The sequence below is a fragment of the Girardinichthys multiradiatus genome, chromosome 9 (assembly GCF_021462225.1).
Source record: "Girardinichthys multiradiatus isolate DD_20200921_A chromosome 9, DD_fGirMul_XY1, whole genome shotgun sequence".
NCBI classification, from domain to species: Eukaryota; Metazoa; Chordata; class Actinopteri; order Cyprinodontiformes; family Goodeidae; genus Girardinichthys; species Girardinichthys multiradiatus.
The window spans coordinates 14,280,481-14,424,659 of record NC_061802.1 but is presented as its reverse complement, the minus strand read 5'-3'; the positions used below and the strand labels follow the sequence as shown (position 1 = coordinate 14,424,659).

Below are 144,179 nucleotides of genomic sequence, written 5' to 3'. Positions count from 1 at the left end.
GTGGGGAAAACAGTAAAGGTGGACTCATCAGAGAACAATACATGTTTCACATTGTCCACAGCCCAAGATTTGCGCTCCTTGCACCATTGAAATCGACGTTTGGCATTGGCATGAGTGACCAAAGGTTTGGCTATAGCAGCCCGACTGTGTATATTGACCCGGTGGAGCTCCCGACGGACAGTTCTGGTGGAAATAGGAGAGTTGAGGTGCACATTTAATTCTGCCGTGATTTGGGCCGCCGTGGTTTTATGTTTTTTGGATACAATCCGGGTTAGCACCCGAACATCCCTTTCAGACAGCTTCCTCTTGCGTCCGCAGTTAATCCTGTTGGATGTGGTTCGTCCTTCTTGGTGGTATGCTGACATTACCCTGGATACCGTGGCTCTTGATACATCACAAAGACTTGCTGTCTTGGTCACAGATGTGGTCCTTCTGTACAAATAACATTGGTAATATTGGTTAAAAGATGTTTTTGTAATATATATATTGCCTCTGGTTTATGAAAAATAAAATCTTGGCTTCAAGGAAATAAATAATCCATGATTGTACAACACATTTCATGTCATGGCAACAGCAGAGATTTAGCAGTGAGTTTACCTGCCAAACCATTAAGGTGACTGTTTATAAGCATAAAGTATTAAGAAGATATGTTGTTTTACCATCTTTTTTTCTGTGAGTAAAGCGTGACTGCTGACACCGAAAAGTAGTCATGGTATGAGTAACATTGAACCAGAATAGAAATTATGTCAACCTGAATTCTGTCAAAACCTTAAGATTTTTAATATCAGTCTTTGCCACAAATTGTCTTGCACCACTGTGGTGAATTATAGGTAGATACCTACAGTATCTGTTTGGTTTCCAAGCTACTGTTTTCAGACACAATATCTACTGACTTCATCTACCTTAACAGACAAATTAACCTCTAAATCATCACTTTATGAGACCACATTTGTGCTAGGGAGTTTATCAGTTCTTTGGTCTTGTTTTGATTACTTGATGCCTGCATTCGATGTTCCATAAACGTCATCCCACTTAAACATAGTTTGGCTGCCTTGTGATTGGTTTCTTTTTTACACACTTCTCAACTTGAGACATGGTAATAATTACCAATTATGAGCTACAAGCCTGATTAAAATTAAATAGGAAATGTTGTAAAAATTATTACATACAGAATGTCTACGTTCCTGCCCTCACCTATGGCCATGAACTTTGGGTCATGACCGAAAGAACGAGATCCCGGATACAAGCGGCTGAAAAGAGCTTCCTCCGTAAGGTGGCCAGGCACTCCCTTAGAGATAGGGCTCGGCCATCCGGGAGGGGCTCGGAGTTGAGGTGGCTCAGGCATCTATACCAGATGCCTCCTGGATGCCTTCCTCGGGAGGTGTTCCAGGCACGTCCCACCGGGAGGAGGCCCAGGGGACGGCCCAGGACACGCTGGAAGGACTATGTCTCTTGGCTGGCCTGGGAACGCCTTGGGCTCCCCCCGGAGGAGCTGGAGGAGGTGTCTGGGGAGAGGGACGTCTGGGCGTCTCTGCTGAGTCTGCTGCCCCCACGACCCGGTCCCGGATAAAGCGGAAGACGACGAGTACGAGTATGAGAATACCTTTATCACAATTTTTGTGTTTGTATATTTGAGAGATAGAAACATACACTGAAAAAGAATTTCTGTCTGTGTTCAAGTTTTTATGTTTGGTAGAGAGATTACTGTTATGTTTGATATATGTCTCAGCAACAATTTATCACCAGCAGCCAGCCATAATGCCACTGCTTTGTCAAATTCATTCACACCAATAGAGGAGCAATTTTAGAAGATAAATTAGAAAGGCTTTGTTTCATTTAGGTTTTGACATTTTAGCCAATATGTCTGACACACAATTTATGCAAATTGAACTTCTCTAATAAGCATCTTCTTTGGTTCAATTGGTTTGGATATTTTTTCCTCTCATCTGACAGTCTCCATATCTAGTTTTGGTCATGAAACTAGCCTTTTTATTTTTCTGATAAGGGCCTGCCTGTTGAGATGTCACTATTCTGTTTGCATGGAGCAATCACCCGATCCGAGCAATTTGGATTTAAAATATCCCTTGCACCCCTCAGGGTAGATGCTTCACTCTCCACAACATGTCGTTACATGCACAGATACATCACTGTCATTTCAAATCATAGTTGTATGAAGGATGCTTTTCAGGGTCAAGTAGGAAAACAGAGATATCTCACCTCCTCTCCAATTTCTTGCACTTTGCTTTTCTTAGGAGAAGAAAACAGAAGATCAGTTTGTGTTGATGACAAAAACATAGTGAAGTTAGACTGAGATTAACAACCAGTAGTAGGACAGCAACAGAGATAATTCTTTGTCTGTAGCCTCCACTGCACTTTCTTTGGACTCCCTCAATGTGTATGCATGTACTCTCTAAGAAGTTGAAAAATTAATGCCACCAAAGCTGATCTTGGGAACTGTTACAGAGCAGCTGCACTGTGAAATTAATATTAATTGAAATTGATTATTCAACATTGACCACATGGGTCATTAATTTCTAATCTACCCCTTCAATCAATAATATATCTCTTCTGCTAAAGCAGTTTTACAGCTTTTAACTCTTGTTTATGAATACAAATGATGACAATTACGAAATTCATTTATTAAAAGGCAGGCCTTGCTGTCTCATTATTATTTTTGGAAATTCCACACATCTATTACAAAAAAGCCACATTACCAACAAAATGAATAGAAATAATTTGAGAAACTCACTTATTAGGATTTATACCTTTGCTTTAACAATTTCATTCTAAAATATTTTCAGCAAACATTGTAAGTGTACAGGTTTGGAGATGGTATCCAACAGACCTTTCTTTGTTCTATAAGTGCTAACTTTTATTAGTTTATTTATTGTTTTCTAATACAGTTGGACATTCTGCCAAAACACAAGCAACTACAGAACATAGGAGGTTTGCAGTTGGGATGTATACACCACAACTTCAGGCATGGTGGGAGGGAAAAACATTTTTTTTATGGAAGTATGAAGACCAAGTAGTGTGAAGTGCTTCATTTAGCAGGAACAAGCCAGGCACAAACAGCATGACTTATTCATTCCTTAATTATTAAAAACCTCCAGCTATACAGGAACAACACCTGTCTCCATGTTTTACAAGAATTGATTTCATCCTGTTTTATTTTATTTTACTGGCAAACATAAGTAAAAATACATTTGATAAACACAACATGGGAACTATGTTGCCATGGTGTCATTTAGGTCTGGCTGAATTGAACTGCTCTTTCTGTTGTTTCATATGAAGCCACTTGACATGGAAAAGCATTTACTTACTAACATGCAGTAGAAAATGTCTTAGGACATCCTATTTGTCTGTCAATGTAAATCATAGTGGGATTCACCTTTAGCTGCCAGTTACATAACTAAATTCTTCCTCTAGGTTTAAAACTAGTGTTGACACTTTGTTATGAAACAGTATTTGATTCTCACACAATCAATGACTGTAATTCACTGTTTTCCACTTTTTGTTCTGAAAACAGAGTGATAATCCTTTTATGGGGTTTAATACCACAGTCTGTAGAAGTTTTATTGGGCAGCATTCTGAACCCCACATTGTCTTCACTATAGCTAAAGTCATTTTTGCTAAAACGACAAATGGAAATCTGACTTCTTTACTATGAAAATCAATCAAGAATCTAAAGCAAGTTATTTATGTAGAAATATAATTGAAATGAAGGATTGTAACAAATTGTAAAATTCTGGAGCATTCTCATCATCAGTGAACTTATCGTATTTTAGCTTACACTTTATGGCCAACTTTGAATAATTTACTAATTTGTTTTCTAGTTTCTGTAAGGGAAATTTCAAAAATTGACATATAATGACCTGTACTTGTACTTTTTTACATTTTAACTGATTTGTTTGTGACAGAGCAGCACAAAGTGTTGTGAAGCTGAAGGAATAACCACAAATAAAAATATAAAAACAAATGGTGTCCTCCTGAGTAAATACTTTGCAAACACATTCTGCTACAGCTGTCTTTTGGAGTATTCATAGCTTTGCACATTTAGAGATATTTTCACATAGTGTTTTTGCAACATAGCAGTAACTAATTAAGATTGGAAGGACAACATCTGCAATTATCCATTGACTGTAGGTCTGGGCTTTGACTGGGCCATTTTAACACCTAAATATGCTTTGATCTGAATCATCGCAATGTTGCACTGGGTGTGTGATTAAGCTTGTTGTCCTGCTGTACAGTAAACCTCCACACCATTCTCACATCTATTGCAGCTCTGACAGGTGTTCCTCTAGCATTGTTCGGTGTTTAGCTCCATCCAGCCTCCCATTTGTGCTGACCAGTTTATTTTTTTCCCCTGCTCAAGAAAGGCAAACCCAAAGCATGATACTGCTATGAACATGCTTCACAGAGGTGATGGTATGATCAATGGAATGTTGAGTGTTTTGTTTTTGTTTGTTTCTTTACCAAACATATGGCGTGAACAAACAATGTATCGTGAGATTGAGTGGACTATATACTATTCAGGTGACTTCCAAAACACTGGATTTTATTTAGGGCTATCAGATGAAAGGGAAATGGTAGCAGCTGCAGGCACACAACTTCATTATTATAAACAACTCTGTGTTGTTCTGCTAAATAGATTTCATGAAAGTATAGATGTATATATGTTTTCGGACAAAATGTGGTGAAGTTCAAAGGGTATGAAAACCTGTGCAAAACACAATGTCTAGTGTATAACACTTTAAATTTAGCACTCTTATTCCAACAATTATATCAAAAAGTTTTTAGTATGATATTCTATCTAAAACAAAAGTTTATTGGGTAAGAGAAAAAAGACCAACTCAATTAATTTTCAGTACTTATGTAGGTCAGCATTTCTTCACCTTTTAATGAAAGGTAATGTGAATAAATGTTGCCTGTCAGTGCATCAAAACAAGGATATAACAGATAAATATTGGATACTGTCATTGGTCCTAAGCTAATGAAAGTCACCAAGCCCAGTATCTGGACAAATGTTGGGGCATTATATCAATATATTTCATGTTACTCTGAATATATTCAATTTAGTCAATAAAGCCTATAATCCTTTTGTAAAATATTTGCAAGAAACAAAAGAAAGGTCAAGTTTATTGCTTTAATCTCTCCTATTAAAGTACATTAAATGCAATTTCCCCTCATCCTTTCTCTGCCTATTGCATCCCCCAGAGACAGAATGCTAAATGATGTTAAGAGCAGGAATTAAGCGAAGGGCATCATAACACAGCAGTGGAATAAAACACCTTTTTTCTAGTTATTTTTTTGTGTTTTATTGTAGTGCAAATCATTTAACTATACATACATCTGTAAGTGCTGTGTAAATCCACATTGCCACTTGTTATTAGGTTTCCATCAAAACCTACAAACATTTATTTTGGTTCAGATCAAATGCTCACTGAAACAAAAACAACCTCTGCTGTCTTCACCAACCACTTTATTGGGATATAAATGAACATGGGCTTCTTCAGGCAAAGTGGTTTGCCACAATACAGTCTGATTGGACTTTGATTATGTTTGCTGGTTTAACCTTAATTACCCCAGCCATTCAGTCAACATCTTCTGCTGATTACTGACATACATCACCATAAGGTTGTGGGTACAAGCATCCTTTGCAATGTTTGGAGTACCAGTTAGGCTCTTGATGATCATCTCTTAACACTCCAGGCTGGTCAGAATTTCAAATGGTGTGTGTGTGGAAGCTTTATTGATAAACACATAATTTTTCGATGAACGTTCCTTTTTTTCAATCATTCTTTTTGAGAAGGCTAAGACCTTTTGGGTTTTGAAGTGACTGAACTAGTGATTTTTTATGTTTTATTTACACTAATTCTGTCTTTGTTTCTCACTGTCTCGCTGTCAAAGGAGTACTTATTTGATTTTAACAGCCATGTGGTATATTTCAACCTTAAATTCTTACAGATGTAAAAATCTAAATTTTCTGGAACATATAGTCTTTAGATACACGAAAATTATTAAAAAACTTGAGTTTATTTCTAGAACACAGAATGTGCCTCCATTCTGGACATTCCCAAATACATTCCCATGCTTTTTACCCTTATGTATAACTGAATGAAGCACCTTCAGACATCTGAAATTTGTACCGAAGTATCATCTAGATTTGTGGGAGTCCATAGTTCTCTTCCTGATATCTTAAAAGATTTCTTTAGATTTTTTTTTTTTTCTCACAATGTCACAAAGAAGCAGTATGGTTGAGGCTTTACTTTAAAATACATCCACACCTGCGCCATAACATCACCTTACATGCTGGTTATTCATGATCTCTTGCAAGGCTTTTTAATGTTGAACAATCAGTAATAATTCACACACACAGTTCAGATTCATACTGTAACATTTTTCAAGAACAATAATCATCCTTTCTAAGAAGTCCTGGACTCAGTGGCTGCTAGTTGAAAATACTCCCTATTCCAGAAGCTAAAAGTTTAGGTTTTCTGTTTTGTCCTTATAATTGTCTATACTGTCAACTAAATAGGCACGATTACAATATACCTTTTTTGCTTAAGTCTCCCATTATATTGAGACAACTGCAATCATACAATTTTATGTAGTTTATGGCATGTTAATAAATACTGAACTTCATTTCGCACAAGTATATATCTCTGACACAGGTTAATTTTCTCTGCTGCACTACAAGGTCACACTAATATAAGTTTATAAGCACAAAATGAAACCTTGGATTTAAGTTCATTCCACACTCCTCCAAATTGTTAAATCCTGAAATGAGCATGAGCATAAACCCATTTGTCTACCATATGCATGATTGAAAATGAGGGCTACAGTGAGCAGCAGTTAAACAGACATTGTATTTTCTTGCCAAACATACAAATACACAAACAACTTTGACCTCTGTTCATTCAACAGGTGATGATTTTATAATTACAATTATAACCTTGAGGGTACAGAACATTTCCCAAATATATTGGGGTGCTCATATAGTTCAGCTATAGAATCAAAGTTGGATTGTCTTGAGCCTATGCTCCCCATAGCCTGCACACAAACACCCTATAACACACACATATGCATTTGTCCTTGTCTTTATAGCTTTATTTTGACCAGTAACTGAATAATATACAGGTTGCATACAGTAGCAATACAAAATCAGGCCAAATGCCTAAGTAACCTTGAGAAGAACTGCTTATTAATATTATAAATAGGATAAAGTACAGTTCCCAAACTGACAAAAACCTATTTCTTGGGGAGATATTTAATAATAAATAGGGAACAAGCACTCAGATCTGCCACTTTATAAACCTTCAAGGTGAATATATTTAAGAAAAATCCTTTTGGAGTTACAACTGAGTATTTTAATTGTCCTTCGAAGCATGATTAAATCCCCTCTTTTTTCAGAAAACAAATAATGGTGATTTTACAGCTCAATCTATTGTCCACATACACAGATCCAGACATTCACTGTAAAGCTGTATGTTGGCTCAAATCTGACACAGTCCCAATAATTCATAAATGACCTTATCTCGTGGCTGTGCCTGAATTCTCTGATGAGTACATGTCACAGCAAAGGAGAGACTAATAAGGGAAGCATTAGAAAGCAGGGCCACAGTCTCCCTAAAGTAATTCTTTAGTAATTGATGTTGCAGCATAAAATGGCTCTCAATGGGGACAGCTGAATAGTTTTTTTTTTTTTTGCTTGTTTTTTCTTTGCAGTGTTCCCACTTACCCGCTACATTCACTCAGCAGGTAAAATGACAGTTTCACATCCAATTATCCCATTAAGGCTGATCCGATTCCTGCGTTTGTTTGACTTTTAACTCTTCTGTAAGAGTGGGGCTACAGACCTGAAGGCTGTTTTGAGGACTAAGGATTGACTACCCCTTGTATTAAGATGAACACCAGAGAAAACCAAAAAAAAAAAAAAACAATCCATTTTTTAATCTTTACAATTTTATTTTAACTAATAGTCTGGAATAAAATGGTGAAAACAATAATTATATATATAAATTTATATATAAATGGATATATTTATATGTAAAATGCATGTACATGGAGACCAAAGTGGCACCGAAGTCACATTTTAAAGTTTTTGTGTTATTACCATGAAACTGTGGTAGTGTAAATCAAGGTTGTAATACCATGAGAATCCCAATCAGGGCCCAGTCAAAGTTTACGTTGCAGCTGTAACAGGTGTAACTGTGTGATCTTTTTTTTTTGTAGTTTTTTTTTTTTTGCTAGTATAATTCCACAAAATTATTTATTTGCCACCTGACCATGGAACTTTTTATTTGTTGTCTGTGTGTTCACATTTTTGGGGTTCCCCCTGTATTTAAAGAGCATCTTCCCTTCCTTTGTCCTATTGTTTCTGTTGTTCTGTGGGAGAAGAAAGATATATTGTAATCCAACATTGTGAGTTATGTTGATTTAAATGTATGACCTTTAGTGAATTTGCGTCATAATCTGGGGAAGTCAATTGTGTTTTTCTTGTCCTGTGTCCCCCCTCCCCACCCCCGGTAGCCTGGAGAGTGAGTGACACCACAAGAGCAAAAATCACAGGTTAAATTTGGTGCCGTGACCCACCGGGTACCTGCTATAGCTACGTCTCTCCTTTCCCGCTGTGAGCTGCGCTCACTCCCACTGGCGTGCAACTGGTCTGTCGTTAGGCAGAAGATTTATAAAAAAATGTAATAAAAATAACTGCTGGCGAACAAATTGATTTATATGAAGTTTGGATTTTTTTTGTTTTGTTTTTGTTTTAACCCTTTACACTCCAACAATTTATTTGTTTTGTGAATTTTATGCTTTTTACATAATATTTACCCTTGCTGTATTTGCTCTGTTGTTTCATATGCCATTGGTTTTATTTTTACTTAGATTATTTTGGAAATGTAGAAAATACTTTTTTCAGTTAGCACTATGTCAGATCAGGAACATAATGTGACTTTTGGGTTGGGAAGGGGTCAGCAGACTATAAGTTAGTTTCGGTAGGGGTAGAAATGTTTCCCCTGGTGCTTTTCACTATGGACGTGGGCAGTCAGTCATTGAGTAACTCCCACCCCCAGTCGCTAGCTCCACTCCACTCCATCCATCAAACACCAGCCCTACACAAGTCATCTCTGTTGATAATCTTGAAGACATAATTACATTGGCTAAACAGATAACATAGGGGATAACATATCAGCTAACTTCAGAACCCTGCATGAACCAAGCACTGCCCAGCCACAGCCTCCAAAGATGGAGTCACGCAGTCATGGGGACCAGTCAGCAATCAAGGTTATTGTGCAACCAGATATAAAAGTTCCACCCTATTTTAGAGGTGATCGCTGCTGATGAGTGCCTTAGGAGGTGCGGTAGGTCTGTGGTAAATCCCAGTGCTGAAGTGGTCATGATGTTCATTACTTACTGTCCGACCCCATTTTACCCATGTTTTTCCAGCTCAAGTCACCTGAACAGTAGACTGCAGCTGAGGTCCAAGAGTGGCTGAACAGTTATATTAGGTTAGGACAGTTACATTAGGAAGACAATTCAGTCACATTTGTCAGCATTTAGTCAGATCCCTGGGACTGAGCCCGTTCACATTAAACATCAGTTGGATGCTGTACCACTGAATACCTACCCACCTGTCCTCTTACCTCAGCCTTTAACACTCTACCAAAGAGCCTGGTGTCGAGGAGCTTGTGTCAATGTTTGATAAAGTATTGTCTTTATGCTCTGCTTCCCTTTCAAACAGTCAGACCCCTGCCAAAATACCTCTGGAAACAGTCAATCTGCCCGTCGTCAAGGTGGTACACGCTATGACCCCTGTAGTTCTGCTACTACTGTTTGCAGAGTCTGTGCTTCCAGTGACCATTCAACCCAAGCACATTGTAAGCTTTACAGGCTATGCCTAAACTGCTTCAGCCCAGGTCACATAAAACATGAGTTTTCCCCAGTTCTCTCACCCTGCACCCAATCCAGATTTAAACTAGCAAGCCCGTGTGATGAGAAGGGTAGCAAGGGCAGTGTTGCTGATACCCTTATTTGCAGTTAATTTATATGAACTGTTGTGATGCTGTTCATGAGATTAAGACTGTGATTGTTGTGTGGCCACAAAAAGTGGAAGGACCTAGTGAACTTTTCTATGCTCCAGTGCTTGTTAGTGGGGTGTCCAATTTAAGAGAGATGTTGGATTCAGGGTGCATGTCTTGCACACTTAGTGAAGATGGTGAGTCCAAACCTAGGGCAACTGGTGTCCTCATGAGCCCCCAGCCTGTCCCTGAGAGGGTGATCTTAGTCAGCTGTGGTGGTCTCACAACACAACCCACATGTATATATGAGCTGGACATAGAATTATTGGGATGCAAATTCATTGTACCAACCTTTCTTGTACCCGGACAGAATGAAGCCTTGGATCGCCTGGAGACCCTTTTCTCACATCTCAGAGCAAGCAATTTAAAGTTGTCACAAAAGAAATGTCACTTTCTTTCTAGGTCAGTGAAGTTCCTTGGCCACATTGTTGACACATAAGGTGAGACTAGGAGAAAGTGAATGTCATCTCAACTTTCAAAAATGAAGACTTCATGGCCACTGATAGTCGCACCCCATGTCAGAAGAAAATAAAATCTTTCCTGGGGATGGTGCTATATTATCAGCATTTCATTTCTGATTGTTCATCTATTGCAAAGCCTCTCTATGCACTAACAGCCAGAACCAAGAGGTGGCTAAAAGGCACTTCTGGAAAAGGGAAAGTTGGCACATTCCGGAGGTTGACTGTTCAGGATTGAACTCCTGTGTGTGAGAAGGCATTTAAAGATTTAAAGAATGCACTCCTTAACAGTGTGGCACTGGCACATCCAGACTTTGACAGACCCTTAACCCTCTTCGTCGATGCCTCTGTCAGTGATTGGGCGTAGTCCTGTCTCAGGTGACTCTTGGTGATGAAGTTGCTAGACCTATCACTTTTGCAAGCAAGTCTCTCACTTGTAGCCAAGCCAACTATCCTGCACACAGGCTAGAGGTTTGGGCCCTTAAGTGGGCTGTGTGTGACAAATTCAGCCACTGGCTTAAAAGACACAAGTTCACAGTTTGGTCTGACAGCAATCCACTTACATTCATCTTTACCAAGTCCAAGCTGGATGCCTGTGAGTGTGGCTTATGTGGAACTGGTGCCTTCTCTTGGTGTTGCAATGAATGACAAGGAGCTCAAGTTGGCATCAGATATTTTTCTTTAATTCTCCATCTGCATTTCACACAATGGGCATCGAGATAAGGTCAGTCTCTGGCATAAACAAGCTCCTCGTCAATGATCCTCATGACTCTGAGGATTACCCATAATACCGTAACTACAATAAAGTCATTGAAAATTACAGTGATCCTATAGTGGATTTTGTCTACAGTAAAGGAACAACCAATGAGTGTCTCTTTCAAAGAAAGTAGGGTAATTAAAATGCTAACATTTTATTTACTGGATGCCATTTTTATATTTTAGTTTATATAAACTTGCATCTTGGAACAATGCAAAAACATAAGACTGTTTATATAAGACTGTTAATATACAACTCAGCCTTATGTTAATCATCTGCTACAAGAGATTTTGTAAAACATACCTGCATTTCACACAATGGGCATCGAGATAAGGTCAGTCTCTGGCATAAACAAGCTCCTGCAAGGAGGAGCCATAGTGTTACCGCGTGGGAAATTCCCGTCACACTTTCTCACAAACTAAACGATTCTTAAACACGACAAAACAATATAATAGCAGAACTGGCGTGACCTGGATTAAACATATTTCAATAATATGCAAGAAAACGGAAACCATAAACATATTTTATAAAATGCATGAATAATATTTCTTTATCACAGCAGTCTCTGCTGACGTTACCTCGTCAATGATCCTCATGACTCTGAGGATTACCCATAATACCCCGCTCTTTCTAAGGTGAATACAATACAACTTTTTACCAGCAGATGGTGCATTTTAGCAGAATTTAACCTGAACCATTTTAACTATGTTACATACACCCCCCTTAAATTCTGCTAAAATGGGGTTGTATCAAACAAGTACACACCGCACTAAAATAAAAGTGCAATAAAGAGAGCACATAGTAGTCACATTAGTTCGAAACTTCCCCTAAGGAATAATGTTAGCGAAAGTGCGGCCAACACTCTTACCAACACAGACCCAAAAGATGCCATTTACACCCTTTGATATACAACCATTGCTCTCCAAAGCAACACTGAGGAAAAAGAAAAAACAAAAAAAAAAAAAACTTCGAAGTAACAGAAATCTACCTTGCAAACATGGTCTGTACAAAGGAAAACAGAGAGTTCACAGTTGACATTGAACCATCCACAACCTGTTAATTCATTTCACATACCAGTCTGGCTGGAGGCTTAACAGGCCTACCCGACCTAGTGCATAACCGAAACGGCTGAGTGCAAACAACATCAGTTACGGCAAGTCCGGTTTTGTGTTAGTACTATGCTCAGTTGAAAGACCATGTTGAACGAGTTCAGAGTGGACAGCTGCAGTTGTAAGGTTGGAAACTGGTTCAGGGGAGTTTGACAGTGCAACAGATTCATGGAGATCAGGTTCTTGCAAATCCTTGGTCACATCACTTGAGACAGGAACCACAATGACCACTGAAGAACCCCGTACTAGAACGTCAGAAGCACAGTCAGGGTGATTTACAACTTCATCCATACAACTATTGTCCTCCATCTGCAAAAGCCAGTTCACAGTTTTAGTTTCATTGTCCTGTACTTCATCAGGCACAACAGGGTCGGAGAATCCACTTCCTGCTGTGGAAGGGCAAGGGGAATGATCCACATCGTCAGAAACGGCAGCAGCAGTGAGAAAGTTGACAGGAAGGAGAAGATTTCTGTGGAGAACCTTTGTCCTTGATGTGAGGGGATCTCTGATGCAACACACATTTATATCAGGTTTCACAGACACCACTTCATAAACTGTTGATTCCCATTTGTCTGCAATTTTCCTTTTTCCTCGCTCACCACGATTAGCGACCAAAACTCTATAACCTACATCGAGAGGAGAACCTTTAGCCTTACGGTTGTAGTACATTGCTTGGTGGGCTTGTTCAGATGAACTATTTTGTTGAGCAATGCGGGCAGCCATCGAGAGGTCATGTTTGAGGCGAGAGACAAACTCATGATGGTCTACAACTGGGCCATTTGACAGTGCATGCTGGAAAACCACATCAATAGGCAGGCGCGGGACCCTGCCGAACATAAGGAAAAACAGTGCAAACCCAGTTGTTTCATGCTCAGTGCAATTGTAGCAGAATGTTAGCATTCTGAGCATCTGAGGCCATCTTGCCTTGGACTGGGGGGGAAGTGCTCATATCATGTTACCTAAGGTTCTATTGTAACGTTCAACAATGCCATTCCCCATCGGGTGGTATGGTGTAGTGTGAGATTTTTGTATGCCAGCCATTTCCAGCAGTTCTTTGATGAGAAGACTGTCGAAATTTGCTCCTTGATCTGAATGAATGCGTTTAGGAAAGCCATATATGCAAAAGAAGTCATCCCACAGACGACGAGCGACTTGTTTGGCTGACTGATTTTTGCATGGAAACGCATGTGCCATCTTGGAAAAGTGGTCTGTTACAACTAGGACATCCACACAACGCTTATCTGAGAGCTCAGCTGTCCAAAAGTCAATACAGACCAGTTCCATCGGCTCAGAAGTGTGAATACTTTCAAGGGGAGCTCTGTCATTACGTTCTGGAGTTTTTCCAACTACACATCGAAAACAACACCGCACATGGTTAATGATGTCACGTTCCATCCCAATCCAAAAGAATCTCTGTCTGGCGAGAGACAGCGTGCGAGCCTGGCCCTGATGACCAGCTGAATCATGGACTCCTTGGAGGACTTTGGCTTTTAAAGAGTCAGGGACAATAAACTGTCGAGTTGTCATGTTCATTTGATTATCTTTCTTAATTCTGTACATCAGGCCATCCTTAATGACAAGCTTAGGCCAATGTCTCAGCAGGTTCAAAACACCAGGTGACTCACTTGCTCGTTCACGTCTGGTGGGTCTCCTGCGACGCTGCATATAATAGAAAAGTCTGCCCAACACACCATCTTGACCTTGTAAATTAGCAAGGTCACTCTTTGGCATCAAGGCAGGTTGATCAAAGTCATTGAGTTGCAAGACAGTTGGATCAGTGGCTCTCATCTGACTGAAACCTCCGGACTCATGTGCCTCAAGAACCGCTGACACATCTTGTGATGTTAATGATGTCTGGGGAGTCGGTGAGGGCACCTCGGCGTTGTCGTCAGTGCACTCAACAACACAGTTGACAGTTGTTCGTACAACGAAACACATCTTGGACCGTTTTGTCCATCATACCGTTCAACTGGTTAAGTAGTGCGGTATATGGTTCAGTTACAATGCGATGGCTCAAGCATGACTGAACAAATGGTTCTCTACTCAAGGCATCAGCGACAACATTTTTGGTACCAGGAACATAGTTCAGATCGAAACTATAGGCAGCAAGCTTGGAAACCCAGCGCTGTTCACACGCATCTGACCTTGGCTTGGTTAGTATGTATGTCAATGGGTTGTTGTCTGTCCAGACTGTGAAATGACACCCTTTTAGCCAGTGGCTAAACTTGTCGCATATTGCCCATTTAAGAGCAAGAAATTCCAAGCGATGTTCTGGATAGTTCAGCTGCGAGCGTGAGAGAGTCCTACTGGCAAAAGCCACTGGTCTTGCTACCCCTCCATCAGGAGGAAGCTGTGACAAAACAGCTCCAAAACCATCAAAAGAGGCATCAACCACAAGGATGAATGGAGCATTAAAATCCGGATGAGCCAAAGTAACACTACTTATCAATTCATTTTTCAAAGTCTCAAATGCTTCCTTGCACTCATCAGTCCAGTCAGATGGGGACAGTTTAACCTGACCCTTTTTGAATTTGGGTTTGTTACCTCGCCCCTTTTTGTTGGTCGCTCTAGGCTCAGCCACGAGGCTAAAGAGTGGTTTAGCTTTGACAGAACACTTCTCAATAAAGTGATGATAATAGAGAACCATACCAAGAAAATATCTAATTTTCCTGGCACATGGCGTCTCACCATCAGACTCCATGAGATCAGTTACATGTACCTCACTGATAGCCTGATCTCTACTAGGATCAGTGCTCACTCCATCCTCACTTATCATGTGACCCAAAAATTTCACTGATCTACGAAGGAAGTGACATTTTTTGGGAGACAGTTTTAAGTTATTAGCAGCCAGACGAGAGAAAACCATCTGAAGCCGTTCGAGTGCAACATGTTCAGATGGGGCAAAGACCATCAGGTCATCCAAATAACATAGCAAACTAGTGAAATTTTGGTCCCCAAAAATAGACATCATCATCCGCATGAATGTTGCAGGGCTATTGGTCAAGCCTTGAGGCATCCTATTGTACTCATGCAGGCCAAATGGAGACAAAAAGGCAGTAAACCTTTTGTCGTCCTCGTGTAGCCCCACATTATAGAACCCTGAAGTCAGGTCCATGGTGGAAAAGAATACATTCCCACCAAGTGCAGCAAGGGCATCTGTTTGATGAGGCAATGGATGCGCATCTTTAACGGTTCGTGCATTCAGCCATCTGAAATCATTGCAGATGCGGAGATCTCCGTTAGGCTTAACAACCAGAACCAGAGGAGAGGAGTATTCGCTTTGTGATTTACGAATAATACCTAACTCCTCCATTTCACTCAGAGCAGTGCGCAGTTTTTCATAATGGCAGGGCGGAACATGCCTGTATGGTAGTCTAAAGGGCTTGTCATCCACAAGACGTATTCTGTGCACAAAATCTGTAGCTTCCCCACAGTCCATTTTATGCCGAGAAAAGATGTATTCATACTGCTGAATGATTTGCAATAACTTATTTTTCCACTCAAGGGAGACTTCACAGGATGAGAGGTCCAAGTCCTGGAGTCCAATGTCACTCAGGATACGAGACATCTCCTTGTCAATTACTGGTGTCTTTATAGGGTCTTTGGTGTACTGTGTGTTGGATTTGATGCACTCAGGTTTTGTGAAGTCGTGTACAGAAACACAAGTGGACACATCGGCAACTTTTGCATTTCTTCTTAGAGTGAGAGGTTTTTCAGTTGGATTTACAATCTTAACAGGAACACACCCGTCACCATACAATGACGCCACAACTCTCCCCACTAGAATTTGTCTGGGTCCGCACTTGGACCGAGTTGGTTCAATGATGACTGAACATCCAACTAAAGAAACATCAGATGTCGGCAGTTTGGCCCAGACTAAATGTTCGGTTAGGGGCTGGAGAGTAACAGATCTTTTGAGTTTGGCTGTGCCCACTTTGATGGGTTTCGTTCCCGGGTCACAGGACACAGAGTCTGACAACAGAGACATTAAACAGCGCAAATTGTTTTTGTGAATGCCTCTCTGAGAGGAACAGTCAGTTGTCTCATCAAAAGAGATTTTCATTTGTGAAATCAGCCATCTGATAGCATTACTGCCCAATATCATTTCATCAGTTTGGCCCGGAACCACTAAAACAGGGATCGTGACATTAAAGCCAAAAACTGTTAGAGTAAGTTCATACAATGCAGAAGGTGTGACGACATGACCTCCACATCCAACAATAACAAAATCAGCAGCTGATTTCTTATCCAGGGACGTGAGACAGCTTGAAATATTTGCTTCAGCCGCCTCACTTAAGGTGCATGCCATTGATCCACTATCAACCAAGGCTTTAAGATAATGTTTTCTTCCAACAGTCACATCTGTGTAGAACAAGCTGTCAGTCTTTGAAAGTCTCTGAGGGGCTTGTACAATCAGTGTCTTTTGTGGTGGAACTTTGCTGCTGTAATTAATGTACAGTGTTTCACAATCATCATTAGAAAAATCCGAGGTGGGAGTGTCACTAAGACGATCTGCGCTGTCCTCCCCTCCACGCAGATCTTTCAGTTTTCCTGCTGGTCGTGGGAAGGCAGCTGCTCTCTCTGACGGCAGTTTCGACTTGAATGGCCAGAAAGATGACAGAAGAAGCACAGATTATTCTGGCGGCAGTGCGTACGTGCAGTGTGAGAATTATCACCACACACAGAACATGGTATGTCGGTCAGTCCTTTAATATTTGGCAAACGGCTTCTAACAGGTTGCCTTCTGCCGGACTGGGAGTTGCATTGGGCTTGAAGTAGCACTTTCTCCAACATGCTAATCAGCCTGTCCATAGTGGGATTGTCTGGGGCTACACGTTGTTGCAGTTCCTGCTTCTGAACAGATGTGGGTGCTGTGCAATCCACCTCTGCTCGGTTCACACTGATTCTGCTTTCTTTCTGAGCAGACCGCAGTCCCTTTTCCATATGATACTCATCCAACACCTCCTGAACATCTTGTGCTGACCATTTTTCTATGGTCTTGGATCTGAAGGTGAGAGCTAAATCTTTACATGGACAGTTTCTGATGAACATGCGAGTAACCTCAACACTTGGATTGTCAAAGGTCTTACCCTGTTCTTTAAGACGGCTAACAACAACATCAGCAGCTCCATTCAATCTTAGCCAATATTCGAATGGATCCTCATTCTCTTTTGGCCGGGTCGAGTAAAAATCAGCAAGTGGTACGGGAGAGCACTGATCGGACCCATAATGCTTGCGCAAAAGTGAATAGATGGCTTGTGGATTGCGCTGAACATCGATTCCACAGTTGCGTATTCCACACCTCACAACATCCCTTGCTCTGCCTCGAAGATGGATTAGGATCTCTTCGGCCTGGTGTTCTTGCTGTACACCACTCTTTTTGATGTAACTTTTCATTGAGTCCTCCCATTCATCAACTGTAACTGTATCAGAACTCTCCCCTTTAAAAATAGGTGGTTCCCTCACCTGGCTTCTGGAGACGAACTGGATCTGAGAAAGATCCAATGAGCTGCGTGGAACCTGATGGCTCTCATTTTGAGTTTGTCTTATCGTGGTTCCACTTGGGTTGCTTGAGTTCAGGTGTGCCATAACACTATCAGCCAGCTGTTGCCCTATTTGTTGGACAATTATGCTCATCTGATCAACTAGCCCAGCATCGTTAACATGAGAATCTGTGATAGATGTGCTAGAACACTGAGGAGGTCGAATATTAGGACAGGTCTGAATATTGGGTGTGACTGCTTCCCCAGTCACAAATGGGTCATTTACAGTATTTACATCAAGTAATGCCCCACTCAATGCATCGTCACCCATTGAAATTGGAACTGGGGTGTTAAAGAACCCTCTACCTCTACCCCTACAAAGTGGAGTCACATTTGATTGTCCAAAATTACTGAAACTCATTTTGACAAAAGTCCAAAAGCATTCCAAAGAAATGTCCTTCTACAAGGATGTAAAAACACACTCAGATGCGCTACTTAGGCTATTGTTGAAAACCCAGATGGCACAGTGGAGCTCCAGCGACGTGAGGATCAGAAGTCACCAGCCCGGTCCGATGTAGTTCTGGACGAGTCACGGCACCAATGTGGCTTATGTGGAACTGGTGCCTTCTCTTGGTGTTGCAATGAATGACAAGGAGCTCAAGTTGGCATCAGATATTTTTCTTTAATTCTCCATCTGCATTTCACACAATGGGCATCGAGATAAGGTCAGTCTCTGGCATAAACAAGCTCCTGCAAGGAGGAGCCATAGTGTTACCGCGTGGGAAATTCCCATCACACTTTCTCACAAACTAAACGATTCTTAAACACGACAAAACAATATAATAGCAGAACTGGCGTGACCTGGATTAAACATATTTCAATAATATGCAAGAAAACGGAAACCATAAACATATTTTATAAAGTGCATGAATAATATTTCTTTATCACAGCAGAGACACGTTACCTCGTCAATGATCCTCATGACTCTGAGGATTACCCATAATACCCCGCTCTTTCTAAGGTGAATACAATATGACTTTTTACCAGCAGATGGTGCATTTTAGCAGGATTTAACCTGAACCATTTTAACTATGTTACATGAGCATCGCTGGGTCTCCAAATTGGCACCAAACTCATTTGAGATCCAACACATTCCTGGTAGGCTAAATGTTGTTGCAGATGCTCTCAGTAGAGAACCTTTGAGGCAGCGACTACTGCTTGAACAAGTTTCTGGTGTAGACGATGAGTGTGTGCATAAAACCTTCCACCTCACCTGCCAAACTCAGTTACTGGTTTCTTTCTGAAGAGGATGCCTACTCCATTCTTTCCTCTTTTAAAGAGTGGGACTCTGCAGCCAGACAGCGTGCTACCTCTCTCGCTGGTCATCTTGCCACTTTGGAACCTGCCAGCCAAGACCTTTTGCCATATATGCCACAAATGGTTCCAGTTTATTGTACCTGAAGCTCTAAAAGCTGCTGCATTAGCTGGAATGCATGACCAGGCTTGTCATCGTGGCCAACCTCACACTCTCTCTCTGGCTCTTCAGTGGTTTTGTTTCTGACATGGAGAGGGATGTGCATGGTCATGTAAGGTGCTGTCACAGGTGCATCCTCAGTAAGACCCCTGAACCTTCTGCTAGACCTCCAATGGAAAGCATAAAGACCTCTTGTGTGCATAGACTTTTGGTCAGCTGAAGACACCAACAACAAATATGTTGATGTATTAATCACTGACCACTTCACTAGGCTGCCGGTTGATATCTTCTTCAAGAACGTCCTACATGATGAGACTTTGTGTGACTATAACGGTTATGTGAAATCCCTTTTGGGGGGCCTACATTCTGCCATGTTAGTTGCTTAGAGACACTGTGATAAATAACAGAGACATCAGTGTGACCAGTACAATAACTGGATCGGATCAACCTCTCTCTTTGGTCAACAGTGTGTTGCAGGCAAACAAAGGGATTAGGGGTAAGCATAAGCTCTCAGACAGATGGTCGTTTGTGGTGTGCACAGTGGTGGCATCGAAACCTGCTCTGAATATCTATCGAATCAGGGATCAGGATGGAAGCGAGCCTGTAGTGCACTGAAACCTGTTGCTCCAAGTTAACTTCTTACCTGTTGCTGACAACTTGAATGATGAAGTTAATTCCATCCCCTTGCCTGGAGCTAGTACAACACCTGATTTGCAAGACATTGAGATACCTGACTGTGTTGCTGTGACAACTGCTCCATCTGCTGCTGGTTCTTTTCAGAGTGTGTGATGGGAGTGGTGAGCTGAATTGGCCAATACCAACCTCTGTGGTAGTCTCCCCAGGATCTGATGGTCCTGTTACTTCTATGGTTTCTCCCCAAACACCTTATTTTGCTACCTTCTTTTTTCGGTTTGCCTGATGTTGTAGATCTGATGTACTGTTGTTAGCCGATTACTCGTATAAGGCACCACACTTTGCCTGTGGAATCTTGTAAGTTCTAGCCTCCCAGTTCTCATACTTTTAATAGAAAGGCAATAACTTGATTGTTTGAGTGTGTTATGTTTGGTTAAATGTGAGGAACGTTTTGTTATATTTTGTAGCCCTCTTGTTTCTGTTCCTCTGTGGGAGAGCTGTATGCTGGAGAATCTGAGGAAGTCAATTGTGTTTTTCTTGTTCTGTGTCAGAATAAACAGTCTGCCTCTAGCTCCTGATGGAAGCAGCTATTTCCCCTGGTCCAGCTTCTAGCTGGTGCTAAGAAAGAACCAGTGTATCACTACCCTTGGCGGCAGAAAAACAAAAACCTTGTGCTAAACAAGTAGTAGCACCAGTTTAGTACCGGAATGGGTTGTGGAAAAACATCCTTAGATGTCTTTTACTGCACTATTTAAATTGGTGGCTAGCTGAAGTAGTACACTGTATATTTAGCAACTGTTACACATAAGTCAGTGGTCCTTGAATGTGAGTGGAGTATCACTCAAAATTGAGCTCACAGTGTGCTTTTGCTGGCTTATGAGCTGCACTTCCATTGAAGCGTGGAACATTTGTGTTCTGATGGGATGTCTGAGCAGTCTTATTACCACCATGTTTTGTGAAGACTTTTGAAAGAATATTTCCATAATGAAAGTGGAGCCAGTGTCCAACTCATTTTGTCATCCTCTATGCTGATTGTTTCATGCTGTGTTCTCCTTTCTGTGTGAGGTAATTTACAAGGACACCTTATTTTTGCATTTTCCAAAGCACATATGTGGCTTAGTTTAAAAAAAGGAATCAATATAATGGAACAAGAAAATTGGCTAAAGATTGTGCAGTTTTAATTTTCAAAACAAATGTTCATGACTCTTTAATTAAACAACAAAAATATTCAAAAGTCATCTTAACCATGCCTGTACATTTATGTTTTTCTTTATTAACTATTTTTTCTTGTGGCACAAGAGGCTTTTATTTTTCAATTTTTCCAACAGTAGGCAGACAGGAAATAGGGGCAGAGAGAGGGGGAAGACATTCTGCAAAGGTCTATGGGTTTGGGATTCGAACCCAGGATGGCCGCTTCGAAGACTGCAGCCTCTATACATAGGTCACACGTTTAACCCCTACACCATCAGTGCCATTCCCCTGTACATTAATCGTAAAATACATAATACTCTGTATTATATCATACATGAGATAGAACAGCAATACATTTTTATACCATATATTCAATAATAAAACATTGAGGAACACAGTTTTTAGCCCAATTCCAATGGTTTTCCTTGCAGGGGAGGGTTTTCATCTGTGCACTAAGAGGTAACCACAGCAACAGCTCAAGGAGCAGTGATTGTTCCTCCTGTTCCTTGCTGATTGTTTTCACTCAGGCACTAAAACGAGGTTAAGAACTTGATTTTTTTTTTCCCAAATTGAAAACTGACTCATACATTACAGATACCAACGAAAGTAAAACAAATACCGGAGGGATTTTTGTTTTTCATGATTTAAAGTACAACGCTCCAACTTTCATGTATCTCTGAATTTTGGTAGTTGTTGCACCTTAATAGCTTTTTTAATCTCAGTTCAGAAACAAATTGTTACTAAAATAAAATGAAAACCTCTTACAGTTCACATGGTAAAAGGCATTATTAAACTTTCTGCTAATTTTCTTCTATATTACACATTTTACTATGGAATTGCTCAAAAGCTTTTAAAACAGGCTAATTTATAAAATGTACATATTTAGCTTTATTTCTTTTTAAGAGTTCTATCCATAAATATAAACAGTTAAATGTTATTTTATTCATCTGATTTTGCTTCATTTACTTTGGCTGGTAGTTGTTATTCCTGCATGTGTAAATTATATTATTGAATATATTACATGTACTATTAAATCTTAAAGTTCAGACAGAAGATTATAACATCCAGTCATTGTTATGTTCACCCAAAATACTATTATGCCTTGGTTTTAATACAGCTTTTACTCTCTGTCTCCTATTCTCAGCACATCAGTTGATCCAGTCTGCCCTTCTAATGAATGGCATTCATCTAGCACCGCGAGTAATGTCATTTTACAATGCATCATAGTGGCTAATAAACTCAGGATTGATTTGTGCTTATACAAAAACACATCAGGCGGAAACCATCACATCAGTAATAAATTGATGCTGATCTGGTCGTGAGGATGGAGCAGCCAAATGCCAGTAGTTATTTATTTATATTTCTTTCATTTTGGAGGCTTCTCAGCTCAGTAATCGATCTTGGTGCAGAGCCTTTTGTTCTCTGAAGTAATAAAGCAGCATATTGATTTATTGGCGGGCGACAGTTACCTTTTGCCTTCTCCTCCTGTTCTGTGTTTCATTCCCCTGTCAGGTCTCTGGGGAGGAAAAGTTTGGTCTGTATAAAAGCCGAAGCACTACACTTTAAGTAAAAGCACAACCATTCTGACATTGAGATTTAGACTCTCTGCAAAACTACTGCACGAGGTATTGATCAGAACAAGCACATATCTGTGTAACGGGTGTTTGTCAGAGAAGGGGACTGCTGATTTATTTTCTCAGTATCTCAAATGGTAAAACTGGCTTCTTAATAAATCTTCATGCTATTTGAAATGACCTGCTTTAGTTGTGAATAATATCTGATTTTATAAATGTCAGCAGAAATTATTACAAGAAGGAAATGTGGTAGGTATAAGTGCTGATAGATACTGACAGCAGCAATTATGAGACCTCTGTACAACCTCATGTTTGTTATATGAACTGTAATTTTGAAGACAGACTCAAGCCACTAAAACATGACATTTGTACTGACAAAATTGTTGACATCTCTATTAAAGATATCTTCAAATATATCTATATATATTTGTAAATACATATGTTTTTGTTTTTTGTTTTGCAGTAGTATGATCTTACACTGATGGAAATTGCAAGAAGACATAACTTTTAATTTGAGCACAATTATTCAGTAGGGGGAAATTAATCCATGCTTGGAAATAACTGTTTTGAACAAAATTCACAGTGTTACAATAATTAGCATCCCTACTGCTAATACTATGTTAAACACCCATTTTACCAATAGGGTAACATTTAGTCTTCTATAACATTTCACAAGGTTGGAACATACAGGAAGATATATATTTGAAAATATTTTCTTTAACAATCTTTATTGGTCCTGCAGCGTTTTGGGTCCTCGTTAATGAACCTTTCATATTAACTGTTCAAAACTGTTCCCTGTACTGATAAGGCCATGGAGGAAGCTTGATTTTGTGTCCAGTGAACCTTTGTTCCGTTGATTTAGCTAAATGTTTTAGATCATTTTCCTGTTGAAAGACCCAGTTATGACCAATTTTCAGTTTTCTATAGTGGCCACCAAGATTTTCATTTACAAAGTACTGGAATCTCATCATGCCATGCACTCTAACAAGGTCCACTGGGCATTTGGAAGAGAAATAGGCCTACAGCATCATAGATTCTCTACTATACTTAGCAGCGGATAAGAGGTGCTTTTCAATGTCTTCATTTATTGTTTCAAGGCAACCTTACCTGCAGGGATTATTATTGAACATTTCAATCTTGGCTCTATCTAAGAATTACCCTGCAGAGTTACTAAAATGTTCAGATGTGCCTTACTTTATCAGTGGGTTGGAAAGCTATTGCAGCCACCATGTAAGACACAGCGTTTGAGAAATCTGTAGCTTTAAAAGTTATTTTGGGACTTTCTCACTCTTGGAGCCAAAGAGTAAAACAGCATTTACACCTGGGTGTGTCAGAGTCTGAGTCTGTGTGTGTGTGTGTGTGTGTGTTTGGTGTACTTGTCTACATAACCTTTCAGTGTTTTCAGTTGGTGCTGGAGTTCTCAGGTGCGCTGGATGACAGGTGTTTTCCATCTGATGATTGCTTGGTGCTTGGAGGAGTACTTAAACAGGAGGCTGCCAGCACTTTGTTGCCAGAGTGTTTGCCTTAGTGGTAACAAGCTCAGCCACTAGTGATTTTGTGCTTCCTTTCTGAAACCCAAGTAACTTTGCATTTTGTTCCCACGCAGATTTCTACCCGAGGCTTTGTTTACCTTGCTGAGTTCCGACTTCGTTCCAGAGTTTCTCTGAGCTTCTGGATTTTCAACTACAGAATTAAGGAACTACCTTCCTGTGGATTTCTCTCATCTCCGCCTGAAATTTTCGGACGCGGACCAAGTTGGCGGCTTCCCGTTCCTTTTGACTTCAGAACCCAGGCATCAGCACACCCTGCTCCTTCCTCCATCTCAAACATCGGCACCTGAGCTCTATTAGGCTGACACCAAGCTCACAACGGAGAAGCCAACTGATCGATCTTCTTTTGCAAGTTAAGACTCTGAATTTCTCTACCCCTGGTGGTTCTAGCTTCGACAATTTAGTAAGCCATTTCTTAGATCGAAGTAATCAGTTGTCTTCATATCATTCATTTGTTCACCAGTCCATTTTTCTTCCTTCCAATACAGTTGGTGTTTCCAGTCCTTGTCCCAGAATTACTTTGCTGACAATAAAACCTGTAAAACCTTCCCTTATGAGTGTTCTCTGTATGTGGGTCAAATATATACTGAAAATGACAGAACACTCTGGCCAACAAGACCCTACAGAAACACTCCGAAGAACTGTTTTGAACATGCAAATCAGCTTCATTCTCATGATTCTTCTCTCCATTCTCTTACAGAGCAGCAGTGTCAAACTAACCAGCAGGTAGTACAGATCACCACCATGCTACAGCAGACCCTCAGTACCCAGTCCACCACACAGGTAGATGGCGCGGCTGCATCCCCGGTAACTCCACAGCCGCTTCACCCTTGTGACGTCATTCCCCTAACCCCGATAAGTTTTCTGGAGAAGTGGGTAATTGCAGAGGGTTTTTACTGCAATGTACACTAGTTTTTAACCGCTCTGTAAGTTCCTTCCCGCATGATGATGATAAAATGTCATACATCATTGGTTTATTGACCGGCAAGGCTTTGCAGTGGCCTGAGGCCCCATTTTCTGTTTCCTGTAACTTTGGTTGTACTTTTGAAGATTTTGTTTCTGAATTTAAGCAAACTTTTTCTACTGATGTGGATCAGTCAGGCACCGGACGGCAGCTGCAGACATTAAAGCAACGCAATAGACCTCTCACTGAGTTTTTGATAGAATTTCGTACTTTGGCAACAGCCTCCAGTTGGAATGATGGTGCTTTAAGGTCTGCATTTTTTTTTTTTCATGCTTTAGACAAGGAACTAAAAGACGAGTTAGCTCTGGCCGATCTTCCTACTACATTGGATGGAGTGATTTCTTTGGCTACAAGAGTGGATAACAGAGTAAGGGAAAGGAGAACCAGAACAGAAAGATCTAGTATTGGATCACGGATTAGCCATTCACCCATTACTAAACCCACTCAACCATTAGCTACTGGGTCGGAACCTATGGTGATAAGATACACCCGGTTATCTCCAGAGACAGAGACGCTGACAAGCCAAGTTTTACTGTGGTTCTCCTGACCATTTTGTAGTTGACTGTCCTATTTGTCCCGGGCAGCCAAAAAGACAAGGTCCGCTAACCGTAAAGAGGGGGTTGGCGGACCATTTATTAACTACTGAAGCCCCTAGACTCAGCTTGCCAGCAACTATCATAGCTAAACAAAAAACTTTGACTATGTCTGCCTTGGTCAATTCCAGAAGTGAACAGAATTTAATTGATTCAGGATTAGTAAGCAAAGCCGGAATTGAGGTTGAACCTCTTGCTTCCCAGCAATCTGTGTTAGCCCTTGATGGACAGGCTTTACAGCGAATTACACATCAGACTAAACCCATTGACCTCTTATCGGGAAACCATAGAGAGAAGATATCTTTCATTGTATTTCCAGTATCACAGGTTTCTTTGGTTTTAGGTTACTCCTGGTTGCGAAAACATAATCCTCTCTTGATTGGTCGAAGGGTCGCGTTGAATCTTGGTCCATTAGTTGCCATTCATCTTGCCTCCAGTCAACATTCTCTGAGTTTTTTTGAACACAGTAGTGAGGAGAACGAGGACATTGATCTCTCACATGTACCCCCAGAATATCATGACCTCAGGGGAGTTTTTTGTAAGAACAAGGCTTTGTCCTTACCACCCCATAGGCCCTATGACTGTGCTACCGACCTTCTCCCCAGCGCCCCCTTACCATCTAGTAGACTAGATGGTATATAATATCTCTCATCCCGAACAGAAATTTATGGAGAATTAAATTAGTGAGTCCTTATCTGCAGGAATAATCCGACCATCTTCTTCACCCCTTGGGGCCGGATTCTTTTTTGTAGGGAAAAAGGATGGGTCATTAAGACCCTGTATTGACTATAGGGTTCTTAATCAAATCACTGTCAAAAATAAATATCTTCTTCCACTACTTTCCTCTGCTTTTGAACCGGTTCATGGTGCTACAATATTCTCTAAACTAGATCTGATAAATGCTTACGATCTTGTTAGGATCTGCCAGGGGGATGAGTGGAAGATGGTCTTCAAGACTCCACTCGGTCACTTTGAAAACTTGGTCATGCCTTTTGGTCTATGCAATGCTCCTGCTGTCTTTCAGGCCCTTGTCAATGACATGCTTAGAGATTTTTTTGAACCATTTTTGTTTTTGTGTACCTAGACGACATCCTGATCTGTTCTAAGAACACTGAAGAGCATTGTCACCATGTTCGCCAAGTACTTCAACGTCTTCTGGAAAACACACTCTTTGTGAAGAGTGAAAAGTGTGAGTTTCACCAAACCTCTGTCACCTTTTTAGGGTACATTCTCAAGGGTGGACAGGTACAATCTGACCCCGAGAAGATTAAGGCAGTCCTGGAGTGGCCTGTACCAGACACCTGCAAACCACTACAGAGATTCCTTGGGTTTGCAAACTTTTACAGACGCTTCATAAAGAACTACAGTCAGACAGCCGCACCACTTACTGCCTTAACCTCTTCAAAGGTTTCATTTTCATGGCCACCCGAGGCTGAAGAAGCATTCCAGGCACTAAAGAGGAAGTTCTCTCAGGCTCCCATCTTAATTCACCCTGACTCTTCGAAACTGTTTATTTTAGAGGTTGATGCCTCTGACATTGGGGTAGGAGCAGTCTTGTCACATAACTCTGACAATGAGAGATTACATCCTTGTGCCTTCTTTTCACGCAGACTGAAAAAATGCTGAGAGAAGCTATGACGTCGGACATAGAGAACTGCTAGCTATTAAGTTAGCTCTCGAGGAATGGCGCCATTGGCTTGAGGGCGCAGAACATCCAGTTAAAGTCTGGATGGACCATAAGAACTTGGCTTGCATACAGTCCGCTAAAAGACTGAACCCATGTCAGTCGCGGTGGTCTTTGTTCTTTTCGCGTTTTGATCTTTGTATTTCTTTCAGACCGGGAACTAAGAACTCTAAACCTGATGCACTCTCCAGACAGTTTGTAGTCGATGAATCTGTTAAAGAGCCAGCCCCCATCTTATCGCCCAACTGGATGGTAGGGGCGCTCAGGTGGGAAATGGAAGACGTAATCCTCAGGGCACAACAACAGGAACCTGGCACAGGACTACCCAATTGCACCTACGTCCCGCTTCAGGTTCGTCACAGACTCATTGATTGGTTGCACACAGCTAAGTTTTCAGCTCATCCCGGAGTGAGCAGGATAATAGCTCTTATACAGAGAAGATTTTGGTGGCCTTCAATCCATAAGAATGTTAAAGATTTTGTTCAGGCTTGTCCCACTTGTGCTAGAAACAAGAGCAGCAATCAACCCCCCGCAGGTCTCCTCCAACCACTCAGTATCCCTGGTCGTCCTTGGTCGCATATCGCTTTGGACATTGTCACAGGTTTACCCTCATCTTCAGCTATGACCACTATCCTCACAATTGTTGACCGACATGCCATCTCATTCCACTCAGGAAACTTCTGTCAGCTCTGCAAACCGCCAAACTTCTTACAAAACATGCTTTTCATTTACATGGCATACCACATGACATTCTGTCTGACTGAGGTCCGCAATTCATCTCTCAGGTCTGGAAGCAGTTTTGTTTAACTTTGGGAGCTATAGTTTCATTTACCGCTGGCTATCACCCTCAATCCAACGGACAAACAAAGACTCAATCAACAACTTGAATCCACTCTACGCTGTCTCACTTCAACTAATACCACAGACTGGTGCTCATACCTGCCATGGGTTGAATATGCTCTGAACTCTCATGTTTCCTCTGCTACAGGACGTTCCCATTTCGAAGCATCACTAAGTTACCAGCCACCTTTATTTTCTGTCGATGAGACAGACATTACGGTCCCTTCAGTCCACCAACACATCCGTCGCTGCAAGACCATATGGAACTCCACCATTCAAACCCTCCAACGAACCGCGGAACAGAATAAACGGTTTGCTGATCGATGATGCCGGAATATCGGCCCGGTCAATAGGTTTGGTTATCAGCACGGGACGTGCCATTGAAGTCTGTCTTGAAAACTTTCACCTCGTTTCATCGGACCTTATGAGATTGAAACAGTGATCAGTCCCTCAGCGGTTCGTCTCCGTTTGCCTGCAAGCCTTCGCATACACCCTACGATTCATGTATCACAGATAAAGTCTTGGATCCCTAGTGCTTCTCTGAATCTCTCTACCCCTGGTGGTTCTAGCTTCAACAATTTAGTAAGCCATTTCTCAGATCTAAGTAATCAGTTGTCTTCATGGGCTGCACGGTGGCGCAGTTGGTAGCACTGTTGCCTTGCATCAAGAAGGTCCTGGGTTTGATTCCCGGCCAGGGGTCTTTCTGCATGGAGTTTGCATGTTCTCCCCGTGCATGCATGGGTTCTCACCGGGTACTCCGGCTTCCTCCCACAGTCCAAAGACATGCTAGTTAGGTTAATTGGTCTCTCTAAATTGCCCTTAGGTGTGTGAATGAGTGTGTGCATGGTTGTGTGTTGCCCTGCGATGGACTGGCGACCTGTCCAGGGTGTACCCTGCCTCTCGCCCATAGACTGCTGGAGATAGGCACCAGCTCCCCCGCGACCCACTATGGAATAAGCGGTAGAAAATGACTGACTGACTGACTGACAGTTGTCTTCATATCATTCGTTTATTCCCCAGCCCATTCTTCTTCCTTCCCATACAATTGGTGTTTCCAGTCCTTGTCCCAGAATTACCTTGCTGACAATAAAACCCATAAAACTTTCCCTTCCGAGTGTTCTTTGGATGTGGGTCAAATATATACCGAAAATGACAGGGTGTCATATTTTAGGAGCAGAAGCTGATAAATACACACTGCTGTATTCTTTTCACAACTGAATGGCCCTTGCAACGTTTCTCCACCCCAAAAAAAAGCTAGATTTTTGTGGATTATGTGGGGTTTTCTGTCTAGTAAGAAAATGGGCTTTTCAAATATCCTGTTCCTAAATTCTAATGTTTCTGCTCCCAGGTTCAATCTGTCACAAAACCCCTGATGAAAGAATGTTATATCTAACCTGACAGCACAGAGTAGCACACACAGAAGATAAGCCTTAGCAAACTAATAAATACTCGGCTTACAATTGCCATGTGGGCTTTTTGGCCAAAGATTGTATTTTATGTATTTTCAATACTCTCGTCTTTGGTCACTGAAAAGTAGCAAAGTGGGCAACTCAGTAGAAAGTTAAGAACTGCTGTGAAAATTTCTAATTGCTTCCTTATTTACTGGCTAAATTTCAATAATTTTATGGTTTACTCTTATGTAATCTTGCCTCAATGGGATGATGATGAATACCAGGGGTTCTCAAACGTTATGTTGAAAGGTCCAAATCTGATTTGTGAATAAGGTAAACTTCTGGAACAACTAGGGGTAAGAAAATGTCTGATTAAATTTGCTGACAGTAAAAGGCATGAAGCATTTGTAACCTTTTGGGATATTTGAACCTCAACTTTACCAACTTAATTATTCTTCATACCTCAACATATAAAAGGGCCTTACTTTACAAACAAGAAAAAACATGTTTCATATGAAAGTTAAAAACCAGTCCTTTTTATACAAACAAATTGTTCAGATATGAACTTAAGAGTGTTAATACACCAGGAAAGTTCTTAGGCCTACTTTTATTTTTTTTCTGTATGGTGCGGTTTGCTTTGACATTGTATTTTTTGCATGTGAACTATACTGTTAATAAAGCCACATGTGTGACAATCGTTGCTCCAATTAGAAAGAAATGACTAAGGTGGACGGAGCACAGACCCAGAAAGGAAGGAGAACTATCACGGATGTACTGCATGCTTCATTTCTGTTTTGCATGTGTGTATAGTTCTATTTGTAGTTTTGGAATGGCCTCTGCAAACGCGTGCTGCAAGTTGAAAGAGACAATGTGCTCTTTGTGCCCTAACCCGCAGTATTCTGGCAGCAGCGTTCTAAGCAAAAGATGGTGGATCAGTTATGACTTCAATGCATTTAGTATTTGCAATATTTGCTACAGCGGTTCGTGAAGTCCAAAAAGGCTTATGTTTCCTGTAGTTGGGTAAGTTTGAGACTGGTTCGTATTCACACTAGAAACTAACCAAACCAGATTCCGTTTGGAAGCTCAAACAGTGTCTCAGTCCAGATCAAGGAGGAAAATGAACTCCGCTCTGTTTAAAGCAGACCAAACATGGCAGGTGTGTATACATCCTAATTTTCACACGTTCAGTATAAAATACACAATTTTCTGGAAACTTTTCTTTGCTCCAACACTGGGTTATATTGGTTTTACAAAGCTGCTAAAACTTATCAACAGAGCTGTTTTCCTGCTCCATTGATGAAGTACTTTGATTTGCAAGTAATTCTTATTATTGAACATTGTTATGCTGCACTCAGGTCTCAGACGGCTGTCGGTCTGTGGGCGAGCTGAGATTGATCTGAGTGCCTCACAATACAAACAGGCTGAGATGTAGCAGCAGACAAGACATCCTCAGTTTTACTGATATTTCACTGTGAACATGTAAGGAGACACATGTAGGACACTTAAATCACTGGGGATTTATTAAAGCATTGCACAAATTAACAAATCATATGATATTATTCCACGTTTATATGTCAAATTCAGCGATTTGACACGCCCTTTCCGCATCTTGGCCTGGGTCCGGACCAAGCAAAAAATTGTTGAGAAGCTAGTGAAAGGATAACTCTTGGAAATTTGACCTAGGTCATAAAGTTTAAGAGGTATTCTACCAAATACTAAGTGATGTATGTTAACTTTTGAATTTGAAGAGAGTAAAAACAAACTAAAAAAGAAATGATCCTGCCTATTAGTTTTTCCTTCACCAAAGATAGAAAATATAATAGAATAGGTCTCAGCTGACCCAAAACAAGTCCATTTTAAGTCCTTGTTGCTGGTTTGCATTATCAAATATAACAAGATATATAAGAATATTGACTTAACACTGTACTTTGCTTTAATTAAACTGATATAGGTTTTCAGATTAAAGTTAGGCATACAATATTGTAAACTTGCCAAGGTTAATACTTGCATATAAGCTATAGTCTGACTTAAGGTAGACATTCCTCCCAGGTTCAGTCAAAAGGAAAATATGTAGTGGGAAAAGTCCAAAGAATATCTTAAATGTAGATTTTAATTGAGGAGAAAACCATGAACAGGATTTGTATTTATATTCTATCGACACTGACATGCAACAAGAAGTCAGAGCTCAAAATGTTCCTCTGAATACATACTGTCACAAGAAAGACTGGATTTGCTGCTGGAAAAAGAGTGTTTTCCAAGCAGCAATAAATTATGGTGAGCGGCCTCGACAGGAAGGGTTTTTAGGGACCAGTCTGGTAATTGCGCTATGAGCAGAAGGCTGTTAAACATTGTAATTATGGGCAAACTACCTAGGGATTTTTTACTTTGCTGGCAAACGCATATGCACTCTGTAGAGGCCCGAATAAATACATAGATATATTCAAGTTCTTCATATCCTTTTTTCTTTGAAAGAAGATCTTCCAACTCAATAATAGTTCAGACTGTGGAGTTTTTAAAGCTTTTTTCACAAATATGTGAGGGGGTATTCAAAAGCATTCCTGTCTCACATAATTTACCCTCCACAGTTTTTTGCAAATTTACAGAAACGTTTTTGAACACTTAGTGGCCTCCAGCATGACACAAAGTCACAAGGGATTCACAAACAGCCAGAGCATGTGTCTCTAAATATTGCATGGCTGTACTTTCTATGATCCTGTGGATGATTAATTTCCTCTGTGTAATTGACACTGTTTCTTTCAGGTAAAAAACATGCTGACATTTCATAATGCGTTCCACTACTTACATTTTATCAAACACTACTCATCCATAAAAAGCCCTTGTCCAATGTAGCTTCTGAAATGAGTTGGAGTAGATGGGAGGGATAGACAAATTGAGGTGATGACTGTTAACCTTCACAGGTGCTTGACTTCCCTTTGGTTGTAGTGTCACAGAAGCTCATGCAAGCTCTCCTATTAGAAATGCATGTTGCACCTGACATTAATAATGCTGACAGAATATTTGACCTACAGTTTAGAAGCAAACCATTTGATCATGGAATGAAAATCTCTTTATGGTTTGTGTATCTCTTTAGTGTTAATAAATCCCTTTTAAACTGATGACAACTGCATTATAATTAAACTCAAAGAGAAAATCAAAGCAAACCTACATAATTAAACGTTGGTGTAAAATTCAATTTTAACCTGTAACTTTACAACATCCAAAACTACTTACAAAGCCTTGCTGCAATAAAATGTTAAACAGTATTCACCCTTCATGTGAGTTTGGGCTCAATAAAACTCAGGAATGTATGCTTTTTTTAACAAATTGGAACGTTGAAGCAGAAAGAACACCGATGCTGTTTGTTTTCTGCTATGCTATTCAGAATTGACTAGAGTAAGATAGACTTGGTTTAAAGACATCTGTAAGGAGCAATTTATACTGTGACAGTTTGGATTGTATGGAAAGCAAACTAATAAAATACAGATTTGTTCTCCAGTAAACTCAAGTCTTTCAATTGTTTTTTTTTCTTATTTTAATATTGTTAGGTTTAAACACCAAACACTTTCACAATTCTGCACAAAGAAAGACACAGAGAAGTTAGTTCATTTTAACCTGCAGGTGAGAGTGTTTCAGAGGCTGCTCAGTTACAATCCTCCACCAACACTCTGAAGACAGCCTCTGCTCCCTCTGCATTTTATTGATAAGAGATAAGAGAAAAAACGCCCTGGTTACAAAATGCTCCAACCACTAAAGGGAGGGATGCACACTCATAAGATTGGATACAGCTGCACCGACAGAATGTTCTAGAACATCCTGTCTCTATCTTGCAGCTCTTGTACATATAAGATATAATCACTCTGAACAGCAAGCTTCACTTCTATTAAAGTTAAAACATATATAATCATTAATTAACCCTAACATTTTCCTCCTCTTTATAAATGTTTTAAACACTTGATACATCAATCATTAACCTTTTCTTCTCAGATTTTCAGTTAAGACATCATGGTGTGTTTTATCTGTACATGTCATTAAAAAAGTAGCAGGAGGTCTTTAAGTTTACTGTATACAACTAATTGTCGTCAGGGTCAGGATACAGATCAGGGAAATGCAGAGAAGTCTCTTCTTCTTCCTGGTCATCATCATCATCATCACTGGCTCCTTCTGTCTCCTCAGGTCTCAGGAGGGCATACATCTCTGACATTTCTGTTTTGACTGGCTGAATAGCAGAGGTTATTATGCGAGTGCACAAAGCTCTTATACACGGAATACAGCAACATCCACACAATGTGAGAATAGCTGCAAAGACTGCTATTGATATAAGGATAGACAACACTAATTGTTTATATTTACCAAACATTTCTCCAAACCCATCCCACATTGTGGTGTCAACTCCAGAATGATCTTTCATTTTGCTGTTAAGTGACCTAAGGCCCTCCAGGGCCTTGGTGAGGCTCCCATCAGCTGCGGTGTTATTTGGAATAAATGTACAACATTGATGCCCAAATATTGAACATACTCCACCTTTTTCAGCTAAGAGCATATCGACAGCAATTCTATTTTGGAAAGCCATTAAAGAGGTAGCTGACAATTGTTCATGGATGGCTGAGAATCCTTCTTCAGTTTTATTTCCTAGTCGTTGCACATTGTAATGGATGTAATTTATTCTGTCAACATTTTTATTTATTGTGCACCACCAGCATATGGTGGATTCAAAACCTGCTGCTACTTGATCTGCTAACTTATATTCATCAGGAACTCCTCTTGGTATTCCTATGCTATCTATATAAGTAGGGTCGTCTTTACTCCATCCTGATCTTTTTTCTCTATTTTTCCAGGTGTGTGGAAATATGCTGGCTACTGTACCCAACAACTCTGCTACTGAGAGTGGAATAACAGACACGGGAAATATTAATGACACTGATGCACACAATCCAGTTGTGTTGTATGGCAACCTGTCATACAGTTTATCGTCTCCACACCACCACCAGATGTCGCTGCGTGCTTTAGGTTTAAAGCTGACACCTACTGCTATGATGGAGTGACATTGATCTTTATTGAGTCTGCTTATGTTTGATCCCACACCTGTTCGGTTTATACAGGAAAAATTTCCTGGAGCAACCTTATTTGAAAACATCGGTTTTTGTTTTTCGGCGGTAGTCAAAGGATAAATCTTATCCCACATAGTACAGTTTGTTGAGAGTCTTGTGCTGTTCATTACTTCTACTAAGCATTTTTCTGTCAACGTTGAGGGAACCACTTGTAGCAGGGGTCTGGCTCCCATGCATACTACACAATCTGTTTTTACTGCCTGGGCAGCCTGTTCTGCCATTAAGAGCCAGTTGTTATCTATTTTAGATATTCCTGTAGTTATTTTAAACCAGTCATCCGGGGTTACTGGTTCTGTCTTAAACTCCACTAATAGTTTTAGCCCCATATGCCATTTGTTTGTTGTGTTTTCAGGTGTGGCGGCATCATGCCGTATTACCGCAAGTGGCTTAGTAATGTTTTTAACGCATATTTGAATCTGCCAGTAATATTGGCCTTGGCTAGAATCTACATATGGTGCCGCCACAAAGTCTGTACATCCCGTGTTGTTGGGGGAGATTACAGTCAAGGTTAGACCTCCTTCATCTTTTATCAGGGTCAATTGTCTTCTCCATTTAATTGCTGGACCTGTGGACCAATCAGACCAGTCCTGTCCTGTTTCTGCTACTAAGTATTTCCAACTCCACCATTGCACATCTCCATAGGTCAAATACCACTCCCATTTCTTATACATTGAGGCTTGTTCATTTGTGCCATCACGTGCTGTTCCAAGCGTTCCCCAGGGTATTTTTACTGTAGTGGTTTTCTGTACTGGTACACATAGTTTTGTGGTTCTGATGCTTACATCATTTGGGCAGGAATTAACATTTATTTGTCTTTTACTCAAATCTTTTCTTTCTTCGTAAAAACGTTCCCATAGTAAAATAGCTCCTACAATTACCACTGAGATTATTCCAGCTACTAGCACTATTTTCTTGTGTGTGGGGGTGTACATCTTACTTATAGATTGGAACCTTTCCTAAGCACCTTTAAACAGAGTTGTGGAGATCTTCACCGGTTTGAGACAATTGTAAACTATAATTACAATTCCCTTTGTAGCCGGACTTTCCTCTGTAGGTTTGTTGAAAAGTCACAATGCTACAGCAGATACCACAATGCTATGACCACAACACAAATTATGATGGTTAGAATATACACTGCTATTAAGAAACTTATTTTAGTCATGTTCTATTATTCTTTTACAATGTGTCAGATGGATCCATGAGTTTCTTTCTGCAATCTTAATTGCAGTTCCAGTGGTCAACAACACCTGATAGGGCCCTTCCCACTTAGGTGAATGCCAATGCTTCTTCTTTATGCTTTTTATCAGGACCCAGTCTCCAGGTTCAACTAATGGTTTTTCCTGTGTAGACACAAAAGGCTCATGGTCACTTGCGTGTTCATCTGTTTGTTGTTTTTGCTGTAACATTTTTCTCATGTAATCTGCTAGTGTGCTTTCATCATCAGTTTCCCATTTATTTTTAAAGAATGGTAATCTATATGGCCTCCCAAACAGGGTTTCATAGGGTGTTAGTCCTCCTGTGCTTGTGATGTTTATGTAGAGCTTTACTAAGTCTAAACATTTAGTCCATGGTCTTCCTGTTTCTTCCATGCACTTTTTTAATCGATTTTTTATTGTTCCATTCATTCGTTCTACTAGACCAGCGCTTTGAGGGTGATATGCGCAGTGATGTCTAAGATCCATTTGTAGGGCTTCTCCTATTTTTTCTATCATTTGATTGACGAAATGAGTTCCATTATCACTATATATTTTTTCTGGAATTCCATATCTAGGTATGATATCTTTACATAGTGCTTTTGCTACGGTCAATGCATCAGGATTTTGTGTAGGAAATAACTCTATCCATTTAGAAAAAGAGTCTATTATTACTAAACAGTACTTTTTTCCTTCACTTTTATTTAATTCTATGAAATCCATATGTATGTGTTGGAAAGGATATTTTGCTTTGGGGAACTGTCCCCTTTTTGGTCTGAAGTTCCCTTGTGCATTGTGTTTGGCACAGATCAAACATGTTCTACAAAAATTTTTTGAATAAGAGTTAAATCCATATGTTGTGTATATTTTGTTCACTAATCCTACCATTCCTCCTCTCGAGACATGAGAAACTCCATGACTCGATATTGCTGCCCATTTGTATAGGTTTTTTGGTAGGATAGGTTTATTTTCTGGTCAGGTGTATATTCCTTCTTTAAGTTGAGCTCCCTTTTTTAGCCAGGTTTGTATTTCATTTTGGGGTGATTGTTGTTGCATTTCCAGTAATGTTTCATCTTTTAGTTCCATTGTTACTAGGAGAAGACTACTTGGTTGTTGTTCTGCAGCTGGTTTAGCAGTTTTATCAGCAAAGGCGTTGCCTTTAGTCACAGTGTCTGTTCCTGTGGTGTGTGCTGCACATTTGCATATTGCAAGCTTTTTTGGCAGTTGGACTGCTTGCAATAGCTCTGTTAATAGTGCTGCATGTGTTACAGGTTTTCCAGTGGAGGTAATCATACCCCTATTTTTCCAATGTTGTGCAAAAGTATGCGTTGTTGCATATGCATACTGGCTATCAGTGTATATTGTTGCACTTTTTCCTGTCATTAATTTGCATGCTTCAGTTAAGGCTACTAACTCAGCAGCTTGCGCTGAGTAGTGTGAAGGGAGTGCTTCTGCTTTTAGTACTTTATTAAGAGTCACTACAGCATATCCGGTTTTTGTTTTACCTTTCTCATCCTTTTTGGAAGACCCGTCTACAAATAATATTTCTCCTTCTGTCAAAGGAGTATCTTTTAAGTCTTTTCTGCTTTTTGCTATTTCCTCAGATAATGTTTCACAATCATGAGTTTCTCCATCCTCCTCTGTGGGGATTAATGTTGCTGGGTTTAGTGCTGTACACCGTTCTATTTTGAGATGTGGTTGTGACAGCAGGATAGACATACAGGAAAGATGTCTTGCAGGTGACAGAAAACTCATTTTAGTTTGCAAAAGCAGTGCTGAAACTGCATGAGGTACTTTCAAAGTGAGTGGATGGAATAGTACAACATCTGCGCTAGACGTGACTGCTAGGGAAGCAGCCACCACTGCTCTAACGCAATGTGGAAGGGCACACGCCACTGCATCCATTTTGGTTGAATAGTAGGCTACTGGTTTATATTTACTTCCATGTAGCTGTGTCAACACGGAGGTCATGAAATTTCCTTTGCAGTCTACCATTTGTACAAAGTCTTTGTTGTAATCTGGTAATGCTAACACACAACTTCCCACCATAGTTTGTTTCAATTTACAGAGTGCATCTTCTGCTTCAGAACTCCATTTTAGGTAGTCAGACATTTTAAGTTCCTCTTTGTACATCAGGCTTTGCAAGGGTGCTGTTAGCTCTGCATAATTTGGCACCCAGCTTCTGCAATAATTAGTGAGTCCTAAAAAAGACATCATTTGTTTCTTTGTCAATGGTTTTGGTGCTTGCAGAATTGCAGTTTTCCTTTCTTCCATTATTGTTTTTCCCCCTGAACTGAGCTGATGGCCCAGATATTTCACACTTTCCTTACAAAACTGTAATTTGTTTTTGCTGACTTTGTGGCCTTCTTTAGCCAAATGTTTCAGGAGTGCTATGGAGTCTTTTTTGCATTTTTCTTCGGTTTCAGATGCAACTAGTATGTCATCCACATACGTGAGCAATTGGCTCTGTTGTGGTGGGTCAAAAGTGGCCAAGCTGGATGTAAGAACTTGGGAGTAGATGGTGGGGCTTTCACAATATCCTTGTGGTAATCTGGTATAAGTGTATCTTTTCCCTTTAAAGGTGAAAGCAAACCAGTATTGACTGTCTTTGTGTAGTGGTACAGAAAAGAATGCATTGCTTATGTCCACCACAGTGAAGTATTTTGCTTTTGGGTTCAAAGAGTTTAATAACGTGTGTGGATCTGCTACACACGGAGATCTTTGTATTACTGCATTATTTACCGCTTGTAAATCTTGAACCATCCTCCATCCCACAGATGGGGGTGCCTTTTTTACAGGGAATATTGGTGTGTTACAGGGTGATTCAGCACACTCAATTAATACTCCAGCCTTCTTTAAATCTTCAATAACAGGTTCTATTCCCACCATTGCATCTGGTTTTAGAGGATATTGTTTAACTCTGGGTCTGTACTCTGTTTTTGGTCTTATCACAACAGGAAGTGCTCCTTTTACCAGGCCAACATCAGTAGGTCCTTGTGACCATAGTCTCTCAGGAACTTGTTTAAGTAGTTCCTCTTCTTCTTTTGTGAAAAAGATGTGTCATTTTTGTTTTGGGTCTAGGTGCACTCCAGCCTGGACAGTTACTGTCCAGAACAATGCCTTTTTGGTCATTTCAGTGGACTGGCTATACCATGTGTTCATGCCGGTTACCACCCAATCCCTTGCTCTTTCACCTCTGTCCACTAGTTTTGCTAAGTTTTTCCATTCTTCCTTTTTGTCTTTGCATAAGGATATGTGTGGCCCAGAAAGTTGTCTGAACAGTGGTTTGACAGTTTCTGGCAATATTACTGCAGCTGCTGCATTTGCTTCTACATCTGAGTACACATATGAGACTGTTATCTTTGTTGGGGTCATCCTGTTCAGTTCACTCATGTACTTGGTGTCTGGCTTTGCAGTATACCACATTGTCACATGTAATTCATCTGGTGACATAACATCTTGTGGGCTCCGCATTGATTGTTTGCCTTCATCCACTAACGATGCCCCTGTTGCAGTTGGCGGTTTGTTAGGGATGTCTAAAGTGTAGTAATAATTTGGTGTTCCCGTCCCTTGTACTACATAGACTTCCTCAGGTTTGCCTCTGACCACTCTCAAACCCTCTGGGGTTGGTGTTAGGCTTAGGCAGAGGGCTATTAAGCCATCTCTTCCTAATAGGTTCACTGGACATTCTGGTAACATCAAAACTGATAACTGACATGTTTTTCCTTCTGGATCTCTGATCCATAAGGGTTCTGTTTCATTTACTTGTTTGATTTTACCTTGTGCGGCCTGAACTGTGGTACATTTCCCACTGGGTCTCACATATGGTAATTGTTCTCTAATTGTTGTCCTGCAAGCTCCACTATCACAAAGAAACGTGATAGGTGTGCCTTGTACCAGCAGGGTTATTTCAGGTCTTATTTTTTCAACATAGAATAGGTCATCTAAATTTAGTATTTCCTCATCTTCTGAGGTGGTTTTCTCTTGTATTAAATTTTGATCCAATTCTGTCCCGTTTGTCTCACGATCTAGTCATGCATTTTTAGTTTGTGGGGGAGGACCTCCCCTACAATCCCTGGCTAGATGTCCTTCTTTACCGCAGGACCAACATGCTCTAAGATTTTGTGCTCCAAAGTGTCCTCTACCTCTTCCTCTACCTCGGCCTCTGCCTCTTCCCCTGCCCTGTGACTGTTGATAGTACACAGTGTTGTCCTCCTCTTGGTAAAACACTGCGTCTCTGACTGTGTCCTTTTTACCCTTTTTACTTTTTATAACTTTTTCAGCATGCAGCGCATGATTTATGTAGTCTGCAAGCGAGCCCCCACTCATTCCTATGTAGTGCCGGTTCACCCAGCCATGTATGTCGGGTGTTGAGCCTGAGTGGAGTGCATTTTTTAGTTGCTGCTGATAAGCACCATTTTCATCCTCGCTTGGTTCCAGTCCACTGTGAACTTTAAAAACTTTCGCCATTCTTACTCTGTATTCATCAAAAGGTTCATCTGGTTTTTGTTTACATCTTCCTATTTCAGTGTAATTTGCTCTCTTTTTATATTTTCCTTTTACTCTATCCAGGAGAGGATCTAACTGGGTTGTTAGCTCTCCGCTACCAGCTGCAAGAGGTGCTCCTAATGTAGTTGATGGATTATAACCTCCCTTCACGTGATACCAGTCAGGGCCTAGTTTGCACATCCATGCTTGTTGGACTTCCATTCCATTCAGATGGTAGGCTTTTCTAAGATCCTCCATCTGCCTCACACTCTCATCCACATCCTCTCTAGGGTGTGGGATTCCTTCTACAGCCTTTTTAACATCATCTTGGGTCCAAGTTCGATAAACTCTAATTATGTCTGATTGGCCTTCTGCGCCTGCTCGTGGGTTAGGGAGTTCAATGAGGGGAAAAGTTTGCACATCCCCTCCTTCATCTAGGGTCATGGGACTAACCCTAGGTAATGGAGATAATAAATGTCCCAATGTTGCAGACCATTTACCCACTGCACCAGTGCTTCGAGTAGCAATTGGTGTTCGTGGTGTATATCCAGGTGGTGATGGTGGTGGTGGAGCAGTGGGTGCATCTATATCATTTCTCCCCACTGCCCCTCCCTGTTGCTGCAGTAACTGCTGTTGCAACGCTAAGTAGGGACCAGAATATTCATTATCTTCCCTTCTGTGAAACATTATGTTCTCATGTCCTGCTTCTTTCCATTTTGCTTCCTCTTTTTCTCTTTTTTGCTCTTCTTCACTTGCTTTTTTTTTCTCTTTATTTTGTCGCTTCCTTTCCTCTCTTTCCTGTTTTGCCAGTCTTTCTCCTTCCTCACGTTGTTTTGCTATTTTAACCCAGACTTGAGTCTGTGCATAACCTTCCTTTCTCATTTGTTTTTCATTATTTTTGCATTTAATTTTTATTTTATTCTGTAATTCTGTTAGGGCACTTGTAGACAGCTTTCCATTATAATTATAGGTTTTTATCCAATAACATAGGGGTTCTACTGCATCTTGATTTTCTTTTTCTACCGCTTTCCAATCTTTGCATGTAAGGTTATCAAGTAACTTTTGTTTCTCTTTACTTTGCCCCTTTCCCATTTTGAACTAAATTTAGATCCAGTATGTTTTTTAATACCTGGTGTATTCTAAATACTGGATTTATGTATTTGAAAACAGGATGGTGATCAAGAAGTCAGTTGTGGTAAAATCCACTTCAACCCTGTTCAGGTGGGATTTTCTTGCCTACAAGCATCCACAAAGGCTCACCATTTACTATCTGTTTTCAGTTTATATGAAAAGTAAGGACCTAATGGTCATTACGATTCCATTCACTCTTCCACACGTTTTTCAGTCACACTTTTTTACGCGTTTTACTCTTACTGTAATTACTTTCACAAAAACATAACAGAGGACTCCGCCGTCCTGTGTAGAGTTTAATTAGTCTATTTCAACTAAGGGAGTCTACCCTCCTGCGGAATTTAACTGTCTATTTTAGTTCAACAGAGGACTCCGCCGTCCTGTGTAGAGTTTAATTAGTCTATTTCAACTAAGGGAGTCTACCCTCCTGCGGAATTTAACTGTTTATTTTAGTTCACCTGATAGTGTCTAGAATTGTCAGGGTTTCTCTATACTGTACTATTTTAGGTCATTTGCATTTCATCACTCATTCCTTTTAAATGAAAGACCTACTCACTGGTTCTCTGTGTCCTCGGGAGTACCGTCAGCCGTCAGACCCCAGCCTGTCAGGGAGGGACCAGTCCCGGAAAGGGTATTAGTACTGTGGCCACAGGTTTGTCTGGAATCTCACTCACCCACTGGGATCGTCAAGCGTCTTGGTATCCGGCTCGAAGGACCATTTATGTTAGGTTTAAACACCAAACACTTTCACAATTCTGCACAAAGAAAGACACAGAGAAGTTAGTTCATTTTAACCTGCAGGTGAGAGTGTTTCAGAGGCTGCTCAGTTACAATCCTCCACCAACACTCTGAAGACAGCCTCTGCTCCCTCTGCATTTTATTGATAAGAGATAAGAGAAAAAACGCCCTGGTTACAAAATGCTCCAACCACTAAAGGGAGGGATGCACACTCATAAGATTGGATACAGCTGCACCGACAGAATGTTCTAGAACATCCTGTCTCTATCTTGCAGCTCTTGTACATATAAGATATAATCACTCTGAACAGCAAGCTTCACTTCTATTAAAGTTAAAACATATATAATCATTAATTAACCCTAACAAATATATTGTCTGCCATATATCTGGATTAAAGTATAACATTTCCATTCCAGCTGGTCAAAGGGCATGCACTGCAAAACAATTTTTAAATTGATGTCACCTACAACCTATTGGGCTGTAAAACTGCCAAAAAAAAAAAAAAAAAACCACAACATACAACACAAGTGAGGATAATCAACTGTTCTACAAACAACAATCTATATGACAAGAATGTATGTATTGATGTTGAGTGGGTCAAATCAGGTTCTTTAGCTTTTTTGAATTAACAAGCAAAATTCTACCAATCCCCAGACTGAATTAACTTTAAAAAGAAAAACAGATAAACATATGTCTACATTCTTTAGTAGTCCATAAGTTCTAAAGGCTTGCACCAAAGAGCTTGGAGTTTAACACGTTAGGTTAAGGATGAATATGTAAAAACTGTCGAATAAACATGCAGAATCCTGCAGAATGCAGATAACATAGGAGGAAACTCATAATTACATTATAACAAGAAGTTGTGCTTATTTTAAAATGTGCTTTTAAGAATAAGTTCAGGTTATGGAAATTCTGTGGCCATGATTGAATATAATTAAACAAACAACACTGAGTGCAGAAAAATGACATTAATAATAATGATTAAAAATAAAGCACTTTAGTTTGCTCCTTCTTTTCTGAGTGCTTTGACAAGCTGACACAGCCACATAAAGACATTTCTTGCAGGCATGATTTGCTAATGGTTTGCTATGCTATGGAACAGAAAATGCAGCATGCTGTCTGAGCTAATTTGTATTTATTCTAAAAGTGGAGACAATGATGAAGCTGCATGTCAGCAGCACAATAGTAGCAGCTACTGTCCTCTGTCAGTGTCTGTACTGGAGCTACCTAACCACAGCTCAGTGTTGTACACGCATGGCTGCTTGACAGAGCTCACACCCCAATTCAACCTAGAAAGACTCAAAGAGAAGACAGGGATGCAATTAGAAAAGTTTATTAGTGCATGTTAATATCTTTGGCCCTCGGACCCCAGTGGAAGATGTAAATGCTGAGAATGACATGGGCTTGAATGAACATCTTAGGGTTTGATTTAAAGATGTCTTCCCCCCTAGGATCCGATCCTGGTGGTGGAGTGGAGGCCTGAGGAGATTTGGAAAGAGTTTGGAAGCCACATGGTGGAGATGGGGTGGAGGAGGGTCAAAGTTCAGCTGCAGAACGGAGGGTTCCATGGATGAAGATCTTTTAAAGCAGAGCTTTGAAGGATGAATGGCCGGGGAGAAATGCAGACTTGACGCTGATTGGTGAAGCAGAGCCGCATGGAGGAGTAATTAGACGAAGCTGGAGGTAATGGTGAGTTTTCCATGTTGAATTTTTGTTTAAACTCCATTTCAAGTTGGAAAGGCTCACAAAGAGAGGAGAGGGATGCAATTAGAAAAGTTTATTAGTGCATGTTAATATCTTTGGCGCTTGGACCCCAGTGGAAGACGTGAATGCTGAGAATGACATGGGCTTGAATGAACATCTTAGGGTTAGATTTAAAGATGTCTTTCCCCCAAAAAAGAGGCCGAGGCTGGGGCCGAGGCCGGAAATGAGAAAGGAAGGGAAGTTATTGAGGTTTAAAAGGATTAAGTTAGTGTGCCTGACAAGGCGTAGATGAGACTGAAGATCTAAGAAAGAAAATAATTAATTAACGATGATGCCTGTGGAGGAGAAAAATGAGGCGGAGACTGAGAAGAATAGGGGTGAAGATAGAACGGATCTGCTGCTAAAGGATGTCGGGGGATGAGGATCTAGGAGGATTAAAAAGGTTAAATCTTTTAAATACGGGCTGGTTTTAGTCGGCACTGTCCAAGTCGCTTGTGTTTATGGCCACATAGTGTTAGGTTCAGGATGCTGTTTAGGATGATGATATCTGCAGCATTAAATTTGAGAACAGTGAAAAATAAAGTAAAAATTCTTAAAAATGAATATTGACCTCCTCGTTTAAGTCTTGGAGATCTGAAGGAGCCTTAACACTGTATCTAGTTCCTCTAAACCAAGTTAAACAAAATCAAAGACCCAAATTGACTTGCATGTTGTCAAACCCGTCTGTTAGATAACAGTCTTTCTGCATGGAGTTTGCATGTTCTCCCCGTGCATGCTTGGGTTCTCACCGGGTACTCCAGCTTCCTCCCACAGTCCAAATACATGCCTGTTAGGTTAATTGGTCTCTCTAAATTGTCCCTTAGGTGTGTGAATGAGTGTCTGTGTGGTTGTTTGTGTGTTGTCCTGCGATGGACTGGCGACATGTCCAGGGTGTACCCCGCCTCCCGCCCATAGACTGCTGGAGATAGGCACCAGCTTCCCCGCAACCCACTATGAAATAAGCGGTAGAAAATGACTGACTATTTATGTATATTGTGATTTTCACACACAGCAATCTTTTGGGTTAGGAGAGAATGGTCCAAAAAATTAAAATCTGCAGTAAGTAGCCGGTTTGTGGATGAAAATATCTTGTTCATAATGGTGTGGGAGATATTTGTTTTGGCACACGGACCTCTTCATACCAACTGATCTTCATTTGAAGGAGGGGGAGCAGCACAGTGCCAATACACTCACAGCATGGTACTAGTCTGGGGCCTGGTTGTTTGGGGACTCCTGGATTAAACACTACAGCTTACCTGGGAATTGTTGCTGACTATGCCTATAACTTGCACCCTGAACCAAGTCATTAAGCTCAGCACAGAAATCTCAAACAGTGGTGGAATAGAGGATTTGCATCCTTAATGTGCAGATGACAAAGCTACAGTTACTATACAATGCCCTTATGTTGATGTGGACCAGAATTTGAGGAATGTTTTCAACAGCGTGTTAATTCTATGTCATGCTGAATTAAATCAGATCCAAACCATTACTAGCAACCTGTACCTGATAAAGAAGGCTAGTAAATTAATTTATTAAGTGTGTTATTGGTTTTTGCCGTGGATGTATTTATTTGTAACTTTACCTTAGAAAAGCCAATGTGAATCTCTTGAGAGGCAGACCACATGAAATTATTATCTTTTGTGGCTTTCAAACCATTTCTGTTCACTCTAGAGGGATTAAAAAGAAAACTTTTCGATGGGTCAAATCTGTTATAACATGATGTCTTTAATATCAATTTATCTACAAAATCTTGTTTTACACCACTGCAATCTTTAAGTCATGGAAAGTGCACAGTCACTAAAGCAAAGAAACATATAAAAAATACAAACAAACAGAGTACCTTTCATAAAATGTCTATTCACTTAGCATTGGTACTTACAGTATAAATGAGCAGAATCATATTGAAACAGGATGGTTTAACTTTATGCAGTGGCTTCTGAATTTCTATGGCAGAAATGTTATTTTGAGAAACAGTTCTGCATTTCCTCAGAGATCCAGCCCATTTTTTCATATCGCACTGAAACGGGCATCGAAAAATTTTAAACAGTCAGATGAGTACATTCTTCAGCTGTCCATAGCTGGCTGCCTCATGATTAACCACAGAGTTTAGTAATCCATAGAGACAAAGCACATGTGTAAGCATCTGCATCAAGGATCCAAAACGTTTTCCTTGTTTGCAATTTACATTGTGTTCTCCCTTCAACCAGCTGTTAACTGCACAGCTTAGTGGTCTCATAATCCACTGAATTAGGTAAACGTGCAGTGAAGGCCTGCAAGGAGGCAAAAATGCGAACCACCTCACTGGGAGTTAGTTTGAGCCTGTGGCGGAGGAGACAGGCGAACAGGTCCATCTTCTGTTGGCCTGGAGGGGAAAGCCTATTCACACGATCTCGTATTTCCAAGAGCTGAAGGATGGCCGTGTCCTGGGAGCCCTGGGTATAAGGGTAGTCCAGTTGCAGGATCAAGTCACGGATTGCTTCAGGGTCAAAGTGCATACTATAGCCAAAGACCTGGATGGTATTGATCTTCATGTAACCCAGGCTCTGAGCAGGATCCGTCATTTCGGCAGGTTCATAATAAACACTGTCATTTGCTCCATCCTGAGTCTTTATCCTGCTACGTAGGTAAATGTGGATAGTCTCAAAGAATGTCTTCCACTTGTTACCCAATGTCAAAGTCCAGTTATAACACTCAAAGGGCAAGTCCAACTTGGTGGCCTTCCAATCTGGAAAACCAATTTCATTGACAGGGATGTACCAGCTCTCTGAGTGGCTCCCACCAAAAGGGTTGATATAGAGAGTGAGAGCAGGCTCCAGTGTGCTGTTCTTTGTAAGGCAGACCTGAAGGGATATTCCAAGCAGCATATGAACCATGTTGGTCTTATATTTGTTGCTCTTTAGCGTCAACAGCATCCTCTTTCTCCATGATGGGTCGAACCAGCTGTTTAGTCGCATGTCATTACTGATGAATATGGCATGAACCTGTGTGACCGAAAAAAACCGGGAAACAAATTAGTTAAGTTTAAAAACTACATACCATATGTTGAACATGTGCAGTTTTTAGAATTAATCTTAGATTTTGTAAGATGTACATTTTAGATATTACTGTATGTCACACTGTGCAAGATCCATCAGTGTTACCTCTGTAACACTGAAATATGTAAATTAAATGGTAAATGGACTGAACTTAAATAGCGCTTTTCCAGTCATACAGACCGCTCAAAGCGCTTTACACTAGAGACACATTCACCCAATCGCACTCAATACACAGATCAGCAGGCAACTTGAGGTTAAGTGCCTTGCCCAGGGGCACATCGACAAATGGCAAGAGAAAGCTGGATTCGAACCCACAACCTTCTGATTGCAAGACAACTACTCTTGCTTCTGAGCCACAGGCATAAGCTTTATGGGATGCCACATGATTTGCAGTTATGATTTCAGGAATATCAGTCCGGTCATAAATGAACAACAAGCCCTGACATTATTTCTATTATTATTAGATTTGGTCTCTAAAAAGCAAGAGAAACTGATGAGGAAAAGCAAATAGTTATTGAAGCATCCAGGCTGGGAAAAAGAGGAGATTAATAAGATGTTGCTCCAGGCACACTGCACATTTTTCCAGCAAAAATCTGACACTTCTTGATATCTTTCACAGGTTATCTTTGTCAAACAAGCTCAAGACCCAACATTTTCTAAAGATACGGGAAATGTAAGCAATCTAAAACAAAGGTAAGTAATTGTTTTCTTCACTACATCTTATAGCTTTTATATAATTGCTTTCTATCAATCGTAACAAGTAACATGTTGTATTTTTTTAGCTTTTTTCCTGACTTCTTTAGCATGTTGCTTTTTTTAGTCATATTTAAAAACATAAATTTTTAACAGCTTCCCACCATGCATTTTACTTTAGTTTGTAGATTACCTTGGTCATGGATACCTCTGGATTTTCAGTTTCACCTATCCTGTTGTAGATTTGTTATATTTATTTAGATATTTTCCACCTAGATAACTCATTTTCAGCTTAGTGTTATTTGTAAAATTGATGACTAAACATTTCACTTGGAATTTTTGTTTTACACATAGAGAAGTTATTTATTAATTTAATTAGTACAATATCTTTATTTTATGAAGTGGCAAAAAAACCCAAATCTTCATGCTTTCTACTACAATGCATCCCTCTAAAAACTGTATTATTTACTGTTTTCAGATTCAGTTTTTATTTTTGTAAAGTTACATATTTTTGTTTAATTGTTTTGCATTTTACAATAAAATTCAATCACATTTATTTCAGAAAAGGAAAAAACAAAACAAAAAAATAAAAATAAAAAGATTATTTTTCCAATATGTTGTGTTTGGTTTGGTTTGCAAACCTAAGCAGTGCTTTCATGTTCCTTTTAGGAAGAAAATGCTTTTTCTCTGGTAATCCTTCTAAACAAGCCATATTTGTTCAGTTCATTCCTAGGGATTCGAAGTGATTCTCAGACCAGATGTGTTACAATGCATGTTTTGACTGCGACACAGAGACCTACTTTACCTGGAAATTATTTTTCCGGATTTTTTATTTACTTTGGAAATGTTTTGTGAGCATATCCACTGCAGAGGCTACAAAACAGAGCCACATGGTAGGTGAATAACTCCTTCCATTGCAGCAGTGTCAACTGAGGTCTTGCCCAGCGATTGAGTGTGTAAATGAGACTACAGCTGCTAAAATAAAAGCCTTGATTTGCAACATAAAATGTAACCGATGGTTTCTTTACAGTCACTACGAATTATGCATGAAGGTATGGGTAAAAATTATAAAGAGATTTTCACTAACATATAGTGGTGTTCTATCGTTTTTGGGGTGAGATCAGGGGAATGAAGAAGAGAAACAGCTGGAATTAAAACCTGGTGTTTTACCAATAAACTTATGATCACTGTACAGCATTTATACTGTGAAACTGAAATACAAATTTTAGAGTCAGATGAAGTTTGTAACATTCACAGATATGTAATGAATAGAGCTTGAGAGACATATCCCTGCGCCATGATAAAACCTATTAGGAATCCTAATAGGTTTTATTGTGGGCTGTAGGTTGTGGCGGTTTTGTAGGTGACTGTGGATCAGTGATTAGAATACTTGTCTTGCAATCCTAAAGTTGCAGGTTTGACTCCAGCTTCCTCCTGCCACATGTGGATGTGCCTCTTGGCAAGGCATTTAATCACATGTTGCAAATCAATTAGTATGTGAATGTGGCTCTAGAGTAAAGCACTTTGAGTGGTTGGTATAAATAGAAAGGTGCAATATAAATTCAGTCTGTTTACCATTTTATGAGTTCCTCCCGGTTTTATACTGTAAAATAACTCTTTGAATTAATGATTTGCTTCTTGTTTCCCCAAAGATTGTTGTGAACATCACTGGGACCAAAATTACGAGGTAAAAGTACATCCCAGCCGATTCACACTTGGGTTATGGACTCCAATAACTGATCCAGTGCCTGTTGAAGTCACAGCCTAAAGATGCCAACAGAATCAGAGCGTAACCGGCACTGGGAACAAGATCAGTTTTGTGCCAAGAATGCGGACCCAACTCCTGCTTTACTTATACAAGGACAATGTACCCCTTGAAGTTGTTTTTAATTTCAACGTGATGAAGATTAACATTCGACATACCAACTGGCCACAAGAGTGTGGAGTTTAGCTCTTACCTTTTTTCTGCATTGTCAGACCCATCGATACCTGGCATTATTGGTTGCGGTCTTGATTTTCATCCACTTGTAAAAAGTCTTAATGAAGAATTGATATCTGCTAAAGTCTTTCTTATTAACACAGTTAAGTGCTACAAACCAGCAAACTGCTAAAATGAATCAATGTATTGACACTGAGACCTTTGCTAAAGATCTGTTAATCAAATTAAATTGATAACAAGAGCTTTTCACTACCTTGGGTCCTTTTCAAACAGTAAGCATGTCTTTTTATGGAGTTTAGGCCTCATAGTTTATACTGAAAACTAAACTAAAAAGTATATTTGACTTATGACTGATTTTCATTTTATAAATTATGACATATAAGAAAATGTCATGCATTTTTGTTTACCTGATGTTTTACTTTGTTGTTTAGAGGATAACCTGGTATTTTAAAAAAATATAACTTTTCATACATGCTGGTGTTTTTAATCTGCTGTGGCATCCACATAGAAGATCTACACAGACTGTCCCATACATTAAATGCAACCATATTTATGCACTCAGTAACTGCCAAGGTTAAGCAAATAAATAAGGAACATTAATATTATGTTGTAACTAAGACTGACCAAAACAACAAATGGTATCCACTAAAACATATTGCGACAAATTGTAAAACAGAAATGTGGGGAACTGTAAAGTTTTTAACTTGCCTGAAGCTGAGAACTATACAATGCAATCCCAGGAGTATGTGTGTCTTTTTCCCAGGCACAGCTTTCAGACAGCTCTACTAACAGTGAGCCTGACATCTTTAAACAAAAGTGAACAAAGAGATACCTCAAGCCTGCGGTCTGCTCTCTGCAGTAGGTAGCCTAACTCCAAATCCTGGAGGTCTGTCTCAAAGCCCAGGTAGTTCTCTGTGGAGTCTGCCACCATAGGTCTGCAGGCCCCCTGCATCAAGGCAAATCCTGGGTTACAGCTCCCACATCGGGTGTGGTTGTCTGATGCACACGCTGCACAGGCCAAGCCTTCGCCAACAGTGCAGGGTGGGGGCAACTGACAGGGGCTATGTTCGAATTGGCAGCCGCAGCTGTGGAGCTCCTCTGAGAATGTTCCAATTTGATTGTTTTCTGAGCAATACAGGAGAGACTGAATATGTCCTAGCCAGTAGGAATGAGACCTGTAGAAACAACAAAAAGTGATATAAGGAGATCAGAATACACTTTCAACATAAGCTAGTTAATTAAGGCGAAGCTTTATAAGACAATTGTCCAGGATTCCAGACACCTGGTTCATTATAGGCATGTTGAATGTTATTGATTACATCTGTAAATTTCATGCATGTGCACAACACTGGAGGGGATAAAGACGATTCCTTTAGTTGCCATCCATAGTCGCACTGCTGCAGTAGAACAGTTACGTTAACAAAATGAACCCTGGTATTATTAATTTAGATCATTTATAAATAATAAATTCAAGGCATATATTTTGGTGTTTTGAATATTGATATAAATTATGCATGTAATATTGAATATTGAATCAACACAAATGTGTGTGTAAAATGAAAATTACACTACGGTGTATTTTTGTAGCTACATACGTAGATGGAGTATTACTTTCTGTATCATGCAACTTACTGTCTATTTATTTATAAATGTAGGCTTGCAGTCACATTGCTGCAATGCTGTTCAAGATTGAGGCAGCTGTGAAGCTTGGACTCAACCATCAATCCAACACACGCACAGCATGTGTTTGGCACTGCTACTACAAAGAAAAGGTAAGAAAGGTTATCTGTGTTTGTGTGTCATAATCTTAGTGATACTAGCATGATTCAAAGTTATTTTTTTTAATTTAATGGCGCAAAATAGTAATAGCAGTGTAAATACGTGAACATTTTATGTCAGTTTCACAGGTTACACCTAAACATGTTGCAGACATGGATTTCAGCAAACCAAAACATGGTTGGGTGATGAAGGCAAGACCGAAGAGAATTAGACCTGTGTCTAAGCAGGACAGAGAAAAAGAGCTAGCTGCAACTCCATAAATAGAAACAAATCTGTCCTGAGAGAGGCATCCTGGCCAAGGAGGATTCTGACACAGACACAGCTTCAATTACAAAAAGAAATAGGTTGTTGCATTCTGAAATATCCCATTTTATCTAAATAGGATGTTATAGGGAGTACAAGATGTCCAAAATACCTGTGTGGTCTTTTTTTTATTTTGATAATTTGATCACGAAGTAATGATCATACTATGCTTTTGAAAGCATTGAAGTCTTGCTTATTTTAAATGAAGCATTTTTGTGCAAGTAATTTTAAGGATGAGGTAAATGAAAAAGGCTGTGAGCACTCAGGGAGAGCTGATGACCCAGTGGTCTGGATATCCTAAAAGATATCAGTGTGAATGTAGGACAGGCAGCCAGCTTAGAAGCTGCAGCATAATGATAGACAGAGTGAGATTTGTGGAAGTGACATCTGATTGGGCGAATAACATCAATAGTGGCCTATGATTTTAAAACCATCAGGGAAAAAACAAGCCCAGTAAATTGTTTGAAGAACTCTTGAACAAGAACTTTTAACAAATGTTAACAGTTTCTTATAATGTCCTTCTTCCTGAAATCAGTGCAAAGAACAATTGACAGACCAACAAACTATTGTATTGTTTATTGTGCAAATGACCACAGGTATAAAAGAAAATACAGAAAACCTGATGATGCGCAACCAGATTTAATACATAAAAGGCACTTATGTAAAACAAAACAATGCATTCTGATAGTCATTCACATTGTGACATATTTATAGCAAGTTCATGAAAGTATAGAGATATTGTATATGTGTATTTTACAGTTTGTGAATTGGTTCAGTCTACCCATTAGATTTGTAAGAGTTGCACACACTTAGACAATGTCATCTGCATGTTTTACAAGAGATATTGGTGTTGTATGTTGTAGTATTTGTTAGTTTTTCATGCACCCAATGGCCCATTTAACATGAATTCACAACCAGGCAAGCTTTTTTGCAGTCTCAACTTCTTTTTTGTGAGAGCTCCTTTTTACCCCTGGTAAAGGTGGGACTGCTAAGAGACCCCATAAACAGCTAGTTCTAAAGATATTATAAACCTCTGTCTGCTAAAACTAAATCTCCATATTCAACTTTGTTCAGAAAGCCAGACTGTATTGTTAACTCCTTATCTGATATTCTGCCTCCCCATGCTAGTGACACAAAGCTTATTGTACCATATGGTGTTATGCCAACTAAAAACTCCATTGTGTTGTGGCTTTTGTAGTTTGAATATGCAGTTTAACGAGTGTCTATATTTTGTTGGTTACTGAATAAATATTTCTGTTCAATCAAAAATAACTATATTTTTTGCATTGGTGTAAAAAACAGGTAGGTAAGTTTTTAAGTACCTTTGCTTTCCTGGACCACTTGATCAAAAACTGAAGGTTTTCAGAAATGATAGGCAGACACCTTGGAAATATTTTGGAGACCTGGGTAAGACACATTTTACATCTAATGGCTAGGTCAGCATTTGTCAAACAAAGCCTTAATTTCATCAACACCAAATGAAGTTGATTGCCAGGGCATATTTTTCCCATAGGTTTGAGAAACACTGAAATAAGCGATAAAACCCATACAAAAACAGCAGAGAATTTTAAATCAGTAAGTGTCCTTATTTGCGCATTGTTCAAGTTTGTGTACGTATATTGTCCCTTTTGAATATTGTCCTTCAGTTCTGGTTTGCTTTCCTGGTTTTTGGAAAGCAGCTGCTGGTATTCAGCCTGAAGACCATTGTGTGCTTCCTGCAGTTCTGTGTAGAGGTCTCTTATAGTACTCAGTTGTGACTCTATGGGATCTGGATCTGGATCGGTTCTTAAAAACATAATATTAAAATAAAACATTGGTATGTTGTTTATAACACATATGTACAATACATGTACTTATATTGCGCTGATATTACTAGTTTTGGAATATAGAATTTTACCTTTTCAGATTTTACCTTTCACACAATATGGTGCATTTTGAAGATCCATAAATAACACACCAACTGTTAACCCTGATTTGGTACAAATCTACATTGATAAATACATGTATATATTATGCACTTTAATGGCCTTCTAAAAGCTGCCGTGTATCTGTTGAATATGGCTAATTTTCAGTGTTCCATGCTAACTATGCTAGAAGTTACTTTGCACAATAGCAGACTATTTTGAATAATTTAAATTTTCTCATTATACGATTTTATTTAAACTTGAACATACCTCCTGTGAAGTGAACTGAGCAGATTATATCATGAGATTTTGGCTCCCAGGGTATGGATTGATCGTCCAGTCGAACTCTCTTCATGGCTAAGCATTGCTTTCACCGTATTTCATCAGCTAGAAACCTATGAAATTTGACATTAGCGTCCTCCTATTTGTGCACCCTTCAGCGCTACATGTGCTAACCATACTGATTAAATTATATATCATGCATACATTTAATATTTAGAGCATTATGTTTACAACTTGACAGCTAAAAACAATGGTAGTCATAGGTTGAGATTGTGCAATTTTTTTGCCCTTCCGCAGGAAGCTGGCGGGGTGGGTTCTTGCATGCGTGACATCAGGTTTCGACGTGCGTATAAGGTTTAAAAACACAATGCAAAGATAATTTTACCAATCCTAGTTTTGGTCATTTGCACATCAAAAAAGATGTATAAGGCACTATAAATGAGTCTTACATTTAACACTTTTAAGTCATGATGTGTTGTTTACAAAGAAAAAGATACAGTCTGACTTTTAGTCCTCTTTCCGAGATTCTCACGAATATTTATGAATTTGCAGTCCTATAGTGCCTGATTATACATGGTAAGAATATAAGCATTTATATAGTATAGTATTAAAGAAAGGGACAGAAACACAAGAAAAGATAAAGTTGTCTTTGTTCAATTTGTGACTTAAATAATATAAGTTTGCTGCTGCTAGAAGGTTACTTAGTTTCATACATGCACAAAATTCCCTTATATGAATTCAAGTTGGATTTCCTTCTATTGCAATTTTTCCACCATGATCTCTATGCCTCTCTTCTTCTTTGCTTACAGAAGTGATGAAATGCTCAGCATCTAAAGCATTGTTTGGGAATTTGTATTCAGGGAAACTACAGTAAATTCAAAATGTTTGTTGGATTATATTTGGAGCATCTTTTCTGTTTAATGCAAAGTTAGCTCAATTAGATTTTAATAGTAAAATAAAATGTAACAAATGTCATGGTACATAAATCACAATCACATTTATTCCTTATCACAGAGAACCTGCAGTTAAGGTACCAGCTATAACAGAACAAAAATCGGACAATGGTTCTGTTAGATTCCTGTTGTGGTATTGTACTACCTTTATGCCCTGCATAACTTTAGTGGTGAGAAATAGTGTCCTCTATGGGCTGTTACTGAATTTAAAAAGAGCAGCATATAAAAAAGATAATTAATATAAAATATATTGTTTTAACTCTTCTCCAAAAGAACGATACAAATAATTTTTGAAGGAAACTAAAGTTTTAAAACTGAGATTTTCCTTAAATATTAGGGATACTTCAGATTTTTTTAAAGTGAAAACCTTTTAAGTTATTTTAAGTAATAGTTACCTTACCTGTAGTAGACAGATATTAGATTGCCATAGTGTATGTAAAATAAAAACCACCAAATACGTTTTGTTCTAAGAAATTATTTTTTGTTGATTTTTACAATCTAAAACAGTCTGAAAAGGCTTATCTGTGTTGTATGTATAATGCTACAATATTTAATATTTATCATATAGCTTCTCAAGAGACAGTATTTTAAGTTTGTCACTTTTCACTTGATTTCAATGTTAATTCACAAAACTCAATTTAGTGGAGGCTGCCGGCTATCCACCCGATCCACTTATTGTGAGTCCACCAGAAAACTTTCTGAATAGCTAGGAGACATGGTAGAGCACACAAACATAATATCTTTGCTTCTGTTGCGTATCACAAAATGCAAAAGTTTATTTTACTCTTTGCTAACAAAGATTGGACTAACAAGTCAACCAAAAGTAACTTTAACATAGAAACATTCATTGTTTAGTTGAGAAAGCAGCAATAAAACGTAATGGTCCCTTGTGAAAGAGTAAATGACTATTACAGCATTGTATCTTATGAATGAAAAATCTTAAAATTGCAAAAACTAGCTAGAAACACACAGAGATATGACATCTGTGTACTACAAGTAAGGCAACTATCACTGATTGTAACATCTCAGAACATCACTTCAAAATATCCAAACTATCCTTTTAAATCTTGGGATCAAATATCTGTGCAGTAACTAATATAAAGGTTTGATAATATTATGACTTTTATACAGAACAAAGGCTATTAGAGGCATCAAAACTTTACTACAGTTCACTGTCTCTGCCTTCTGCTACTGCGTGTTAAACTCTGCTCTCTTGGTGAGACATGTTTAATCTTAAGTACCTGCATTTTCTCTGTCCCCAGACTCTCCTGTTTCACCTCCTGTGTCACCTTGCATCTTGTTTTCCAGTTAGTTCTCTGTGCAATTATAATCATGCTTTTCTCTTTTTCAGTTGTCAACTTGTTAATTTTCTCTGACTGGATCTATGGCTGCTTTTACACCCATTTTGCTTGTGTCCTTGGTTTCAGTTTTTCTTGCCACTGCTTTAGATGATGAATATGATTCCATGAGCTCAGGAGTTTTTTTGGACCACTGATACATTTTGTCTTTTTATCAGACTGCCAGTTATGTCTTTTATTTTTTTTTTTGTGGGAGGTGTTAGTGCTGCTTTAAATGTTTGGCAATGAGAAAAATGGCAAAACAGCATTTCTCTCTTAAATGGAATTGTATGCGCCTTAAGCTTCATGGAAGACAAAGTAGACGATTTATAACATTTGGAAAAATTAAAATTATGACCCTATTACGAAGAGAATGTCTAAAACTACTTCCTGTTATAAAAGATGGGCTTGTTTTTCATTCCAGAAATGTCTTTTCTGTCTTTTCTAATCAGTTTTTTAGTCACCATGGGAATGAGACCCTGCTTTCATCTGTTCATCTGATTTCATCTGATTTTTGTTTTCTTTTTTTACTAGCCTTATTGATACTATGCCTGGATATTAAGACAATGGACTACTAAGTATCAAATCACAGGGGAATTAAACCAGAGTATGTAGATTACATAGTGATACCTTCCTCCCATCAAGCTAGACTGTTAAAGGTCATTATACTTTCTCATGTGAACCGTAGAATCAGTGTGGTCATTACAATTAAACAGCTTATTGACTTTCTATGGACAATGTTTTTATGCCACCAGTAAATAATGTGTCTGTCACAGAAACATTGCCATAGGTAATATTACCTATTACTTGTTTTCTCTATTAGTCGTCAAATTGTTATTTAACTACTACAAATTTCTGTCGGGGTCTGGGATTTTCTGTTTGTTTTTGCCTGCTATTTACACTACCTTACCACTAGATGCCGCCTGAGCTCCGGAGGTGAGAGTGAGACAGGTGTTCGCAATCTTCATCAAACCGGACGAGCCAGCACTTCTACGCCTGAGTGTTTGCCTAATGTGGTAACAAATACCGGCCATCCAGCTATAGGTTTTTCAATGCATCAGAAAACTATAGTAACCCTTGTCTTTCTGTGTTCCTCTCTAGGCTCCGCTGCAGATCTGTTCTGGTTCAACTGACTCCTCGTTTGAACAACTTCCCAAGCTTCAAGATTTCAAGGAAAGTTTTGGATTCCATTCCAGCTGGCTGCTACTAGCTCTCCTACCTCCTGGCTTCAAGCTGAAGCGAACCCTGTCCACCCTCCAACGTTTACTCACCTCCAAGCCTGGCATCTGGAGCTCACCACCTCAGTAAGTGAGCTGCCTTCAGAGAAACCTCACCGCTGCACACTGAGTGAAGGATCAAGAGGAAAATCAATTCAGGCACCTCTGTGGTCATCTTCTGTCGCAGCTCCAACCCCCTCCATGCAAGATCATCAACATCACTCAGTAAGCCTTAAGATACCTTCTTAAGAAAGCCTGTTTTTGCTCTCCATCAAGTCACTGGTTTGTCAGAATAAATTAAAATAAATACCATAATTTTAATATTTCACTGTACACTACTCATTGTTGGTATGTGAAATAAAATTCCAATAACATCAGTGAAGGGTGTGGTTGTAATGTCAGAAAATGTGAAATACTTCAATCCTTATGAACGCCTTTTACAAGGTACTGTATTTGAAATGAATCAACTGTCCACTCCATCCAAGATAAGCAAGCAAAAGCAAAGGAAAATATGTTATAACTATACATTCTAGTTTCCCCTTTAAGTGTTATTAAATGTGACTGAGACATCACTGTAGATGTAAAGACACAAATAATAGGACATTTATACCTTCAAAGGATTATTAAAAAGCTTTTAAATAGTTTTAATGCAAAGTCCTGGTGGCACTCAATAAGTATATTCCTGAAGATTACAGGATCACATCAGTAAAAGCCTTCAAATGGCCTGAAAATCATAGGATGAAAGTAGTTTCTGAGAAGATTATTTGAATGACAATCTGAATCATTAGTGCTAATGGTCAAATCTTGAGCAACATGATGTGCTTTCTTATACCACCAACAAAAGTCTTGCTTTGACTGTCTTATTTGCTTATATTTGCCAGCACAGTGGAGCGGTAATCCAGGGGAGGCAAAAATCGATTACATATCACTTGTTAATCACAAGTGTAGAAAACAGGATGTCAAAGGAAGCGCTTCCTCTTCTCTATCAGGTAAATGTGCAAATATTCATCTTATAATGGCTTTCCACAATGAATAAATATCCCACAATAAGAAAAAAAAGCTAAGAAAATAGTTTATATGCTTGAAATAACAGAGTTAAACATAGTTTAGAAACAGGCAATGAAACATCCTGCTGGCAATTTCAGCTACATGGATAAGTGATTAATATGAGTTTGCTATTGTGATTGAGAATCAGAACAGTTAAAAAGCATGAATGCTGAGAGAGAAAAGAGAGCGAAACTGGATGTCAAGAACCCTCTATAGATTAATCTGGCACTTGATCTATGTGCTGTTACCACCATTGCTGCTGCCATTACTGTGGTAGCTGAGCTGAACCGATGTAGCATGACTGACAGTGACAGCTAGATGCATCACCTTCTGCAAACACCCCTTCAGCACCCTCACATTGGCATGTCTACGTTTTACTGACAAGTGACTGTTTTCTGGCATAGAAATAATGACTGTCTTCACACAGAAGCAAACACTAAAGGAGGCTAACATTGTTATAACACATCAAATCACTACACAGGAGGTTGAAGTAGCCTAGACATATAAGTGTGCAACTTTAATTCTGTTTTCTGTTCAGTTTCTGGATACTTTAATGGCCCACTTAGATTTTTTTCAGGGAACCAAAACATGAGTCAAATAAGCCTTTACAACTGATGTAAAAGAAAAATTAAGCCCATTTTTTAGACTTGGATCTTATTTCTAGAGATATAGCACCCTAAACCATGTTCTGAGGCTATAGACTAAAGAATCCGTTTGGAAGATTTTCTTAGTGTGAAAACAAAGTTTAAGAAGTGATACAGTAGAACAGAGCTGACAGATTTTAAGGTTGACAAGTTGTATGTTAAAAATTAAAACATAACTATGTTAGAAATATTTTGTTACAAGTACATTTCAGAAGAAAATGTACATTCTCAAAAGTAAAAATACAAGAGGTAATCTAATTTCTTGAATATAAAATGCTCAGTCCAAGCCAGCATGTTGTGATGGGCCCCATGTGGGTTACAAATGGGCTACATGGATAAGGGGTGGGCATGGGCTTCAACTTGGCTAATAGTGTGGGCCCCACATATAATTTGTAATACAGGGCCCATGTGGGAAGCCCATGAGGGCTGACCCTGTGAAACCCATATGGAGCCCATTTAAGTTATATGGGCACAGGTTACAGCTGGGCAGAATTACATAGGACCCGTATATGTTTGGTTATATGGGCCCCACATGGGGAGCCCACATGGGCAGCGCATGCAGGACCTTACATGGAGCCTATTGGGGTTCAATAGGCATGAGCCAGAACTGGGTAACATTATATGGGGCCCATATAGATTTTGTTACAGGGTCCCCACATGGGGAGCTCACATGAGCAGCCCATACAGGATCTACATGGAGCCTATGTGGATTCAATAGGCATGGGCCAGAACTGGGTAACATTATATGGGGCCATACAGATTTATTTATACGGTCCCCACATGGGGAGCCCACTTGGGCAGCCCATACAGGACCTGTATAGGTTTAGTTGTATGGGTCCCACACCACATGCCTACATGGGCAGCCCATACAAGGCCCATATAGAAACTACCAAGGGTTAAATAGATGGGACTCATGGTCCGTACAGGACCTACAGTCTTGGACAAAATTGTTGCCACACTGAAATTTTTCTTTAAAGTACTGTATTTCTCCCAGGTTGGTGCAGTTACACATATTTTGATATAGATCTGTTTATTTCATTTGTGTGTATTGGGACAACACAAAAAGTACAGAAAAAACAGGCAAATTTTACACTATTTCGCACAAAGCAAAAAAAAAGAGCCTGACAAAATTATTGGGACCCTCAACTTTTAATATTTGGTTGCTTTGGAAAGAATTGAAATAAGTTGCTTTCTATAACCATCAACACACTTCTTGCACCTCTCCTCTGGAATTTTGGACCACTCTTCAACTGTTCCAGCTCTTTCATATTTGAGGGATGCTCTCTCCCAGCAGCAATTGTAAGATCTCTCCACAGATGTTCAGTGGGATTTAGATCCAAAAAATACAGATTTGGCAGTCTGTGCAAGTTGAGAATTTTTGGTTGTCCAAAAAATTAAGGCAATTTACATAAGCAAATGTGCTGCTGAGGATTTCCAGTCAATCAGATACACTTTACTGTATTAGAGAAAATACTTATTTTAAATATTGCTATGTTGAAGCATGAGTCACCTGAAACACTAAAACTATGTTGAGCAATTGGAAGTTTTGGTTGATCAGATCCAGTATGTATTAGAAAAGATCCTCAGTATATTTCTGAGCTGTTTAAACCTTACTCTTCAATTTGAGTCCTCAAATTTTATAAATACAATACATAATTTGTAGTTTTTTTGAACTGGTGTAATTGACAAAGAAGGAATTGGCCCTTCCAAGCGGTCACACCTGTGGAACTCCGTTTGTCTTTATGTTGTATTGACACTATTGAACCTTTTCAGAAGCAGCTGAAGACATGTTAATTTAGAAACTTTTAAGTAGGATTTTTTTATTTTATTTTTTATTACTGTTCTAATGAGGTGGGTGACAATTATGGGAAAATTAATAAGCTATATGAATTTCTGCATATTAACCATTTATCTACTTAAAAAAATTAGTAAAACTAACAATTATCTTTTGTATCAGGTGAAAAATGACTTTTTAAAATAAAGTTTTTTTGTGTCCGGTTCCTATTGCGCTGCCTATTGCCAGTCTTCGCAGTCTTAATTTTTTTTTATGTGGGTGGAGCATATTGTGCCGCTTAGCGAGCAGAGTCTTGGCGATCTTTCCTCTGTCTGAGCTACCGTTGCTCTCGATGGTGTCTGGAGAACGAGGTCTGTCACACGTGTACAAGAAAACTCTAAGGTAAGTACAGAAAGATTGATATGTTATTGCCAATGGTTATTTTAGTAACTACTTGTCATGCCAGGACTAGCTGTCCTGCCAGGTCAAAAGCAGTATAAGAGGTGTGAAAACCTCATTAGCTAGCACGTGGAGCTGGGTTAATTTACTCTTAATATCTTTGGCTAATTACAAAACTCCTACTGCCTATAATATTTTTTTCATTGTGGCTTTCTCTATATATAATTGATGTAATGTAACATATGCTGTGTCTTTTTGGCAGCCTTTTTTCCTGGATTTACTAGATGTGTTATTAATCCAAAAAAACTCAGCCATTATGCTCTAGTAAATAAAATGTTTGAACATTATCCAAGGTGTGAATGGGAGCTAATCATACCATATAATGTGACATACATGTGCAGTGTGGCAAGCTCAATTTATAGTGGTATGAGGCAAAGTGGTTGTGTATATTACTGCTGCGGATACTTGCAACTGGAACAGTTTCGTGAATGTGAACCTATACGGTCATGTGTGGTTAAGCCTGTAGATGCGCAATGTAGCTAATACATGAAAATGGTGGTGGGTGTCATCTGGAAAATTCTCAGCGGGCTTTGACAGGCGTGGTAAGGCATCTTCATCACTTCCTGTTTTCACTGTTGCACTCGGTGGATTGTTTGGTGTGTGAAGGCTCTCATTTGATCTGATTTCTCTCTACTGTGATATCTCTTATTTGTGGCCCCTTAGCCATCTCGGAGCCACTGAGGGCAGCTCCCCGTAGCAGTCCTTCAGCAGAGCACGCGCAGCTGGGGCCTCAGGCCGGCTGGGTGATGGTACATAGAAAGCATAGTCCTAGATCCCAGCCTACAGGTTACCACCAACCCGTCTGCGTTTCTAACAGATTTTCTCCGCTCAGCGACACACCCGCTGAGAAGCCAACTCTGGTAATTGGCAGCTTCATTGTCAGAAACGTGGTACTAGAGACACCAGTGACCATAGTCAAATGTCTGCCAGGGGCCAGAACGGGCGACATCAAATCATACCTGAAACTGCTGGCTAAGGATAAGCGTAAATACAGTAAGATCGTTATTCACGCTGGCTGTAATGACACCCGGTTACGTCAATCGAAGGTCACCAAAGTTAGTGTTGCTTCGGTGTGTAAGTTTGCCAAAACAATGTCGGACTCCGTCATTTTCTCTGGTCCCCTCCCCGATCTGACCAGTGATGACATGTTTAGCCGCATGCTGTCATTCAACCGCTGGCTCTCTAAGTGGTGTCCAGAAAACGATGTGGGCTACATTGATAATTGGCGAACATTTTGGGGAAAACCCGTTCTGATCCGGGGAGACGGCATCCATCCCACTTTGGATGGAGCAGCTCTTCTTTCTAGGAATCTGGCCGAATTTATTAGTTCTCCAAACCTCTGACAACCCAGGGTTCAGACCAGGAAGCAGGGTCGTAGTTTAACACTCCTCTCTGCAGCTTCTGTACTGCTACCCGCCCATTACCCTATTAAGACAGTGTCTCGTCCACAGCCAAAAGTGAATAGATTAAAAAATAAACTAAAATAAGGAAATCAGGAAAATCTAATAAAAGTAAACACAACTCAGACTAAAAAGAAAAATAAAACAATTAAATGTGGCTTACTGAACGTAAGATCTCTCTCTTCAAAGACTTTGCTAGTTAGTGACCTGATTTGTGACAATCAAATTGATTTATTTTGCCTCACAGAAACCTGGCTGCAGCAAGAGCATTATGTTACTATAAATGAGTCAACTCCTACTAAATATTTAAATTTTCACATTCCTCAAAATACTGGGCGAGGAGGAGGAGTAGCAACCATATTCCATTCTGATTTATTGACTAGTCCCAGACCAATCAATAGCTACAACTCTTTTGAATATTTAATCCTTAGTTTTCCTAATCCAAATTGCAAAGCACTAAAACCACTTCTGTTTGTTGTTTTGTACAGTCCACCAGGCCCTTACTCTCAATTTTTAGATCAGTTTTCAGACCTTTTATCTGATTTAGTGTTAAATACAGATAAGGTTATTATAGTGGGGGATATTAACATGCATGTTGACACTGAAAGTGATACATTAAATATAGCCTTTAATGCTATCTTAGACTCAATTGGCTTTGCTCAAAACATTAACAAACCTACCCACCTTTCTCTTCATCCTCAGGACCTTGTGCTGACATATGGCATTGAGTGTAAAGACATAACAATATTTTCTCATAACCCTGTTCTGTCTAACCATTTTTTAATAACCTTTGAGTTTAAGTACTCAACACCTGAAGGAAAATTTCATTATAGTAGATCAATATCAGACAACGCTGTAACAACCTGTCAAGAATCTGCTCCATTTTAATTTCCTCATTATCACAGAAAAACACAGTGGAGGGCAATAATTTTGTTTCTTCCCCTTCACAAATTGATTCTCTTGTTCATAGTGTTACTTCATCATTGCGTGGTGCATTAGATAATGCAGCCACCTTAAAAAAGATGGCATTAGGACAAAATAGAAAGGTGTGAGATGAGCTCTGACATTATTGAACAGCATAAACTCTGAACACACATTGAATGAATTCACACAATTTCTTAAAATACAAGAATTTATTAACAAAAATAAGTCAACTCAAAGTCAAAAATATTTCAATCAACAAACTGTTTACTATGCTAAAACAATCCAAGTAAACTACCAAGCAGAATTAAAGAATAATGAAGACTAATGGGCTATGTACAATATAAACAAGTTGATTAAAGAGATGATTGAAAACCATGACCAAAAGAGTGATGCAACATTACCATGCAATGTTATTTATGGTTGAGGACCAAGGATTATCTTGAAGAATCTGGAAATGAAGTCAAGTTAGTCTTGGAACCAACTTAGGCAATAATCAGCAAATGTTTAGACAACCATTCACATTGCAAGATCAGATAAAATATTATTTTAATAAAATAATGTTTTAAATAATGATCTGCTGAATAAAACCAACCTTCTGGATGACCATTTCTCAACGGTGTCTAATTAGCTGCCTTTATTTATTCAAATAATATTTAAAGAAATATTATTATGGGAGTATTTTGGAAAAGAGCCAAATTTTTCTGGAGAAATGGGGCTTAATGGTGTTTACTTAGTTATCAAATCTAGTAAAATGATGTTTAGGGACTATTATTCACTAGCTTGAAAACTAACAACCTTTCTGTTAAATACTCTTTAGTAGCAAGCACGTGTTCTTACCGGTTAGCCATTGAGCTAACAAAAGAAGCTGATAGCTTAGCACCAGAATCAAACACATACCTTTTAAAATACCAGGGTTAAAATGCATAAAATGGGTATGTAACTCATGTTGCATTTGAACGACAGTAGTTAATTAATATAATGGTAATGTCAGTGGAGGCGTCATCAACCCGTCATCAAGAAGCTCACAGCAGTGGAGATTGGGGGCCGTACAAGCAGGCCAGGAACAAACTAACAAAGGAGATCAAAGCAGCCAAGAGAAGCTACAGTGAGAAGCTTAAGAACAGCCTTTCTACTGGCCACACTTCAGCTGTATGGACTGATTTGAGAAACCTGACTGCCTATAGGACCCCCCCTTCCTGAACAGAGTCCTCGCCTGGCCAACCGTCTAAATGGCTTCTACTGCAGACATGACAAGAAGCCATTCACACCTCAAACCATCTCCTCCACATCCCATTCAGGAACCAATTTCTCCCATAAAGTAACCAACCCCCTACCTTCAGATCCTCTGCCTGCACTAAAGATCTCCGAGGAAGATGTAAATAGGCTCTTTCAGCGCATGAAAACAAAGAAAGCTGGAGGACCTGATAACGTCTCCCCATCATGCCTGAATGTCTGTGCAAATCAAGTCGCTCCGATCTTCACAAGGATCATCAACAAATCACTGGAGAAATGTGAGGTCTCCTCCTGCCTCAAACGATCCACCATCATCCCGGTTCCCAAGAAACCCACCATCCTAGGATTAAATGATTACAGGCCTGTAGCCCTGACGTCTGTGGTCATGAAATCCTTTGAGCGGCTGGTGTTGAAGCAACGTCCCAGCCTCCACCTGTCAGTGGATCAACAGCTTCCTGACGGACCGACAGCAGCAGGTGAGACTGGGGAGCATCTTCTCCCGATCCAGATCAATAAGTACTGGTGCCCCCCAGGGGTGTGTTCTATCCCCACTCCTCTTCTCCCTCTATACAAATGACTGCACCTCATCGGACTTGTCCGTGAAACTCCTTAAGTTTGCAGATGACACCACTGTCATTGGATGGTGATGAGTCTGCATACAGTCAGCAGGTGGATCGGCTGGTACACTGGTGCAGTCAGAACAACCTTGAACTCAACCCACTCAAGACTGTGAAAATGGTGGTAGACTTTTGGAGAACACCACCCCCATACACCCCCTCACCATCCTCAACAACACTGTATCGGCCGTGGACCACGTCAGGTTCTTAGGAACCACCATTTCTGAGGACCTGAGATGGTCTTCACACATAGACACTGTTCAAAAGAAGGCCCAGCAGAGACTGTACTTCCTGAGGCAACTCAAGAAGTTCAACCTTCCACATGAGCTGCTGGTCATCTTCTACACTGCCATCAATCTGTCCTGTCTTCATCCATCTCACTGTGGTTTGGCTCATCCATAAAACAGGACAGGTGCAGACTGCAACGAATAATCAGGAATGCAAAGAGAATAATCAGGGCTGACCTTCCCTCCATCCAGGACGTATACAGGTCTAGGGTCAGGAAAATAACTGCTAAAATCTCTGCCGACCCCACACACCCTGCACATAAACTGTTCAGAGCTTTGCCTACAGGCCGCCGCTACAGAGCATTGTTCGCTAAAACCAGCCACCACAGAGACAGTTTCTTCCCCCAGGCTGTTTCTCTGTTGAACATTCAATAGAGTACAAAACAACAGTATACAAATGTTGCAAATGCACCTTTTTACTTATATATGTGTATATTGTACATTGTAAATATGTATATTCTGTAATGCAAAAACAAAACCAAAGAGCAAAGTGTACAGGAGTCAAATTCCTTGTTTGTATGAACGAACTTGGCAATAAAGCTGATTCTGATGTTTGTTAAATGTACAGAAATATTGTAACGCAGTGCTGTAAATGATCTTTACATAGAAAAATAGTGCTATGAGTTCAATGACATTGCAGTCAGTTGAAGCTTCTGTTGACAAACATTGTTGGGGGAGATTGGCTAAACAAAGTTTGTTATGATTTGTGGGTATTTTTGGGTTTTCTTGGTCTTATTTCACAGTTGAAGTTTTGAATCATGTTTTTGTTTATTTTTCTGGTCATGTTTGTGCTCATGTTTTGTCAAGTTTGGTTTTTGGATTTGGTTATGCTTTCATTTCATGTTTTTCTAGTTATGTTTCCAGTAGTTTGTATTCTTGAATTCCTGTTTTGTTCAGTCACGTTTGTTCTCTCCTGTCAATTAAGTTTATTCGGTTCACCTGCACCTAGTTAATCTGTCTCCTTGCTTCACCTGGTTCACACTCCATTTATACACCTCCATTCTGTTTATTCCTTGCGGAAACATTTTCAAATCATGCTCAAGTCTTGTTTTCAGATCATGCTCTTGTCCTGTTATTTACGCCAAGCCTGTCTCGCCAGCCTGCCCATGTCTGTTTTTGCCTGTCTTGCCTGTCCGTTTATTGTTGTGGTTCCTGACTCCTCCTTTGAGTGAGTTTTTTGTTATTAAATCTTTTAACCTACCATCATGTTGCCTGCTAGTCTGCATTCTGGGTTCGTCCGTTGCTCAAGTCCTGACAAAGTTATTCAAATTCACATATAGTTCATGGTCTTAAAAATCTTACATGCTTTCTTTCACATGTAAGAAAGGTGAAAAGTTCAGTATTTTTTCTTCTTGTGCAGAGGAACTGAAGAAGAATGCCTTGACATCACAAGTCAACCTGCAAGAAGCAGAGAAGGCCCTGTCCAAGTGGTTCACTGGAGCTAGAGACAGAGGAGGACTGAGAGCTACAAGGGTACAAAATAGACTTACAGCCCTGTAAAAAAAAATAATGCTGATCTAAGGTTGTGAGTTTTCCATTTTGCTTTTGCCCATGTTACTACTGTTCCAAATATGTAAGGAATTTGAATGCATTCTGACTTTTCTTGTTTTTCAAGAGTTTACACAGTTTGGAATAAAATTCAGTTAAATCACTTTACTTGTTGGACTAAATAAATGTCAAAAAAGTATTTTGTGTGCCCTCATGATTTTGTAATGGTTATATTTCTAATTCTAAACTTGTTTTTGTTTGCAGATGGCATTAACATTTTGAAAGTAGCAAATTCAAAGTACAGCTAACAAGGGGCAGCTACAGAACCCACTGATATCTCATTCCCGTTTTTTAGCCCAGGTTGTTGTCATGTACCCAAAAAACTTGAAAGATGGGGCCCAGATGGGTTTTTGTGTACTTTGCCCAGTTGGGGCCCATTTAGTGCCCCCAGTTTCCCAAAGTAAGACATATATGGGCATATAAAATGGGGCCATTATGGAACCCGTGGACAATCCCACTTAAAACCCACTTTTTAGCCCATGTTGTACCCACATGGTACCCAGTAAGAACTTGAAAGATGGGGCCCAGATGGGGTTTTTTGTATTTCTCCCAGTTGGGGTCCATTTCCCAACATAACACCTATATGGGCATTTCACATGGGGACATTATGGAACCCGTGGACAATCCTATATGGGGCCCATTTTCATCCCATTACCAACTGAGGCGATTTCCATGTGCACCACATGAAAATGTTGGCTGCGGTGGTATTAGTGTGAGACGAAATATAAACCAACCATTACATGATAATAAAATGACTTAATCTAATCATAGACTAGGCAGACACTGTTTGCATTCACCTTATCATGTCAAATGCTTGAAGCGTCTCTGACTTATTTTAACTACTTCTTGACCAGTTCAGACTAGTAATTATTTGACCTATAGGAGCCACTCATAGACTCTAATGGCCAGGCAATAATTTTGTATGAAAATAAAAGTGAAGGTGATATCACAGCAAAAGCAATGTACATTTAAAACAATACAGCACTGTAATTTTGAAGTCTTGATACCAATAGATAAATACTATGCAAGACGGGCAGGTCTCAAGAGCAAAACACAGTTCAGAGATTTGACCGTACTTGATGTTTCACAAAATGTGTTTTAATGAGCTATATATGGTCATGTTAAGACCAATTTAAAAATTATTTTAGATATGCCAATATACACGGCAAGATGAGAAACAATCATATTTAGACCAATCCATGTTTTGTGCCTAATTAATTCACAAGTTAAAAAGAGACACGCATGTCAAAGTATTTTCTGGGTGTCACAGAATAGAAGGATGAAAAGAAATCAGCTGTCGGGTCCAGCCATGGATTGCAACATTTAAAGGCCAGTTCGATCTTTTCTGGAATTTTCAAAATAAATCACAGTAACCTACTCCTAACAGCCCAGGAATAGAAGGAGTAACAGCGGATTCCCCGTGACTTTTCTTTCTAAGGCCTATAGAAGCAAACTGTGTTCCAGAAGCAACAGCAACGTTGTCTTTCCTTCGCTGGCACGAAGGAAGGACAATGGGACCGCCGCAGAGGGGGTTTAAGGGGGTATGTGTTTGATTCTGGTAACAAGCTATAAGCTTCTTTTGTTAGCTCCAACAACCATCGGCTAAGAACACGCTCCTCTTTATGAGTCAGCTGAAGATCATTTACCCAGAAAGGTTGTTAGTTTCCAGTCTAGGAATAATATTTACCTAAATATTATTTTACTAAACGTGATAACTAATTAAACACTACTAAAGATCATTTACCCAGAAAGGTGGTTGGTCCTCATTCAAAACAATATTTCCTTAAATATAATAACATTTCCTTAATAATATTGCCTACAATAATATTGTACTAGACAAAGCCAGCTAACTAAACACAAGTGAGTCAGTCAGCCAGATTATTCTTTAAAATATTATTTTATTAAAATAATATTTTGTCTGATGTTGCAGTGTGATTGGTCCCTTGAAGGTACCAATTATTACCTTAGTTAATTCCAAGACTAACTTAACCTCATTTCCAAACTCCACAAGATAATCCTTGGTTCTGTTGGATGACTTGTTTGCTGAATATTGGACCATTTGCACCTTGTTGGACGCCACTATGCCTTTTCAACGTCATCGGCCATTTTGTACCGCAGGATAGTCTGTCCTACAAAACCCAGTGGCCCCTGCGGCTGATAAGACGGGGGCGCCGCAGCCCCCTGAGGCCACCGTCAACTATATAACAGAGGATGAGACGACCCACCATTTGTTTTCACGCTGGAAGCCGGACCAGCAACTGAAGCGCATCAATTTCTGGAGACGAGACCCAAGTGGATTTCCTTTATTCTCCTTCGTTGGCCAACAAAAAATTCATGAACGATGTTTCTGGAATGAGAAGGCCAGAAATTTAACTGCCGATCGAAGACGTGAGTTTAACACGTAACTAAAGCTACGGGTTTTAAGGAGACAGATCGCCACCTTGTTTTGTCCAGTTGACTCCTGACGGTCAGATCATATTTTCCCCTTTCGTCAAGGAGGCCAGAGGACGAAGATTGACCACTCTTCCTGAAGTTAACTGTGGACGCACGTTAACTTCCAACTACCCCACCCCCCCCTCCCCTCCCTCTGCTCAGAGGAGACAACAACAAATAAAACCCATCCTTTATTTTTATTTCTTTCTTAGAAAAAGTCTGGGCAGGGTAGAGGAGATTTTAGTGCGATTAGATTCGCCATTTAATCTAATGTGTTCTGAATTATATGTGCATGCAACCTTTTATTGAAACCTTGATGTGCTGTGTTGGATGTCTGGAAGCCGCTGTGCTACCCAGCTTTGTGTGTGTTTTGCGGGGTTGTTTAACACCTGAGAGCAAGCGCAGGTGCGCTGTGGGACTGAACTGTTATAATAACCTCATGGGGAAATTCACCATTTTCTTTGTCTTCAACTTTACTGCTTACTAGCTTGCTGCCAAAAGTTTTATAACTCTTTGTGTGCTCACCCCTGCCCAGAGTTGAGGACTTAGTATAACTGAGTTACAGTTTGGGCTACGCTCCCAAACTCCATTCACCACCACATCCCTTTGTCATATTATCATTTTTGCCATAACTGCTGGTTTGATCCCATACACACCCACTGCTGTTTTGCTTTATTTTGTCAGTCAGTCAGTCATTTTCTACCACTTATTCCATAATGGGTCACGGGGAAGCTGGTGCCTATCTCCAGCAGTCTATGGGCGAGAGGCAGGGTACACCCTGGACAGGTCGCCAGTCCATCGCAGGGCAACACACAAACAACCATGCACACACTCAGTCATACACCTAAGGGCAATTTAGAGTGATCAATTAACCTAACAGGCATGTCTTTGGACAGTGGGAGGAAGCCGGAGTACCCGGTGAGAACCCACGCATGCATGGGGAGAACATGCAAACTCCATGCAGAAAGACCCCCGGCCGGGAATCGGACCCCGGACCTTCTTGCTGCAAGGCAACAGTGCTACCAACTGCGCCACCGTGCTTTATTTTGTTTAATTAGATATTTTACCACCTTTTGTGTAGAACTTTGCATGTATGAGTAGGTGAAGATTATTAAATTGGAAGAGCAGATTGTATCGGGCTGTGATTTAATAAATATTCACATAGATTCGGTAGAAACGGTTGATTAAACAGTGACAGCTCCGGTAATAGTTATCAATTTTTACTTAACGGTTGTAATTATCAAAGCCGTTGAGCCACAGTTACAATACCAGAAGACATCCCTGGTCTTCGATTCATAAATGAGGATTTTGGTTTAGAAATTGATTTAGTCAAATCATGATTGTTAATTATAATTATTGATAAATATTAATTAATCGATAATCATAATTCCAACAGTTCTCAAACATAAATAACATTGCATGGTAATGTCACATCACTCTTTTGGTCATGGTTTTCAACTATCTTTGATTGACTTGTTTATATTTTACATAGCCCATTACTCTTCCTTATTCTTTCATTTTGCTTGGTAGTTTAGTTGGGTTGTTTTAGCATAGTAATACGTTTGTTGATTGAAATATTTTTGACTTTGAGTTGACTTATTTGTGTTAATAAATTCTTCTATTTAAAGAAATTGTGTGAATTCATTCTGTGTGTGTACAGAGTTTGCTGTTCAATAATGCCAGAGCTTGGCTCGTCACTTTCAATTTTGTCCTAATACCACGAGGACAACTCTTAACAGACCAAATTATTATTTAATAAAATATTTAAGTATTAATATTAAATGTTAAATAATATATTCATATTCATAATCAACACAGCCATGATATCTAGAACAGAACTGTGGACCTCAACAAATCTGGTTCATCCTTGGGTATAACTTCCAAAAACCTGAAAGTAATACATTGATCTGTTCAACAGTTGTATGCAAATATAAACATCACAGGGTTGTCAAGCCATTCTACTGTTCAGGAAGGAGATGTGTTGTGGGATGTAAGGGGGTGGCAGCATCATGTTGTATGGGTGTCTTATCCCTGGAGGGACTGGCGCATCTCAGAAAGTAGATGGCATTATGAGAAAGGAACATTGTGCCATTATATTGAAGCAACATCTCAGCCAGAAAGTTAAAAATGTGGGGACAAATTGATCTTCCAAATGGACAGTGACCTCAAGCATTCAGCCAAAATATTTCTGAAGTGGTTTAAGCAAAAAACAAAGTCAATGTTTTAGTGGCCATAACAATGACATGATCACAATCCCTTAGAAAATGTGTGGGAAAAACTGAAGCGGGGTTTGTGTGCAAGGTGGCCCAAAGACCTGACCTAGTTACACCCCTTCTGTTAGGAGGAATGCACTAAAATTACAACAAACTATTGTGAGAAGCTCTTTTTTTGTTTTTGTTTTCTTTTATCTTTGTTTACAGTGTATGTAAATATCTGGTTTTTAAGAATACAATGCAAAAATGGCTATTATTGACTGACTAAACTATAACATTTATGATAATTAATGGTGATCTGAATGTTTAAGAATGTTGGTATTTAACACAAAAACTCGTATAAAATCCAGACAGGGAGGTTTTAATATAATGACGATAACTCTAACAAGATCAACAAAATTATTCTTAGCAAGAACTTCCCATAACCAACTGTACTGTGACATTGTTTATACTAACTTTACACACAATTCAGACAAAATGTGACAAGTGAAATTCCACCACACTAGTGGCAGCTTGTTTGTTTCTACCGAAATAGACTTTTTTTCAAACAAAGAAATGTAAACTGTAGATGATGGCAGAAAATGCCAAAACCTTCCGACTTTTCCTGGGAGGTTGGAATCAAACTTAAAAAAAATACAGTCATATAAAAAGCCACAGGAAATCTTTCTTTATGCAATTTAAACAGGATAAGAGTAATGTGACTAAAGCATACTGGCTCATAATTGTAAAATTGGGATATATGATGCAGAATAACTTAAAGCAAACTTTTCAGAATTAAAGAAAGAATGCAAATATGTCCTCACCTCTCCCTTGGTATCCGAACTTGAGGTTGTCTGTGACATCTTTTACTGAGACTGAAGAGCTTGAAAATAACTCTCTGGGCTCGTCTGGAGAGGACTTGCATGCTGTTCTCAAGCTGCTCATACCGCCACTGAAACAGGCTGTCCAAGGACCACAAGTGTTGAATAGATGACACATTCAGAAAGTAGCTCTGGGGAAGCCTTGTGTAGAAGGCCTTAAATTCATCTGTAACAACAATCATCAGGGTCAACATCATTACAGTGTTTATGCCCAGGAAAATACCATCCAGCACAGCAAGACAGGAGTTGATTCAGATCAGAAGGGCAAAATGGTGTTTAAATATATTTACTGACAAGCAGAAACAGCAGAGTTCAGTTTCAACACACAAAAGCAATAAGAGCTTACCTGACCCTTCCTAGTACCACGTTGAACATACAGGAACAGTGGAAATCACATTCATATTTATTTGGAAGTCTTCTCGTCTGTTTTTATAGAAGCCTTGCATAAACATGGGTTGGGGAAACTTGTATTTCATTAGAAAACAAAGCTTATCTGGGTCTGAAAAGTAGGACAAGACTGAACTTTGTAGTGTGTGCTGTAAAAATGTACATCTTAAACAATAGGCTTGCAGCCAAGTATGCTAAAAAAACATACTGGATGCACTGTTTATGTTTTGCAAGCACAGGCCTCAATTTTCTTTCAGGTTCAGAAGATGCTGTTGATATCCTTTCTTTTTACACAAAATCTGGAATCTGATATTAGACCTTAAAACCAAATGTTTGTCTGTAGACACTAAACTGTAATACATCATCAGACTGACCTGACAAAGAGCGACTTCATAAAAGTGTTTATAATGTCGGTATGCATTTGTGGTAGATTAAAAATAATTATTAATTATCAAATAAATATTATTTCAAATTATAATTATTAATACTATTTGTAATTATTGATAATAATTTATACATGGTTTATGGTTGTGATTTCTTCTGATAAAATATATAAACCCCAAAGCATGTAGCGACCCCAATAAGAAAACTTTAAATCCAGACTAATTTCAGACACATTTTAAAAAGGTTAAATTCTAAAAGTTCTATGAAGCAAGACAGTAAAACAAAAATGAATTACTCATATGCACGTTTAACTCATTCAAAATAGTCTCACCCCACGTTGTTAGTATTCAGACTAAGCCAAACTGCCAACAATTATTTAGACATTTCAAAATGTTGTGGCATAAGCTCATACCACACACATGGGTGGTATAATATAAGGAATAATATAAGGAATATATCTTTACATCGGCTATTAATGACTGCAATTTCACTTTTTTTCTGAGTAAATAAGGTCATAAGAGTAATATTAGAATACAGCCAAGTGTACTTATATACACTCTGGATACAGAGGCTGCATTTTGTGGTTGGATTTGACAAGATGCATCTCTATTTCGACAAAGAATGTTGAATTTAAATATAGATTTTGCTGCTTGACATTTTTGCCTGTAATCCATAAATAGAAACATGTCATCTGACAGTTTTTCTTTGAAAAGCAGCGTCACACCTTGCATTCAATGAAACTAAAACAGAAATAAAAAATATTTAATGTACTTGATGTATAACTAATATTTAGAATTTCTTCCTGTTAAAAGGGACTTTTTCCTCTCCACTGTCGCTACATGCATGCTTAGTATGAGGGACTGCTGCAAAGTCAACGCCAGTGACTGTCCACTGTCTCTACATGATTATCCGGGAGGAGGGAATGCTACAAGTCACTGACTGGATGCAATCTACTGGGTTTCCTTAGACAGAAAAACCTTTTATCCTATTTGAATAAATAATTGAATCTGACTGCACTGTTCAATGATTAGGATTAAATGGAATGTATGTACCTGACTTATGTGAAGTGCCTTGAGACATGTGTTGTGAATTGGCGCTATATAAATAAACTGAATTGAACTGAATTGAATTGAACTATCTATTTTTAACCTGTTAACTATGTGAGTGCTGAAGTAAGGCAATATAATAAAATATAATATAAATATAATATATACATAAAATAAGAAATTGAGCCATATCAATGTAAATGTGCATTTTGGATATAGTTTTTTTTCTCTGAGTATTAGAATTTTAATGTTTACAATTTTATGTGGGGACATGCAACACATGCTTGCATGGCAGACTAGCTGCCACAACTCAAGCAAAAATACATAACATCTTTATAAAAAAAAGAGGTATTATAAAAACTATAACAATACCTTGTTGCACATTTCAAAACAAATGGTTGTGTAGGTTATGTTAAAGTTTAAAAATGTATACGTTTGCATTCTATTATTAAGATACACAAATCCTTTGTAGTTCAGGAAAACCTCTGGAGACACAGACTAACATGCAAATACCTGTTTGGCCAGAATAACTGGTACCTCTAAGAATACTACATCACTATGTTATTACTAAAGCTTTTGTATTAATGTTATATTTTTGGCCCTTGATAAGATTCCTTAGCCCTAACCTCTATCTGTTTTAGTGGTGGGACTTATTTGCAATCCTCAGATGATAAAGAACCGCACTGTGAATTCTTTTGGTGAAGGACACATTTACGTTTCTGCATTCTGGACACTCTCCTGCCCTCACTTTACAGCCAGCAATTAAAACATAAAGTTTGAAGGTAATTGCAGTAAGTAATATTTCAGAATAATGCAAATCTGGATAAAAAGACATCAATTTTGATTTCACCTGAGTAATAATGGCCAAGCCAGGATGACCGAGCACAGCAATAATAACTAAACATTGTGCTAAGAGCTTCTATTCAACCTCTGTTTCCCTGGTGATTGGAAAAGCTGGACCAGCAATAAATGGGTTTTATAGCTGATTAATCTTCTCCAGACTTACTGTAAACTGCTCAAGCTGAAAGTTTCTTTTTTCAGCTTTTATCCTATTCTATTTATGTCATGTTTTTAATTTGCTATATGCAGATACCATGCCAGAATTCAATACTCTTACTCAGCTATTATTGTTCAACTATAAATCATGGAGTAGGGGGAGATATATATGAATAGGATTCTCAATCAGGTTTAATGGTGCAGATAAAAGACCTGAATTCATGCCCACATATTCACAAGACTTATTTTCTGCAAGTATGATGAGACATACATACAAGTTGAGGAGAAACAATAATTCCTTATTTTTTATGAGGATTTCTTTACCTGATTCTTCAAATTCCTTATAAAGCAACTCCCATGTCTCTGTTATTCTCTCCAGGCTTTCCTCCATAGCTTGGATGTCCATATAGGGGCAGTTGCACTCCGGAAACTTATGATCACAGTTGCACCAGCAATCATTGTCCTTGCAGAAAAACTCACCCTCTCCATTGCAGGCTATGTAGCTGAGAGCAGCCTGCACAAAACTTTCTCTCAGGTAGTCTGGTAGGATCACTTGTAAGCCTGTAAAATCAAGCTGAGTTTAGTACTGCCATGAAAATGTGCACATAGAGAGTGACAGTGAACATGTAGGGACCATAAAGTGATGCCTGAGCTGTTAACGTACTTAATAAAATAACAGGTGAAACTTTTACAAACCTTGCAGTTGGACTTTATTTTCAGGACTCTGAACGAGGACAGAACTAACGGAATCGAGGTTGTCATAGTTACTACACCCAAGAGGACCCGTTCGCGTCTCTGTCACCTGGGCAACAACAACAAATGTAATTTATAACTAGTCCGATTTACCCATTTTACCCAGGTGCATCACTAACCCAAAGAGTGCCTTTACTTAATAAGAAAATAAAATGTTCTTGGGCAATGTAAAAGGCTATTCCTATTCTTAAGACCTTTTAACATATTCAATTGTACACTGGAATGTGAAACAAGTAAGCTAATTTTGATTCTGCTGAATAGCTGTAGGAGCACTGTGTTGTTTTGATTTTAAGGCAAGAATAATTCCAGATTTATTTTTGTCTAAGCCCCTAATTAAAGACATTGCAAATATATGTTGCCACAAAGCCTTTTTCTTCACTTTATCTGCGAGAAGACAGCATATTTTACCTTTTCCCATTTTCTTACAGTGACAGAGTGACGGGAACCTAAGCAGATCTCATTTTACTCTCATTGTGGATTTTTGATTTTGTATTTTGTTCAGCAATCCGTCCCACTCAGTCTCTTCAGAAGACAGTTGGTGTTCAGTGACAAATGGATGAGGTGAGGCAAAAAGGTAAGTTGATCACTAAGATCAAAGTAAAGGGTTGAAGGGCTCAGGAGCCCAAAGGCTGCTATTGCAAGTATGTAAAAACTCAATAAGCTGTTTTTAAAGAAACACATAGGAACAAAAATACAAGAGAAAGAATAAACATTATTTCCACAGGCCAGAAGAACAAACAAAAGACCTGCAAGTCTTCAAATATTATATTTACATCACATTATTAATTAATTAATATTTTGTAATTATGAGGGATTTTAATCCATATATAAATGTGAGGAAATGAGACTCACTGCTGGATTCTAAACCACAAGAATATTGAATTCATAAAAGGAATTATTTGATAAGCCGTATGATATGCCATATTGAAAAACATTGAATGATGAGCAGAACATTCAATTTCTGCTTTAGCAGCTGCCTTTCACTGCTGAAACATTATGTTATATTACACAAACCTTAATAGGACATTATTAGCCACCTGTATGTAGGAATATGTTAAAATGTGGAAATAAAGTGGAGGGAAGATCGCTGTTGTAGACTGGTCTCTCAGTTTTGTAGTTTCCCTCGTGATATGGGAACTTGATGCTCTGTGCACTGTACCTTCACAGGATGCATGGACACTACAGCAGAAATATGTAACATATTTTCCTGATCTTTTATATTTCAAATTAAAAATGATAGAAGAAGAAGCTGTTTTAGGATGTGAATTAAAGAGAATATATATTTTATTGGGAGACCTCAGCTGGAATATTTAGAACAAACAGGAAGATTTTGGAACAGAAAAAAAAAAATAAAGTTAGAAAAAAAAAAAATAACAAAGGTTAAAAGCCTGTGAAAATTATCAGGATTTCCAAATTACAACAGAAGCCTCCCCATTTTTTAACTATTATGTTTATTCACTTCTATTTATATGTAGTTTTGTAAAGATGTTGATTTATTTGATTTGGAAGTGAGTCTTTTAGTAAAAACTAAGAAAACTGTGTTATAACAATTTTTGAGGCTGAATAAAAATGACTGAACAGTCTTATGGTTGTTTCAACCCCTTAATACACACACACACACACAAACACACACACACACTACAGTGGTATATCATGCAAGTAGGGCATTTAAGTAGAATCATGCAATGGTGATTTCCTCATCTCAAACAATTTACTGAAACACAAGCCAACAGCTGTGGTGACTATACCACAATTAAAAATGTCAGTGTCTCAATAACATGTTATGTACCCTTGAGTGTCAATTACAGTTTGAAAACAACATGCTGTTCACAGGTTTCATTTTTTGCAGACTTTGGGCTTTAGGGTTTGTTCTTATATTATAAGTGAGGGTGTAAGGGCTGAACGCTTGCCTTACATGTCTAAACATAGTCAGCTGAGGCACTGCTAAATGAACTCTATGTACAGAATCAATCATGTCAAGTCTATTGTTTAATGGGTAGACCTTTCACCATCATCAACAGTCATGAACCTGTTTGCTGTTTGGTACTGTACAGGTTGTAAACTGTGCATTTCAGAACACATTTACTAGAAAGAGACTGCTTTCTGCATGTGGACATAGTACTAATGACAGGAGAAATGCACATTTCATTAAACCAGTCAACTCACAATAAGTGTGATGTTCTTTATGGACATACTTCTGTGTTTCATCAATACTGCCAATTCACTTGGTCATATAACAGACAACAGTCATTACTGAAAGAATGGGTCCACAAAAACAGGTTTGTCATTGCAAGAGTGCAATAAATCCAGAAGCAATCCATCAGATGACACAATGAAATCCAAGGCCCCTGCTGTTCCCTTGGTCAAGACTAAAACCTTGTTTATCACTTTGTGTAGACTGACTGGCAAATAACATTTGAGTAAGGCAGATGTATCTCTATTGATTCAGTTCACAAAAAATTGTAAGGTGCAACAAAATGCATCCCTTTGCTCTTGGACAGATCTGAAGTCATTACTCTCTGTACAAACAAGCAGATCCAATCACAGACTCTACCCCATACCAACATGTCCTAAAGAAAATCCACATTTCCAACGCACATCATGATGCTAGCATTTATACTCCTCAAAAATGAGCTTCAATTTGCAATTTGCACAGAGGCAGCATAAAGGCAATGCCTCATCAGCCCTCTATCATTCATTTCTCAGCTTGCTAGATTTAAAATTTATGCAGAGTGCTGCAATCTGTTCTGCTATCTTGTGGGTCAATGCCTGTTGGAAATGATGCACAAGTATGGAAGAATCTGTCACCCCTTTGACTCACTTTCCACTGATTATGAAGGTGAATCTGCGCTTTTTCCCACCTGTTTGTCACACCAGATGACTGCCTTTGGACCATAAAAACAAATCCTCACATCCTCTACAGAAAGAAACCTAGATTCCCAAGAAATAGAAACAGACAAAAGCATTTGCCGCTACTCCTCCGTTGTGCCCACCTCAATGGTAAAAACTCATCATTCTCTAGCAAGAGCCACAGAGCTTTGGTATAAGTATAGAGAATCTGACTTAGTATGAGTACTGGAGCAGTAGATACCACACAGCCAGCTCCCGCTGTGTCCGAAGAACTGAAAATGGCAGAGAATAGGGATACCCTACCCTCTGTCACACTATTAACACCATGCTACCTGAAGGTGACAACTGGAGCCAGTGACTTGTCACCAGCTGTGTTTCACAGGACTCATTTATCTTACCCTCACCATATGTGCTCATCATGGTGCTTCCTGAGAACTCAGTGTGCTCCAAGCAGCTGATGATCATATTTCATCACAAGCAGGCAAATACAGCTCTCATTGCTACTGTGTGCTTTACTAAGTACCTTAACTATACCAACTGGGCACATCTAGCCATTTTTAAGATTTTACATTTAATCTAAAATTCAAATATGTGAGTTTGAGAGTTGTTTGCTTAAAACATAACTAATAAAAGTGATTCTACAGTTTGAATTTAAACCTATTTAAAACAATAAAACTGGTATTACAATTTGCATACATTTAATTGTGTAAATATGAATAAATATTTCTAAGTAAAAATGTGCTATGTAGTTAAAAGACAACCAGTTAAATTCAAACCAGTTTTCAAAATGTACTTATTCTATAAAATTGGTTACATTTACAAGCTTCAGTTTTAGATAATGGCAACTTTCCTAAAATAAAATATTAGCTTTGTAGAAAGTTTGTCTTCAGTATTAGCACTCTCACTAAACTTTGTGAAGCTAGATGAAAACTGAAAGTATTGCTACCTGGAATTATTTGTTTGCTAAATTTAATCTTTCTATATATGTTTAATAATATGTTTGATTAATATTTAAACTATTTTAATGGCTTACATTTGGTCATATACTTTATAATTAACTCCAGATTTTGCTTTAGATTTTAGATTAGGCACAATATTTCTCTTTATTAATTTGAATATACTATTGAATCCTGGAGAAGCATCACTGAAGTTTGACTTAGTAGGATAATGCTTAAATGTTCCAAAATAGGAACAATAAATAAATACATGTGGATGTAGGTTAGGAGAGAAAACAAAACTTCCAGATATGAGATAAAAAACGAAGACTAGCAGCTAGCTACCTTTGTAAATTTGTGTCTAGCTTTCAGTGATTACGTTTTTTACTGTGTCAATGTTTTAGATAAAAATTGATGTGGACAGAAACTAATAGTATTTGCATTTGTTGCACCAAGTAAAAAACAAACAAAACAAACAAAAAAAAAGTTAATTAAAAGGCATTACCTTTATGGCAGTGGATGCAATCTGGATGTGGTGCAGTTTGCGCAGAGTGCTCTCCCTGTCAATGAAGTAAGAAGCGGCAAGCTGGTGTAGAGCTTCCAGAGTCACAGTAGAGGAGTTACCCGAGAAATCGCTCACCTCTCCTTTCTTACTCAGCTTCCTTTTGTCCACAAATATCGTTAAGGCCTCTTCTCCTGCATGGAAAAGGAACAGAATTTCTTTCATTTTTGTTTTAAATTGAACCAGGGGTGCATTAAGGCCTCTTTCAAGAATAACATCTCTTTGAGCTTTCTAGAGACTCCAATGTGCATTGGTCACAATAAAAATAGTTATTGGTGTTAATGTGTTTTAAGACCTTTCCTCTGAATTTATTGCCCAGATCTCATTAAAATAAACTCTTTATCTAAACGTGACAAAGATGTGTCAAATATTTTTCAACTGTGTTTTCTATAAATAGAATTAAAATCTTACATAGTCTTTATTTGGCTCACGTCACCAATGAATGACAGCTTCTTACAACAGAAGTAATTAAATACTCAGAGAAAACTAGTGTTATTATGTACATGCATGACATATCATGTCAATCAAATTATTGTGACTAAAGTATATTGCTAGTAGTTTGTCTACCTTTGATTGATACTGGAAGTAATTTCAAATTAAAACTCCATTGAAAAACTGAACAGGAATTAAGGATTTACAAGTGCTTTTCCAGTCATGAGAGGTACGTCAGAGTTCCTGAACCAAAGTTACAGAAATCTACTGAAGTGATGACAAATGCAATAATTTTTGTGCTTGCTGTTGTTACTGCTAATCAAATCATTTTACTAAAGCTTTAATAAATTCAAGATCAAAACTGCTGTGAAGTAATAAGTTACGTTTACCCTACTAAAAATATGAATATGCATTTATATTCAAAGGAAACTATCAAAATTAGGTTTATGCTAGTTAGTGTGGAGTTTTTGAATGAATTCAACAGAAAGTGCTTTTATTTGGGAAAAAAAATGTGTATGGTCCTTATTGATGTAGTTAACACCTTTGTAGTTATCCACCACGTAACTATTACATAGTGTTTCAAGGACTTCTTTTTTCTTACTCTGAATCTGGGGATTTGCAAAATTATTGGAAAACCATTTGCTAATTATACATTTAAAAGCTTTGCTTTCATGTCTTAGCCATACACATGTTCCAATGTATAAAATAAAAAAACAAGGAGTGTAGTGCAATGTAGAGAGTCAATGAAAACAACAAAAATACTGAATTTCAGAATAAATGTAACATTACAAGTTTTTATTTTGTAGAACGAGACGTTTTTTTGTGATAAATCTAGCTTAACAGAGACAGAAAGTCAGGGGTCTGCTTTTTGTGTTTGTTTTGTTTAGTTTTGTTCTGAAATGGCCTAAATTTATTTAAGACAGATTTATGTTTGAAGGACATATGTCTGGTCCCCATTATGATGCAACAATCTACATGAACAGATTGTCATGAACCATTGTCAGATCACAATAAAAGAACATACCCAGCAACAACAACAACCTTGGATTTTTTTAAACTGTTAGCTTACTTGTATGTACCTGTTGCACAGCCAATTACAAAAATAAATCACAGTCTATTTCTCTATGCACATCTTGAAAACCTGTATTTAAGGCCATACACATATTGCGTTCATCTAACAAATCTGTTTTCCTTAACAGTTTCATTACATTTGGATGTGATGCTATTTCGATAAATGTTCACTTACATACTGTACAAACATTAGAGAGAACCCATGAAATTACTAGGATGACATTAATCATTTACTCAAATGATATACTATATTGACTCACTCTCAGCCCTGATTATATAAGATTGTTCATTAGACTCAACTCCACAGACCAAAAGTCCAAGTCTAGTGTTGAATCTTTATAGCATAAGTCCAAGTCATGTCTAAAGCATTTGTTCTTGTGACCTTAGTGTGACTCAAGCCGTAGTAACAAGCTTCAGCTCCCCTCTCTTCAGTGAAGTCAGGAAAATTCCCACATATCCGATGGGCTCACAAATAAATCTACAGCTCAACCTTCAAATCAAACTTGCTCTGCCCCCAGTACATACATACAAAATGTCAGATAAGCACCAGCAGAGCCTTCATAACCACCTCTAAAGAATAAAGACACTTGATCACAGTTAGTATAGGACATGCCACCCTGTATTTGAAGCCACTGATCATAGCAATCACCTCATTGTAAGTTTAAGAGCTGGGGTGTAGCAGACGGTCTATGCTTTAAGAGTTCCTCAGACACTGCACATCATCTTTCTCATTATAATGCAGTGTTAATGCTTCCAAGTCATTTTTCTGCCAACTGCCTTTCTTACTCAACTGCTGAAGGGCACACTCACTAATATCACTATCTATTTATTAATTTCATTAAGTCCATATGTTTCTGAACACAGAGACAATCCATACGGAACCACAGAGACATTTCTCGGGCAAAGATCCAAGGCAAACTCCTCATTCTCCTCTGTCTAAAGCACTAACACACTGGCTGAGAGCCAGAGTGTAGGGCAACATCAGCTCAAGATGCCTGTGATAGTTGCATTATGTGCAGCCACTCACAACAGCAAACTTTTCAAAGCCCTGAGTTAGGTCTAAAGTAATTGACAAGTGTTGCTTTGTAAAAGCAAATCTCTTGAAGAGAAGCCTCGACCTCTCTGGCATCTTAAAAGGTTTTCTATTTTTTTCTTTTTTCAGGAAAGTCAAGGAGTCATTAGTGCATGACCATTCCACAGTCTATCAAAGAAACAAGCTTTGGGTGCGTATGACACTGCACAGGCTTTTATATGTACACCAAAATATATTTGCTGTTTTGGTATTAAATTATGTTGTAATGTTTTCTTTGGTTACTCTAAGTAAACTCCAGTAATGTGAATCACCATCTGCTTTCCATACAGAACACCTGAAAGAGTAATCATAAGCAGGTTTTGAAATCTCAAGTTGTACAGTTTAGTAAAGCCCAGATCATCATGTAGAAAAATTATTAATTCAGTAACATATTTCCCCAGCCCCTACCATAATGTATATAAGCCAAATCATTCTACTGTAAAAAACTAAAATCTGAAAATTGCTTCTATCCTTGTGGCTTCATTACTATAACTTCAGCCAACACCATTAAAAAGAAAGAAAAACTTACAATATAACCTAAACCTGCAGCTACAGTTGATAAAGTTAATAAGTTAAGAAATCCTTTGTCAAAAAGCCATCTAAATCTGTCAACACTCTTATTCAGAAATGGACTGATGCAATAGATAGTAAATAAATAGTGTTCGGGACAAAAGAAGAGGTTATTTATTTAAATAGCTTCCTTTTCCATGACAGTTTACTGTCTGTTTTGTTTTTCGTTTATTGACCTACTCACACTCACTCACAAAATTATGGCTGTAAAGCTGTCATACAATGGTCTTGTCTCCCATCAGCAACAACTTAAGGCTCAGTGCCTTGCAAACCTACTTCTGTAGGCTTTCAAGAGCTGAAGGGTACAGCACTGAATTCAAGAGTTCACTGTAAACATAGTTAATTTCAAATGAAATTCAGTTGGATTCAATTGATGAATCCATCCAAAATATTTAAACAATGGCTGCACAATATTGTGTTGTGTTTACAGTATTGTAGTGTCCACTACTAAAATAGCAAAGGACTGCTTATAATACAATATTTGTTAGCTATTATTATTATCAAGTGTTCACATTTGCATGCCATTACCAAATGTAACATGTTGGAAGCAGATTTACTACAATAGAAGCCCACACCAGACACTGTTGACAACCCCCATGCAAAGGAGCACATTAAGTAATGCCAGATGAAAAAGAAGAGTAAGGAAATGTAGATTAATCACCACAGATATTATCACAACAAAAATATTACAGTTGCATTATTTCCTAACTCAGCCTTGATATAAAAAAATCAATTAATTTATGCAAAGAAAATCAATAATAGCTTCCTTTACCTCCAAGTGTTGCTGTCAGTAAAAAGTGGGTTCCATACTTCTTGATCAGATTGTCAGTGATCATTTGGGTGGAAGGCCTGCGGCCCAGAAGTCGAATATTTCTGATGAACTCAGGGGTTAAAGGTAACTGAGACTCCAGGAAATCTCTTCTCTCCACTGCTAGGTTGTTCACCTTCCATCGCCCAAACTCCCTGTTAAGAATGGTCACACAAGGACAAAAATTAAAGTAACAAAATCAAAAGATTTACATGTGAGTTGTTTAAATCATACTTCTTTTACTTAAACTGCAGAATGTTAAAAACATAATGACAACATTATAATAATCTTTAGGGAGTCCAGTGTTGTAGTACACATGTGCTGTTTTTCTACACAAGGCTGTTCATTTTGGTTATGTCCTTATTGATCTACAGCTGCCAGTAACATATTCAATGGCGTCAAACGACAAAATGGAACAAAGAAAACTGCAAGCAAATAAACATTTAAAACACTCAAACCTAAAACAGTTTTTTGAAAGAGAAATTGTCATAGACAAATATTTATATACACAATTTACTCTGTTCAGTGAATTGCTTGAAGTAATTGTTTTACTCAGATAGTTTGTTTATTTCATTTAGAACAATCGAACAACATGATATGCCATAACATTGTTTATATAACTAGTTTTCATTAAACTATGTCAAATACATATAAAGAGTAGAAAAAAATTGAGTTGCATGCTGTTTAGGTCTTGTTCTGTGGAATCATTTCTTGTTTGACGCTGCCAACACAATCCAAATGTGACAAAGCTAAAAGATAGATGGACATATAAATGTAAAAACTTGCTGAAGAAGTCAGGAAAAGTGCCAGAAACTGAAAACTGGGTATCCAAAACCATGATTGTCTCATGTGATGGAAATGTGATCCAACTGCACAGCTGACATATGCTGTATTTAATAACTCCATTCATAGAGGTGTATGTGGCTCAGTGAAAAGAGTGGTCATCTTGCAATCTGAGGGTTGTGGGCTTCTTTTCCAGCTTCCTCCTGCCACATGTCGATGTGCCCCTGGGCAAGGCTCTTAACTTCAAATTGTCTACCGACTGTGTATCTGTGTATGAATGTGTGTGTGTTAGTGAGTGTGTCTGGGTGAATATGGCTTTGACTGGTCTGTATGACTGGAAAGGTGCATTACAAGTTCAGCTCATTTACCATATTGTGACATTTATTATGAAAAACATTTTCTTACGAAAGTGTATGTCTTTTATGTAACTCTTTTGCTTTTTGATGCTCTACTAGTTGTTCAGCACTTTGGTCAGCTCTTGTTGAGATCATGGTAAAGTCTTTCAAATCGTTTTTCCCCTAATGTGGCACCTATCCTGGTGAAATTCATATGAAAAGCAAGCAAATTAGTTTGGAGCAAGATATAAAAAAAAAAAGCCATAAACAACTGCAGTACATTCCTAAACTTTTACTGATTTTTTTTTTTTTACTTTGATTCATTATCAGCAGCCAGCCTTCTCGAGTTCAGACCTGCCATCAGTTATTAAATATGATTAGCTTGAAATCAAATTTGTCTGTCTATTATGGCCTGAGGCCATTTGCTTTGCATAAGAATGTGTGGTTGCAAGATGATGATTTGCTTGCCCAGCTGTGTAGTTACACGTCTGGGACTGGCTGGCCTCTCCTAATTCCTCCAAATGGGCCTCCTTTTGAAATCCTCCAATCACAGAAGAGACCCTTCTATTTAAACTCAGTTCAGCTGTCAATGACAGTGGCTGTGATTTAATCTGAGCAGTTTGTCACTTTGTTTGGATGGATTGTGAAAACATTTGACTTTGTTGAACTTTTTGTTAGCTCAAACTAGTTGATATTGCCTGGTCTAGGTTGCAACCAAGAGTTTGGTTAGAGGCCTGTCTGTGTAACTTTAAAAGCATTTGTAAGCTTCTGAAGATGGGCTCAGTAGACTTACTCCAGGAAGGCTTTTGTTTGTTTAGTTTTGATCAGTGACTGACAGATTTTTATTTCAGCCCTTTTGGTTAATCATACTTTTTAAATTTTTACTTTGGTAAACTCCATCCTAAATTTTGTTTTATTGGAGATCAATCTTGTTTCATCTGTTTTTTTAATTTTTTATGAATTATCTTTGACCTCAACTGATAATTTGTACTAGTTCTAGTACCCTCCTTTTTTTCCCCTTTTGTCAAAACCTGAAAATGGCAAAGTAATAAACCACTTTTTATTTAAAAACCACCTACGTCTGTTTTGTTACTTTCATTTTCCCTGCCTAAGCTGGGTCTTAACACTGTGCTCCTAGGATTTGTCTGACATTATCTCATTTTCACCCTTTAGCTAAGGCTATTGTTGGCAGGGAGGTTACAAAGGATGAAAAGACCATCATTGCACAAAGGTATCAGGAGAATGATCATGAAAAAATTCCATAGGGGCAGATGGTCATCCATAATTGGAGAATATGGTACCATCATAGAAGCTGATGGTACCATGGATCAAGGTTATTATCGTTAACAAAAACTAGAAGTAAAAAAACATTTTTGTTAACTGAAATAAAAAATAAAACGAGACTTTGTAAAAAAATGAAAACTAATTGAAACTGTAATGGGTCTTCACAAAACTAATAAAAATTAACTAAATTTATAGAGATAATGTGCTTAGTTTTCATTTGTGTTTCATGCATTAGTATGAAGTGTAGTTTCCTATTGTTGTTTTTGTACTCTTTGTTCTTCATTAAGACACCAGATAGCAGGTACGTCAGTCTAGTCATTAATACGGTCCGTCCACACGTAGCATCACGCCAGCAAAACTTAAAGTGCTAGAGTCCAATTAGGGATTACTTTAAATATGACTGCGTTACAGATAAAAGCAAGTGTAGGGTGACCAGACGCCCTGATTTACACGACCTGTCCCTGGTTAAAGCTGTCCCTGGAAATGTCCCTGATTTTAGCGTTTTCTGAATGCGAGAAAGAAATGTTGTGTGTAGACTTATAACGGTAGCCGGGGGTAGAAAGCGCAAGTAGCGCTAAACAACAGCTGTTATGGTAGCTGGTTACAGTGCTGGACTGGGCTGATCCTGACCGTGATGGTTTGTGAAGGTTTGTTTCACAGTAGGGGAAACATTAGTAGTGTTGTCAACATAAAAAAAAAAAAAAAAAAAAATAATGCAAATGGCTTGGATGTGTTTTGTTTTACTAAAGGTGAGGACAAATACAAATAAACCAAGTTTGTATGAATTAACAGAACAGCAAACAGGACAAGAGCACAGGGAGTAGCTGAATGAGTGAGTGAGAGTATGATTAAAACAACTCCCTGATTTGGGAAATTGGAGCTACAAGATTTGTCCAAAGTAAAATGTTTTAGAATTGATTGGTGACCTTTTTCGTTTTTATTTTCTGAGTTAGTTGTGAGTTTTTTTGCTAATTTATCATAGTGATTTGTGAACTCCGGCTGAGGGTTTGTTTCCACTTAGTTTGGACATATGAAAGTTACTGAAAGGAGTCAATAACAGGGAATGTGAATGAGGCAAGAACTGCATGAACAGAGATTGATGAGTAGGAAGAGAGAATCACCTGGTTAAATGTGCGTTTCTTCCGTTGTATGAACCTGTAGCTCAAAGTATAAGTTGTTGTTGTTGTTGTGTGTGTTTTTTTGTTTTTGCCAAATATAGCAATTTTGGTATTTCATCAACTGAGGAAAATAGTTAAATAATTAAAGAAAAGTTAATATTTAAAAGTTTATCCCAGTTTCCTAGTATCTAAAAATATCCAATTACTAAAGGCTATGTGATGTTTTTGGAGAGGATTGTGATTATATTATGTCTCTTTTAGAATAGTGAACGTCTGATAGAAGAGGAGAGAGGAAAAAAATAAAAAGACTGATAGAAGGAAGAGTTAAGCAAAGAGCAGATGAGTGTTAGAAAAAGGAGGAGAAGAAAGAAGACAGACATTACTGCTGCTATTTCTTTGTTTATTACACTTAGGAAATGCTAACAGTGTGGATAGACTTTCCTGGTATTACACTTGGTTTTTATAGTTTAATTATGAATAAATATTTTAAAATAAATGAAACTGTAATTGTACCAATGTTTTAATTATATCTTGATAACATTTAATTATTTTAATCTCTGAGCTGGAAATGTCCCTAGATTTGATTTAAGAAAAAAAGACTTAAACTATAACTCAAACTAATAAAAACCAAACTGAAACTAAGCATTTTCAAAAAATCTAATCTAAACTAGAAAACAATTGCTAAAAACTAAATAAAACTAAAACAGAATTGAAAATGTGAAGTCAAAACAAAATAAAAATTAAAAACTAATAAAACTATTAAAATCTTGCCATTGATAACTAGTGGATGGCCGAAACCTTAACAAAGTTGTTGAAATTTCAGGCCAATACTGATGCATATGACAAACATCTGCTGAATTTTTCTTATGCCTAAACTAAGGAGTAAGGTTGCAAGACGGAAGTCTTTCTTCAAAACTTAACATCCAGGCCTGACTAAAAACCAAGCTGGAAGATTATGGACAACAAAGTTCCAAAATGTGAGTGAGTCACAGTGATCCAAGTATACATCAAAAGCATACATCAAAATCTGCACCAGGAGAAAAAAAGTCATTTTACAATGACTTCCATTCTGTTGATAAAGCATTCATAAAAAAATAAAAAGAAATGTTCAGTGGTGGATTTTCATATGGGCAATAATGGTTCACTGCTCGGGATGACATGGCATGGAGGGTGACATTGCATAGGGGGATGACACAGGCACTAGAAAAATATAAAGAAGTAATGTTAATTTCACCCATAGCAATTTTTCTGTTGCCTGTTTATATATTTAATCAACAGGGCATGCAAATTAGGGATGTAATTGTAGAACGGCATCAGTCAGGAGAAGAGTGCTAAGTCTAAGTTTTTCTTCTAAAATAAATTTTATTTCAAACCTAAATACAGTGCTTCAATGTTTCCAATATGACCAACTGCTTCTGCCATGGCTTTTAATATGTTTCTTAATAAAACTTTCAATGATGAAGCTATACTAACTTCTATAAACATATTGGTATTTTTGAGATTAAAATGTGTTAAAAAGCTCATATGCATTCCCTAAACAAGCCTGTAAAAATAATTATAAATGTAATGCCACATAAAATAGTGTAGTGTTTTTTTTTTCTACATAAATCATGGCTTTTCTTTTTTTAGAATGTGAACTAACATGTACTGTAAGATGATGACTCAAAATCCCCAGACTGGAGCTATATATTTCCATAACAGATGATAAACTTGGTTTTAATTGGAAGTATGTGAGCTTAGCAAACAATACCGGACCACCTCTAAGAAGTGGTCCGGTATTGTTTGCTAAGTTCTTTACAGTTGTTGCCAGAGAAATGGCTCAGTTGAATATGGCAGGGTGCATTCACATGTCTTCCATTTACCTTTGGCTTCATTGTTGTCAATGTTAACACAAAACCAGCCAAGGTCAATGACAGTCACATCTCCTGTAAATATATATACATGTTGATCATCTGTATATCAAACACTTTGCATGGGGGGATAATTCATTACATGATTTTAAAAGTTCCTGGAAGCACACAGCTCTTTTCATGTAGAAACAGACTAAAGGCAATACTGCAAGAAACAGTGCTTAATGAATTTATATTTTAAGATAATCATAATTTTAATACACCACATTGGTTGCTTACACCAGTTATACTATTACAAATTTTATTTTGATGCTTTTTATTTTTTTTTATTTTTAGTAGTATGTTTTGCATGATGATTAATAGTAAAATAAATTCAAAGACCGTTAGGTTGTATTTATTTAATGTCTAATTTAATTATCCTGTTTTGTGTGGATAGCTCAACGACTTAGGAAAAGAAAGCCATAACTTCAAAGGCAGAAGAAACAAGCATAAAAGACCTACCTTTGAAGCCAGTGTTCACTGACATTTTATATAAGACAGCATGCATATGATGTGGGATCACAATGGAGAATGAAATACAAGTATTTCACAACTCACTAGAAGTAAAAACAACAACAACTGTCCACCAACTTTAACTGGAGCTAATAAAAATACATGGTTTCAAATTTAAAACAAAAAACAAAAACAATTTGGATTGCTAGTATGAAATCACTAACAGAAATCACAGCTGTAATTAAAAAGGCAGAGAAATTTCTTACATAGGTGCAAAGTGTTATATTAGTTTTTCCTGTTGGCTTGGCACCAAGCAGCTACATTCCAAAAAATCAGGCTGATGTAAGATGAAAGGGAAAGTGCTTCTCAGGGAACCATTACTAATATTAAAGAACATTTTTATTTATTAAAAAAATGCATTTTTGAAGGGCTACACCTGGATGCCTTTTTAAAATAAAATGCTGCCTTGAGTGATGGATTGTTTTCGGTCATACTTCGCTGTGCGGCCGGAAATAAACCTTTAGTAAATTTATATGAACTGCCTTGTCCAATCAGTCAAATGTTGCACTTCTCTCTTGTCACCATAAAAGCTTGACTGCTGTAATCAGAAAGGGTTGGGCAACATTGGCTGCACATGATGGATGGGAGGAGTGTGGCCTTTTGAAAGGGTATATATCACATTAAACCAGAAGTAATGAGGAAAGCTCGTACACACAGATGTTTAAATGATAAAAGGTGTAAATCACTCGGAATTCAAACTACAGCACAGAAAACCAAAGGAGCAGGTACTACAGATTTGCTTCACATTTTGTATTAATTTATTATTACAAATTAAGCAAGTAGGAGACGGATGCATGCAGTATTAAATGGGTGCTGTTAGCTGTGTGGGAAGTAAACATAATGATGTTAAATGGATATGTGGTGTTCGTTGACCTTTTTGCCGACACTGTAGTATTCAGACAAAGCCCCTGACTAATTTCTTACTCAGACATATCTAGTGTAGCTATAAATCTCAGCCTCATTTCATGCTATACAAATAAATGACCTCTTCAAAAGGAACATAGTGTCTTCTGAGTCCAGTTTGCAGCGTGAAAGCAAAAGTTTAAAGGTGCAGCATGTTCTGTGCAGTAACAAAGAGGAGTACATAGGGAGAGGGGGGAGGCAGTTGGTGGGATACAGGTACAGAAAACGTATTCGCAAATCCCTGCCATCGTTCGTTTCTTCAGTTATCGCTGACTGATAAGCTAGCCCTGCCTAATCTTAAAACCCCAATAGGCCAAATGGTTCATCTTGCAGGAAGAGGATGAAATGAAATAGGTTTCACCACAGAGTTGATTTTAGGGTCTGCAATCCCTCCAACAACAGCCTAAGTTATTATTATTATCAATTTCATTGCTGCTGCTTGCCACATCAGTTTCACAAGTTTAATTCTCTATGCACTATCTCACAGAACACTGCCAAGAATTGTTGATTTTTCTTATTTTTATTTTTAAGAAAAGACAGTTTCCACTGTTCTTGAAACATAAATGGGTAATTTACCCAAGTATTGGATGTAAGCACTGAGTCCATCCAATACGTGGGCATTGGACAGGAAAGGAATACATCGAACACCATAACCAAGTAGCAATATAGTATACAGAAACATCTGTGCAGAATACGAACTGCAGACCCACAGGTCCACCTATTAAGGTGGTGGAAAATAACAAAAGCCAGCCAACCGCTCATTGCGATGGAAACATCAGGAAAAATGAACACAATGTCGAGAAATACCAAGGACTCAAGGAAGAGTTGGAGAGAACTTGGAGGGTGAAGGCAAAAGTAGTGCCTGTAATCACTGGAGCACTTGGGGCAGTTACCTCCACACTGGAGAAGTGGCTCAGATTGAAACATTGGAAATTTCAGTCCAGAAGAGTGCAGTCCTAGCAACAGCAAAGATACTGAGAAGGACCCTCAAGCTCCCAGGCCTCTAGAAGAGGACTAGAACTTGAGATGAACAGCCAGACACTCCACTCAGGGAAATAGGGGGTGGGTAACAGAGGAGTTTTGTATGCTGGATATCAGTGGCGGATGCTGGTCTTTCAAGGAGGGGAAGCTCAATTTCAAGATCGCTGATTCACTAATTTCGCTGTCAATCAAAAAGGGATTCAGCCTCAGACAGATCATCCAATCATCATGCAGAAGCTGAGCGTCTGGGCCAGCCGAGGCCAGCCCACTGCCCCATAGACACCCAGAGACGCTGAGTGTCCGATGGGCGGGACAAAGCCCAGCATTTTTGCTTCGCTTGAACTCACTGTTTAAAGCACTGTGAAGCTGTGGGAATGAGCGATAGGAAAGCCACGTCATTACCAGTGATAAGAAGCTGATTCTGAACAAAAGCTGAGCGCGTTGTAGCGCATATTTAGTCAATGACATGTACACATAACAGTGTATATTTGTTCACTTATTTTTTGACATTTTAGTAGTCTTGCAGTCTTAGAGCAATCGCCACTGCTGTATATGTATTGAATAGATAGTATCTCTGATGGTACATTATTTTCAAGTCTTGTCACAAGTTCTCATTTGAATTTAAGTCTGGACTTTGGCTGGTTCATTCTAACATATTAAGATGCTCTACAAGACGTTTGATCTTTTTTTTTTGATTGACTTAAGATTACTTACGTTAACTTTCAAAATAGATAATGTTTGTTTAAAGGTTCAAGCAAAATATACAAATTTGAAGTAAGATCAAATCCTTTTTTATAGCAATTATCATCTTACATCTGTCCAGATTAATACTGTAAACCATTGATACCCGAGATACAGATACTCGTACTCGTCGTCGTACTCGTCTTCTACTTTACTCAGAACTGGGTCGTGGGGGCAGCAGACTCAGTAGAGACACCCAGGTTTCCCTCTCCCCAGACGCCTCCTCTAGCTCCTCTGGGGGGAGCCCAGATCAGTCAAGAGACATAGTCCCTCCAGCGTGTCCTGGGCCGTCCCCTGGGCCTCCTCCCGGTGGGAGGTGCCTGGAACACCTCCTGAGGGAGGCGCCCAGGAGACATCTGGTATAGATGTTCGAACCACCTCAATTGAGTCCTCTCGATGTGGAGAAGCAGTGGCTCTACTCCTAGCCCTTCCCAGATGTCCGAGCTCCTCACCCTATCTCTAAGGGAGTGCCCAGCTACCCTACAGAGGAAGCTCATTTCAGCCGCTTGTATCCAGGATCTTGTTTTTTCGGTCATGACCCAAAGTTCATGGCCATAGGTGAGGGTAGGAACATAGACCGACCAGTAAATCCAGAGCTTTGCTTTCCAACTCAGCTCTCTCTTCACCACAATGGACCAGCACGGCGTCCCTATTATTGCGGCAGCCGCACAAAACTCCCTTCACTCATGAACAAGACCCCAAGAGAACTCCTCCACTTGAGGCAGGAACTCCCCTCCAACCTGAAGAGAAGCCACCCTTTTCTTATATTCTTAAAAATTATGCTATTTGATGGAAATGTGGTAAAGGCTTAGGTGTCAACTGAATGTTTTAGAATGGTGGGTTTGCAATTAACCTTCCATGGACCACGTGACACAGTTGAGCGCTTTTAGCCACTTTTAATTTTTATTTTCAGTATTTTGCCCATGTTAATGCTAATTGCATCACATTATCCAGATTGTAATTGTTTAGATCAAGGTTAAACATTTTCACCTCATTTCTCATTAAATCTTTACAGGTTGAGTGGAAATTAGATTTTGTTTTTCATTTTAATGAAACTATATTAACCACAAGCAGAGCTAATATAGTGGTTCAAATTAAGCCCTTCTGTTTCTTATTGTTGCATTGACATACAACACAAAACAGCCTAGATAAATCTTACACACACTCCAAACACCCCAAAAATTCCAGTCATTTTTTCCAGTCACATTTAATTTTGTGTTTTTTCTAAAAACAAATTATGCTTTTATGACAAAATGTAAAACATATTTTGCAAATGAATAAAAAACTTATTCCAATTGGTGCTAAAAAAAACAGTAAACCTTTGAAAGTGAAAATTAGTTTAGATTTGTTTAGAACACTTTTCATAGGGTTTAACAGACTGACTATCAAAGCTTCAGTTTATTTTATTCAGGTTTTTTTTTCTAGCTTGACAGGTACCCATACAATTTACTCCGGTCTGAAATATTATATATATTCAAATTGTATTCCAATAAAACTATCACAGAGATAATCCCAATATAATATGCTTAGAAAAAAGGCCAAGCCTATGTCATCCCTCCTACCTTCACCCTGGTGAATATGGCAGCTTTCCCGTGGCAACATTTGCTGTGAACAGGTGGCTTAGGTGGAAGGCCCACATTGTGTTTGTATTCAAAGCCATGGGCATACTTTCCAGTAAATCCACAAAGCACACAAACTCGAATATGCTCACAAATCCTTAAAAAACACAAACCTCCCTTCATTTACTTCGTGGGACTAGTTAAACTTCTTTCAAATTCAATCAACAAGAAATGCAGGAAATTGAGTAGTGGCATAACGTAGTGTGAATTTAGTACTCTATCACTGCTGAGGTAGCTGAACTAACTGATTCTGGTAATTCATCTACTGTTATTGAGTGTTTATTAGGATTTAGCACTGATCTGAACTGTGCCTGAGGAGGACAAGAAAGGAAAATAATGTCACTTCCAAACACCCCTGCTCTTTGCTCTTACAAAAGGACGGACCTACAAACCAAAATACTGCATCAAAAAATACCATTTGCCAAAAAGATCACTAAAACTATCTCAGTTAGCTCTCGGTCTTTCATAAAAAAAAGATAGATAGATAGATAGATAGATAGATAGATAGATAGATAGATAGATAGATAGATAGATAGATAGATAGATAGATAGATAGATAGATAGATAGATAGATAGATAGATAGATAGATAGATAGATAGATAGATAGATAGATAGATAGATAGATAGATAGATAGATAGATAGATAGATAGATAGATAGATAGATAGATAGATAGATAGATAGATAGATAGATAGATAGATAGATAGATAGATAGATAGATAGATAGATAGATAGATACAGTACTGTGCAAAAGTTTAAGGCAGGTGTGAAAAGAGGATGCTTTCAGAAATATAAATAACTGTTTATTTTTTATCAATTTACAAAATGCTAAGTGAGCGAACCCAAACATACAGCAGAAGTCATTAAGAACTATATTCAGCGTGAAGAAGAACAAGAATTACTGGAAGTGATGGTATGGTCCCCACAGAGCGCTGATCTCAACACCATCCAGTGTGTCTGGGATTACATGAAGAGACAGAAGAATATGAGAAAGCCTACATCCACAGAAAATCTGTGGTTAGTCCTCCAAGATGTCTGAAACAACCTACCAGCTAAGTTCCTTCAAAAACTGTGTGCAAGTGGACCTAGAACAATTAATGTCGTTTTAAAAGCAAAGGGTGGTCACACCAAATATTGATTTGGTTTAAATTTATCTTGTGTTAATTTACTGCATTTTGTTGATTGATGAAAATAGATGATTAACACTTGCATGTTTGAAAGCATTCTTTGTTTATAGCATTTATTTAGCTGTACCTGCCTAAAACGTTTGCACAGTACTGTGTGTGTATATATATATATATATGTTATGATTTCGGGTTGTTTGGTTTTTGGTTTCTGGTTTTTTTCTTATGTTTTTCAAAGTTAAGGTTTTGACTCGTTCTTTTGTTATTATTCTTCTTAGATTTTGAATCATGCTTCTGTTATTTTCCTGGTCATGCTTTAGTTTTGTCATCTTGTTCATGTTTTGTCAAGTTTGGTTTTGTTTGTATATTAGAGTCTCTGTTTTTGCCGCAGCCACGTTTAGTTCTGTCTGTCAATTAAGTTTATTCTGTTCACCTGCTTCAAGTTAATCTGTCTCCTTGCTCCACCTGGTTTTCACTCCATGTATACACACCTGTTCAGTTGGTCATGGCGGAAACTTCTCTCATGCTCATGTCTAGTTTTCATGCTCAAGTCTTGTTTTTTGATCATGCCATGCCCGTCTTGCCTGCCCATTTGTTTTATTCCTATATATATATATATATATATATATATATATATATATATATATATATATATATATGGGTTGGACAGTGAAACTGAAACACCTGTCATTTTATTGTGGGAGGTTTCATGGCTAAATTGGACCAGCCTGGTAGCCAGTCTACATTGATTGCACATTGCACCAGTAAGAGCAGAGTGTGAAGGTTCAATTAGCAGGGTAAGAGCACAGATTTTCTCAAAATATTGAAATACACACAACATTATGGGTGACATACCATAGTTCAAAAGAGGACAAATTGTTGGTGCACATCTTGCTGGCGCATCTGTGACCAAGACAGCAAGTCTTTGTAATGTATCAAGAGCCACGGTATCCAGGGTAATGTCAGCATACCACCAAGAAGGACGAACCACATCCAACAGGATTAACTGTGGACGCAAGAGGAAGCTGTCTGAAGGGATGTTTGGGTGCTAACCCGGATTGTATCCAAAAAACATAAAACCATGGCTGCCCAAATCACGGCAGAATTAAATGTGCACCTCAAATCTCCTGTTTCTACCAGACCTGTCCATCGGGAGCTCCACCGGGTCAATATACACGGCTGGGCTGCTATAGCCAAACCTTTGGTCACTCATGCCAATGCCAAACGTCGGTTTCAATGGTGCAAGGAGCGCAACTCTTGGGCTGTGGACAATGTGAAACATGTATTGTTCTCTGATGAGTCCACCTTTACTGTTTTCCCCACATCCGGGAGAGTTACGGTGTGGAGAATCCCCAAAGAAGCGTACCACCCAGACTGTTACATGCCCAGAGTGAAGCATGGGGGTGGATCAGTGATGGTTTGTGCTGCCATATCATGGCATTCCCCTGGCCCAATACTTGTGCTAGATGGGCGCGTCACTGACAAGGACTACCGAACCATTCTTGAGGACCATGTGCATCCAATGGTTCAAACATTGTATCCTGAAGGTGGTGCCGTGTATCAGGATGACAATGCACCAATACACACAGCAAGACTGGTGAAAGATTGGTTTGATGAACATGAAAGTGAAGTTGAACATCTCCCATGGCCTGCACAGTCACCAGATCTAAATATTATTGAGCCACTTTGGTGTGTTTTGGAGGAGCGAGTCAGGAAACATTTTCCTCCACTAGTATCACGCTTATTGACGCTGTATTGGCCGCAAAATGAGGCCCTACACCATACTAATAAATTACTGTGGTCTAAAACCAGGTGTTTCAGTTTCATTGTCCAAGCCCTGTACATGTACAGTACAGACCAAACGTTTGGACACACCTTCTCATTCAAAGAATTGTATTTATTTTCATGACTATGAATATTGTAGCTTCACACTGAAGGCATCAAAACTATGAATTAACACATGTGGAATTATATACTGAACAAAAAAGTGTGAAACTACTGAAAATAGGTCTTATATTCTAGGTTCTTCAAAGTAGCCACCTTTTGCTTTGATTACTGATCCGCACACTCTTGGCATTCTGTTGATGAGCTTCAAGAGGTAGTCACCTGAAATGGTTTTCACTTCACAGGTGTGCCCTGTCAGGTTTAATAAGTGGGATTTCAAGCCTTATAAATGGGGTTGTGACCATCAGTTGTGTTGTGCAGGAGGTGGATACTCCTACTAAATAGACTGTTAGAATTTGTATTATGGCAAGAAAAAAGCAACTAAGTAAAGAAAAACGAGTGGCCATCATTACTTTAAGAAATGAAGGTTAGTCAGTCCGAACAATTGGGAAGACTTTGAAAGAGTCCCCAAGTGCAGTCGCAAAAACCATCAAGCGCTACAAAGAAACTGGCTCACATGAGAACTGCGCCAGAAAAGGAAGACCAAGAGTCACCTCCGCTGCGGACGATACGTTCATCCGAGTCACCAGCCTCAGAAATCGCAGGTTAACAGCAGCTCAGATTAGAGAACAGGTCAATGCCACACAGAGTTCTAGCAGCAGACACATCTCTAGAACAACTGTTAAGAGGAGACTGTGTGAATCAGGCCTTCATGGTAAAATAGCTGCTAGGAAACCACTGCTGAGGACAGGCAACAAGCAGAAGAGACTTGTTTGGGCTAAAGAACACAAGGAATGGACATTAGACCACGTTTTGGTGAAACAGATGCTGACAAGATGCTGACAATATTTGAAAACATCAATGTTTTTAGAGATAAAAAGCAGCAGTTCGTCCATTTTGTTAGCCAGGGAGTGCACAATAGCCAGGTGGACTGAGGGCAAGGATGTGTGGAGTGCCCATTGCTGAAGCTTGACAAGCACGCTCCCTCACATTTTACCTTGTCTGTGTCTCCAGAAATCCCACTGCACTGCCAACCAAGAACTCTGTGAACTTGGGGTCAATGAAAAATGGAGAGAAAATGCTTATATTTAAGCACTTCCATAAATGCCAAAACAATGGTGTCTATGGACATTATTTATGAAGTTGCAGTGCTTATACTGTGGCATTTTTAAACACAACCAAAACTATGTGCCAGTGTGGATTAGGTGGAGACCAAACAGCAGACGTTACAGTATCAGATAAGGTGGAATGCAATGCTAGCACATTATTTACTTACGTAGATGAAACACTTTGATGGGGTATTAGAATTGACTAAAAAAGTGAATGCTGCAAAAAATAATCTCTAATAGTCAGCAGATATACTACTCCGATTTTAATGTTTGCAGATGGTAACACTAGCAAGTTGTTAAAAACGGATCACCACAAAGTTGAGATATGTAATTTGGGAGCACATTGCATACTGTACAATTATTAAAGCCAGTGTAAAACCAAAAGGGATATTTTGAATTCTGTCTTGGCATCAACTACTGATTAATATGGAAGAATATACAGAACTGAAACACGAGGGTAAGTAGTGCAGTGAACCTCTGAGCTAAATATAGTACAATTCTAATTTGCCTATAATTAGCAATACAATATGTTTATACTTTATGACATAGTTTTCAGAGAATCAAAACAATTTCTGAGACTGATGGTGTTTTCGTGTTGTAGAATGATCTTTGGTTCTAAAAACGGTATTTCCCTAAATTAAAATTGACCCTCAAGAAGGTGCTTGAGATTTCAAAACAATTCAATCTCAAGGTGTAGGGAGATTTCATTAAAAATGCCAAGTTCTTGGTAGCTCTAGGGGGAAATTTAATGAATCACCAAAGGAAGTAGTAGGTTTTATTTGCCTAGGGTCAAAAAATGTCTGTACTGAATTCAGTCTATTTTATTATTCTAGCCTGAAATATTCTGCAGTCTGTTGGAGCAGCGTGTGATCACCCACACCGATTGACCATAGGGGAATCTAAAAAAAACTGTAAAATAGAACAATAATAGAGTAATAATGTCATCTGTATGTGTTTTCTAATCTACAAAACAAATATTGATCTTTCATTGCCTACAGCAATAAACCAAAGTAGTGAGTTAGACAAAAATTACAGCATTGATTTATCCAGGCATGTAAAACAAGAAGAATGAAGTAAAATAGTCTTAAGGTTAAGGTCAAACATGTTTTAAAGAGCCCTTTAGAGAGCATTTTCCCCCAAGTGACAACTGCTAGTTTTTAAAACCCTCAGAGGAGACTTCAGGAAAAGAGATGAGATGACAAACATAAGCAAAAATGTAGCACTGGGATGTTAAGCACAGTGGGGAGAGTCTGCTTTAAAACTCTCACCTCAACTCCGTTCAGAGCATCTGCAAACTCCCTTGTGGTTTGGGAAATCAGCTGTTGTTCCATATACTTGAAGTGCCTCCTATATCAAACAGACATTGCTTTTGTTTTGATCTCATCAAGTTCCGAGGGAGGGTGTACCATATGTGCTCTGGTTTGTTAAACGAATTGTCTCTGGTAAATTATTTGAATCCCGCTGTTTTAGTTCATTATTTATTGATGTGCAGGTAATGTATTTGGAAAAAAAAAGCACAACAGCTTGTTATAACCTGGGGAGGTACATCAAAGTTTGTGAACTGTAAGCCTAAAATAATTATTTCTTGAGGAAACTCATTACAATTGACATATGCCTAAAGTTGTCGCATACTTTAAGTGCTTATGCTTAGCAACGCAGTGCTTCCCAAAAAACTGATAAAGACCCTTAAAAAGCATTTTTTTGTTGAAATTACATCTATATTTATTCCATTGACATCTATGCTAAAATTCTGATATATTTGGTCTAAAAATAAAAGATCAGAGTAAATCTAACTAAGATTTTTTTATATTTATTAGAAGTGTCAATCTAGATCAGTTTGAGCTGAGATTGTAAAGAAATTCAAAAACATTAGAATGGGCTGGGCTTGAAATGAGAACCCCTTAATTACCAGCATACTGTCTATCCTAGATGAGCATCTACTATATACTCCATGACTCTTTGTTGATACTGGTAATGGTTTTATAGATGTTGCTATAAAATTACAAACTTTTTTAACAAATAAAAATAAGCTCATTCTGTAGTTGTTACAAGAACATTTTGTCAGAGCAGCATCATCTCTGTGTATTGAAGGCAATAAGTTACCTTTAAAGGTTCAGAAGTGCTGGGACTAACAATTTTGGGTGAAAATCTTGATTCATGCTGAATTGTTTTTTACTTTTCAATTTTCATTAAGACAAATTCATCTCTGGTAATTTATAGAATGTGTCTTATCATCAGAGCACTGATGTGCGTCTTCAATCTTTAAACACACTTTAGATGGAAATGTGTGTTATTACCATCCACTAGTACAGTACAGATATGTAATTATTACTACTATTCACTCAATTTTCAGCTCACTTCCCACAAATTGATATTATTACTACAACATCACGACTCATAAAAAGATTAGATTTGTTCATTTATACTGAATCAAATGGAACTTTGAGTTTTGGCTATCTGCCATTTTTGCAAGAGCGTTTTGTTGTTCTTACTTTTTTTTAATTCTAAGTCAAAGCTTAGAGCTCATTTAGAACAAGCAGTATTTTCTATCTTGGTATGTAGATCTAAATTAGGGCTAGGTATAGACTTAGCATTGACTGATATATAAATTAGGTCTATGTGTCGGCTTAACATTAAAATCAAGTATGTTGCTCGAATGGCTCATATTTTAAATCCACAGTTGTTATGTGTACAACAAGAAAATGTCTTAATATTTTCGGCGATGAGAAAAAAAGTTACTTCTGAGATGCACAGCAATACAGACATGGATCTCACTCAAGTGTTACAATTATTGAACAAGATTGAAAGTATGAGGCCAAAGAAAATGATTGCATAGAATTGCTACTGACTTTTAGAGAGCAGCAAAACAATGATGTTTTGTAACTAAATAGTTTTTTTATGCTCATTTGCACTTAAAATCACAAAAATTAAACAGCTGTATTGTCTGGCTAACATTTTAGTAGCAATATTTTGTATGCTGTGTTAAAAAAGGTATTTAGCGACATAGTCCAGAAAGGCTTCAATAAGTAATTACCAAAATTCTTAAATCAGACATTGGTGTAAAGAATCTCCTGAAAAGACCAGAGTAGTAAAAAAACAAATGCGGTGTGCAAACCCTGACTCACAAAGATTTTATATGTCAGTAAAAAAAAACAAAAAAAAAACATATTAGTTTCACCAGCCAAAATGTCTTCAACTTCAAGAAATACAACAAGCTTGAATGGTCAGCCAAGAATTATAAAAAGGTGCTGTCAGTATTGCCTTCCAACTCAGAGAGAGTAGTTAATCACTATAGGTAGGGATTTTAATGGCTTTGGTTGTAGAGAACACCATGTGGTACATGTTGCAAAAGACCTTGTTGTAAAATGGCAAATGTCCCTCCTTAAAAACAGCCATGCTTGCACTCCTGAACTGAACTAAAGCTTGTGTAAAACACTTGTTGAGCAAATCTACTCAAGTACTCAATAAACATGATATGTGGCAACTCATTCATCTAAAACAGACACTGAAGGAGAAAAGGAGAAAAAACAGCTTTTCATATCATGGATGGATGTCTGATGCTTTGAAACAATTTAGTTTTATTTATGGCTTCAGTTTGTGCTAATTTCAAATGGAAATTCATTATATTAAGTGCCATATAGCAATATTTTACAAACTAAGTATAAATGACAATACATTTTTTTAATATAGTCAAACACATTTGAAAGCAAATGTCAATATTTCCAGTAAGCTGATAGAAGGAATCCAGCTAAATCTTTAGTTGCTGTTTAATTGTAGGACACTCACTTTTGTAATGTCCAAAAACACATATATTACTGGTTTAGAAAAGCATTCTCCCTCGAGAAAATATTATCTGTGAATTTTTTAATTAAAACAATCTTGCAATTTTTTTTTCTAAACCCAGTCCAGCTCGCAAAATCATCATCACAGTTCACCCACGCCGGCACTCTAAGAAAGCTATTTTTTTGCCAAAAGAGTTCCAATCCCAAAGCTGTCTAGTTCGGTTTATGAGATCAAATGGGACTGAATTCAAGTGAATTCAATTTGGAGAGATTTACAGGCTATTTACTTTTTAGGTTAGTTTTTCCTTTTAATATCAACACAATTAATCAGTGCCGCATTGTGGTAATCTAGTGGGCTTCAAACACAACCTTGCAGCTGACAGAAACCTCTCAGGGGATTCTGTGATAATGCAGAGTAATAAGTACTAAGAGCTCACTAATCACTTGGCCACATGATAAGACTATTAATCTTGTCGCCCATGCAGCTCAGCTCCAATGGACCACTGCCATTTGCCAGAGAAGGAAAAATTAAAAAGCTTTAACATGGCAACTGATCACATACGTAAGCTATAAAGCATCCTCACAGCAATCCATAGATGTCAAGAACCCTGTCCATCCATTTCCAGCAGACCGGACATCCTCCACCTTATAGATGATGGATATGATTCATGACACAATCTCAACTAATAAGCTTGTGTTCCAACACCTCAGACTGTGTTGCTGTCATGACATATCTTTTTTTCTTATTGCACAAATCAACATACCTCATCTGACCACATGATCAGGTGAATGCCTGAGGCACTGGAGGCCAGCAGAATGTGATATACAGGCATCTGATAGCCTCATGCGTGCATGTAACACATCATGATTTTGTCTGCATATGCCAGATTGTGTGAACCCTGACTATGAGGAATTTTTTTCAGCATGACAAACCGAGCCGAATAATGCAGCCTGCCATCAACCCAACCATAAAAAGGGGTTTTCATAAAACACTCTGACCACTGTGCAATAAAAGCTATGTAGCCACATTTTCTTTTCCCTCTATCAGTTTGATATTAATAAGGAAAGTCTCTTAAAGCAAACATATGGGTAATTAAAATATTTCAAAATGCATTGGGGAGTACTAAATGTGCATCAGTGCTGAAAATGCATAATGAAATTAACACAGAAAATAACATGTACTTAACTCTGTTTTAATCTTTGTCCTCACACTCATATTTGGTAAATTTGCAGCCATTCCATAACGACCAGATTTATGGATTGCAAGACTAACAGTTATCATGTAAACAGATTTCTCTATCTTAACTGCAGGTGATCCAGTGTTGCCATGGGCCTCTTGGATGTTTCTCTGATTAATGTTCTCCTTTCCTGGCATATAACTTCGGGAGGATGACCATATCTTGGTAGATTTGCAGTTGTGGCATTCTCTTTCTATTCTTTCATGACGTAATAAAAATAGTGTTTCACGAAACGTCCAGTGCTTGGGATTTTGTTTTATAACCCAACCCTGCTTTAAACTTTTCCACAATCATTTCCCTGACCTGCCTGGTGTGTTCCTTGGTCTTTATGATCTTGTTTGTTCACAAATATTATCCAATAAACCTCTAAGGCTTTAACAGAACAGCTGTTTTATACTATTAACTTACACAGTCGAGGGCTAACTTTAGTATTTATGTTACTTCTGAAGACAATTGGTGGCATTAAATTTTAATAAATGGGACTAGAGTGAAGTTGTCTGGATTCACATGCATGCCAGTTTTTAGTTTCAATTTGTTTAAAAAAAACTTCAGGAGGTATGAGTACTTCAGAAAGGCACTTCTGGCTGAAAAAAAAAACCTAAATATTCTCACAATAAACATTCATTCATTTATCCATTTGCTACACCGTGATTATACATTGAGCAAGAGTAGGTCATCAGACAAAATGTAGAATACCAGCTGGACACATCTTTTGAAAACATGCATCAGAGAGATAATAACTAGCATGGTGCTTAAAGAAAGTATTTAGTCTAAGTGGGAAGATGCAGGATGGTTCATACTCCATATTACTACATTATGTTTTTACACCTTTAGAAATATCTTCATCTAGAGTCTCATAGGTCAAACTTTCTCTGCAGTACGAGTACATTTTCAGTGGGAATAACTACAGTAATTCAAAAAAAAAAAAAAAACTGTTCCTCCTACCTGTCATTTTTTTCATTTTTATCAATCAATTAAAATAGCTGGAGGGTTTCAGAGGTGGATAAGAAGCTGTAACTTCATATTTGCAGCAAAGCCTATGATTAAGAAAGAGATATCAAGTTGTACAAATTCCAATTTTTATTGTCATACTGATATTAAAAAGCTCTGACAGGCATAAGACATTTGCAAAGGCAACTTTGGAGCTTATTTTGTGAAACTAAAGAACGACTTGTCAAATATCTAATGAAGGTGAAGTGATTATTTGAAGATATATTCATCACATGGGCATAACTCACCTATATATTTTGTATCTGGTGGAGAAGCCTTGCCGGTTCTTCTCCACAAAGTCAATATACTCTGGGGAGTGGTGGAAGGGTCCCTTATCCGACAGGAGCCAGTCCAGAGGTCCCCCAGGTCTGTCATTAGGGAGGCTGGCTGTGGCTGCTGTTGCTGTTGCACCGGACCGTAAACACACCCAGCAGTAAAGGCTGAGGCTGATGACGCCCCATAGAGCCATCAGAGATGGAGGGTGGGAGGGAGAGAAAGAGGGATGGAGGCTGGTGGTGATGGGGATGTTCAGCAGACAAATACTCCTGTCATTAGCTGGCTCCTCCACTGGGATAACCAAGGGACCTGCATCACCTCAATGCCTCCCAAACACCTAAAAAATATAAAACAAATTACAGTTATGGACAAAAGCAACATGGCAACCAGCTAGGACACTATAAAACAATTACAACAGACAACAAACTGAATGGCTATATTTTAAAATGCATTGCAGACGTAGGATGAAATGTGTGAGTTTTTGACAATACATTGACCTCTAATTAAGGGCTGCACAATACATCATCATCACAATATCAGTTTGTGCATCATTAATATAAACAAAATAATTTGGAATGTTTTATTTTTGCTTGTTATTTTCAATTGTCAAGAATGCACATTTTGCATGCCAATATGATATTCAGCCTGTTGGATGAAGTTTTAGTACAGTACCTCCTCACACCTGACAGTGCCCAAATTACTTGGTCACAAAGGTCACAGAGAGTATTTGGAACAAGAGAGTGTTTTAAGCATTGTATTACAATTAAGATGCAGGATTGGGCCAAACGTAGAGTGGTGGGGGATGGATGGGTGTAATTGGGTGTAATGCTGGGTGCTCCCCACATGCCTGCAAGATCCATTGCCCCACACCTCAATACCCTACTGATGTGTTGTGTTGCATATGCTAAGGAAAAGGGGATGGTGCCAAGGCACCAGCATTAATCACCCTGGGGGCCAGCTCCCCAACTGGACCCTTTTTGTTCTGTCTGTGCCCACATCAATACAGCTGTGACTGTGGTCAGGCACCCCCACAGATCCCCAAAGATGCCAGGGTAAAGTCCCCCCAGGTGGAAGCAGTCTGGGACAAGTTGAGCCAGCCAAGTGAAATAAGCCCACCGCCAGCCGTCAAGGATCTAGAGACCTGCCGGACCAGCCAGGACCCTAGCAACCACGCAAGCCCAAGCAGGTACACTAAATGGGTTACCTGAGTAAGCGATTTTTTCTTACCAGTTGCCATGTTAAACATGAACTAGACTGTTAGATAATGAGGATCAAATTGGAATGTATATAACTGCATAAATTAAGTAAACAGACTTTATGTTTGAATAGTTGACTAGAAGATTATACAGTTTTATGACAAGTATTCCAAGACAAGTTTTAAATATGATTTTCTGTATTGGCCAAGCTCTTTATTTTTATGGTATTTTCAGATGTTTCCAACAACACATATTGCTACAAACGTATTTCATGAAAATAAGCAACTTCTACACATGCATGTAAGACCTGTGTATTGAAAAAATATATTGAAAAACTGCCGTTGCTGCCGTTGTGAATTTGTCAAATAAAGTAGCTTTTGCAATTTATTTTTCTTTTGAAGAAAACAAGAGACCAGAAAAATACTAAACAAAATTATTTCAAGTATGGTCACCTAAAAAAATTTAAAGTAAAATCCCAGTTTCAAGCCACCAAACTAAAGACTGATAAACAGCATTAACGCTAGTCCACAATGGTCAACTATGTATGTTCATTTTTGGAGGAATGTTGATAACAATATTTGAAAAAGTTAGAGCAGCAGCAGAATGGCAGTATTTTTGAAACAATAACAGCAAGAACTTGTATAAACGTGCAATAAATATAGAAATTATATCTATTTGAACACATGCAAGGAAGCTAATTTTAGATACAGTAAAGCATACATATTTACAGGACAAAAATGAATAAACATTCAAAGCTTACTGATACTTTGATGTATTCATTTTAATAACTGATCTAATTTATTACCCAAGAAAGCTTTCAGCATACAATATTACTCTAGTTTGCACGGACATTGTTTTTTCTAAAGAACTTGGTTGGGGAAAAGAAGAAAAATATCCCGCAACCTTTAAGTAACAAACACTGCAAATCTGACTTTAGATGCTAAGACTAAACTGTTTCAATAATTTCTGGTATAACTCATGGCACTCATTCCCTGTAGCAAGTGTAATCTTGAATGACAAAACCGAAGTAAGCAAAAGCCAAAACTCTGCAGACTTGATTAGTGATATTTCATACACAAGCAGCCACCATGCTTGGTGAATTTCACAGACTTTGGTATAAAAGCTTGAAACAGAAGATATGCCTGAAATTTAGAGGTATAATTCTGAATTTTCTTTTTTTAACCTATTGTGTTGTTCTTCTCAAAGGTAAACTAGAAATCTCTGCAAAGTAGTCCTTATATGGAAATGATCAAACACTATCCAGTATATACTGGAGTAGATTAGTTCAGACTGTGATCCAGAGCTCAGGTTAGTCTTGATCTCCATTTCGAGTGCTGTCAGTCAACTAATGTGGGTTGGTGTTTGGATGGTTTTGAGTCCCATTACAGTATTCTGATGACAATCTGTCAAGTTAACTCAGCCATGTGACTGCTTGTAGGGATAGCACACTAGAAAAATCACACTACTCAGACAACACAGTTGACAGCATGGGTAGAATGTATATCACCATTCATTTTGTGTTCATGCACTGACAGAGGCAGACACAAGTTAATTATTGAAATGTAAGTATGCAGGAGAACCAATCTGATTTTGTGGTTTTTATGAGGTTAGATAGCAGTTTAGAAATAATTTTCAGTCTGACGTCATTCCTTAGACTTAGAGATGCCAGTCTTTATGTGCATCTGTGCAATTTTACATAATATACCTCTTTTATTTGCACAATAAAAAATTAAAATAAATCCTAAAACCTTTATAAAGGATGTCTTTAATGACTGCTTTGTTTTATCTTTAGAGCAAAACATATCCTTAAGAAAAGTATTTCAATACTTTAGTTCTACATTCAGTCAAAATCCTAGGGATGACCAGAATTAGGTAACACGTTTGAAAAGATAGAGTGGGGAGAACAAGTATTTATTTGATACACTGCCGATGAAGCAAGTTTTCCCACTTGCAAAGCAGGTAGAAGTCTTTTATTTTTATCATAGGTACTCTTCAACTGTGAGTGACGACATCTAAAACAAATCCAGAAACTCACATTGTGTGATTTTCACGTAATTAATTAGTTCTTTCTGGATTTTTGTTTTAGATTCTGTCACTCACAGTTGAAAAGTACCTATGAGAAAAAATTAAGACTTCTACATGGTTTGCAAGTGGGAAAACCTGCAAAATGGGCAGTGTATCAAATATTTGTTCTTCCCACTGTAGATAACAACGTTAGCTGTTGAGGAATTCCATAGAACATTTATAATTTATTGTCCACACCCTTTTTTTTTCCACAGTGCACAACCAAATTTTTATGACACATTTTAATTTTGAGGCTCAGTTGCTTTAGCAATAACAGCAACATTTTCTAAACTCGCTGACTTTATAGCACATGTGGTATTATCTACAACAACTGCAGACTCGCACGGATTCATTTAATCATGTTGAAAATTTCTGTAGCTTGAATGTAGCAACTTTGAAATGCCTCATATGCTTCACATTTATGCCACAAATACAAAATGTTACTAAATGGATATTAAAACTACACAATAATAGCTACGTTTACATGCACATAATCTCATGATCGGCTTAAAATGTATTTGGATTAAAACAAAAAAAATAATCAGATTGTACCGTTTATATGGACATAAGTAATCGAAATAAAACAGACGATCGGACTAAAAATGTGTCATGTAAACTTGCCGATCGGAATATTCTGTTAGCAACTAGCCACTCAAGGCGGAAATACGTGACGTTGACGTGGGGTGGACATGCGCACTCATGTCAGTTTGCCTCATTCAGAATAACTTGATCTGGTCAAGTGGTTACATGCATGTCGATCGGATTGTCAATCAACATTAACCCCTCTTAATTGGATTACAATTTCATTCCAATCGTGTGGAATTCAATCAGAATATTCCGACTGACATGTTTACATGACACATCTATGCTTTGAATATTTTGATGTTATGTCTAGACTTCTCATCAGCAAAGAAACCATATAACACCTTGTTTGTGCACATCAGAAACAAGCAGCAAAATTGTCAAAGGTAAGAGGAAAATCCCATTCCACTGCATAAAACAAGTTGGTAATGCCATGGAAATCTGGAATATACTATCATCTTTTTACATACTTTTGCATATCTAGCATATCAATGGACTCTGTTGGTTAGGGTGATGCATATTTAACTTCCACATACCCTGATATTTACATAGTCTGTACAAAAGGACATCTAACAGCATATATACCCATATTTTCCTCACTGTTGAACATTATATTAAACTAAACTTTTTCTCTTTTCATTTTACGTCAGCTAGGACTACCAAAATTATACCTGGATGCTAAATTCCAAAACATTTGATCTGTCTTTAAATATGTTTTTATTACTTTTTTTTCCAAAATTATTTAGTATACATACAGTAAGACTTTTTACACCTTTGAAATAATTTGGAAAGACCAGAAATACTTTATGGCTTTCAGTCAGTCATTTTCTACTGCTTATTCCATAGTGGGTCGCAGGGGAGCTGGTGCCTATCTCCAGCAGTCTATGGGCAAGAGGCAAGGTACACCCTGGACAGGTCGCCAGTCCATCGCAGGGCAACACACAAACAACCATGCACTCATTCATACACCTAAGGGCAATTTAGAGAGACCAATTAACCTAACAGGCATGTCTTTGGACTGTGGGAGGAAGCCGGAGTACCCGGTGAGAACCCATGCATGCACGGGGAGAACATGCAAACTCCATGCAGAAACACCCCTGGTTGGAAATTGAACCCTGGACCTTCTTGCTGAAAGGCAACAGTGCTACCAACTGTGCCACCATGCAGCCAGGCTTTCAATGCATCTAAATTAAATTTGTGAGGATTTGCTTTGATTGTTACATTTGGAGGAATTGCAGTGCAGAGACAGTGAAGTACGATGGTATTAGCAACATGTTGTCTGGTTGCTTTGCTGAAGGAGACTGGTACACTTCACAATTAAAAAGGCATCAGGAGAAAATAAAATTGTGTTGAATTATTTAAGCAACATCCCAAGACATCAGCCAGAAGGTTAAAGCTTGGTCCCTAATGGATCTTCCAAATCCAAAATTACTTTATTTATGAAACCAAATTTGTTAAAAGTACCTTCAGAAAAAAAAAAAGTTCATTGTTTTAGAATTGTCATCAAGACACCATTTTGTTAGACCCACTGAAAAAGCAGGAGACGTCTACCCTGATTTAATATCAGTCAGAAATGAATGTCTGTTTTTCTCACTGTCACAGTAAATATCTAATTTCAACAGCTGTTTTACAAAATGTAACACATTTTTATTTTTATTTTTTTGCATTTGAACCAAAGTAAAAAGCTTTTTAGATTCTCATAATGACACTCTGGCTGTAATTTATAGAATATTTTCCTTGGCATATTTCATTGGCTAGCTTAGACAAAAGGATCAAATTTGATTTGGTAAAACTGGAAAAAATAATTCAGAGACAGACAGTGATTTCTGAGTGGTAAGAGAACCTTGCCTGTCTTAGGCTTTGTACATCAGTCTGATGAAGTGGACCAAAAGATTACTCATATTAATTCAATTTTTACTTGGCTTATTGCCCCTCACTTATCTCGATTGCATATGTAAAATAACATAGGAAATCTCTCATAGTCAACAAGAAGATACGTAGGACAAATTCAGTCAGACACAAGTCAATGTCTGCATGCACAATTTTCAGTTTTGAAATCTGGAATACTATCTTATCCTTACCTGTAATATGAAACACAATTTAGGCAAGAATGATGTGCAATCATGCGCAGCATCGATTTTTAAAGGATCAGTGGAAAGAATAATGCTTTTCAACATAAAAAAGAAGCATATTCACCACAATGTCTCCTGTACTTCATGTTTTGTGGGAGCAGTAAAAGAGTGAGTGACTACTTTAACAGCTTCTGTTCTCATTCTAGCAGTACTGAATAGTTTATTCGCTCTGAGACAGAAGGAGATCTGTCTTCCCGGCAGTTCTGTTGTCTTCTGCCATGCTCTCTGCTTGAGCTCAAGTATCTACCTCTTATTTCAAGATGTCTGTTTCTTTAGCAGTAAGGGGCCACACTTTTTGTGTATTCTCAAAATCTGACAACAGTTTTAGGGGTAACTGTTTTACACTGTTAGCTTTAGACTATGTTGCTCTGTCTATGTATGATAACTAATAAGACAGTGTAGCTGCATATATTCAATTTTCTGTATTAGAGGTGGAAACTGTTTTGGTTTACATTGTGTATGTTGTGTACAAAACGTGACCTTGCACAAAGGGAAATGTCTAGGATGTTAATATCAAAACAGAGCTCAAAGGTCACTTTAAAACACTCTTTAATCCTATCAGCCAACAGGCAGCTTTCCAAAAGCTGACTCAGGAAAACACTGCCATGTCTGTTCTTATCAACACTTTCTTTTGACTTTCCATATTTATTCTTTTTCCCAGTTATTTCGCTTTTTTTTTTTTTTTTTCAAACAGCCCATATTCCTCCTCTGCAATCTCAAATACCTATGAAACTCACCACATTTTACACGCTTGCTGTCACAGTTTTTCCACTGAACATTCAGACTGGTCTAGGTAGGTACAGTAACACATTGTTACTCAAATAAAGTTATCTACTAAGCCTTTATCAGCAAACCATGTAATATAACATGTGATGTTTGGACTGAAAGTGAGTTATGTCTCATTTTTAATCTTATGCAAAGACTGCTTCCAATCTATCACCTTGAGGCAAGAAAACCCCTAATATAGAAACAGCATAGCAAAGGTTAGGGGATAAAGCATGATGAAAATTTCATTTGAAACACAGAGCAAGCATTGGGCTCCTGTAGATCCACTCAAATATGATTTTGCACAACGCGTGCCGGCAATAGCCGAAGGCTGTTCGGAAATGCAGAATAAAAATTAAAGCCATTTTGATGGTGCAAGGCTCTCTCAATGGAATTGTGACAACCGTGCAAATGATGAGGAAGATATTTCCCAGACACAAATATAATAGAAATTTGCATCTCCTAAGTATGCAGATGCCAGGACTATTTTCAGTTAAAAGCAAAATGTGACATGCTGTAGCAAAAGCAGCTGTGTTTTGTTTTCTAAACTGTAAAGGGCTATACTGCTTTCATTATTAGTTTGGCATTTGTGAAAACATTAACACAATTATCATACAAGCAATTATAGCTGTTATTCAAAAGGTTCATTTAAATTACTAAGCATACTAGAAACTCTGTACTTTTTTTCATACCATACAGTTTATTACTAGCTCAGATCTTATAGGTTTGGCTGTGTTTTCCTGTTGGATGAAGCCATTTAAGGAGTTATTGCTGTTGTTATTTCTTGAACTTATCCTTAATATATAAAGTACTCCTGGACATGTCCTGTTTTTTTGGGGTTTTTTTTATGTGTCTTTGCTGTTTTCTCAAACCCCAGTCGGGCATAGCAATTGATCACTCACCCTGAGTCAGGTTGTGCTGGAACATTCTTCCCGTTAAAAGTGAGTGGTTCCTCTCAATTGTAACATACCTGCTCAGTATAAGGAATTGCTCCGAGGTCAGTGACTTGATGCAAACAGCATGGTTTCCCGAAACAAAAAAAACTTTTACCAACTGACATAATAAGCTAAACTTCAATGCACTGTTTTATAACTAGACTCAAATTGTATTCTGTGTATAACTGTCCTTGAATCTGTCTACTAGACCAAACTGTATTTATTATATATATAGTGTATTTATATATTGTATTTGTTTTATAAAGTGATATTTGTTCCAACTGTAAACAATTGAATTGAACTGAATTGAACTAAGCTAGCACTCATTTTGAATCAATCACCTAGTTTAATCCAGGTAAAAGTATTTGTTTTAAAAGGGAGCTGAGATTTACTAGCTAGGGGTGATTGCTACAGTCCTCCAACTGAGCATTTTTGGTTCCAGCTATTGGTATTTTCCCCATGATTAAGTTGTGATCAGTGCAGAGCTATAACTAAAGAGGATGCTTTCCTACACCCTTACACAGGCTGAAACAGTGTTATTATCAACAGGATTATTCATTGAACAAAATGTGTGGTAATTTCTTTTAAGGGCATATATGTTTTTGCATAGATTGATAGACAAAATAATGTGACTTTATTCTCAAAACAGCTGCATTCACAATAGAGGTGAAAATTCTCCAATGTCTAAGCATGTTAATAAAGTTGTTCAGGTCTTCGAAAGTCCAATACTGCTGAATAAGGAAATTCTTTGTTTATTTTTTTATTCAAAACTGTTCTTTGAATTATTCCTTACAAGATATATGGTGCATCCATCTATTTTTGCTTTTACAGTAAGTTTTGATATATATTTTAATCTACAGAAGTTGCTAAATATTATCTGTATTTTGGGGGACTTAAACGACTCTTGATGTGGTTTTTGGTGTTTTTGTACCAGTATCCCTTGATTTGTAGTTTTGATTTTTTATATCTACATATTTTTTAACTTGGTGTACCCTACACGGATGTTTTCCTTTTCAGCAATTGACATGCCTATGGGAAGAAACTTGTGCCGTCAGAAACTGAATTTGAATTGCTCTGACTGAATTTGTATTTGTGTAATTTGAAATTAAATGCATTGGTTTGAAAATGAATTTCACTAAACTGAAACTGAATTTTATGGTTTGAAACTGAATTCATTTGCTTTTAAAATGTATTTTGTTGTATTAAAAATTCAGTTTGGCTACTTTCACTTTCAGGTCTGTAATTCAATTTCAATTCCAAAATTCAGTTTTTTGTGTCACACATCTGGGTCCTTGAGGATAGCCACAGATTAATCAAACACAGATTTATCGATTTACATTTCACATCAGCTTAAACTTCCTTTACGGCATGTTGAGCTTGGAGCAGTGCAGCATACATAAGCTTGGCAGATGCCAATCACCAAGTCAAATGAGCATCTATAAAAAGTGTCATTAACAAAATGATGGTCAAACAGCAACACTTATGCTACCTGTAGCTATTAGCTAAACATGCCAGATTAGCATAGTGTGCCGCCGGTGTTACGTCGGTCTGCGTTTCTCTTGCCCTTACCTCAGCGTAACTTCTGTTGCCTAGCAACCGTGTTAGCATGAAGCGCAGAGCTGTGAAGCTGAACAAATAATTAATACCGCTTTCTCTACTCTAAATATGTACACGGTTTTTATTTACCCTTTTACATATTGCTGATGGGTTATAATGCTGTTTTGTTTTAAAATGTTATTGTTTTATGATCTTGTTCATTATTCAGCCATTTCAAATGTTGAAAATATTTTTTGTTTTCATAGATATAAAAATCTAACACTAGATAAAATACGTTGATGACAAATACCGTTTGTTTAATTTTTTGTAAAGCTTTCAACAACTCAAACACTAACATGTTAACTTTAGGAACAAAGTTCAAAGCATAATAATAAAAATAATAAGTATTAGAATAAATAAACCAACATTAATATTAGATTTGGGCTGCACAGTGGCGCAGTTGGTAGCACTATTGCCTTGCAGCAAGAAGGTCCTGGGTTCAATTCCCAACCAGGGGTCTTTCTGCATGGAGTTTGCATGTTCTCCCTGTGCATGTGTGGGTTCTCACTGGGTACTCTGGCTTCCTCCCACAGTCCAAAGACATGTCTGTTAGGTTAATTGGTCACTCTAAATTGCCCTTAGGTGTATGAATGAGTGCATGGTTGTTTGTGTGTTGCCCTGCGATGGACTGGCGACTTGTCCAGGGTGTACCCTTCCTCTTGCCCATAGACTGCTGGAGATAGGCACCAGCTCCCCCGCGACCCACTATGGAATAAGCGGTAGAAAATGACTGACTGACATTAATATTAGATTTCATCTGACTGAATTATATCTGTTTAACTTCCACCCATTGGGGAAACCCAGCGGTAATTTGAAAACAATGTGCAGGGAGTCAGCTGTTCTCTTGGGGTTTAGCGCACCTCAACCACCCGGTCAACTAACTGCTGGCGAGGCAAGCTGGCTGCTGGGGCAGCGGATGAACACATTGGCGCATTTGCGCAATTAAGCGATATCTTGATAAAATGATTTTAGCTTTACACAACTACATTTTCGTCTAAAAACATTGTAAATGTTCAGTTGTTTCACAGAATGCGCAATATATCCAATTTTATTCACAGCTTTTTTCTGTCTTCCGGCATTTGCTACTTCCGTTTGAACAATCTCCTTCGACCCGCAATGAATCATGGGATAGGGTGGGACACGGAGGATACACTGAACCCATCCTTTAAATCTGGGGATAAGAAGGATGCATTTGTTGGAACCTTGCAGATTGGACAGCATTCGTCGCCTCATTTAGGACATTATCGGCCTACAAATGCATCCTTCAAAGGATGCAGTCCTGAATTTGGACGCAGCAATAGTGAATGACATCCGTAAATCATTAAATCTCTGTTTGATTAATCTGTGGCTTCAAGGATCTGGATGTGTGACAAAAAAACTGAATTCTGGAACTGAAATTGAATTTCAGACCTGAAAGTGGAAGTAATCAAACTGACTTTTCAATACACAGCAAAGTAATTTTTAAAGCAAACAAATTCAGTTTTAAACCATTATATTCAGTTTCAGTTTAGTGAAATTCATTTTCAAACCAATGCTTTTAATTTCAAATTACACAAATACAGATTCAGTCTGAGCAATTCAGTTTCAGTTTCTGATGGCACAAGTTTATTCCCATACATGCCCCACTCTTGATTGGTCAAACTGTCTACATGCAATGAGTGTAAAAATCAATGAACTCGCTGTTTTTCAAGTGGGCTGATGAGGACCTCAAGCCCAAACACAGTCCCCTTTTTGCCACATTAAACTTGAAGATGAATCTAAAGTGAGTGCTAGTTCCTCATGTACTTAATTTACATCTTGTCTGTGCATTCATCATTATATTTTAAGCCTTCGAGGTGCAATCATCTGTATTTTATTTAAATTGATCAAACTGCTGTCAGTTTTCATAATCATATTTTTCTACCTCTGAAACTGTTATTTTAGAGATTTCTAGCAATTGTCTGTCTAAATTGGGAGTAAGCATGTGCATTCATGCACAAAAATGTTCAGGCTTGTTATATGATGATGCATAGTTTTTTTCTTGTGTTTAAAAATGCCTGAGTATATATATGTTAACTCAAGAAATAAAAGAAAAAAAACAACATAGATTGCAATTTATACTTCATAAAACACCAGTGACATGGTCTTGTTCATTTCGACAAGAAAGATATATCCGTTTCTCATTCTGACATGAAACCAAAGAGGAGGTGTAAAACACAGGGGCATTTAAGTGACTCACAGCCACAATGGATCAAATTCTATAACCCACTACACCCACTGCTCATCATGAAAAGAGTCTTTATTCAGTACTCACTGATGAGTAAGTATTATTCTGGATATAAAGTTACTCAATGAGACATCTCCACTTCCCTCTGTTAAATGCAATGTTTTGTCATTACTTGACCTGAGGTCCCAGCAAATTGATAGCTCAGCAAAACGACCGTTTTCTTTTATGCATGTTAAATACATAGAGGACTATAAAATTGCTATCATCAATGGATTTTTGATCAAATATGAGCTCAAAGTGTTTCGAATGCCTCCTTGCTATCCCCCTAATCCTAATCTCCGGCTCCTCCCACTGTCCAAAAATACAACTGTTGGGTTAATTGGTGTTTCTATATTGTCCTTTGGTATTAGTGTGTGTATGCATGGCTGTATGTCCCATGTGTCTCTAGGTTGCCTGTGATGGACAGGCGACCTGTCTAGGGCGTCCCCTGACTCTTTCCCAATGAGCACTGGAGATAGGCACCAGCCCCACCTATGACCCTGTGAGGATAAGCACACACAGACAATGTGTGCGTGTGTGTGTATGTATATATACACTGCTCAAAAAAATAAAGGGAACACTTAAACAACACAATATAACTCCAAGTAAATCAAACTTCTGTTAAATAAAACTGCAATTAGGAAGCAACACTGATTGACAATCAATTTCACATGCTGTTGTGCAAATGGAATAGACAACAGGGGGAAATCTTTGGCGGTTAGCAAGACACACTCAATAAAGTAGTGGTTCTACAGGTGGGGACCACAGACCACTTCTCAGTAACTATGCTTTCTGGCTGATGTTTTGGTCACGTGGAGGAGGCCGTAGGAGGGCAACAACCCAGCAGCAGGACCGCTATCTCTGCCTTTGTGCAAGGAGCAACAGGATGCGCACTGCCAGAGCCCTCCAAAATGACCTCCAGCAGGCCACAAATGTGCATGTGTCTGCACAAACGGTTAGAAACCGACTCCATGAGGATGCTATGAGGGCCCGACATCCACAAATGGGGGTTGTACTCACAGCCCAACACCATGCAGAACGCTTGGCATTTGCCAGAGAACACCAGGATTGGCAAATTCGCCACTGGCGCCTTGTGGTCTTCACAGATGAAAGCATGTTCACACTGAGCACATCTGACAGACGTGACAGAGTCTGGAGACACCGTGGAGAGCGATCTGCTGCCTGCAACATCCTTCAGCATGACCGGTTTGGCAGTGGGTCAGTAAGGATGTGTGGTGGCATTTCTTTGGAGGGCCGCATGGCCCTCCATGTGCTCGCCAGAGGTAGCCTGACTGCCGTTAAGTACCGAGATGAGATATTGTGAGACCATATGCTGGTGCGGTTGGCCCTGGGTTCCTCCTAATCCAGGACAATGCTAGACCTCATGTGGCTGGAGTGTGTCAGCAGTTCCTGCAAGATGAAGACATTGAAGCTATGGCCCGTTCCCCAATTGAGCACATCTGGGACATCATGTCTCGCTCCATCCACCAACATCACGTTGCACCACAAACTGTCCAGGAGTTGGCAGATGCTTTAGTCCAGGTTTGGGAGGAGATCCCTCAGGAGACCATCTGCCATCTCATCAGGAGCATGCCCAGGCGTTGTAGGGAAGTCATACTGACACGTGGAGGCCACACACAATACTGAGCCTCATTTTGACTTGTTTTAAGGGCATCACATCAAATTTGGATCAGCCTGTAGTGTGTTTTTCCACTTTAATTGTGTGTGTGACTCCAAATCCAGGCCTCCATTGTTTGATCAATTAGATTTCTATTGATGATTTTTGTGTGATTTTGTTGTCAGCACATTCAACTTTGTACAGAAAAAAGTATTCAATGAGAATATTTCATTCATTCAGATCTAGGATGTATTATTTGAGTGTTCCCTTTATTTTTTTGAGCAGTGTATATACTGGAGACTAAGCCAACCTTGAGACATGTCATCAGTACATTACTTTTAACTGAATAACAGTGAGCATTAATCAGAATCTGAATCAGAATTATATGTTTATATAGATATATCTGTATATAGAGATATACAGATATATATATAGTAAATAAATAATACAATATGCTCATAAATTATTTGTAAAGGAAGATGTTGTTCCTCGAGGCAACATGTTATAAAAGAAAGTCAATAAAATGATGAGATGTTGAGCCAAAGGCACTTTTCATTACATGCAGTGCTGGTAGTTACACATGGGTTTGACATCAACTGTTTGAGGCTGGCATGTCTTCCGGCAATCTGAAACATCTGTATGAAAATCAGTGTCTTTGTTTATGAAACATTTTCATTCTGAAAGATCAAGACCAATGCAGTAATTTCTATTCCAGGAGGAGTTCAAAGGGTTAAGTTTATGCTGAGTGCATGAATCTGGTTATACCTGATATCTAGTGCTTATTCTGAAAACATTTTATTGATTCAGACTTTTTGAGCTCAGTAAAAATATTGTCATTATGATGAAGGCAATCATAAAAAAGTCATTTACTGGGCGCAATCTGCAATGCTTCTGGTCAATATATTCATTTGCGCCAAATTTCAAAACAAGTGTTTTGAAGTCCTCTAAAGCACCTCCAGCACCTATGTGTAACAGCCATAATTCCATGTTTCCTCCAGAGATAACGGCTTGGCTACTGACTGCAGAGTTGGATCCTGACTCTCAGTCTGTCTTCTGGAGGTTACTGTAAGCTTGATGAGATGAGGGAACTCCAGAGCCCAATCTTTTTTTGAAAATTTCAGCAGCCGTTTTCTTTGGAGACCGGAACAAAAAAGAGCATTCAGCCCCTAAGCATCTGCTCACTTACTAGAGGATGCCAGTGCAGGTCACCAACTGAAGCTTTATTTGTGTGTGTATCTACCTGACTGTGTGGTTTCTCTGTGTCCATATCCATGACTGGAACACTCCCCTTCACAGATCATCTTTGTTTGCATGAATATGTGCAAACTGAAATGATGCACTTTCTGTGATATCTCACACTTGGAACAAGTTTAAAGGAAAACAATGGAAAATGAGATGGCTGTGAGACGAGTGCTTTGCAGGAGGGGATTTGATTAAAATATTTCATCTCAATGTTTTTTTTCAACAGGATCCACTTAGTAACTTGTCTGCAAGCTACCCCTCAAACCATTCTCAAAATAGGGAAGCAGGAACTGATAAACTTTACATCTTCCCCTACGTGCTGACTAATGAGTTTTTTGGCCCTAATTAACCCAGTTATCTTCCCTCCTACAACTGTCAACAATACCTTTCATACCAGCACCGGGGGTAAAAAAAAGCCTTTGTGAAAATCAAATATGACTGCCAGTTGCAGTCATCCAGATGTCTTACGAAAAATACAAAGGATGAGCCATGGTGTCCTGGGAGTAAGACATCAAAGGCAAGAAATGTCACCATTAAAAGCGCTCACATGCAGGATGATAAACACACATTTACAGCTGCAAACATGCATTCATAATCATTACACACTGAAGCCCAAAGCAAGAAGATATGAATCAGTGATTTGTGGATCAGTGGAAGGTCAAATGAAAGTTTGGAGTGTAATGTGAGCAATGTAGCTGTGGGAGGATGGGAACTCTGCACAAACAGTTGTGTGAGAAAGACTCTGTGCCTCCTAATTATTTTTTTAGGACTTAGATTTTGTGAATCCAATTAGCAATAGAACAGATGAAGGCCAGTTCTGTAAAATGGGACACAGTGATCTTTTAGCCCCCTAGCAATGTTTTATATCTATTGTGTTCTGTTTTCTGTATTGTTCTGTATTGTGTTGGATTACCTTTGTATGAAGCACTTTGTGACGTGTCTACAAAAAAGTGCTTTAAAAGTATATTCTACGTAATACTTACTATGTATGTTGGCATTCTGAAAAGCAGGTATTACGTAGGTTAAAACGTGACAAAGGATATTTTTTAGAACATCAAGTCTTGCTGTTTCTTTGAAGTAGGTGTGTTACGTTTGATACACTTGTTGAAAGTTCAAGTATGCTAGAGATTAATAAGGTATAATTCAGTTTTCTGCTGCATTATAATATAACTTAACCTTTGTTATAAACAGATTCCTTTTAGAAATCAGTTTAAGTTCAGTTGATAATGTGCTTCGTAGTTGACAACACTTGATTGAAAAAGCAGACTGCCTGGTCCTTTGATGAGGTATTTTATAGCTAACATTCACAATGTTCCTGATTACTTTATTATTATCAGAACTTTGGATGTACTTAAAAAGAGTTCTTGGCTTAAATCTGTGAAAATCTTTAAATGATAAATGAAAGAAAGAATAATGAAATTTTCAAAGCCAAGTAAATCATATCTTTTTTAGATCAGTGATACCCCAGATCAGCTTTTCAGCCATAATTTCTAGAGATTGATTATACAAAGAAAATCATAGCATAAACATCTCAAAAGTCTTAATAAGTAAGTAATCTCTCATTAATTTAAAACAAGTGAGATTAGTTTTTACTGCTCTGTAGATTTTCTTTATATTTTTATCATAATTAAGTTGTTGGTCCAAAATGATCCCTAAAGATTTTAATCTGTCGGAGATGGGCTGAGGCTCGCTCTACCGATCATAACCGTTTCGGCTGTACTTATAATGATTTTATAAGTGAATTCAAGCAGACCTTTGACACCGAATTAGATCAGACTTATACAGTCCGCCATCTGTGGGTGTTAAAACAAAGAAATAAACCAATTTCAAAGTTTTCTATACAGTTTCGTACTCTAGCAGCCACATCAGGTTGGGACACCTGCGCTCTGACTTACCACAGTCCTTTGACAAATCTTTGAAGGATGAGTTAGCTGTGCTAGATGAACCCAAAACTCTAAATGAGTTAATAACTTTAGCTACTCGAATAGATAATAGATTGAGAAATAGAAGAAGGTCACGTTTTGAAAGGTTTGCTGTGAGATCACAGGTACCCCAGAGCTTAGCTGCAGCACCTCGCCCAGAACCACTTTCACCCTCCCCAGAACCCATGCAGATTGGTTGAACTCGACTCTCCCCAGAGGAACGCCAACGAAGAATGGATTCCAAGCAGTGTTTATAGTGTTGGACACATGGACACTTCATCGCCTCTCGTCTAGTGCGACCAAAAGAGAGGGTCCACCTGCTGTAAAGGGGAACCTGACGGACCATTACTTCACCCCTACCAATAACAGATTCACCATACCAGCTACCATCTTGTTCTCCCAAGATTCACTCCACTTATCAGCTCTCATTGACTCAGGAAGTGAGCAAAATTTTATAGACCAATGCTTGGTGGAGCAGGCTCAGATCGACATGGAACTTCTTCCTTTCCCTCACCTGGTTTCTGCATTGACGGTAAGAACCTTCAATACATCACACACAAGACCAAGCCTCTAAAATTAATAATCTCAGGCTATCATTGTGAACTGATATCCTTCTTCATGTTTCCTGTTTCTCAGAACCCCATAGTGTTTGCTTTTCCCTGGGTCCAGAAACACAATTCACTCCTTAATTGGTCAAACTGTCAAGTCAGTTCCTGGTCCACTAACTGCCTCTCATCATGTCTACATTATGCCGTTCTACCCAAACAACCGCAACTTGATCCTGGAACAGCAGAGTACCCAGACTTAACTTCAGTTCCCGAGCGGTATATGGTTTTAAAACAGGTCTTCAGTAAGACCAAGGCTCTATCCTTACCCCCTCACAGGCCTATATAATATCTCATTCCCAGAACGACAAACTCTCGAAAAATATATCACTGAATCCCTAGCTGCAGGCACCATTCGTCCCTCATCATCTCCTCTAGGGGCAGGATTTTTCTTTGTGGGAAAAAAAGATGGATCCCTTCGTCCATGCATTGATTACAGGGGACTCAATCTTATCACAATAAAGAACAAATATCCCCTTCCACTTGTCTCTTCCAGATCCGAGGATTAATTGGAATGTATGTACCTGACTGTAGTGAAGGGCCTTGAGACAACATGTGTTGTGAATTGGTACTATATAAATAAAACTGAATTGAACTGAATTGAATGTGACACATCAAACCTATTGGGAATTTCACAAGAAAAACAATGGTGTCACAAACAGGAAGTTAATATGACCAACCATTCCCATTTTATTAAGGTGTATCCATATAAATGGCCCACCCTGTAGATGCGTCTGACATTGGAGCAGGAACTGTGCTGTCCCAAGTTTCCGATTCTGATGGCAAACTTCATCCTTTTGCCTTTTTCTCCCACAGACTCAATCCAGCAGAAAGAAATTATGATGTGGGAGACCGCGAACTTCTGGCAAAAAAACTGGCCCTGCAAGAGTGGCGTGCGTCATTGGCTGGAGGCTGCTGAACAACCAGTTGTAGTATGGACAGATCATAAAAACCTAGCCTACCCTCAAGCAGCCAAACGCATTAACCCTCACCAGTCTTGTTGGTCCCTTTTCTTTTCCCGTTTTAACCTCCCGATCTCATACAGACCTGGTTCCAAGAATATCAAGCCTGACGCCCTCTCTCAACAGTTCTCCCCAGACGACTCTGACGAGGAACCTGCTCCCATCCTACCACCAAGTTGTGTTGTTGGAGCCCTCACGTGGGATGTGGAGAACTTGGTATCCCGGGCCCTCAGGATTGAACCAGATCCCGGAACTGGACCCCCAAATTGGACTTACATCCCATCAACTGGTGGATCCACTGGTTCCAATCATCCAAGTTCTCGGCTTATCCTGGCTGTAGTCAAACCATCGCCCTCATCTCCGGAAGGTTACGTTAAAGAGTACGTACAAGTCTGTGCTATCTGTGCTTGAAACTAGTCATCTAACCAACCACCCGCAGGACTATTGCAACCCCTTTGTATTCCGAAGCGACCCTGGTCACATATTGCCCTTGACTTCGTCACCGGACTTCCCACTTCAAAAGGTATGACCACCATACTCACTATTATCGACCGTTTCTCCAAGATCTGTCATCTTATGCCCCTCAGAAAACTACCTTGTGCCCTTCAGACAGCTCAACTTCTGGTGAAACACGTTTTCAGACTCCATGGAATACCTCTGGAGATACTCTCATACCGCGAACCTCAGTTCACAGCTAAGGTTTGGAAACAATTCTGTTCAGCATTGGGAGCTAAAGTGTCTCTAACCTCAGGATATCACCCACAGTCTAATTGTCAAACAGAACAAATGAATCAAGAACTGGAATCCACCCTCCGTTGTTTAACTTCAACCAACCCCACAGACTGGAGCCAATTCCTGCCTTGGGTCGAGTACACTCGTAATTCCCACACTTCTGCTGCCACTGGTTTCTTCCCTTTCAAAGCTTCTCTGGGCTACCAACCACTATTGTTTTCCGCTGATGAAAAAAAGATCTCTGGCACTTCAGTACGTCGTCACATCCGTAGATGCAAACATATCTGGACAGCCACTTCACAAGCCCTTCAAAGCACTGCAGATCGGAACAAGAGGTTTGCGGACAGGAGAAGGGTTCCAGCTCCCCAATACCAACCTGATCAGAAGGTTTGGCTCTTGCCTAGTGACATCCCATTAAAATCAATGTCCAAGAAACTCGCCCCAGGTTCATTGGCCCGTATGAGATTGAGGCGGTTATCAGTCCTTCAGCTGTCCACTTAAAGCTTTGAGTTTCCGCATTCACCCAACGTTCCATGTTTCTCAGATCAAGCCCGTTATCACAAATCCTTCTTGCCTTCTGCCCGAACCCCCTCCACCCACTGGGGATGGATTGGGGCAACCAGTTTATGCAGTCCGACAGATTGTGGACTCCCATCGGCGGGGTCGCGGTTGGCAGTATCTCGTCGACTGAGGACTGCACCTAGGTCTTTTATCTGCAACCTATCCCTCATTTCTGATTACCACTCCGCCTTTCCTTCCACTCCTTCTGGACTGCCAGGCAGCGGCCATTGAGGGGGAAGTACTGTCGGAGTTCTGGGAGTTTTTTCTTTTCACCTGTTTTACCTGCTACTAACCACATCCAACCTCTAGATGGCACCAGATGCACAGTAGGAGATGAGCCATAGGTGTTCTCCATCAGCCTCTTTAGGAGAGGAGCTTAAGAACGCAATGCTGCCAACACTCCGGTGCCTGAGTGTTAACCTGCAGTGGTAACTCTAGCTGGCAAAGACAAGTTTCTTTGTGATTTTTTTCTGAGTACTTACCGTCTCGTGTCCTCCTTCCCAGGTTACCTCCAGTCCCGAGCTTCTGCATCCAGTCTGCGTATGCAGAAAACTCAGATCCTCTCTTTGCAAGAGAACTTCCCGGATTATCTTCTCAGTTGGCTGCATTCTGGTTTCAAGGCTCCTCAGGCTTCCTGTGAACGAGCCTGGCTCACCCTCCACCGTGCTCCCCTCCAAGATCATCCACCTGGTGCCACCTCTACCTCAAGTGCAAGTAAGACAGGATTACCTGGACCATTCAATTACCCGACACGCTCCTGGAGTTTCCATCCATCTGCCTTCTCCTCTCCCCTGGCGGATCTCCAAATAACCCTCTGTAAGCAAAATATATCAAGATCAACAACCCAGAATATTTTATGCCACTTACCATTGATCCCTTCTCCATACAGCAAGTTCCTGGTTCTCCAGCATTCAAATATATTTCATAACAAACTTGTTAAACCTTTCCTGTTTCCTGAGTGTATTTCTGCATGTGGGTCAAATCAGCTAGAAAAACAATGACATAATCAAGTAACTTTTTTTGTATTTTGCAATTTTGTAAAGTTACTTTCAGTGTCCCAGGTCCACTCTGTTTTTGTATTAAAAGGCAAATGTTTTCCTTCAAATTGATGGATCCCCAACACGTTTCACTTGCAGTTGCAACCATTCCATATCACCGCAGGTAAATAAACAATCAGCATTGTTTAGTTTGAGATTAACTTTCAATATTGTGGGTCAATGCTGCAATTCAAATGTTGTACTTAATTCTCTAGCAGTGGTGCATGTGTAAGAGCATGTGTCCTAATTTTTTGACTAATTCAGAAAAATATGGCAGACTTGCTTATGTCATGATAAATTGTGTAGGCTACAGTATGACATGTATAGGAACATGATGTGGGGCATTAAATTCCTATGGCATTAACATCATTAAAATGAAAGGTGGATAAGATATAATGTGACAGGGGTATTAGAGAAAACAAGCCTCAAAGCAAACTTCAATGGAACAAATGGAAGATACAACATTGCATTCCATCTAAACAGTGTAAAAAAGTGTTTGAATGAAAACTGAAAAGTGAAAAGAAGAGGGGGTAGCTGTATAAAAGTGCCCCCCTGTCCAATGGTCCGATCTTTTCCACCCGGACTCTGTGCGAGGCTGGCCGGAGAGGCAGGGCACTAATGTCTATTTGCTGGCAAACAGACATAAACTCTTCAAACTGGATCCAAGGGTGTCATACGATCATCGATCATATACACAAAGTTAAGTACGGATGAATTACTGTCTGTGTATCCGGTATATTCATTCATAAAAAGGGGTCATTAAGGTATGAGCCTGGCTTGACTTTCTTTCTGAGGCCTACAGAAGGAAGCTGTGTTCCAGAGTGTTCCCTGCAGAGACGCTGTCTCTACGAAGCAGAGTAGAGCAGTTTCCCAGTCTGAAAGGAGGACAAAAGAGGCCGCATCCCGTGGTAACGTGCAGTGTGGTCAGTGGACAGAACTGGCCGCCCAGCCACTGCTCTGGAGGTTAGCTGGAAGCTAACCCTTTGTTCACAAAGCTTTCTCCAAACTTCGTTGTCGCCCAGACAACTCCTAAGCATGGTTCATACAAAGTTTGGTGTTTGGGCAGAGTAATAGAGAAAGATTTAGGATGAAATGATCTGAACGTTTTTCATTTTATGAAATTTGGTTTTGTTTGTGTTGAATTCTGCTATCTTGGTGCTAGCAGGCTATCTGCTCACCACGTGCTCAGTTTTGTGCTTTGTGTTTGTGTGTTTTTAAGGTTAAGACAAACTTTATTTAAAGGGTGATTTTACACACAGAAGGTCGGCAATAACGCGCCGTCCGCGCTCATGCTTTTTAACCCTTTTATTAACGGTATTTTAAAGGTGTGTGTTTGATTCTGGTGCTAAGCTATCAGCTTATTCTGTTAGCTTTCACTGCTAGCAAGCTAAGAACACGTGCTTGCCTGCTAGGGAATATTTAACAGAAAGGTTGTTAGTTTTCAAGCTAGTAAATATTAGTCCCTAAACTTTATTTTACTAAATCTGATAACTAAGTAAACACCATTAAGCCCCATTTCTCCAGAAGGATTTGGCTCTTTTCCAAAATATTCACTTAATAATATTTCTTTGAATATTATTTTAATAAGTAAAGGCAGCTAATGAGACACCATTGAGAATTAGTCATCCAGAAGGTTAGTTTTATTCAGCAGATCATTCAAAATCAGAATCAGAATCAGAATCAGCTTTATTGCCTAGTTCGTACATACAAACAAGAAATTTGACTCCGGTACACTTTCCTCTTTGGTTTTGTTTTTGTATTACAGAATATACATATTTACAATGTACAATATACACATATATATAATAAAAAGGTGCATTTGCAACATCTGTATGCTGTTGTTTTGTACTCTATTGAATGTTCAACCGAGAAACAGCCTGGGGGAAGAAACTGTCTCTGTGGCTGCTGGTTTTAGTGAACAGTGCTCTCTAATGGCAGCCTGAAGGTAAAGCTCTGAACAGTTTATGTGCAGGGTGTGTGGGGTCCGCAGAGATTTTAGCAGCTCTTTTCCTGACCCTAGACCTGTATACGTCCTGGATGGAGGGAAGGTCAGCTCTGATTATTCTCTCTGCATTCCTGATTATTCGTTGCAGTCTGCACCTGTCCTGTTTTGGTGATGAGTCAAACCACACTGAGATAGATGAAGACGGGACAGATTGAATGATGGCGATGTAGAAGATGACCCCGCAGCTCCTGTGGAAGGTTGAACTTCTTGAGTTGCCTCAGGAAGTACAGTCTCTGCAGGGCCTTCTTTCGAACAGTGTCTATGTGTGAAGACCATGTCAGGTCCTCAGAGATGGTGGTTCCTAAGAACCTGAAGTGGTCCACGGCCGATACAGTGTTATTGAGGATGGTGAGGGGGGTGTATGGGGGTGGTGTTCTCCGAAAGTCCACCACCATTTCCACAGTCTTGAGTGGGTTGATTTCAAGGTAGTTCTGACTGCACCAGTGTACCAGCTGATCCACCTGCTTTCTGTATGCAGACTCATCGCCGTCCTGGATCAGTCCAATGACAGTGGTGTCGTCTGCAAACTTAAGGAGTTTCACGGATGAGTCCGATGAGGTGCAGTCATTTGTGTACAGGGAGAAGAGGAGTGGAGATAGAACACACCCCTGGGGGGCACCAGTACTTATTGATCTGGTTTGGGAGAAGATGCTCCCCAGTCTCACCTGCTGCTGTCAGTCCGTCAGGAAGCTGTTGATCCACTGACAGGTGGAGGCTGGGACGTTGAGCTGGGTGAGCTTCTGGTGGAGGATGTCTGGTATGATAGTGTTGAAGGCCGAGCTGAAGTCTACAAACAGGATCCTAGCGTACGTCCCTGGGTGGTCGAGGTGTTGCAGGATGAAGTGTAGACCTAAGTTAACAGCATCATCTGCCCCAGCAGGGGGCCTCGGATGTCTTTCAGGTGCTTCAACACCAGCCGCTCAAAGGATTTCATGACCACAGACGTCAGGGCTACAGGCCTGTAGTCATTTAATCCTAGGATGGCGGGTTTCTTGGGCACCGGGATGATGGTGGATCGTTTGAGGCAGGAGGGGACCTCACATTTCTCCAGTGACTTCTTGAAGATCCGAGCGAGTTGATTTGTACAGGTTTTCAGGCATGATAGGGAGAATTATTTCATTAAAATAATATTTTATCTGATCTTGCATTGTGAATAGTTGACTAAATATATGGTGATTATTGCCCAAGTTGGTTCCAAGACTAACTTAAATTCATTTCCAGATTCTTCAAGATAATCCTTGGTTCTCAAACATAAACATTGCATGGTAATGTTGTATCACTCTTTCGGTCATGATTTTAAATTATCTTTATCAACTTGTTTATATTGTACATAGCCCATTAGTCTTCATTATTCTTTAATTCTGCTTGGTAGTTTAGTTGGATTGTTTTAGCATAGTAAAAAGTTTGTTGATTGAAATATGTTTGACTTTGAGTTGACTTATTTTTGTTAATAAATTCTTGTATTTTAAGAAATTGTCTGAATTAATTCCATGTGTGCGCAGAGTTTATGCTGTTCAATAATGTCAGAGCTCGTCTCACACCTTTCTATTTTGTCCTAATACCACCGCCTAACTGGGATGGTATTCATAGGATAACCCTTAACAGACCAAAATATTATTTTATAAAATATTAAAATATTAATATTAAATATTAAATAATATGTTCACATTCATAATCACAACAGATCTCTGACATCAACACAGCAATTTCATTTAGACAGCTGATGCTCACTAGATATTTTATCTTTTATGGGCCATTTTCTGTAAACCTGAAGAGATGGTTCTGCATAAAGAAAGAGGAGATCAGCTGTTTCTCGAATCTGTAAGCCCAGTCTGTCTGGCTCCAACAACCGTGACACAGTCTAAGTCACTGAAAAACCATGTTTCAACATTCAAGTCATTTGCACCATACCTAGATGTGTAGATGAAATCTAATGCTGCCATGTAATTGGTTAATTCATTATTTTTGTTAACAAACAATTAAACAGGTGTACTTAATCAAAGGCCAGATGAGTGTAACTCCACACTCTATTTATTTGGCATTAAAACAAAGATATTAAAATATGCAACAAAATATCTGGATGTCAGAGCAGAAGACTTATAACTCACAAATAATCAGCTTTTTCAGATACTTCTAACACTCATCTCAGAGTGGTAATAACTCTGGTCTTATCCCTTTCCGCGTTAGCGGAAATTTCACCATAAACACAGTTAGACCTACAGAGGAAGTCCTGAACTCCCCCCTCACACTGAACACCCAGGGCAGTATTTGAGGATACAGGGAGCCACATTAAAATGAACAAGCAGTCAGCCTGGCTGCCACAATGTAGAACAGAGAGAATGAATTTACAACATGAACAGCGATAACGAGGCTTTCTTTCCTGATAAGGATACAATTGCTTTACAATGATTCAAGTAGTTATTTGAAGATTAACTAATTGGCAAAATCTGTTATATTTAAATATTTAGAACTGAACTCAAAGAGCACATTTAAGCATTTGTTCTTTGGTGTGACGGTAGTACCATCATCGGGGTGAAGTAAAAGCAAAGGATAATGTCATGTGCTGTTTGTTCATGTGGCTGCTACCTCTACTCCCAATTCTGCATAAGAGATGGAGTCAGGGAGCAGAAAAACCAAAAGCCAGCGTCATTTTCACAGTGCGACTCTGCTGTGGAACACTGTGTCATTGTGTTTAAGGAGCATAACACCCTGTGCTTTTGAAAAAAATGTAATCTGATCTTGAAAATGTCAGAATTTATTTTTAAGAGCTAGAAACTTGACAGCAGACAACTCCCATGCCTACAGAGAAACATGGTTCAAATGAAAAAAAAGCTATTTTCACATGGAGAGCCAACTCAAAAAATCAGAAATCATACAAAAGAAAACCACTCATTTTATTTTTATTTTATTACTGATTTTACTGCAAAAAAAACTGGAAATAACTTATTTTCTCATCAAGTTCATCTGCAAAAAAACATAGAACAGTGCTTGAATAATAATACACAAGATAATTCTATAAGCACAGGCAGAAGTGTTTGTGAGCTTTTCACCTATGAGTAATTTCAAATAAATATTTCAATAAATACCGAGAACTTTATTTTTATGTATTTATTTATGTGGTTTCAGTAAGTTAAAGTTCAGTGTTTATATCTGCAAATATGTTGTAAATCTTAAGGTTATGGTACATAAAAGTTTTAGTCAAAGCAAAAATGAAAAAAAGGTTCCTTTAATAATTGTAACTCAGACTGTAAACTTCTCACTTGCGTGCTTTTTTTATTGCTGCATATCACTGAGCAGCAGAGAGCATACAGAGAGTGACACACTATAAATCACAGTGAATCCCAAATAGATCTTTTCTGGTGGTGGCCTTGTGTGAACAGGGACAAAGGTTCATCTTAAATTACAGGGACGAATTCCATTCTCTCTGCTCTTTGCTTTCTTTTCTGTTTTGCTTGTGTTATTCCCTGCCACTGGCCACCAGAAACCAAAACCATCCGACACAGATAACCACACAACCTTTCTGTGATTTTCTTTTTTTTTTTTTTTGTTATTGTTTCAGTTAAAATCGCTGGGATCTACCTAAAGGTCTACCTTTGCCATAAGAACACTGTGGAGAGATATTTTGAAGACTGGTAGAAGTACAAAAAACAAACACTTACCAGTTGTTTTAGAGAGAGACTCTAACCTAATGCCCCAGCTGTTCTTAATATGAACTAATCTATTTCAATGCCCAGTCTATCTCAAATACCTCAATGAGAATTTTTCCTTTCACCTCTTTCTGATGTTCTCCTTTCCCTTCTTCACCCTTATATCTTCATATCTTCCTCTGTCCCTGCAGCCCCTCTTCTCAAATTGACATTGAAATAAAACCCGTTGGCTTGCTCATTATCATAAAATAATGGGCTGTGGACATTAACCAAAACTTTAAAAAACTTGACCCTGAAATAGATCCCCAATCAGAAAGCTTTTATGGCTCCAGTGTTTCCCCATTTAACTTCTGTTTTGAGCTTCATTTTTACCTCAGGCTTCTAACTCCCACCTACAATTAGACATCAGTCATGATTAACCTTAATTCAAAACCTTCAGCAGGGGCTTTTATTCATTGCACTGAAGACAAAACGCATTGACCTGTCTATCCAAAAATAAACTCGAGAACCCTCTTGCAGAGCATTATTTGCAATTACTTGCTTATATTGTGGGAGGAGACAGGCAAAGCTCCTTTTTGTTTCTAACCATTTCTTCCTTCTTTTTCCAGCTATCAAGCCACAAATGGTGCTGCATTTGGCCCTGTCAGCCTCCCAACACGAAGCTGTAGGAACAAGCGTCCCTCTCAGGCATGTAATTCCTGCCTTTAGCATTAGTCTGAAAGCCTATACATGCTTCCTGACACAATCACAGTTTTAATGCAAAAGTAGTTTGCCAGCTCAGTGTCTCCTCTTATGTGTACAGTATGCTAACTTTGAAAGCAGATGATCTTGTATTTACCCCCCAGTGAACGAATGAATCAACACAAAAAGATAAGACACAAACATTTGCAGCACAAACTAATATCTTAAGAATTGGGAATTTGATGATCAGGACATCTTTGACCGCTTCACACCTCTCTTTTTTGTGGTCTTGGTGACTGATACACAGCAGAGAAATCTGTCTCAGCACTGGAGGAGACACTTTCCCTTCCAGGCCTGGATGCGGTCATGTTCACTGGTCTCCTGGGATGGATAAGGGACACTTCAGAACAGAGGACCAGGCTTTGGCACTGCGGTGCAAACCCAGAAAGTGACAGTGAGAACAGCTGCACGTCCTTGTTTTTGATCTTCCAAAGCTTTACAAAAACACCAACAAGCCATTTTTCAACAGTGCCACTGAAGAGTGTCTCCAAAATATGGATGTTATATGAAGTCAAGTTTAAAATACTAGATACAACACGCAAGCCAAACTACTGCTGTGTAAGAATGATTACATTTAAAAATCCTATTTGCTTTCTTTGAGGGCTTTTGGCTCACTATCACAGCCTCCACTGATGATCTCATAAGGTTACTCTGACTCATATTTCTCCTTTGAGGGGGCGCTTAAGGGTGAAATTTAGAATTAACAAGTCAGTTAGAGCATTTCTTTTAGAATAACAGTAAGCTAGTTTCTCATCACTGTCGCTCCTGTGCAAACGCAGCAATGTCCACACAAACCCAGCACTGTCCACACATCAGTGTTAGAGAATGCCAATACATCCTAAGTAATATAGATTAGAGATGTTACTTGGAAAGGCAGATAAACGCTGGCAATGCTGATGGGGGGTGGAGGGGTTAGTAGGAAGGGGGAAAGAAAGGGAGCGTGCTTATACAGACATGGCAAACAAAGCATATGTATATTCTTTTCTGAAAGCCTCGGGGAATACAAAAGTTTGTGCTAATGTGTGAGACTAATATGAAGAGCATTTTAAAGCTCCTAATTATATTGTGATTAGAGAAACAGTATCTTATGCATTAGGTCACACTTATATACATGTTGTTTACAATATACATGTTGTTGACAATAATGTGATTCCAACTCAACAAAGAAAAGCATAATTACAGTGACTTACCAAGGTTTGGAACAACACTTAAAGTTGAACTCAATATGTCCCATTCTCTTGCAGAATCTCAGCACTATCAGCAGTCAGAACGGCTATGAAACTCATTTCACAGTTTGCTGGTGTTCAACAGCCACTCCGCAGACAAGAATGGAAAACGAAAAAAAAAACAAAAAACGCTCTCCAAAAAAAAAAATATATATATATATGTGCAAGGCTGTGAAAACAGGTAAAGTGACTGCCAAAGAAAGGTTGCAACACGGAGCAGCCTGGACGCTTATACACCACTGACAAACTTTCAGAAAGCAGGGTGACTCTCAGGCTTATCCCAGAGCAAAATGAGGTTCCAGGAAGGATACGCTTTGACCTTTCTGGGGATAATGACTTTCCAGAATGAAATCGTCCAGCAGGAGATGGAGTAAAGAGAAGAGACGAGTGGCAAGGGGAGGAGGAGGAGGAGAGGGGAGGAAGAGAGCAACCAGGAGCGGAAAGGAGCTGACGATAAGATTAGAGGGACCTCTAAGTGCAGTTTGTGCGACCAGTATCGGCGGGGTCCAACGTCTGACAGAAGTGATGGGATGCAGTGACGTGGAAAGAGACGCAAAACCGAAGAACACTGCTAAATATTCCGTTGTGGATTATGTCTTCTCGCCGCGTATTTGCTACTTGATCCGCCTACTCTGCATCGCCGTGTGGAGGAGCGCAGGATCCGGATCTTGTAGGAACTGTCGACAGGCGCTCTGCACAGAGCAGGCATGAACGCCTCAGCTCTCCCCCTGTGCCCCTCTCTCACTTTGTCACATGTTTAAGACACAAGTAGCTCTCTGTAATAGCTGCCAAAGGAGGGTGGACAGAGGTAGGCGACGTGGATAGAATAATAAGAAGCTCTTTGTGAGCAGTCATTTCCATTCCCCACGTTAGCTGAAACATTGATCTGTAATGAACATGACATTGGCTTTAAGATTAATATGCCCCTTTCAATGGCAGCAGCAGTTGCGTCTGAAAATTTGAGCGATGGAATAAAACGACATCCCCTCCTGAACATTTTCGTTGGTCCCCTCCAAAAAAACGCTCACCCCAAAACATGTCAACATTTAAGTCCTTATCTGTTTGAGCTGTCAAATTAGTTTGAAGAGAGAAGAGGTGTTGAGCATAATGTCTAATCCTCTCCGATCATGCCTATGCATGAACCATGAGTCATTAAGTGGCACTCCAAGAGCAGCCTTGTTTAAATCATTATGCAGAAGAGATACGGCCACTGAGTGAACGAATAGAGGCTGGCATTTTCATAATGAGCATGACAGTACACATTATACCGGCTGGGATCAGCGCTGTAACCAGGCACATGATTTCATTTTAGATTGCGTTGATCAAAATCACCGTCAGAGAATGTAGGATGCCGACTGGTGACGGAGGAGAGCTGTTGCCGTTTTTGTGTGATTAATTAATGTGCAGTTAGAGCTAATGAAAGCGTTGTGTTAGAATTACATCTGAAAGACTGGGAATCCTTTGCCGACATTGACACTTTTTTTTCTTAACTGGTACATTTCAGGGCCGTGTGCTTAAAAGACATCCAAGATGATTAACAACAGGCTAATTATGAATAGCCATGAGCAAATTAAAAGTCCCGTAATGACAAACTCAATGAGATAAGAGACCAAATACTTATACACATAAATACCACTCGTGGTGTCTTCAGGTTAACTGGTTATTCTGCTGAGGTGGAAGGAAAGGGACTAAACCTGCCCGGAAACGACTAAAATTAATCTCAGAGTGCCATCAGGTTCTAGAGTTCTTCTACAGGCGCAGCAGCCTCAGTTTGGTGCTAATCCACACACTTCTCGGCGTGTTTCGTCGTCCATTTAATATTCTGTGGCTGGCCAGAGCTGTCCGTGGTCCTGAAGTTGATTTATTTCGCGTCCCTGCTGAGGTTTCCGTCTGATGCGGCGTGGCACAGTCTGTTTTATTCTCCTAAGTGCCAATTCTGATCAGAACGTAGGGGCAAGCAGTGACAAAAGTTGGCAATATATCGTTAATCCAACAATTTCCTCAAGTGAACTCATCCATCTGCTTGCCACATTAGAAAGAATGGCAGCATCACCATTTATCTTTCATTGTAATTCCAGGTCGGCGCTTGCTGATGAGCACCGACCTGGAATGGTCGGTGGTGCGAATACTGTGCCTTTCAAAAGTATTCGCATTCACTGTTGTTGTTATTGTTATTTTACATCTTCAAGTTACAACCCCAAACCTTGGAATTTGATGTGATAGATCAATTCAAACGAGTGGATAACATTAAAGGAAGATGATAAACGTCTTTTTTAAATGCAACTGTACACATTTTGGCATGCATTTGCATTCAGCATCCTTCACAATGATACTCCTAAATAAATTCCACTGCAACCAACAAGATTCAGAAGTCACTTAATTACAAAGTAGAGTTCACCTGTGCAATTGAATCTATGTATAAATACTGTTGTTCTGTGAAGATCACAAAGGTTTCTTTGACAACATTAGTGGAAAAGCAGCATCATGAAGACCTGGAGACCAAGAAACACACCACATAGGTCAGGGATGAAGTTGTGGTGAACTAAAGCAGGATTGCATTATAAAAAAAGTATCCCAAACCTTTGATGTCTTATAGAAAACGATTCAATCCATCATCTAAAAATGCAAAGAGTATAGCAAAATTGTTAACCCACCAAGACACGGCCATCCACTTAACCTGACAGGCTGTGCAAGAAGAGCATTAATCAGAGGAATAGCTGAAAGACCTATGGTTACGCTGGAGAGCTGCAGAGGTCTACAGCACAGGTGGAAAAATCTGTCAACAGAAGTGTTAGCTGTTCACTCCCAAATTCTGGCTTAATGGAAGAACAAGAAGACTAAATCCAGTGCTAAAGAAAGCCACAGTAAATTCTGTTTAAAGTTTGACCAAAATACCACGCTGTGGCCATAGACAACATGTGGGAAAAACTTTCATGTTAATAGAAGACTAAAATCCAACTTTTGTGACCAAAATACAAAACTGTGTGGCACACAAATAATGGTGCACATGACCCTGAACACACAATTTCTTCTGTGTTTAACGGTGGGGGGACCACCATGATGTGGGGATGCTTTTCCTCAACAAGGACTGCAAATTTGGTTAGAGTTGATTGTAATGGATGTAGCTTAATACAAAGTTAGGTAAAGAAAAAAAAAATTGCGACATAATAAGGTGCAATCGAAGGTATTCATGGGTTAGGATGGCCCACTAAAATACCTGGCGGTTCATGCATGAAATGTGGCAAAATGTAAAGTTCAAGGGGTATGAATACTTTGGAAAGGCACTGTAGTATTTGTAAATCCAACTCATAGTTCTTCATTGTGAAGAACTATGAGTTGTATTAGCTTAAACCAGTAACAACCTGAAAACGTTTTCTGAATCAGTTATGGCTTAATGTTGGAAACCATCTCCCACATGGTTTTCTTGGCTATGACCCACTAAGTAGTGTAATTGTATTAATTTCACCATGAAGCCTTAATGATATATATTCACATAATAATGAGTGATGTTCCCCAAATGGATCTCCATCATGTATAGTGGAACCAGAGCACCTTAGTGGATTTGCTGCTCCAGTGTCTTTAATGAGCGAGGATGTCTAACTAATTTACACCTATACCACAGTCTTTTTAGAGGACCTGGGAGTGTCTGGAGAGAATAATGGTCATTTAAGCTTTGTACCTCAATGGATGAGCAGAGAAAATTTCGCAGAAAAAACAGTCTCACATGTCAGTGGCTTTTTTTACATTTAATTTCTAATTTAAGCATTTCGTTTAGGTAATGAGTCACACCTGGAAAAAAATGTTTTTGAAAGGTATTTTATTTGCATACTGGTGTGTGATGGTGTTTTAGTCAATACTGTGGCTTTTACTCAAAAGAGTGTTATTTTAATCTCTTTTTTTTTTAACAGTCTTACTCATTTCTTTGTAGATCGTCACGTAGCAGACTGGCTGACTGTCAGGCTCCGGTAAACTCTTAAGGTAATTTCACCACAGTCACACACAAGCTGACTTCCCCTATAATTTGACCTTAGCTGTCTTCAATATCCCTCAGGCAGCCATGGAGGACAGTTGATTCAGATAACTCTATTCCACTGGGCCTGTGGAATGAATTTAGGTCTGTTCAACTAAGGGCCCGTTCATTTTAACTCCATTTCACCGTCTATCATCTTCCCCAGAATACCATCGCATCAGCAGTTATCTATTCTATATTTAAAACAGGTAGGATTATTTGGTGCTTGGGATGAATATACCCCATACTTCATACAGATTACCTCAAGCTATCCCCCCTTTCTATTGCTGCAGCACAGATTCGGTATTAGAATAAAAACCAGAGGCAGCAATATCTTGCCCTGTTTATTATGGTATGGGCTTATCTCTGCAATCCTGGGACAAAAGGTCCCAGAACAGAAGGAAGTTTTTAAACTCCCCAGAGAGGTCATTCAACATTTTCTTTCCAAAAACGAAAACTACAATGTATTTTATTTCCTTACACTACTCAATTCAGTTACGTTTAACAAAAGTGCGACTTTTCCATTTATTCATATTTAATGAAAAATAGAAAAGGAGACTGTGTTCTTTCAATATTGATCCTTTAATCCACCAAAAGCAAACAATAATAGCATAACCAGTTCCCAGTAATTCCAGCTTCATGGTTCATGTACAATAAACAACACTTTGTGTAATGGCCAACAAAAGGTTTAATGATGACCCTTATGAGAAGAGGAATTAAATTGATACCAGAGGCGGCATTAACAAGGTGAGATAACAATGTAAACAGCAATACTGTGATAGAAATCAATGTTTTTATTTGTGATAATTATCATTGTACACCAGAACCAGTGCTTAACAGTTTGCCTGCTAAGTCTGCTGAATAGTGAGAGGGACGTTTTTATTTTTATTTTTTTGGAAGGGGATGGAGAGTGTGAGTGGCTTTATTTAGCGTTTAGTACACATAGATCATTGTCATAGTGTCAATGAACTACACTTTGAAAAGCATTTAGCCATTCATAAAATCCTCTGAATGCAAGGAATAATATATATTTTAATATATTAAATGAAACAGCTGATTTAGGTTTACTGTACATTTATAAATAGTCATTTATAAATACTTATGAAGCTTAATTGCATGGAAGCTAAAGTGAGAAAATATTTTAATCCACATTCCCTGCTGTTGTTTACATTTTGATAATCTATTTAGTCTAATTCCCTCAAGATGTAATGATGATGCAACATACAATTGTATAGATTTACAAAAGCTATTATAAGCACAAGTTTACGTTTGTTGTGAATTTTCTCCAGTTAACACAGGTTCAGAACTATACAACTCTCCAATATTTGAAATGTCCATAAGGAAATTGCGACCACGCACATTTTGTTGCCATCAACCTGCAAACTTCTGCCTGGATAGGAGGCCCTATCTCACCACTATCCATCTCTTTCAATGTTTTGTGTAGTTTTGTCCATATAATAAAGTTTTGACACTAGTTAAACAGTTAGTGCACTGGTTTTAACATGTATTTGTAGCACATCTCTCTGCTGAAACCGGGATGCTGCTTCAACATCAGTAGATGTGACAGATACTAATTAGTTTTATTTATATTCACATTATTTTTTGATGTTTCCAAAAACAAAAGATTCAGTAATACAACATTATTGTATAGTATCAATATATATGTTTATATTGAAAAAAAATCACAACCCCTCAATACATCTTACTGTGTCCATACATTACATTTTCAATAGGTCCAAAGTCAGGATTTTGAGGAGGTCTTTCTAAAAGTGATCAGTCAACCTTCTTTTTCCATTCCAAAAGAAGTTTTAAGATGTGTTTACGATGTTTGTCCTGTGGGAACTCCCAGTCATGTCCAGGTTTCAGCCATCTGACCCAAACTGTCACCCTTACATAAAAGGAAATTGAGTAGGTAGTGCAGACCCAACCAAAATGGTAACAAGTCCTAAGCCTGATGTGTCACAGAGTGAAGCACATTTGTACTGTACTTATATACAGACTGAAGAGGTACATAGCTAGAAAGCTGCACCTGCTCTGAAATTGGCACCTTTAAGCATGTGTTGTGATTATGAATATTAATATATTATTTATATTTTAATATTAATATTTCAATATTTTATTAAATAATTATTATATCTGTTAAGGGTTGTCCTGTGAATAGCAGCCCAATAAGGTGATGGTATTAGGACAAAATTGAAAGGGATGAGCCAAGCTCTGGCATTATTGAACAACAAAACTCTGTACACACAGAGAATGAATTCACACAATTTCTTAAAATACAATAATTTATTAACAAAAATAAATCAACCCAAAGTCAAACATATTTCAGTAAACAAACTCAACGGTGTTTAATTAGCTGCCCCTATTTGGTAAAATAATATTTAAGGAAATATTATTTTGAATAAGAAACAAAACTTTTTGGAAAATGTGTCTTAATGGTGTTTAATTAGTTGGCTTCGTCTAGTACAATGATATTTAAAGAAATATTATTAAGGAAATAGGGAAGGAAATATTTTGAATGAGGACCAACAACCTTTCTGGTACATGATCTGTAGCTGTTTAGTTAGTTATCACGATTAGTAAAATAATATTTATGGAAATATTATTTCCTAGATTGGAAACTAACAACCTTCCTGGGTAAATGATCTTCAGCTGACTCATAAAGTGGGCGAGCACGTGTTCTTGGCCGTTAGCAGTTGGAGCTAACAAAATAAACTTATAGCTGGTTGTTAGAAAGCTGATAAACACAGACAAGTGTAAAATAAGACACAAGGTGAACCAAGTATGTTTGACTTGCAAGGGTGAGACAATCCTCTGCCTAAACAGTGACTTTCTTCTCACAATAGGAAATATCCTTGCATCAGCCTTTTATTTACAACTCACATTACTACAAGCAAAAAGCAGGAATTGGTTCAGCCAATTCTTACAGAGATCTCAACCTAAAAGTGTAGTCATTCCCATATATGGTATAAGCTTGTCATGTCCAGAGAGTGATCCACTCCAGACCGCATTCCTTAACCTTCCACACATTTATTCATTTATTCCTTAACACTTGTTCACACTAAAAAAGCAATCATAGGAATCATCTTAACTATAGTAGAACTTCAGACATAAACATGATTTAAACTAAACAATGATAACTTATATACATTTTTCCAACACTGTTTACCAGAATCAAACACATACCTTTAATATGCCATTAATAAAAGAGTTGAAATGCATAAGCACAGACGACACATTATGGCCGATCTTCTGCGTTTCAAAACCACCCTTTTAAATGAAGTTTGTCTTAACTTTAAAAACACAACACAGAACACATCCTTAGCTGAGTGCTGATCTGCTAGCACTTACTGTAGCTGAGTTTCTCAACAAAAACAATCGTCAATGAACAAGCATTATTTAGATTAAATAACTCTAAACTAATCTTCTCTGCCCAAACACTACATCTTATGTGAACTGTGCTGAGGAGGAGTTGTCCTAGGCATTCAGGAAAACATCCACGTGTGGGTAAACAAAGGGTTAGCTTGCAGCTAACTTCTGAAGTGCATGCAGAGCGGCTTGCTGTGTTGCGGTACCTTTGTCCTTCCTTCAGACTGGGAAAACCGCTCCACTCAGCATTGTAGAGACAGGGTCTCTGCTGGGAACTCTCTGGAACACAGGTTGCTTTTGTAGACCTCAGAAAGAAAAGTCAAGCCATGCTTGGACCTTAATTACACCCGTTCATGAATGAATACTGGATACACAAACAGCAATTCAGTCCTACTTAACTTTGTGCATATGATCTCGTGATCATATGACACTCTTGGATCTAGTTATGTCTGCTTGCCAGCAAGGAGACATACACACTGTGACTCTCCTGTCTGGTTCCCGTGGGGATCCCCATGGAAAGATATCTGTTTGTTGGAATGTGGGGTTTTTATTCAAACAGTGATGTCCCGGGAAGTCTGCTGCTGCTCCTCCTGTTCCTGTGCTGGAAGTACAGGGCTTGGACAATGAAACTGAAACACCTGTCATTTTAGTGTGGGAGGTTTCATGGCTAAATTGGACCAGCCTGGTAGCCAGTCTTCATTGATTGCACATTGCACCAGTAAGAGCAGAGTGTGAAAGTTCAATTAGCAGAGTAAGAGCACAGTTTTGCTCAGAATATTGAAATGCACACAACATTATGGGTGACATACCAGAGTTCAAAAGAGAACAAATTGTTGGTGCACGTCTTGCTGGCGCATCTGTGACCATGGCAGCAAGTCTTTGTGATGTATCAAGAGACACGTTATCCAGGGTAATGTCGGCATACCACCAAGAAGGACGAACCACATCCAACAGGATTAACTGTGGACGCAAGAGGAAGCTGTCTGAATGGATGTTCGGGTTCTAACTCGGTTTGTATTCAAAAAACATCAATTCAATTCAATTCAAAGATACTTTATTGATCCCCGAGGGGAAATTAGAATTCCAGTACAACTCATCCAAACATATATCATAGCACAAAACATGGGGGGACGGGTCACCGAGGCTTTGCTGCCCACTCACAGGCGCTGCCCTTGCTAGATGAGAAAAGAGGCCACATTAGGTAAGTAGAGGAAAGAAAATCATATTTCACACTTTATCCTTAGCAGGATACAGTTTGAGATTGCAAAAAACCTCAGCACAAAGAAGCAACAAGTTGACAAAACAACAACATGCCGGGAACGGTGAAGGTGGTGTGAGGGGTGAATATGTTTATCTTGAACATGTGTGTGTACAAGTGAGTGTGTGCAAATAAGTTCATGAAGCACTGTCCCAGAGGCCATTGTCCTTGATGGTTGGTTGGAATGTTCATCAACCGGCCACAAAGTTCTGAGCAGGTCCACAAATGTCCTCAGGGAAGGGAGGGGGCAGAGGGAGCAGAGCGTCACGTTTACATAACTTCCAGGAGAGGTTGAAGATAGCCAGCCATCAAGGCCGTGCAGGGCAGAAAAACAATAATTATTTGGGTTAGGCTGACTCTTAATTTTTTGTCAGCCTTGAGAGTCTCACTGGTGCTTCTCAAAGGTGAATCCAAACAGCCAGATTCCTGGTCTTTCGCTAGATCCGAGCGAACAACTTTCTCCAAGATTTATCCCATTTCACCCCTGAGTCCAGGAACCGCAACCTGCCTGCGATCCTGTGTAAGGATCACATCCAGTCTGCGATTCAGCTCACGTAACATCTACAGGTCCTTCTCAAAATATTAGCATATTGTGATAAAGTTCATTATTTTCCATAATGTCATGATGAAAATTTAACATTCATATATTTTAGATTCATTGCACACTAACTAAAATATTTCAGGTCTTTTATTGTCTTAATACAGATGATTTTGGCATACAGCTCATGAAAACCCAAAATTCCTATCTCACAAAATTAGCATATCATTAAAAGGGTCTCTAAACGAGCTATGAACCTAATCATCTGAATCAACGAGTTAACTCTAAACACCTGCAAAAGATTCCTGAGGCCTTTAAAACTCCCAGCCTGGTTCATCACTCAAAACCCCAATCATGGGTAAGACCGCCGACCTGACTGCTGTCTAGAAGGCCACTATTGACACCCTCAAGCAAGAGGGTAAGACACAGAAAGAAATTTCTGAACGAATAGGCTGTTCCCAGAGTGCTGTATCAAGGCACCTCAGTGGGAAGTCTGTGGGAAGGAAAAAGTGTGGCAGAAAACGCTGCACAACGAGAAGAGGTGACCGGACCCTGAGGAAGATTGTGGAGAAGGGCCGATTCCAGACCTTGGGGGACCTGCGGAAGCAGTGGACTGAGTCTGGAGTAGAAACATCCAGAGCCACCGTGCACAGGCATGTGCAGGAAATGGGCTACAGGTGCCACATTCCCCAGGTCAAGCCACTTTTGAACCAGAAACAGCGGCAGAAGCGCCTGACCAGGGCTACAGAGAAGCAGCACTGGACTGTTGCTCAGTGGTCCAAAGTACTTTTTTCGGATGAAAGCAAATTCTGCATGTCATTCGGAAATCAAGGTGCCAGAGTCTGGAGGAAGACTGGGGAGAAGGAAATGCCAAAATGCCAGAAGTCCAGTGTCAAGTACCCACAGTCAGTGATGGTCTGGGGTGCCGTGTCAGCTGCTGGTGTTGGTCCACTGTGTTTTATCAAGGGCAGGGTCAATGCAGCTAGCTATCAGGAGATTTTGGAGCACTTCATGCTTCCATCTGCTGAAAAGCTTTATGGAGATGAAGATTTCATTTTTCAGCACGACCTGGCACCTGCTCACAGTGCCAAAACCACTGGTAAATGGTTTACTGACCATGGTATCACTGTGCTCAATTGGCCTGCCAACTCTCCTGACCTGAACCCCATAGAGAATCTGTGGGATATTGTGAAGAGAACGTTGAGAGACTCAAGACCCAACACTCTGGATGAGCTAAAGGCCGCTATCGAAGTATCCTGGGCCTCCATAAGACCTCAGCAGTGCCACAGGCTGATTGCCTCCATGCCACGCCGCATTGAAGCAGTCATTTCTGCAAAAGGATTCCCGACCAAGTATTGAGTGCATAACTGTACATGATTATTTGAAGGTTGACGTTTTTTGTATTAAAAACACTTTTCTTTTATTGGTCGGATGAAATATGCTAATTTTGTGAGATAGGAATTTTGGGTTTTCATGAGCTGTATGCCAAAATCATCCGTATTAAGACAATAAAAGACCTGAAATATTTCAGTTAGTGTGCAATGAATCTAAAATATATGAATGTTAAATTTTCATCATGACATTATGGAAAATAATGAACTTTATCACAATATGCTAATATTTTGAGAAGGACCTGTAAGTCTGAGTGTTGATCGCTCTGAAGATCCCATCACACATGCCAGGCAGCCTCA

General features: G+C 38.9%; 1 protein-coding gene across 1 annotated transcript; it reads right to left on the bottom strand.

Moving 5' to 3' along the window:
* Positions 1-45,889: 45,889 nt before the first annotated feature.
* brinp3a.2 (bone morphogenetic protein/retinoic acid inducible neural-specific 3a, tandem duplicate 2) lies at positions 45,890-134,262 on the bottom strand. The gene is made up of 9 exons (XM_047375878.1): positions 133,279-134,262; positions 105,474-105,838; positions 84,896-85,086; positions 80,922-81,112; positions 76,575-76,680; positions 76,203-76,439; positions 73,009-73,231; positions 50,684-51,026; positions 45,890-47,165 (listed from the first exon to the last, which is right to left on the bottom strand). Exons 2-9 carry the CDS (start codon positions 105,692-105,694, stop codon positions 46,395-46,397), a joined length of 2,283 nt encoding a protein of 760 aa, XP_047231834.1. The 5' UTR covers positions 105,695-105,838; positions 133,279-134,262; the 3' UTR covers positions 45,890-46,394.
* Positions 134,263-144,179: the final 9,917 nt, after the last annotated feature.

Coding starts and splice junctions, on each gene's coding strand:
- brinp3a.2 (XM_047375878.1), bottom strand. CDS start 105,694: ATGGCTCTATGGGGCGTCATCAGCCTCAGCCTTTACTGCTGGGTGTGT. Junction 73,232..76,202: donor TAAGGAATTTGAAGAATCAG/GTAAAGAAATCC, acceptor TTGTTGTTACAG/ATGAATTTAAGGCCTTCTAC. Junction 51,027..73,008: donor GTTCGGATACCAAGGGAGAG/GTGAGGACATAT, acceptor TTGTTTCTACAG/GTCTCATTCCTACTGGCTAG.